At 41.6% G+C, this 140,823-nt stretch overlaps 14 protein-coding genes across 17 annotated transcripts in view; 6 read left to right on the top strand and 8 right to left on the bottom strand.

Moving 5' to 3' along the window:
* LOC4323873 (E3 ubiquitin-protein ligase At1g12760) overlaps window positions 1-1,564 on the bottom strand; it is a 3,790-nt gene extending 2,226 nt beyond the window's left edge. Inside the window, exons 1-3 of the mRNA XM_015770292.3 lie at window positions 1,423-1,564; window positions 1,020-1,089; window positions 1-303 (exon numbers count right to left, since the gene is read on the bottom strand). The exon at window positions 1-303 is cut by the window's left edge and continues 441 nt beyond it. Of these exons, the coding sequence (XP_015625778.1) occupies window positions 1-143 (143 nt within the window). The 5' untranslated portion in view covers window positions 144-303; window positions 1,020-1,089; window positions 1,423-1,564. The remainder of the gene's footprint in view (window positions 304-1,019; window positions 1,090-1,422) is intronic.
* An 8,299-nt stretch (window positions 1,565-9,863) lies between these two features.
* On the bottom strand, window positions 9,864-11,446 carry LOC4323872 (aspartic proteinase CDR1). Its single transcript, XM_026023293.2, has one exon. The coding sequence runs from the start codon at window positions 11,390-11,392 to the stop codon at window positions 10,028-10,030; it is 1,365 nt and encodes a 454-aa protein (XP_025879078.1). The 5' UTR covers window positions 11,393-11,446; the 3' UTR covers window positions 9,864-10,027.
* Window positions 11,447-16,269: 4,823 nt separating this feature from the next.
* LOC4323871 (auxin-responsive protein IAA1-like) lies at window positions 16,270-19,032 on the top strand. The gene is made up of 5 exons (NM_001406085.1): window positions 16,270-16,611; window positions 16,708-16,889; window positions 16,970-17,084; window positions 18,197-18,258; window positions 18,376-19,032. The coding sequence occupies exons 1-5, from the start codon at window positions 16,391-16,393 to the stop codon at window positions 18,393-18,395; spliced, it is 600 nt and encodes a 199-aa protein (NP_001393014.1). The 5' UTR covers window positions 16,270-16,390; the 3' UTR covers window positions 18,396-19,032.
* A 2,032-nt stretch (window positions 19,033-21,064) lies between these two features.
* LOC4323870 (serine/threonine protein phosphatase 2A 57 kDa regulatory subunit B' kappa isoform-like) lies at window positions 21,065-24,090 on the top strand. The gene is made up of 2 exons (XM_015766368.3): window positions 21,065-22,606; window positions 23,458-24,090. The coding sequence occupies exons 1-2, from the start codon at window positions 21,482-21,484 to the stop codon at window positions 23,842-23,844; spliced, it is 1,512 nt and encodes a 503-aa protein (XP_015621854.1). The 5' UTR covers window positions 21,065-21,481; the 3' UTR covers window positions 23,845-24,090.
* A 2,264-nt stretch (window positions 24,091-26,354) lies between these two features.
* On the bottom strand, window positions 26,355-29,003 carry LOC4323868 (protein PGR). The gene is made up of 5 exons (XM_015794219.3): window positions 28,473-29,003; window positions 28,260-28,373; window positions 27,267-27,489; window positions 26,933-27,181; window positions 26,355-26,824 (listed from the first exon to the last, which is right to left on the bottom strand). The coding sequence occupies exons 1-5, from the start codon at window positions 28,637-28,639 to the stop codon at window positions 26,693-26,695; spliced, it is 885 nt and encodes a 294-aa protein (XP_015649705.1). The 5' UTR covers window positions 28,640-29,003; the 3' UTR covers window positions 26,355-26,692.
* A 606-nt stretch (window positions 29,004-29,609) lies between these two features.
* Window positions 29,610-33,190, bottom strand: LOC4323867 (uncharacterized). 2 transcript variants are annotated; one of them, XM_015760625.3, is made up of 6 exons: window positions 32,829-33,190; window positions 32,055-32,222; window positions 31,155-31,401; window positions 30,432-30,581; window positions 30,081-30,352; window positions 29,610-29,980 (listed from the first exon to the last, which is right to left on the bottom strand). In XM_015760625.3, the coding sequence occupies exons 1-6, from the start codon at window positions 33,105-33,107 to the stop codon at window positions 29,819-29,821; spliced, it is 1,278 nt and encodes a 425-aa protein (XP_015616111.1). In that variant the 5' UTR covers window positions 33,108-33,190; the 3' UTR covers window positions 29,610-29,818. The 2 variants fall into 2 exon arrangements, with proteins under 2 accessions (XP_015616111.1, XP_015616118.1); XM_015760632.3 differs by having other exon boundaries at window positions 30,432-30,578.
* Window positions 33,191-35,016: 1,826 nt separating this feature from the next.
* Window positions 35,017-40,824, top strand: LOC4323866 (aromatic aminotransferase ISS1). 2 transcript variants are annotated; one of them, XM_015760658.2, is made up of 11 exons: window positions 35,017-35,060; window positions 35,205-35,265; window positions 35,415-35,522; window positions 35,633-35,680; window positions 36,183-36,311; window positions 37,538-37,597; window positions 37,840-37,996; window positions 38,262-38,368; window positions 38,455-38,513; window positions 39,632-39,740; window positions 39,998-40,824. In XM_015760658.2, exons 3-11 carry the CDS (start codon window positions 35,460-35,462, stop codon window positions 40,448-40,450), a joined length of 1,185 nt encoding a protein of 394 aa, XP_015616144.1. In that variant the 5' UTR covers window positions 35,017-35,060; window positions 35,205-35,265; window positions 35,415-35,459; the 3' UTR covers window positions 40,451-40,824. The 2 variants fall into 2 exon arrangements, with proteins under 2 accessions (XP_015616144.1, XP_015616151.1); XM_015760665.3 differs by lacking the exon at window positions 35,017-35,060 and having other exon boundaries at window positions 35,098-35,265.
* An 8,317-nt stretch (window positions 40,825-49,141) lies between these two features.
* LOC4323865 (ABC transporter G family member 31-like) lies at window positions 49,142-58,986 on the top strand. The gene is made up of 24 exons (XM_015769654.3): window positions 49,142-49,571; window positions 50,113-50,233; window positions 50,441-50,529; window positions 50,615-50,699; window positions 51,023-51,182; window positions 51,264-51,340; window positions 51,427-51,480; window positions 52,164-52,254; window positions 52,386-52,687; window positions 52,771-53,052; window positions 53,755-54,071; window positions 54,164-54,324; window positions 54,428-54,531; window positions 54,773-54,929; window positions 55,018-55,137; window positions 55,222-55,316; window positions 55,404-55,736; window positions 55,826-56,116; window positions 56,456-56,539; window positions 56,652-56,785; window positions 56,864-57,091; window positions 57,174-57,345; window positions 57,446-57,700; window positions 58,358-58,986. The coding sequence occupies exons 1-24, from the start codon at window positions 49,276-49,278 to the stop codon at window positions 58,628-58,630; spliced, it is 4,281 nt and encodes a 1,426-aa protein (XP_015625140.1). The 5' UTR covers window positions 49,142-49,275; the 3' UTR covers window positions 58,631-58,986.
* A 28,681-nt stretch (window positions 58,987-87,667) lies between these two features.
* LOC4323864 (gibberellin 3-beta-dioxygenase 2-like) lies at window positions 87,668-89,761 on the top strand. Its single transcript, XM_015779152.3, has 2 exons — window positions 87,668-88,292; window positions 88,400-89,761. The coding sequence occupies exons 1-2, from the start codon at window positions 87,820-87,822 to the stop codon at window positions 89,046-89,048; spliced, it is 1,122 nt and encodes a 373-aa protein (XP_015634638.1). The 5' UTR covers window positions 87,668-87,819; the 3' UTR covers window positions 89,049-89,761.
* A 7,603-nt stretch (window positions 89,762-97,364) lies between these two features.
* Window positions 97,365-106,095, bottom strand: LOC4323863 (ubiquitin carboxyl-terminal hydrolase 14). Its single transcript, XM_015766032.3, has 19 exons — window positions 105,841-106,095; window positions 105,562-105,742; window positions 104,927-105,039; window positions 104,517-104,853; window positions 103,591-103,685; window positions 103,244-103,377; window positions 103,103-103,159; window positions 102,919-102,996; window positions 102,320-102,374; window positions 101,468-101,548; window positions 101,140-101,338; window positions 101,008-101,065; window positions 100,815-100,937; window positions 100,179-100,267; window positions 99,168-99,257; window positions 98,915-99,088; window positions 98,672-98,796; window positions 98,335-98,461; window positions 97,365-97,881 (listed from the first exon to the last, which is right to left on the bottom strand). The coding sequence occupies exons 1-19, from the start codon at window positions 105,934-105,936 to the stop codon at window positions 97,709-97,711; spliced, it is 2,385 nt and encodes a 794-aa protein (XP_015621518.1). The 5' UTR covers window positions 105,937-106,095; the 3' UTR covers window positions 97,365-97,708.
* Window positions 106,096-107,861: 1,766 nt separating this feature from the next.
* LOC4326225 (transcriptional corepressor LEUNIG) lies at window positions 107,862-116,309 on the bottom strand. Its single transcript, XM_015778799.3, has 18 exons — window positions 116,161-116,309; window positions 115,337-115,434; window positions 114,877-114,986; window positions 113,836-114,189; window positions 113,666-113,754; window positions 113,118-113,205; window positions 112,973-113,048; window positions 112,800-112,849; window positions 112,367-112,675; window positions 111,725-111,904; window positions 111,382-111,621; window positions 111,125-111,236; window positions 110,667-110,776; window positions 110,396-110,545; window positions 109,775-109,930; window positions 109,302-109,418; window positions 108,742-108,948; window positions 107,862-108,369 (listed from the first exon to the last, which is right to left on the bottom strand). Exons 1-18 carry the CDS (start codon window positions 116,205-116,207, stop codon window positions 108,229-108,231), a joined length of 2,634 nt encoding a protein of 877 aa, XP_015634285.1. The 5' UTR covers window positions 116,208-116,309; the 3' UTR covers window positions 107,862-108,228.
* Window positions 116,310-129,139: 12,830 nt separating this feature from the next.
* LOC112937942 (BES1/BZR1 homolog protein 4) lies at window positions 129,140-130,243 on the top strand. Its single transcript, XM_026023253.2, has 2 exons — window positions 129,140-129,469; window positions 130,088-130,243. The coding sequence occupies exons 1-2, from the start codon at window positions 129,140-129,142 to the stop codon at window positions 130,241-130,243; spliced, it is 486 nt and encodes a 161-aa protein (XP_025879038.2).
* Window positions 130,244-130,582: 339 nt separating this feature from the next.
* Window positions 130,583-134,540, bottom strand: LOC9270565 (uncharacterized). Its single transcript, XM_015776186.3, has 2 exons — window positions 134,401-134,540; window positions 130,583-134,088 (listed from the first exon to the last, which is right to left on the bottom strand). Exon 2 carries the CDS (start codon window positions 134,084-134,086, stop codon window positions 130,805-130,807), a length of 3,282 nt encoding a protein of 1,093 aa, XP_015631672.1. The 5' UTR covers window positions 134,087-134,088; window positions 134,401-134,540; the 3' UTR covers window positions 130,583-130,804.
* A 2,678-nt stretch (window positions 134,541-137,218) lies between these two features.
* On the bottom strand, window positions 137,219-139,848 carry LOC4326224 (transcription factor NIGTH1-like). Of its 2 annotated transcripts, none has more exons than XM_015775857.3 (4): window positions 139,489-139,848; window positions 138,724-139,413; window positions 138,517-138,593; window positions 137,219-138,352 (listed from the first exon to the last, which is right to left on the bottom strand). In XM_015775857.3, exons 1-4 carry the CDS (start codon window positions 139,667-139,669, stop codon window positions 137,777-137,779), a joined length of 1,524 nt encoding a protein of 507 aa, XP_015631343.1. In that variant the 5' UTR covers window positions 139,670-139,848; the 3' UTR covers window positions 137,219-137,776. The 2 variants fall into 2 exon arrangements, with proteins under 2 accessions (XP_015631343.1, XP_015631351.1); XM_015775865.3 differs by having other exon boundaries at window positions 139,525-139,818.
* Window positions 139,849-140,823: the final 975 nt, after the last annotated feature.

Below are 140,823 nucleotides of genomic sequence, written 5' to 3'. Positions count from 1 at the left end.
ACATCATTTAGAGGCCCTCTAGTTTGGTGCAACTCATCCAAGTTATTATGATTATCCTGATGAGATGTTGATGGGAAAGTTGCATCATTTCTCAGTATGTCGATCGTGTGATCACGATGACTGGCATTTCCAGAGTCCCCCATCAGTAATGGATGACTATCTGCCTGACCTTCGCACTGTGGCCCAACAGGACGGACAGCAATAAACTAGAAGTTTACTCCACACATTAGTTTCAGGACATTCCTAGATATGTAGATGTTTTCAATTGAAGTTGCCTTTTTCACACCCTTGCTTTTAGTGTACCTTAAGGAAAGGAAAGTAAACAAGGTGTCAATTAACTGCCTGCCTAAACAAAGAAAGCATGTGTGCAAGGTAAGACATCATATATTGTTGGACAGGATTAGACTAGAAGGGAAGATCATAGCCAGAATTTAAAAAATACTCCCTCTTAATTCTTATTTACTACTTGTTATGTAGGGCATTGAAATAGTATGACATGTTTGATCATTGCCTTCTCTAATAATATATCTATAATAATTATATAACTAAATGAAATTATTTTCATGATAAATCTAACAATGTCATTTTTACATATAAAATATTAATGTTTTCTTAATATATTAGTGATTTAAAAGATTTCGAGATTTGATTGCATGTATTCTAAAATGATTATAGCCTTTCCCTTAGGTTAGACCAATCATCTATTCTCGGTTTGCATTTTACATTACAAGTTACTTATATTACAGAATCAATTATTTCATCAACATACTCCTGCAATCTTAGAACTTGACTGCAGATCAATCTTTCAGGAGTAATTCAACAAGTCCATTAAAACAATTCCAGTGGTAAGGACTCGATTGCCCCCGATTAGAAAGCAACCTAGTTAAAATTGGATTAGTAGACCAATGCAAATGCAACACAATAGCAGCCATCCATTATTTGCAACTCAAGAACCTTACGGTGATGTCAGCTAATACACAAATGAAGCACTCAGCATGGAGAAGGAATGAACACCATACCTCAATGCCTCAGCAGCAAAGGTCCCTCTAATCACCAAATCTCAGCAATTCATCAATTCTCCTATTTCACCTGAACAAACAAGAAAACAATGTGGACAGACAGCATTGGGGAGAGAAAGAAAATCAAACAGAACCCCATCCCACAAGCATTTCTATGATCCTATCCCATTGGCCAAGAACCCAAATCAGCAAGAACATAGGTTTCAAAAAAAAAAAAATCAGCAAGAACATGGCAGCAGCTCGTGGGGATCGAACAGTTCAACCAAGAACGCAAGCGAAATCGGTGGATTCGGTAGCCTACGCTCCACTGAATTGGAACTCACCGAAGCAAGCAATCAACCAATCAATCAATCAATCCCCAATCCAACGGAGCGAGAGGAATCCGGAGAAAAATCAACCATACCAGGTGGAGATCGCAGCTTCGATTCGAGGTAGCTCTCTTCCCCAATTTCTCTATTCCTTTTTCTCCTTTTATTTTTCTTACGCTTTCTTCTCCCCAATTTATCTCGCGCATTTGGGGGCTCTTTACTTAAGTAGGAATCCCCCCAGGTCAGCGGTAGAGGATGAACAGGTCGTCGTGAGGTCAGCGAGGGAAATTTCAACGACACGTGGAGCTCATCCCGGCCGTTTGATCAGCCCGGGCGACGAGATCGGACGGTCGGGGACGGGCTAAGTTTTCTCAGCGCACGCGTGCAGAATTAGAAGGTTTCTTTTTAGAATTTTTTTTTTGTTACAGGCATTTTGATTTTCATCAAAAGCGTGTGGGATTAGGTTGTTGCAATAGAGGTTAAAATTACAAAAGGTAATATTTGCTTGGCTAATGTTAGGTGAAGCTTTTTGGCTCGTGGGGAAAACACATTTTCCTCGTTTTGTTATGAGACAAATAAATACGTGCTGGTAAAAAAGAATTGTCCAAATTTAGGCACTGAAAATTTCCCGCTTATAAATATAAAAAATTTTTATGTAGTTTTTTTTTCTCAGAGAATTTTGGGGCTTCATGGAAACCGGAATTTTTTGGTGAAATGTTATTTTTTGGGGAGATAGTGAATTGGTTTTGCTGGCCCTATAAAAATTGATCATGGGCCTGAACATTAAGTACGAAGTATAAATCAGCCCATGCCAATTCTTTTTGAACTGTTTTTTTCTAATAAAACATGTGCAAAATTATGTTACATTTGTATAGAGTATGCTTGCAGAGAGATTCTACGTTCTGCTATTAATAAATGATGGGTTTTTCGAATTTCGTATAAGCGTTTTTCTTTTTCTGTTACCATTATCGTTAGGCAGCCTCCCGCCAAATGCACTCCGTTATAAGCTTCATTCGAATTTAAAGTTTAAAAAAGTTAAAATTTACTGCTTATTAATGGATTGCTCTATATTTCTAGCTTTGTTTGGCTGTTTACATCCATTTCAGGGTGTAGACCCCTCCAAAAATGCGAATGCACAAGTCTTGGTTTTTTGCTGACATAAAGTTTTTTTATCTGAATACTTAGCTGATAATAAATCTTGCCAAATGTCTCTCTTATTTTCCAGGTGCCAAAGCCATTTGCCCAGCAAGGCAACATTCATACAACCCAAATCTAAAATCTCTAAACGGTTTGTCAATTGACTAGGTGATATTTCTTAACCCCTTGATACTCTTGCCATAGAAATCTGGATATGAAAAATCTATTATTTTACTTATTCCTTTTGACAACTCATAAAAGGACATCATGTATAAAGACACACTACTAAGACTTGCATTTATCAGGGTCAATCTCCCACCAATAGCCAAAATTTTCCCCTGCCATCATCCTAGTTTTTTCTCATTTTTTTAGTGGGACTCCAGTACACATTGTGAATTCTCTTCTTATCAATTGGGATTCCCAAATATTTCATGGGAAAAGCACCCCTTTACAAGTTAAAATATGACAGTATATCTCTTCTTTTTCTTGGGCCCCTCCTAAACAAAACACCTCAATTTTATTGAAATTTACCTTCAAACATGACATTTGTTCAAAGAGACACAAGATATACTTCAAGTTTTTTTTGCATACTCCAGGTTATCCTCCAGCATAAAGATAGTGTCATCAGCATACTGCAAAATCACTATCTCATCCTCTGTATATTCCAGCCCTAGCCCTTTAACCATCCCCTGTTCCACTGCTCTATTCATTAAAAGAGGTAGAGCATCAGCTGTAATATCAAAAAGTAGTGGAGACAAAGAGTCTCCTTTCTCAAACCTTTATAGGTTTGGAAAAAAATCCCATATCTCATCATTTACCTTAACTGCCACTTTACCCTCTTCAACACATCTCATGATCCAATCACACCAAACACTAGGGAAGCCTTTTGCTTCCAGCATCTAACATAGAAATGGCCATTTTATTTTATCATAGGCCTTCCCGAAGTCCACCTTAAACAGAACTCCTGATTGTTTTTTCATATGAACACTATTTAAAACTTCATGCATTATCACGACTCCCTCCATGATGTTTCTTTCTTTAAGAAAAGCAGTTTGTGCTTTCTCAATTAAGTCAGCTATGACATAGGTTAGCCTCTTCATCAGGGTTCTTGTTATGATTTTGAAACTAACATTAAGGAGACATATTGGCCTAAACTTCTGAATTTATGCTGCATTTTTGCATTTAGGAATTAAGGATATAACCCCATATTTTAGTCTTTTGATATCCAAAATCCCCTGATGAAAATCATCAACCATAACTTTTAGATCATTTTTTATCACCTTGCAAAAGTGTTTATTAAAATCAGCAGGAAAACCATCAGGCCCAGGTGCCTTGTTACTTCCATTTCAAACACAACCTTCTTCACCTCTTATAGAGTAAAGGGTTTCAACAATTCCTTCTTTTGATCTTCAGACAATTGTCCCATCTCAAAATTTTGTAATCTTATATTAGATCTTTCAGGTGGCCCAAACAGATCTTTATAAAAATCTGTTATAAAACTCAACATCTGCTCTTGCCCATCAATCAACACATTCTCCTGTTGCAAAGAAAAAAAATCATATCTTACCTCCTTCTCCCATTAGCCTTGGCATGATAGTACTTAGTGCTATTATCACCCTCTAACACATCTCTCTCCTTTCACCTTTGTAACCATTTTAGCCTCTCCTCCTCATAGTAAACCTTAGTTGATCCTCCAATCTCCCTCTCTCTTCTCTGCTCCTCACACATACACCATGATTCTCACACCATTTGTTAACTCTTCTAACTCGCTCACTAATTTCTCTTTTTCTCTCTTATAATTTCCTTCCTAATTCATATTTGAACCCTTAAGAGCTTTCCTTCAATCTCTAAGTTTTCTTTGCCATTTTTTCTATATTTGAGATATCCTCTTTATTATTCCCCTAGGCTTTTCTCACCACATCATCTACATCTTCTCTCAACATCCAACTATTTTCAAACTTAAAAATTGATTTTTTTTAATAACTGATATGTATCCAACAGAATAGGAGCATGATCAGAATAAATCCTCTTCAGACTTTCTACTATTATAATGGATACTTCCCCTCCCAGCTTTTAGAGAGTCACCTGATTATTACACCATGTGAACTTCCTACCACACATACTCAACTCCCACAAATTACTTTGATTAATAATTGCATTAAACAGAAAATTGTATTTATTATAACATCACTTCTTATTTTTATCACTTTCTTTTTTAATTATGTTAAAGTCACCACAATAGCATTGGATGAGACTATTCTGACAAACCAAATTTCTGCTATAAACTCCTCTAATGTTCCAAAAAGACATTTAATTTTCTTTTCTTATATTTATTTTACTTCCATACCCTTTATTCACTTTTGGGGTTAACTTAATTTTAAGGGGCTCCTTTTAATTTTTTTTTCATTACCCAAATCTCTAGGTCTAAATTTGACTTTATAGGATCTTAGATAAATTAAAATTAGAATTCTCCTTATCAGAGCTGTTAACACTAATTAACCCATTATCATCTACCTCATGTGGAGCATCCTCCACTTTATTTTCCACTTCCTTATTAACAAATTAATCCTAGCCACTTTAAGATCCCTAAACAAATTAGCAAGAAGGAATTGGAGATACTTTTGTTTATGAAAGCATTCCTGATATCGGCTGTTGACTAGAACCTGCAACTGTGAGAGAAATAAGATACAATTTAATCACAAATTCAGTTACAAAAATAGTGCGATTTTTGAAATAACACGAAAATACAATTACACTCACAAGTGTCTACGAAAATACAATTACACTCACCAGTGTCTCGTAACAGCACAAGATACAATTTAATCACAAATGCAGTTACAGAAATAGTGCGATTTTCGAAATAACACAAAAATACAATTACACTCACAAGTGTCTACAAAAATATAATTACACTCACCAGTGTCTCGTAATACAAAAATATAATTACACTCACCAGTGTCTCGTAACAGCATAAGATACAATTTAATCACAAATTCAATTACAAAAATAGTGTGATTGTTAAAATAACACGAAAATACAATTACACTTACCTGTGTCTCGTAACAACATATCACTAACAGGGCAAGGACGTCGGCTGGGACAACAGCGAGAGCAAGGGTGAATTGGGAGACGCTTCCAGCAGCAACTGAAGGAAGACATGTAGAGTGTATAATATGCTGAACTGTTGTCGCTTAGGCATAATCTGTGGAAGACATCTGTGACACCCTGCGTAGACAGGGTGATAGATGCTTTTGCCCTTCCTATCGTGCTTTTGTTCATCCCGGCTTCCAAGTCACGGTACACTACTCAAATCAAATCTGCAACCGAGCCTTGCGGGCCCTAAATCACAAATGGAAAGGGTCAGTTTGTGTGCAATGGCGTATAAATATTACATTTACATGTAGTTTTCTTTTTGAGGAAGAAGCTCCATTTTTTCAGGAAGAAGCTCTATCTTGTTATTTGGCGGCTTGCAATATAAGCCTCTCGCAGCATGCGGGTCAGCATGGGAGTAGTGGTTGTATGAATTCTAGTACACTCATTTCTGAGATGGTTTGCCATGTACTTAATAGAAGAGCATTAAAAGAAACTGCAGACCAGACACCAAAAGCCTACTCTCGACTTCGCTTCACTATAAATATGAATTGTGAAGGGCCAGAGAAGCTTCCCTTGGATTAGTGTTCTTCGGCAACCGTCATATCTATTATGCATGAAGAACAATCACAAATGACTATACATAACATAACAAACAAGGAGATTATTAGGGGAGAGCTACAAATCGGATGTCCGATGATGTAAAAAAATCGGACGGTCAAATGTTTCAGTTGACTATTGGTGCAACATTAAGTTATACATGGTGAAACAAAAAAATCAGTCTCTGAAACATATAGAAATTTTGTGAAACACAATGAGAATACATGGTGAAACATATTGCTATCACGTATGAAACAATAAGTTTTTATTGTTTGAAACATATGTTTTTCTTTCATCAGAATATAATCATGTGATATCTTGTTGTAAACATTTAATTATAACGAATTCAACAGTGTGATCGAATCGTTCATCGGATAAATAGTTTAGAAGAAAAATATTTTTAAGATCACTAATATATGCAAGCATCCATGGTGTGGGAGGGAGCCAATAGAATGGAATGGCAGGAGAGAGAAGGGGCAAAAGCGTCTCATAATTTTTTGGTCATTAGTGAAACATTGAGTTATACATGGTCAAACACAAATTCAATTATTGAAACATTTAAACTTTTTTATGAAACATAATGAAAACACATGTTGAAACATATTGCTAACACGTCTGAAACATTAAATTTAACGGATTGAAACATATGTTTTCTTTCATCAGAATATAATGATGTGATATGTTATTGTAAAGATTTAATTATAACAAATATAATGGTGTGTTCATATCATAGATTAGATAAGTAGTTCAGAAGAAAAAATATTTTGAAAATCATTAAAGCATGTATGGATGTGTGGAGTGGACAGGGAGATAGTAGTTTGCTTGTCCGATTTTTCTCGTTACGTCAGACGTATGATGCTAAGCATTTTCCAGAAAAAAAAACATGTATCCTATCTTCCTATATATATAAAGTTGTATCTAATCATTTAAAACTTTGATTTTATTAAAAATAACAAATCTCATGGCAATGTGTGTGGTGCCAACTAGTAATTAGGCTGGGTTCGTTCCGTGGGGTTGGGATCTAATCCTCAAGCACACAAAACGGAGCAACACATTAGCACATGATTAATAAAGTATTAGCTATTTTTTAAATATGATTTTTAATGCAACTTTCGTATAGAAATTTTTTGTAAAAAATACATCGTTTATTAGTTTGAAAATCATGCGCACGGAAAAGAAGGAGGTGAGTTGGGAAGGCTAGGAAACGAAATTGATTTCCTTTAGAATACAGGGAAGTAGGTAAATGCTGATGAGAACATTAGGACTCCTCATAACAAGTTCATCTAGTAACTTGCTGAAAACAATTAAATGAATGTTAAAAAAAACGATGAGTTTTTTTGACAATTTTATTACAAAGATAGCACAGCAGCAGTCATATGTCACGGTTAAGAAGCCTCTTAAAATCAGCACATTCAATATTTATCAACTCTTGATTTGAATAGGTGGATTCAATACTCTTCAGGGAAGCTATATGGTTATAAAACATAGCACTCACTTTCTCTAGCCGATCATTCAAAATAAGATGACAACACTTTACTTTTCGGCAGTGCAAGAGCAAAAGAGGATGTTTTATGCATCACCTCCTGCCACTGTGTTGCCAAGGAACCCTGCCAATCGTAGTTAATGATGTATTCATGGATCCACATCATCAATTGTAAACCCCATAGAAAAATAATTTCAGATATATAGGTTAGATTATATATACTAGTAGAATTGTCCCAAATTTTGAACTCTTATATCGGGCATTCTGCATTCCCAATTTCCCTAGACTCTACCCAGTATTTCGCATTTCTAATTTCCCTAGACTCTTTACAGTGCCATCCGCCTACGCGTCACAGTCCCCGAAGATGACGGATATAAGTATACTATTATGCTTAATATTTATAAGAAAATGAAATTTTTATGTGACTTTCACCAAGCAATTTGGGGTATAGGATACTGTTCCTAACATGTAAGGTTATATGGCATATTTGATCCTAGCTGTGTAGGGTGACATGAAAGATTAACTATTTCTGGCAAATAATTATAAATGCATTATGATTAGTTATAAATGAATCATGTAATATTTATCTCATAGTGATTGTTATTCATCAAAATATGGGCCTAGACAACCGCCGTCACCACCACTAGATGTAGAAACTGATGATGTATCTGTTATCGTTGGTGAAAACAAGAGTTACGAAAGTGACAACAATTAGTGTGTGATGTAAGTCTGTATTTTCCTAAATGACTATTTCTATAATGTATATAAAGTTGTGTTTTAATTCATTTTCTAGAACAAAGGTACTCATATTAATAAATAGATACAAATATTAATATTTTTATTTTTATTGTTATTTACTTCCTCCGTTCTATATTAAAACATTTTAGTTTTGTCGTAAGTTAGATTTATTTAACGTCGAATGAGTTTAGAGAAAGATGGATTGATATTTGCAATGACGAATAAATGTATATATTATATATACTTATTACTAATTTTAAGTTATATAACATAACATAAGGTATATGCATTTGTACATAGTAAAAGACACAATTGACTTGAATAGTATTTATAATGCACTATGATCATTAGATTCATAACAAATGTTACTTTTAAATTTATCCATATAAGTTATATATATATATATATATATATATATATATATATATATATATATATATATATATATATATATATATATATATATATATATATATATATATATATATATATATATATATATATATATATATATATATATATATATATATGTTTATTGGTATTATCTAATATTATCTATATATATTATTAATTGAGAGAATTCTAGATTATGTTTTAAAAAAATGTCTCTCAAATTATAGCAACTAGTTAAATAACTTGGATGCATCAAAATCTCTCTCAAATTCTAAAATTTGACTGACGAGGCATCGAAAACAAATCTTTGTTCTCAACCTTAAAGTTTACTACCTTCGTCCCACAAAGAATGCAATCATAACATTTGAGATAATAATTTTGTTAGATGGATAGAGTGGATCCAATTAACCTAAAGAAGTATTTTCAACACCCTGGTATAGGTATATGCATGTTTTATACATTGTTAAATAAAATATGAAAAATTACATGTTGTATACATTGTTAAATAAAATATGAAAAATTTGGCTAGATATATTATGATAATAATACATTACCATACAAGCAGGCAACTACAATTGACAATTGAAGAAAATTAAAATAATAAATTTTGTCTGCACTTATTTTTGTTTCTTAAAGAACAAATCACTTAATCATACATGTTGATATATGCACTTGAGCACTTCTAACATCACAATCAATCTAATCTTTTTTTTCTATTTGGATGACATACAAATAACGGAGATTGCACCTGTAGACAGTAATATGTCCCTGTTAGTGATCCCGATGATGGCCGTGGAGCAGGGTGGAATGGATTCTAATCCCGGGTTTGGAGTTTGGACTATAATTACTCCCTCCGTTTTTTAAGAGATGACGCCGTTGACTTTTTCTCACATGTTTGACCATTCGTCTTATTGAAAAAATTTATGTAATTATAATTTATTTTGTTATGAGTTGTTTTATCACTCATAGTTCTTTAAGTGTGATTTATATCTTATACATTTGCATAAAATTTTTGAATAAGACGAATGGACAAACATGTGAGAAAAAGTCAACGGCGTCATCTGTTAAAAGCGGGGGTAGTATCAGACTAGGAAATTGCGGGAACAAATTAACTGCGTATGAAATATTGGAAATTTGATCACACCGTACCATACTGGAGTACCACGTTGCCATTGATCACCGTACTACCAGATGTACATTATTAGGAATAACGAGCAGCTAATTACACAAGACGCCGCCCCGCCGGCGAGCACTAGGAGCTAGGATGAGCCGGCGCAGTCGGCGCCGGCGAAGGTGACCGTGCCGGCGTCGAGGTCGTAGCCGACGTGGATGTTCTGCTGCGCGAGGTTCCCGAGGATGGACACCGGCTGCTGCTCCGTCGTCGCCACGATTGCCAGGCACAGCGTCCCCTCCTGCACCGCCACGAACGCGTTCTCCGGCTTCAGCGCCACCGCCGCGCCGCCGCCGAACTCCAGCGTCAAGTCCGGGATGCTCTCGCCGGCCTCCACCTCCCGCCCGGCAACGTTGTAGCACAGCTGCAGCAGCCCGTCCGGCGACTGCACCGGCGGCAGCGTGATCCGGCGGGAGAGCTCGTCGACGATCGGCCCCAGCAGCGACGGGTCGAGGAACGTCAGCGTCGTGCCGGAGTCCACGATGATGCGGGAGCTCGCCGCCGACGCCACCGTCTTGTTCCCGACCTTGACGGAGTCGAGGACCACGGTGTAGTACGTGTCCACGTCGCCGGCGACGAGCGGCGTGCTCGCCGCGCCGGGCTCGGTGACGTCGGCGAGGGCGCCGAAGTTGAGCGCCGACGAGGCGTTGACGGAGTGCGGGACGAGGCAGTAGGAGAATCTCCGCCCGAGCGACGTCGCGCCGCCGAGCTGCGTCACGAGGGAGACCGCGCCGCCGCCGAGGCCGACCAGACCGTCGGCCGGGAACGAGCCGGCCGTCGCGGTGGAGCAGCCGAACTTGACGCCGCCGACGCGCACCTGGCGGGGGCTCCTCCCCGAGCCGCCGTCGTCGAAGGTGAAGGTTTCGGTGGAGAGGACGCCGGTGGTGTTCGACCCGTCGCCGTAGGCGTAGAGGTAGGCGCAGTTCGACCCGTCGTCGCAGGTGGCGCGGCCGAGCGCCTCGCAGGCGTCGGTTTGGCAGCTCACGCGGCCGTACGTCGACGACCGGGACGGGTCGAACTGCGTCGTCGGCGCCGCCGCCGATGAGGTGTCGTTGTTCCCCTTCTTGCACTTCACCCACACGAGGTCGCTGCCCGTGTCGGCGATGGCCAGCATCGAGCGCGGCGGCGAGCCGAGGTTGACCGTCATGAGGTACTCGAACGACCGGGACACGACCTTCGACACGACGTCGTCCGCCGCGCCGCCGCCGGAGGCGGAGGAGGAGGCGGAGCCCGCGATCGCGGCGGCGCGCGCCACGGACCGCCGCGCCGCCGCGAGCGCGCGGCCGTGGGCGGTGAACGCCGGGTCATGGAACGGCGACCTGGGTGAGTCACGGTGGATGAACTCCACGCTGAATCCGCCGCCGCTCGCCGCGCACTCGCACAGCCTCCCGCCGGCGACGAGGAGGACGACGCCGAGGAGCACGAGCACGGAGGAAGGCGCCATGGCCGCCATCGTCGAACACCTTCACACAGAAACTCACTCTCTACTCCTCACGCTGCTAATGGCGTATTCATAGGGAGATTACTCGTAACGTAAATGGTAAATCACGAGTGATTAAGGGGGGTGATTAATGGGATGATGAGTATGAACTGGCATAATTACATACTACTAATCACCTGTGCATGCATGGAAACATGCAAAATGACGATACAGATAGCTTTGGCAGTGGAGATTTTGATTGGAAGGAGAGATACGTTTTTTAAATTTTTGCGCGTTAAACTGATCCTTTGGTTGAGCTAATTTATATACTACCTATTTTGGATTTAAGCATTAAAGAATTCTTTTTTGAGTGTGGATGATTTCAATGTGTGTGTGTAAATTCGGTGATTAATTAATATCCAGCAATTTTTCCTGTATAGTCAATTAATCATAGCCTATTCGGTTTGATCAATTGTGTCTATCCTTCCATTATTTGTTTCCCTTAGTGTTCATTACAGGTTGTTTTCTCTTGTTCTTTTTCTTCTTCTCTCTTTTTTTTTTGAAATTTCAGTAGAATTTGCATAATATAAGAGGATTTGATTCCTATCGGCGACGGGTCGAGGATGTGAGTAAAGTCCTTTCAGGATTTCAGCCTGGCCCATTTCTAAACAGCACAAAGGCTGCAGATCTTGCGTACCATTCGCCTAAGTCCAGTTTAGTCCCGAAAAGCCCAGTTCAGTGGGCCGGAGGCCCGTAGATAGGATCATGAGAGGAGTTTCTTTTTCTTTTTTTTTCTGAGAATATAAGAGGAGTAAATTCATGTTGGGCCTAGAATAGCATAATGACCAATTGATGGACCTCTACCTGTCATTTCATCACAACTATGATTTTTCTTTTTTCAGAAACAGGAAAAAAGCTGAACAGTAAGGAAGTTTCGTATTTTCCCTACAGAAATACTAATTTGACATCATTTTGTCTTTTTAGTAGTACGCAATTTTTTAACATATATCCCTTCCGTCTTAGAAAAAAAAGATCAATCCTAGTTATGAACCTGTACATACGTATCCAGGTTCATAGCTAGAATTGGGTTTTTTATGGGACAGAGTAGTAGTTAGTAGGAATAAATTTCAATTTTTTTGATTCAAATTTCCACACATGGTGTTATCTGGGCAGTATCTTGGATGGTTCTGCAGGAGGTGAGACAACATTGCACAGTGTCAAACAAGCTTAGACGTCTTCTATTATTATGTAATATTTTTGTAAGATATGGTTAGTATGAATAATAGTCAAATTTGTTTCATACAAATTCTCACATGATGTTATTTGCGCAATTTCTTGGATGGTTCCATGCAGCAGCATGGCACACAGGCGCAGTGTCAATAGACAAGATTAGACAACTAGTGAGATTTCAGAGGCAACACCAATTGAACAACCCTATTTGTAACCATACAACCTCTCTAATTAATAGTCTAATTAGTCAGTGGTGTTACTTGCAAATGATGCAAAGTGGCATCTGATGCCCCTCACTTGGCAGACAAAGTGTAGGTTGACTGACCAAACAAAGCCCTGAATTACCTCGTCTTCACAGACAAGTCATTACCAAAGAGAAAAGGTCCATCTTTTCACAGGAATTCAGAAAAGAAGGAAGTACCAGTACTATATATCACTGCACTAAGCAAAAACAATTTGACTATTAGCAAAAAGCATCCACAGCTTGAAGAAAGCAAGTACTAGTAGTAGCAAGAAGATTCTAATTGACCTACTGTTTGTGCAAATGGCCTACTTAATGGTTCAATTAAGTAGGCACAACTAGGTACTCCTAGGTGAGTATGCTGTTTGTGACAAAATGAATAAATAGAGAGATGTGACAAAATGAGTAGAGATGATTCTTTTCAGATAGTAGTGTCATTTGTTTAGCACAAACTCATGTTTGTACAAATGATGGGACTACTAAATTCCATGACCAAAGTGATGAGTAAGGGTCCTATACTAATGTAATTCCTTGTCTTGAATAACTGTATTAACAGTATTCTTCTCCTTCTGAATACTGAACCTGAACATGCAACATGCAGAGCAGAGACATGGAAGATTCAGGATCAAACTGGATACTGCAGATCGGGGGCAGTACACGCTTTTAAAGTAGTAGGAAATCTGGAACCACGAGGATTTGATTCTGAGTAGAATATGATCAGTACTATACTTAGCAACTGAATTTGGATTAGGTTAATCGTTCATGTGTGATTAACTAAAGGGGAGAGGGATTTTGTCAAGTCAGAAGGGCGTGCAACCTGTTTGATACTGTGATCCCTGAAGATCTCTGGTGTTGGTCTGGTCGAGCAGAGCATTTTGGATACGCAAGTGCAGTGCAGGTCGTCGATCGGTCGCTGGCCGCCCTCTCTGAATGATCCTGTCGAGAGATCCCAAACAGGACAAGACCAGACCATCAATTCACAAAAGAACGAAGTTTTGCAGAATATTATTCCGTCCGTTTTCAAATAACCGATAATTTTAACTTTGCTATCTAAACTTTAACCACTAGCTATTATTGGATGGTTAGACTAAGGCCGAGTTTAGTTCCAAACTATTTTTTCAAACTTCCAACTTTCCATCACATCAAAACTTCTACACACACAAACTTTTAATTTTTTCGTCACATCATTCTAATTTCAACTAAATTTCCAATTTTAGTGTGAACTAAACACACCATGGAAGCGAACAATGTAAAATTTTTGGGAAAAAAAAGACGAGCCATTGAAGCATGAAAGTAAATAGTGTCAGCTGCTGGTTATTTTAAAAAGCAGGGAGTAGCTTTGAAGAGCAAACGAATTTTACACAAAAGTTCAGATTTTTTTAAAGAGAAATTTGTGTTGTTTTTTGGGGTGAAAAGCGAGGAAAGTCAAGAGAGGGGACAAGCAACCGACAGGGGGGCACAATCACATGTCCCCGCTTTATGCTACTCGTACCTCATTGGCTGTTCACTGATGCTGCCTCCGTGCCCACCCAACCATTTCACTTTCACCCCTCTCAAATCCAATCCCAATTCGATTCCAATTCAATTCAATTCTGGAGGCTATTTACTCGTAACCGTGTGACTCACTCCATCTACCACAGAGTGTCTTTAGTTCACGTCAAAAATAGAAGTTTGGTTGAAATTGGAACGATGTGACGTAAAAGTTGGAAGTTTACGTGTGTAGGAAAGTTCTAATGTGATATAAAAGTTGAAAGTTTGAAGAAAAATTTGGAAACTAAACTAGGCCACAGTCTACTACGATGCTACTGGAAGACAACTTGTTTATTTGATGAGTAAATTTAATAAAAAACCATGTTTTGAGACACTCATAATGGAGAATCCAAAACTTTTTTATAGTTTATTTCATAAAATCTTAGATTTTAGGGTGAAATATTTTACGAAAACTCATGGTACATGCTTATGACATCCATTTAACTAATATATACATATATAATTGTGAGAAAATTGTATGAGATATTTTCTAAGTTATGTAGTAGTAGATGAAAGTTCCTTTTTTTTAAAAAAAATGTATTTTTAAAATCATGAAGCAAATAATTCGTGGTAAAAAATAGGACAAAGTACGAAAAGAACATGGCCATCTTGAGTTTTCTTCTTTGACTTCTCTATTTCTTACATTCTAAAATTCCAATTTAGAGTGACAACTTAAGACATACAAATACTGAAGTTGTCTACTGTACGTGTGAGTTCTTACGTCAACTACAGTAAATACATACAACATGTACAGTACCCATTATATGTTTATTATTTTAAAAATGAAAACTAACATTTTTTTATGTTTAATAAACTCATATCGTTGTCTTGATTTTTCTTCTCTCTATCTTGCTGTGCACGAGTGCCTGTTTTATTATTATTAACTGACGAACGGATTCTTTCTCATCCACCGTACGAAAAAGGAAAAACTACGGGAAAGGCACCGTGGCCGTCGGATCGGGATCGTGCGGCGATGAGGGTGGCGTAGCGTGGAGCCGGTCGCTGCAGGGCGCCCAACCGACAGCCCGGGCCCACTGCCGGGAGCGACCCGCGCGAAATGCTCGGCCACTATTTCCTTGTTTATTCCGTTTTGGGAAAACACACAACACTAAATTAATTTCCCCCCTTTTTGCACTTAACTCCTACCTTTCCTATCTTTTCATCTCTAACTGCATTTTTCCACTAACTTCAGTTTATTTGATTTTTATGAAAGTTTGGTGATTTGAAAACCATCTTTTATGCACTGGTTAGATTACTTGTTGTAAACTATTTGTAAAAATTATTTTCTGAAATATTTTTATTTTTATAATTAAATACATATTCCTAAAAAATAACGTAATGATTAATAATCTACGTCTCTCTATTCCGTATTTTATATTATAACTCGCATTGATTTTTTTATTAGTTAAATTTCTTTAGATTTAATTAAGTATATAAAAAAAAGTTTGCAACAGTTAGCAACACCAACAATACCAAATTAGTTCCAGTAAATTTAACATTGAACGTATTTTAATAACATCTTTTTTTTGTTTTAACAATATTACTAGCATTGATTTTTTTTATTAGTTAAATTTCTTTAGATTTAATCAAGTATGTAAAAAAGTTTGCAACAGTTGGCAACACCAGCAATACAAAATTAGTTGCACTAAATTTAACATTGAACGTATTTTAATAATATGTTTGTTTTGTGTTAACAATATTACTATATTTTTCTACAATCTCGATCAAACTGTTTTTTTATATAAAAATGATTAGGAAAATACCAAAACAACCAATCAAACGGGGAAAGTAAAATGTAATTTGACATGAGGTCAGGTGCTAATGTGTAAAATGGCAGTCCCGGGTCACTGACCGTTTTGACCACCGGTGACCTCCCAGCTATAACCAACCCAACCTCTTCCCTTCTCCCATTTTGCTTTGCTTTCTTTGCTTTCCTCTCCTCTCTCGCCGCCCACCTCGCCGTCGCCGCCGCCGCGAGGGCCAACGCCGGCGAAGTCCGCGAGCCGAAGCATCACACAGCTGCGCCAGCGATGTCGGTGGAGACGGAGCGGAGCTCCACGGAGTCGTCCGCCGCGTCGGGGCTCGACTTCGAGGACACCGCCCTCACCCTCCGCCTCCCGGGCTCCCTCGCCGCCGCCGCCGCACCTGACCCCGACCGCAAGCGCTCCTCCCCCTCCTCCTCCGACGCCGCCGACGCCGCAGACAACTCCTCCCCCCTCGCCGCCGCCGCCGATGCTCCCCCTGCTCCCAAGTATATACAATACACTGCCTCTTCTCTTGTGTTCTTGCGCGCGAGAGGTTTGATTGGGTGGTGTTTGGATTGATTGGTGAGGTTGTGGTTTGTCAGGGCGAGGGTGGTGGGGTGGCCGCCGGTGAGGTCGTTCAGGAAGAACGCGCTGGCGGCCAAGTTCGTGAAGGTGGCCGTGGACGGCGCGCCGTACCTGCGCAAGGTGGACCTCGAGGCCTACTCCGGCTACGACCAGCTCCTCCGCGCGCTCCAGGACAAGTTCTTCTCCCACTTCACCATCCGTAAGCTCTTCTTCTTCATCATCTCTCGATCCATCTGATTCTGTTGGTTGTTCGAGCAATTGACGGGAGGAAAGTTGCAGGGAAGTTCGCCGACGACGAGAGGAAGCTGGTGGACGCGGTGAACGGGACGGAGTACGTGCCGACGTACGAGGACAAGGACGGCGACTGGATGCTCGTCGGCGACGTCCCCTGGAAGTGAGCCTCTTCTTTGATTTCTTGCCAACCTTTTCCTTTTCCCCTTGATTCATTCATCACTTGGTTGTGAAATTCGTGTTCCAGTGCCAGATCTTAGTATGATTCTTGATGGTTTTCCATAGTGGATAATTTGTTGGTCTGGTTCTTGGACCGACCAGGTTAGAATGTCTTGGCTCTGATTCGTTCGAGAAATTCAGAGTACTTCATTTGTTGATTTGGAGCTATACATAACTGTAGAGGCTTTGGTACTATTGCTAAAAGTGGTATTTTGTGCTGATAGAGATCTGAAATGAATTTGGTATATAGATGCATGATGCTTTACGTTTTGGGTAGGAAGCAGATATGGTTTGCTTTGCTTGTGGTTTTAGTCTAAAAATGGGTGCTTTTTATATGTTGTGTGGTCTCATGGATATGCTCTTAGTTGTTGACATAATCCAATGCAAGTTCATGAATGCATTTCAAAGATTTGGAGTTGCTTATGTGGCTCTGGTCTGTGTTGATCTGAAGAAAGGGGGGTTAGTTAGGGATCTGAACAAATAATGCATTACTAACAACAAATCATACCCTGATTCCATAGATAGTGAAACCCCTTCCCTTTCAGTCTTGAGGTTAGGTTACATTGGAAATGCAGATTGGATTCTACTAGTGGCCAATAATAGGAAGTTCTGTTTGGTTCTTGTTGCACTACGTCTTGCGTTACTGTTGCTTCCTTAGCAGATTAAGCAACTTTGATGTATCACTTCCAAATAAATAAATTGATGTGCAATCTCTCTCCTCCTCAGAGCAACTAGCCTATGAGGCCTCTGTACAATAAAAAGAAGAACCCCACTTTGTTAGGATAGACTACTTTGGATAAGCTTGCCTTTCTAGTTTTGTTCTCCACTACCTGGAACACACTGTTCATTGACCTATGGGCTGTGCTATGAGGCGTCGATCCTTCTTGATCCTTCTAGCTAAATTTCGTTTGATTAATTTTTGAGATTGTTTTTGTCCTACTTATTATGTTTCTTTATCTTACTTTTTGGTGAACTGCAACAGTTCTCATGAAACAGTAAATGGCACAAATGCTCTCTTTTTATCTTCAGCAGTTTCTGACCTTAATGGTTGTGCAGGATGTTTGTGGAAACTTGCCAGCGCCTTCGTCTCATGAAAAGCTCAGAGGCTGTCAACTTAGGTACATGTTTGCTTAGTTGTTTTAAATTCACCTGCCTACGCAAGAGCTGTTTTTACTCTCTTTTGTACCTGCGTCCTCAGCCGTCTTGTTCTAATCGGTTTGTTCTCTCCCTTGCAGCACCAAGAGCCGCTCAATGAGGCATTCCCGGTGCCCATGACCGTGTGGTTGGATTGAAAGAAAGTGGAAGCTTTGCCCCGCCGATGTTCGCCCACGTGTGATATGAACATGTACAGTTGTCTCCTACTACTTTTGGTTCCTTGATGATGCTGAGTTGAGAAAAAGGTTGTAGTTTCGTTACTCGTCTGTAGTCTCTCCATATATAGATAATGAAGCACTGAAGCTTGAAATATACACCTACAGTTTGTCTCTTTATGAATAAGACCATATACGCAAAAAAACCGATGTTCTTTGCTGCGGCTCGCGTGTCGTCAGGCTATATGCAGTTTTTTGTCGCACCATAGGCGATGGACATCTCTGGCCTTATACTTTCGTAAAAATCTTATCATGTTAAGCGATGGTCTTGCTTTGGAGTTCATAGTTCTGTGCTCTATGATGTGCAATCAGCTTGGTGTTCATCTATATATAATCTTTTGCTGCTGTATTCTGGTTATTGTACTAAGTTGTAACTGACGAAATGATCTCTTGGATGTTAGTGTCTTCGCTGATTGATATGAGCTCGTATCTATTGCTGCTGCATTCTGGTTTCTGTAACGAACAAAATAGTTTGTTGGTGAGGCTGAAAAACGTTATTGGAATGTTCAGTGTTTTACTCTGAATCATATGTGAACATATCAGATGTGTTAGTCTGAAAAAAGAGCAATAATTGTTCAGTTGAAAAAGGATGATGGATTCATGGATGAGCTTACCCTACCCCGGGCCATGTTCTTCCATGGACGCTTTGGACAGAAAAGAAGAACAGATAAGATCAGATCATCGAACGACAGGTCACCGTCGTCGTTAAGGACGGCGGCGAGGTCGCTGTCAAAACTCGCCTGCTTTTTCCACAAGATGGGCCATGGCGTGACCTCACCGGCCGGAGATGGTCGCCGGCGGCGGCGACGGATCGACGACTACGGTTGCTCAATTTTCTTTGCTATTTTTTGTGCATGGGTGAGAAGAAAACGACCTCTCTGATCCATGTCGGCCTATACTGCGGCGGCAACCGTCGTTTCTTCATTTGTTTTCTGCTTCGAGAAAGCGATGCTACATGGACTTGTGGTGGTATAAAATTAGAAATTATAAATCTGATCTTAATTATTTAAGTTGTTGCGAGAGGGCATATATACACCTGCATAGCACTTCAAGATTTCGAGTTTAAATCTTATATCTTGATGGATATGGAGAATTTCAAATTGAGTTATTTGAGAGAGTAAGTTACCACTTTAAATGGCTGTATATATTCAATTCGATGTAGAGGATAGGTAAAAAATACCATTGTTTATAAAAAATAAAAAAGTTATGAGTTGTTAACTGCAGGCTCCGTTATTTGGAACTTGGTCCTGAACATTAGTCTCTTTGATAAACATAGTATTTGACGTTTAGGATAAAATTCGGACACTTTTACAATCCAACCATCATTAATTCCTTATATTTTAGTTTTTTAAAAAATATTATGCGGAGAACTGTTTTGAAAAGCACTCTCGTAATGTCATAAACTTATTAATATTCGTACAATCCTTTTAGTATAAAATTGATTGTTAGAAATCTTAAAGTTTGACTAAATATTACTCTAAACATCAAATTTTTATGACTAATGCTGAATCTTTTTTATTGCGTGATACTCAATGGTTTAAAAGTTCTGTATCTTTTCACCTTGGGGCGAAGAAAAGTTTGGAGGACTTCATGCTTACTCAAGCTACAGTTTATTAGAGGAGATGATTAGGGATTTGGAATGTCCATGGTCAAACATACCCATCATTTGATTAGAGAGAAAACAATGAACGAATTGACCACAATTTCTCATCAAGTGGATATTTCATATTTGCGCGGAGGAAAAAACATGATCTAACTATTTTACGTGGAGCACCATCTATGATAGGTTAATTGTTTCTCTATCTGGATTCTATGGCAACGCTACATACCCTCTGTTTCCCTCCACAAATAATGTCCTTCAAATTTACCATCAGAATCTACTGCTCTCTCTGTTTAAAAAAGAAACCAATTTAGATGGGATGTGATTCTACCCAAAACTTTTTATCCAGATTCGTTATTTTATGTAGAGTCATACTCCTTCCAGCCTAAAAAAAAACTAATCTAGTTGGGGGATGTGATCCTTAATAGGAGAATGAATCTTGACTATCTTAGGTTGAGTTTTTTTTTGAAACGGAGGAAGTACACATCTATGGGTGTGTTTAGTTCACGCCAAAATTGAAAGTTTGATTGAAATTGAAACGATGTGACGGAAAAGTTGAAAGTTTATGTGTGTAGGAAAGTTGATGTTATAAAAAAGTTAGAAGTTTGAAGAAAAAGTTTGGAACTAAACACGGCCTATATTATTTTTTCTAATACCGAGGGATTACAATGCAGCAACGAATTTAAAAACACGAATTAAACTACACGAAACGGAAATGACACGACATTTCTCGACCGTTACACCCGATTTCCCAATTATCCCCTCCCAAAACGGAAGCAATAAAAAAAAAGAAAGAGAGAGAAAAAAAAGCCGTAACATCCAACGGCTACGATTCCCCGGTCCCCATGATCGGACGGCCGAGATGATCCGGCGCGCAACGCGCATGCGCGTTGCCAGTGACCACCACCCCCCGTCCTCTCCAAAACGCCAAAAATTTTTCCCCCACTGCTCCCCACTGCTTTCCCCTCCTCCTCCCCGCGAGATCCCATCCATGGTGGCCGCCTCCCGCCCCCGGATCTGGCCCTGACGAGGCCGCCATTGCCGGATATTTTTGGCCCTCCTGCCATTTCCTGAGGTGTCCTGTCGTTTCCCCTTTTTCTTTTTTCTTTTTTGGCCCATTTCTTGTGAGGTGCTTTCTTTGGGTTGGGTTCTTGATCCGTCGCATTTCGCGCCTGGCACTCGGCGATCCGTTCTTGCGATCCCCCGCACGTTGCAAGCGCGGATTTGTTGTTTTTATTATTATTTTTTTTTGTTGTGATTTGCGGCGTCGTGTTCTTGGTGCTGGCTGGCAATGGTGGTTTGATTTGGGGGGGGGGGGGGGGGGTGGGGGGCCGATTTGATGCGGTGTTGGTGCCGACGGATCTCGCCGCCATGTGGAAGCAATTCATCGGGAAGTTGTCGTGGAAGTCGGTGAAATCGAGCTCCACCGGAGGCGGCGGGGGTGGAGGAGGAGGGTTCTCGCCGACGGCGGCGAAGCCGCCGCCGCCGCCGTCCCCGCGGGCGAATGGGACGGCGGCGGCGGCGAAGCCGAGCGCCTCGCCGCCGCCGCCGCCGCCGCCGGCCGCCGCGGGCGCCGAGGGGAGGTCCAGGGAGGAGGCATTCGTCCAGAACGTGAACATCTGCTGCGCGGTGTTCGACTTCTCCGACCGCGGGAAGGACACCACCGAGAAGGAGCGGAAGCGGCAGGTGCTCATGTCGCTCGTCGACTGCGTCGGCGCCGCCGAGGAGCCCCTCACGGAGGCGATGATCGCGGCGAGCGTGCGCATGTTCGCCGCCAACCTCTTCCGGGTGTTCCCGCCCAAGGCGAGGTCGGGCGCCGCGGCGTCGGAGACGGAGGAGGACGAGCCGTTCTTCGACCCCTCGTGGTACCACCTCCAAGTCGTGTATGAATTGCTCCTCCGGTTCGTGACGTCGCCGATGGTGGACGCGAAGGCGGCCCGGAAGTATGTCGACAGCTCGTTCATCTCGCGGCTGCTGGATCTCTTCGATTCCGATGACCCCAGAGAGAGGGACAGCTTGAAGACAGTGTTGCATAGGATATACGGCAAGTTCATGGGGAATCGGCCGTTCATTCGTAAGGCCGTCAGCAATATCTTCTATAGGTTCGTGTTCGAGACGGATCATCACAACGGGATAGCGGAGCTGTTGGAGGTGTTTGGCAGTGTGATAAGCGGGTTTGCGAAGCCATTGAAGGAAGAGCACAAGTTGTTCCTATGGAAAGCGTTGATCCCGCTTCACAAGCCAAAGACGGTGGGTGTGTATCTTCCGCAGCTGACGTACTGCATCACACAGTTCATCGAGAAGGAAACCAAGCTTGCAGGGACTGTAATCAGAGGCCTGCTGAAGTACTGGCCAGTTACAAACAGTCAGAAGGAGATGATGTTCTTGGGGGAGTTGGAGGAGGTGCTCGAGTTGACCGACATGGCTGAGTTTCAGAAATGCATGGTACCGCTGTTCCGCAGGATTGCAAGTTGCCTGAATAGCTCTCACTTTCAAGTAAGTTCCTTTCCAAATTCAGAACTTTAATTTGAATTAGGTATCGATTAATGTTTGTTCATGAATTGTTTCTCTTCTGTGTATCACGCTCTGCATTTATGTTTGCAACTATCCTGTCCTAAACATCTGAATTGCTTCATGAAGTAGTTGCAAAGCTGTTTATCAGTGGAATCTAATTCTTATTTTAATCCGAGAATCGCTTTGGGATCTCTTTCCTTTTTCTCTGTGCTTTTTCTAGTATATTAGTGTTACCTACACGGTCCCCTTCACCTTTTTATGACAGTCATTATTGAGAAGATATCTCAGCAGTAGGTAAACTTTCTCTGTGTTGGCTAAAGTGAGACCATACACACTTCTTGTTCACTCAAGCACAATTGGTGGCCTCTAACACTTCCCTTTGGTAGGCTTCAGACCATTGTTAATTAAGTATACAACTGGAGCTGAAAGTAGTTTAAATTATATAGTTCTGCTGTGCATCTTGGCTCATGAACCATGACAAGAATCAATTAGGTTAGGTACAATTCTAATTCCCATTGTCATTCCATTTGATTTATGGAACAACTAATGACAGTCACTCTCCCCATTATGGACCCTAATTTTCTATTATCTACTGATATTCTATTTTTCTGGCATATGCTGTTAGAGCTGATAAAACCTTTCATCGGTAAGTTAAACGTTTTTACTTCTTGAATAAGAGAGGGCCCTTAGGAGTTAGGACTGAAACATGACCAGAGCTGTGATAGCACTGCAGTCTGCGGTCTTCATCTTTTAATTCTTGACCATGTTAAAATTTCTCTTCCCGAAAAAGAAGTTGCCCAGGAAACTAAAGATCTGATTTTAATTATGGGCAGGTTGCTGAGAGAGCCTTATTCTTGTGGAACAACGAGCACTTGTTCGATATGATCTCCCAAAATCGTCAGGTGATCCTACCGATCATATATCCAGCTCTGGAGAGGAACACCCGTTGGCACTGGAATCAGTCGGTCCTCAATGTTACCCTGAATGTCAAGAAAATGTTCTTGGACATGGACGAGAGATTGCTCCTGGCCTGCCAGAACAACTTCCAAGCGGAAGAAGAGAAGCGAGCCGCGACCGAGGAGCGGCGAAGGCTGATGTGGGAGCAGCTGGAGCGGAATGCCGCTGCGGCATGCCATCCACATCCAGTGATCACCACTACTGACTCAAGCTTTCCTTCACCCCCTTCATCAACTCCTCTGGTAGCTCCCACTGTGACATGACATGTGGATCAAATATACTCCATTTCCACTTATTTGTTAGCTAGCTAGATGATGATGAAGTTGCTTGCTTCTCCTGGGACTATACAGAAGGCATTTTGTTACCTTCGTAAGGCCCCCCCATGTCAAAGTCTGTAATTAATAGTTGATGGTTTGAGGACAAAATGACACTTGATTTTTTCTTCTTTTTTTGTGGTGTATTCTCGAGTAATGGGCATTGCTTTCTAGGCAAAATCTTTGATTGGTTCATCCTGAGTGAGTGATCTGTCAAAGTGTGGACAACAATGATTTTTGTGTGAGAGAAATGACAAGTTTGCAGCCGTTCTTTGTGGCTAAGAACTTCTGTCTATTTTTAACAGGCACATTTTTAGCTACAGTGTAATAATATCAGATGCACTTGTATAGAAACAAAAAGGGCTTCGGGAACAGCTTAAACAAATTGATTTGTTATTTCTGTTCAATGGACTATATCTGGATGGATTCTATGGAGAAGAAAACAAGAGTAGCTGAGATTTCAGAAGAAATAAAAAACATCTCTTTCAACATTTGTTGTAGGTTATCTGCCTGGTCTTTTCAAGTACTTTTCTTTGCTAAACCACATGAGAAGCATCTCTTCAAAAAGAGGACTAACTGAAACATTGACAAAACAAGATTTGTTGCTCAAATCAAACCTAAAACAAATAATAGAAGAAAATGATGGCAAGGACAAGTATACTCCCTGACGTCAAACTAACACATACATAATCTTCTGGAAATTATCTAGGCCCATCTCTGATGCGCCTACACTTGAACTTTTTTAAGATTGGAAATGGTTTATAATCCTACACTTGAATGCTGTACATTAGCAGCCTAACGGATTGATACATCTGGTTACAAATGTGCACTACATATTGTGTTATTCAAAGCACGGATTCAGTCGTCCTGTCTCCTTGAGTATGGATACCACGCTGCTGGAATTCAAGTAAGAATTCCTTGACAAGTGTGTACCAGACGCTGTTAAATAAATATTTAGCACCCACAATTATGCTTAGGTGGATAAACTGCTCGAATCTCGATTACCTGCCTAGTGGCCGCAATTATTGGCCCTTAATTGTGAGGTTAATCCGTGGCCATTTTGACAGCTTGAGTTTCACAAAAAAATAGCACTACCGGTTTTAATTGTTAACTTAAGAAATAATATTTGATCATTCGTCTATATAAGTACTATTTATTTTAGTGTTACTTTTTCTATTATCAAATGCACTTTAAGCATAACTTATATTTTACATTTTATGCTAAATTTTTAAACAAAATGAATTGTCAAACGTCATTATCTAAAAATCAATATCGTCATATATTTAAAGACATAATAAGAGTATAGTTTTTAAAAGGATTTGAAGAAATTCCAGCGTTCCAAACAGAGATTCATCAGTGGAGTTATCTACCAGTGTTCATGTCTACTAGGGAAGGTCGCAGTTTGACGTGTTTCCAAGTGATATGTTTTCAGTTCAGACCTGAGCTGAGTTTCCTTATAAAAGGAAGCCTCAAGCTGGGCATCATGTGACCCATGCTCTGTTAGTGCCTTCTGTCTATCTATCCCCCTTGCTGGTTTCTTCCTCCTCTTCTGCGTCGTCGACTTCGTCTCCGGCGGCCGCGGCACGGGCGGCGATGTACAACCCTCCGGCGGCGCAGGAGATGTCCTACTCCGACCATGTCAAGAAGCGCCATGAGGACAAAGGCTGCCTCTATGCATGGTGATCCTCTTCTTCTGTCATGCTCTTCTAATCTTTCAGAGAAGCTGTTGATGCTATTTTATGTTGCTTATTAATTTGGATGTCATCTAAACTAGGTTATATTCTCTAGATTAGGATGTGATCTAAGGTATTTTTCAAAGTAGAAATTAGGACATGTTTGTTCATCTTGGATGCACTGTTCAACATTTCTCAAATCATCAGATAGTTCATCTAGTTTCTTCAGACAAGCTGATTTCTGCATCATGTGAGCATTGAACACACTCCTAAAGTCCTACTAGATTCAGAGATGGATGAGCTGAAGTAGTTAGTGGTCATTTTCATGTCCAAGAAAACCAAAGATCATGTGAGATTTTGCCCTGATCAAGAGGGCTTCTTCACCATTTGACACCTTTTTTCCTCTGTTTACCTGTGATCTCTTTCCCTTTTTGTTGCAGCCTGTTCACCCTCTGCTGCTGCTTCTGCTGCTACGAGACCTGCGAGTGCTGCCTCGAATGCCTCTGCTGCTGCTGATCTCCTTATCTCATTTCAGCAGTCAAAATAATGATGATGATATATCATATATAGTCAGGAATAAAAGATATAATATGCCGTTTGAAATGCAGGAATTTATTTTTCCGATTTCAAACCATAGTTTGTTGTTGTATGTGTACTGGTGACAATATCATGGTAGATGAAACTTTCTGAAAATTTGGTAGGTATCAGCAAGATTTGATCTTTTTAGTTGTGCTCCCATCTATAAAATGAATAAATATATTTAAGCTGCCTGCCGAGATAAAATTATTAATCAGACCGTAACAAGCATCCAACTAATATAACAATGGGATAACGTATATTGTACAAATGGGATGTTCATGACAAAGCGCACACATTTCTGATACAAAGAAAGATTTCTCTATTCAATGCGACATCTGTATTAAGATCACTAGAGCTGAATCTATCCATACAAAAATTGGATTCTGTGTGAAAAATTGCTAAAACAACAGTTGCAACTATTGTTAGGAATGCCCAGAAAGAAGCAACTGTCATAAGATTTTCTGTCTGAATTTCATCAGTTGTATTGTATGAGAACCTGTGATGTGTTGCTACTGCCTCTACCACTACTCTACACAACTAAGACCTCAGAAGATGTATACGCACGCCAATGCAGTGATCAGAGTAGTCAAGAACACAGAAACTACATTGACACCATTGTTGTCCAGTATATTCCGTCCTGAAATCCTGGTGACCGTCGGACCGTCTACTCCAACCACCTGCATAAACAAAATTCAGAAGCAATAAAAAGAAAAAATCAACTTCTGATTCAAAGGCAACTAGGGTATATAGACATCTAATAACATCAATTGCAGAAAGCACCATACCTTTTTACGAAGACTACAGTACCCACTGTACTGGAGTGTTGCGCCCAGCAACGAATCGATCAGACTTCCACATAGGCCAGCTGCTGTAGCTAAGGGTATAACCAGCAGCTGCCTCCAGAATACATCAGAAGAACACTGAGTGGTTAAGAATCCTAGTAGCACAAATGTAAGCCCAATCGAGAATCCAGCAGCCGCTGCTGCGAGAAGTCCATCAATGGTTACCCCGCCATTGGTACCCTTCCGTACTCTCTGGTGAAGTTCCATGTCAAAAGCAACAGTGATTATATGTACTGATATTTCTCTAATTGGTAAAAGAGGAAAATGCAATGTTTACCTTGAATGTTGTGATAATTCGTGGTTCCGCTTTGCTGAGAATGCCGAGCTCAGAAGACCATGTATCACCATTGCAGCAAGCATAATGTCCAATAACACCACCAATGAGGGCAGTTACAAGACTAGATTCTCTCGTATCCAAGCACCTATCGCTCCCTCCTGTGACAAGTGCTATCAAAACTACCAAGACACTTGCAATGCCACTGTTTGACAAAACTTGCTTCCTGCCAATAAGAGTGGTGTGCACCTGCATTAGAAAGATTCAGAAGGGTACTTTCTGAAACTGAAAGGCATCTTATTCATCTCAATAACGGTGACAACAGTCCTTAAACTTTGGATCCCTTTTAAATAGGTGATTCTTTTTCCTTTGAAAAATGCCTCTTGGATAAATTTGGGAGAAAATACAACAAGACAAACTTCATGAAAAATGGGATTGCGTTCCGAGTTGAATCTTGAAAGGAAGTAGGCATACCTCAAGTTAATAAGGACAATTTGAACAGTTTAAACAGTTTCAAATGTTGTCAAACTACATACTTCATCATCAAATCGAGCTCATTTTTATTTTTCACAATTTAAACTATACCGAGCCAGCGAACATGGTAGCTGTACACACTACAGAAACATCACATGAATCACTTAAATCTAACTCAACGAACCCCAACTTTTTATCATATAGCAGCACTATGAGGCCCTCAATTCCCTTGTTGCACAAATAAATCGCATATATGTTCTACCAGATAGCTATTTTGCCTTTCTAGAGATTTACCACATTCCCCTACTCTACTACAATCAGAACCAAAATCTGAAGCTTCCACTCTGAATGTAAACCTGCCAATTATACCAAAAGCCACAGCGCAATCTCAAACATGTCCGAGGCCTCTCTGATCTCTACGATATTAATTTCAGATTTCACATCATTCTCTATTTTTCTTGGTCACCATCGGAACAAGAAAAGAAGAAGAAGAAGAAGAACAGAGACCATCTTCTTACTCACCAGTTGCGCTGCCCTCCTTCCTTGAAGTCGGGATCAAGCGCGCGCTTCCTCTTCTCGCCGACCCTCGTCATCCGCGACGCCGTGAAGAAGAACACCAGCAGCATCCCCGCGAACCTACGATGATGATTCGTCTCAAAAAAATCACATCAGAAACAGGATTTTTTTATCAATAATATTTTTTTTAAAAAAAAGAGAAATTAGCCGCCCTTTCACCTGTACCCAGCGACGGTGTGGGCCACCATGGCCGGAACGCCGACGAACACCGCGGTGGAGTCGACGGACTTGCGCCGCACCGCGCGCGCCGCGATGGCGCCGCCCGCCGCCACCGCCACCGCCGCCCGGATCCAAACTCCTCCGCCTCCTCCGCCGCCGTGATCCATTGCCGGCGACCTCCACCTCACCAAACCGGATCGCGCACAGCAGCGAAGAACACCAAAAAGGAATCGATCAAACCACTCGCGAACGGAACGGATATGGATCTCCTCCTCTCCTCCTCCAACTCCAAGCCAGTGCAGCCGACACACGCTACTACTACTACTGACGCCCGCAAAAGATACGAAGCCTTTTTCCGCCTCGAGGCGAAGGCGCGTGCTCCGGTGTAGAAATTGGCGGCCGACCAGATGCTTCGGGAGGATCGCCGGCGAGCCGGCGGCGGTGGGCTCGCCGGAATCGCGCAGGTGAAGGTGAAGCGGAGGTAGGAGAGAAGAAATAAGCGTGAGATCTGACGAAAGCTTGATGCTTTTCTCTCACGCGAGTCGCGAGAGACTTGTATTTGTAAGCGTGTTGCATCGAATCGATGGGCCTGATCCTACCCGTTCATCTCCTGAGGACGCATCACAGCCGTACAAACATTTTTCGTGCACCCATCCAACGGTCCAGGTCGGGGCAGAATCCCAATCCTGATGGTAAGATAGTCTTGTAATTCTTTTTTTTTTGAGAGGTGATAGTCTTGTAATTCTAGATTATATTCTGCTTAAAAAAACACTAATAATGTTCAGAATTTCAAAAAAAAAAATAAAGAAGAAATAAGGTTGCGTTGGGCAAATCCCAATCCTGATAGTAAGATAGTCTGGTAATTCTAAATCATATTCTTATTAAAAAAACACTAATAATGTTCTGAATTTCAAAAAAGGAAAAATGTAAGGTTGTGTTTGGCAGGGCTCTAGATCTCATATTTATGGTACATTTGAAGTTTGTATATTAAATTATATTGTTTTAAAATTTTAAATTTCATCTAAAATAGGAACAAAATGATTTATCCAAATGTTATCAACGAGATCACAGGTCTAGATCTATAAATTTGTGGAGTTAGGAATACCAAGCTCAAAAAAAAAAAAAAGAATCCATAGCTATGTCAAAAAAGGGCCTAATCATATGCTGATTCCATGCATCTGTGAACAAAAAACTAAAAATCTATCCAGGATAGTGTACAGTACATGTTGTTTCTGAATTGAGACATTAGCTTTTAGCTAAGCATCATCTGAAGGGAACCAGAGGAAAGAACATGACTTGGTCTACCACAACTGCTATTGCCACTGCCATTGGATGTTTGGATTGGGCTAAAATCTTCCCCTGCCTCGCCCTCGCCCTCGTCCTCGGCCCCTTCCTCTCCCCCGTCCTCGCCCTCGAAAATCTCTTCTCCCGCCTCCCGTTTCTTCAGGACCGCTGAAGCTGAACATGCTCATCCGCAAACGATCTGCGTCTGAACTCTCTGGCACTCCCTGCAAAATAGCACAATGCCATGGGAATCAACATTCTTGGAATGGCGGTAATGGAAGTTTTGAAACACAAAGGGGTTCTGATCAGGGAAGTTGAACCGACATAGGAGTCTTCAAGATCTAGTTGCTCCTGGAGCTGCCTTGCCAGCTCCTCGTCTCGGCTGGTATCGTCGATGTAGCTTTGTGCTGTGGACTTCAAACCAGCGGATTTTCGCTTCTCCCATTCATCGAGGGTAAATACTGGAGTATCTTCTTGCCTGCCTTTACCCTTGAATCTATGGCCCCGACCATATCTGTCTTCGGGCGCAGCCTGGGTCATTTTCTGCAGAAGCTTCTGTGCAGTGGCTTGGTTTTGAACAGGAATAGCTTCACTGACTGCAACGCCAAAGCAAAAGGTTTGTAACCAACTGCCACCAATATACTATATATATAAATATTTTGAATGGAAGCCAACCCTCTTTTGGTCTGCCATCTGAAATAGATTGTTTGGGTTCAACTGCAGACTCTTTGTTCTCATCACTTGAACTCTCATTGACTGGTTTGCCACTGGAACTAACTGACACATTCTGACGACCGACTTCCGGTTTCCTAGCCTTATTATCTGCTATGACATAAGAAAGGAGTCCAAGTGGACCACAAGTCACGGAAACAAGCAATATGAACTCCATATATACACAAAAAAAGGAAGTAATTTGTATGTCAAAAACACATTCACTTGCTAATCCAAATATATTGTCAGCATAATAACCAGATGCAGATCAGGTTTTCCAACTAAAGTCATGCAAAAGTGCAGTTCAGCTCCATGTTTTTCAGAATAAAGAGTATTTTTTATCCAAATAATGTTATTTGTTTAATTTTGCAGGACTTGACAATAATCTCCAGTCAGATTCCAACACAGGGAAAATCTTACTAGTGAGTAACACAACTGATAATCACCCATATTGCACCCAAAAGGAACACCCTCGTTTAGAGGAAATAGTTCTGAACATCTTAATTCATGCATATAGATTTCACCAGGAGAATCGAATTCAAACCCTTGGTACCTTTATATATATAACAACTGCCACGCATAAATGCCAACTTTACAGTGGACATAACTAAGGGTAAGGGGTGTGTGTGTGTGTGTGTGTGTGTGAGAGAGAGAGAGAGAGAGAGAGAGAGAGGACAGAACAATTACCAGAATAGGTTTGAGAACGGGATGTCCTACTAGGACGTGCTTCAACATCTAACTTCTCAAATGGTGGAGGTCCAACTCCATCATCATTTTGAGACAACCTCAAGGATGAACGAGATAACCCTGAGAATTTCTGGTTCATCTGCCACTCTTCATACAATGATTGGACAACTCCCCCCATGATACTTATATTCTTCGCACTTAAGCACAATATGCCATTATGTATTGGAATCTTGTTCTCAAGACAAATCTACATGAGTCGTAAAGAAGGAGAAAATACATGACGATGTAAAACAGTCAGTAAATAGCAAAAGCATTTAGGTCTGAATCACGGATTTCAATATTGTTTATTTGACAAGGTATATATTGTGTAAATAATCACTAAGAAAATATTCTACTGTTCTGTATCAAAACTATGCTGCAGTTTGCTCATAAGCAATGATTAAGGATGAAACTCAATAGACTGTAGGACAGAGACAGACAGACAAACAGTGGGAATTAGGAATGCTATCTCCCAACCCCATCCTGATGATGCAATATAAATACACCATCTCTACAGGTAGCTCTTACACAAACCTCATGCAGCATTTACTAAGGAGGATTTCAGATTCAATGTTATCAAGGAGCATTCTTGCATTTTGTTTTCCAAACATTATTCATGTGGGATGTGTGGAATAGAAACACACCATTGATCAATGAGCTATCTGAGCATCTCTCCTTCTATTTATCTAGTTCCGGTGACATGGGAACTCAATACTGAACTAGTTAGGAGCCTAAGATGAAATTCAGACAAAGATGAAACTATGTGCAGAGACTCTGACTATGTCCTCTAACCTAAAATAAAGCAGAATGACAAATATCAGTGCACATCTAGAACCTAGATCAAGAACATGGTGGACTAACCTTAGTACCTGGAGCAATATCTTCAATGATAAACGGGATTGGGAAAAACTCTATCGCTACTGCTTCAGAAATTCCATCAGTCAGAACAAAGCGCAGAAGGCGGTGTTGCTGTGGGTTCTTAAAGGACGCATCAATGATGCTTCTATATATATCTCTTACTGATACTACCTGCAAACAAGTTTGCATTAAGCAGGGATCAAACAGTAAAAAAAAAAATCCAAAACACAAGGACAACAGTTCAGCTCCACAAACACTAGATGTAGGTTCAATCATGATCAGGAAAGACAAGCCCATGTTTCACCATTGAGATAGACAACTAGACATCATTGTTCCACAGAGGACGTTCAGATAGCCACCCTGGAACAGCCAAGAACATCTTTTTCATCTGCTCGGATACAAAACCCGACCCATCCACAAACTGAGAATGATACAACGCAAGCCCCAGCCACATGATTGAAACGATCTTAAGTAAGGCCATTCCCTAGCATCCAGACACAAATTCTCAACCTTATGTCCAGCCAAGAACACCATCGTTTCACAAAGGCCTGACACATATCCATACAAGAACAGCCAAGAACATCTTTTCGTCAGTCTACTCGGCTACAAACTCTGGCCGCTTCCACAATCTGGATACAATCCCCAGCCACAGAATCAATAGCAGACTAAGAACTGTTCCTAAATGAGGCATTTCTTTCCCTTATTTTTTTTACCAGGAATAAAATTAATTAGAATTACTGAGCTAATATCGAAACAAAAGAGGGGTGTCATCGGAACCTGTAGGACGATGGGGCCATGGAGGTAGGAAAGCCGCCTCCCCGTGGCGGCGGCGGCGGCGCGGTCAGGGAGCGACTTGCCGCCGAAGAGCCTCAGGTCCACGTCGACGAGCTCGGTCTCCACGGCCTCCGGCGACGGCGAGGGGGAGGCGTGGAGTAGCTCCTGGATGATCTCGTTGCTGGGGTCACGGAAGCACCACCCGCGGGCGGAGAGGGATTGAAGGAGCCTCTCCTGATGAGGGGAGGCCGACGACCCCGGCGTTTCCGCCGCCGCCGCCATCGCAGTCGGGGGGCGAAGTGTTCTCCGGCGAGGTCTGGGAGAGTGCTAGGGTAGGAGACGTGAAGGCGGGTTTTGTGGTATACGCCATAGCAGTTGGAAAGCGGACATTTGTGGTGCTTACTGCTTAGGGCTTTGTTGTTTAGACTAATTATAAGTCAGCTTAAGAACCGAAAAGTCTAAATCTAAACAAAATATTTTTTCTGGTTGAATCTATTAATTTTTGATAATTTCAGTAGTGTCGTATGAATGTTTGGTTTGATGTCAAATTTCACCAACACTAATACCAAATTGTCTTGAAATCAAATTAGCCCCAAAGCTCAAGTGGATCATCAAACCTGGAGTATCGTTCAGTGTCAACGTTTGGCAGATTCAAAGAAAAAAAAAGAAACGGCATATTTGTAAATAAAATATAATTTGTGAATAAAACTTTTATATATGTGTTCTTAACTATTAAAAACAAATGCTAGAAAATCTTATAAATTCAAATTTTAGTTTATAAACATAAACTCTAAAATTAAAGTTATAAATTTAAATTTTAGTCCATAAGCATAGCGAAATGATGAATGTGAACTCGGAAGGCTGAACACAGGGACATGCAGCCGCGGGCAACAAGCCAACAAGTGCTCCTGCAGCAGGGTGTGAAAAACCGCCGGTAACCGCGCGGTTACCGCGGTTACCGCCCGTACCGCGGGGGTACGGTTACCCGTACCGCGCGGTACGGTTTAATAAAATTCATCCAAATTCAAAAATTTAAAAAAAAAAGAAAAAAATCAAAAAAAATAGTGAAGGTAGTGCTTGATTTATAGTGTTTTATGGTGAAGAAATTTCTCAAAAAAGAGTAATATTTATTCAAATTTGAGAGCAAAACGGAGAATAAATTTGAAAATTGGAAAAAGAAAAAAAAATGGGCCGGCCCGTTACTGTGCAACCCATTACACATCGCGCGGTAACCGCGCCAAACCGCGTGGTTACCGCGTCAAACCGTGCGGTAACCGCGCCAAACCGCGCAGTTTGCCCGAATTTTTGAATTCAAATTTCGATTTGTAAATTTGTCGCGGTTTTGCGCGGTTACCGCGGTTACCGCCGGTAACCGCCGTACCGCCGGGTGGCGGTAACCGGGCCCCCGGCGGTTTTTGAAACCCTGTCCTGCAGTCCTGCTCATCTGCCTTCACTCCTCCTCATCGTCTTTTTTTTTTTTTTTAACTCCTTATCGTCGTAGAGCCCTAGATTCGCACGAGGCTGAGGTCCCGCAGCGCGAGCGATCCAAAGATATCCGAGGTGACGCCGTGTCATCCCTAGTTAGCCGAGCCAATTTTTGTTTATAGCTGTGGATTACAAAATCCTCTTCTCATCTGAAACGTTCTCATCTACTATACTATCTTCAGGTTCAGGTTCGGCCTCGCTTTTGAGCAGAAAGCCCAAAAGGTTTCAGCTTGGGAAGAGCAAAATGCGGTGAGACCAGAATAATAGATGGACTGTTTCTACTCACTCCGTTTTTCTCAATGTAAATTATTCTAGCATTTTTAATATTTATATTGATGTTATGAATGTGGAAAATATTAGAATAACTTACAATATGAAATGAAGGGAGTAGTAAACTTCATTTACAAATCCCATTTTAAGACGAAATATTTATTTTATTTATTTTTTGACAACGAATTTAATTCGGTCACCACGAATACCGCATCAATATTGTGCTCTCTGTCAGATCATCAGACGCAATATTGTGCTCTCTGTCCTGGAATCTCTCGGCCATCAGTTATTCAGTTGGCAGGTTGGCAGTAATTTTGACGAAATTCGTTGAAGAATGATAGCGGTGGGGTTAAAAACGAAATCTTTTCGTCCTCTCACCATAATAAAGTTTCTCTTTTTATTTGTTGGTCAAGCCCTTTTTGATCTTTTTTTTTCTGTCTCATGCTTATCCTCCAACTTCGCGGCGCACCCTCCGCAAACGTAAGCCAAAAAGATCAGGAAAAGAGACAGAAAAATCGGAATAAAAGAGTGATAGATAGATAGATAGATACTCCGTAGATACTAGATCAGCAGCGATTTTTTTTTCAGTTTTTGTTTTTTCATTTCTTCCTCTGTCTTGTTTAGATGTTGGGGTTGGTGAGCCCTTGGGGGGAATCAGTTGGTGACTGACTCGAGAAGTTCAGAGGTTGTTGTCTCCGAATTCTTTAACCCCAACCTCTCCTCTTCTCTTCTCTTCTCTCCTCTTCTTCCTTATACTGCTTCTTGGGCTCGCCGCTGCGCTGTTCTTTGGTCTTCTTGGATCTCTGACCCTAACATCGTATCCAACTTCTCCAGTTCTTGTTCTTGGAGGGGTGAGGAAGAGGAGGAGGAGGAGGTGAGATGGGTAGCTTCGGGAGGCTGGCGAGGAGGGCCGTGGAGACGGAAGCGCCGGTCATGGTCAAGGTGATGGAGAAGAAGCTCCCTGCCTCGTCGAAATCGCATCTTTCCCTTCTGATTTCTTTGGTCTTGATTGATGAGTTCTATCTCTCTTGTGCCTTGTGCTCTTTTTTCAGATGCAGGAATTGCTTCGAGGGAACAAGGATGTGATGTCGCTTGCGCAGGTATCGGATCGCAATTTCTTTCGGTTATCTGTCCAATGATTGTGTGTGTGTGTGTGTGTTTTCATGAGAGTACCAATGAGTTTGTGTTGTTGTTGGTACTTGGTCACAGGCATTTTGATGTTTGCATTTGATTGGGAAGAGTGTTCGAAATGGATTAGTGAAATGATCATTTGTATTGTTCCTTTACTGTTTGGGTCAATTGTCTCAGTAAACTGTTCACGTTGTAAGGTGAATCAGGAGAGTTTAGTACATCTGATAACATATTGTGCTTTGTATAACACAACTATTTATCAAGCATGGAATTTGGAAACTAAAATGGTTGTATTCCTGCTTAGTTCCTGAAAATGGCGTTTAACTGCTTATGCTAGCCAAATAAGATATCCAAATATATATATTAGTGGCAGTGGTGTGTGTGCTGGCCTCCTATTACTGCCAACAGAACATGTGATATTTACTGGAAATTATTTGCTTTCTTTTAAACTAATGTAAATCTTGGATGCAGGGAGTTGTTTATTGGCAGCCTCCTGAGGCAGCTATGAATAAGATTAAAGAAATTGTATGGGAACCATCAATCAGTAAATATGGCTCTGATGATGGTCTTCCTGAACTCCGAGAAGCACTTCTCGAGAAGGTAATTTTTCAATTGGGATTTGTTAGATAATGGTTTCCATGGCCCATGTTATCAAGCCTTCCCAGTTATCACAAAGCAATTACCATGTGAGACAAATGCACTTGGTTGCCTACTGCTAAGCCTTTATCATGTGAGACAAAGGAACCTGTGTGCCTACTACTAAGCCTTTGTCATGTGAGAAATTGATTCTGGAATTTTTTTTACCTCGATACTGAGAGAGTGAGAGTAAGGCCATTCCCAACCCAAAACATTAGACATAGTTTCCATAAACTCCACATCATCAAGAAATAAGTACTAGACACTACTCTTCCAATGCAAACACTACTATTTCATACTTAAATTTAATGCTACTTATCTCACATAATGTCTTGGATGTTGTGTAGAAACCATGTCTCATGCAAGACATAGTTTCCTCCTCTTTCCTCATTTATTCACTTGCCACATCAGTTTTCATCCTATGTGACAGCTTATTTAATGCTATGGACACTATCCTAGTCATTGGGTTGGGAATAGCCTAATATCAGGAATCACATGCTATCCTTACAAAATTTTATCAACGAGAAAGTTTCAGAAAGTATCTCTCAGCTTCTGTGGGGGCTTGGGGGGGAGGGAAGCTAAGGGCCCCTTTGAATCGTAGGATTGAGAAAACATAGTAATAGAAAAAACGTAGGATTTTGATAGGAATGTAAGTGTAAAATAGAGGATTACAAAACGCAGGAAAAACACAGGAATGACCGTTTGATTGAACCGCAGGAAAAACGCAGGATTTGGATGAGAGAGATAGACTCAAAGAAAAGTTACTAAGAGGTTGAAGCTCTTGCTTAATTTCCTCCAAAATTTCTATAGGATTGTTCATTCCATAGGAATTTTAAAGGATTGGATAGGATTCAATCCTTTGATTCAAAGGACTTCATAGGAAATTTTCCTATAGGATTGAAATCCTCCAAAATTCCTATGTTTTTCCTCCAAATCAAAGGGGCCCTAAGCTCTGTTGAGAGCTATAATAGTTCAATGCTACCATGTAACAGTGCAGTAGCACAGTTCTGAGACATTGCCCTTGGTACTACCGATGCCCCCTCATGTAGAGATGGGTGTTATATTCACTGATTTCTCTTACTGCGATAATATTTTATTGAAAAACTAATAATATGAATGGTAATTATTATAAACATGTTCGTTGCCTTCCCTCTATTTTCTTCCTGAAATTTTTAGCATACATTTTGCAGCTGCGCAGAGAGAATAAGCTAACCAAGTCGTCAATTATGGTTACCTCTGGTGCAAATCAGGTAATGCACATGCTTTCCAGTTTCCACCTGATTTATTACAGCTTTGTCATCTTATTCCGGTTTTCCTCTGTGTATTTTGCCTTGTTTAGCTAGACTATAGGATGCCAATTTGTTTTTCTTCTTCAGTTCTATGAGATGCTTTCTTACTTTTCTGTATGACTGCTTCACCTAAACCTTGTTTACCAACTAGGTTAGCCAAATAAAAGTCAAATAAAGTGATGTCTTCTATCAAATTTTGGCAGGCCTTTGTAAATGTGGTCCTCACCCTTTGTGATGCTGGGGATGCAGTTGTCATGTTTGCACCATATTACTTCAATTCCTACATGTCATTCCAGATGACAGGAGTTACTGACATATTAGTTGGTGCAAGCAATCCTGAGACTCTTCATCCTGATGTCGGTAAGATAGTTCTTCCCTTTTTCTTTTTGTTGGAGAAATTGGTTAGATGTCTATTATCAACAGTCAATTATAAACTAGTTGCCACTTTTTTTCCGCTTCTGAGATCTTCCACTTTGTAAGTTGATAAGTTCTATCACTTGATACATTTTCTCTCAGTTCAATTGAGAGCTATATGGTTTTTGATCATTCGATTTGGTTCACTTAAGGACTGTAAAAGAATAGTTCATTCTGGTAGTACAATTTATATTTGTTTAATAAAATGCAGATTGGTTGGAGAAGGTTCTGCAAGAAAACAACCCTATCCCTAAACTTGTTAGTGTTGTAAATCCTGGAAACCCCTCTGGAGCTTTCATTCCGAAGCCGATGCTCGAAGTAACCTGTCTCTCTCATTCACAGTTCACGCACACTTGCATTCGAGGTGACTTTAATTATTTCTTAATATTGCACCATTGTTCCAGAGAATTTCAGAACTGTGCAGAAATGCTGGTGCATGGCTTGTAGTTGACAATACCTATGAGTAAGTTAGTACTCAATTACTGATTATTGCTCAACTGCAACGTCATTTTGGTGCTTCTTTTCTTTCTGTTGTTGATAAAGCTCCTCAGTCCCTTCAGAAATTGATATTACTTAAAGCAATTGTAAAGACGAGGCACTACGAAAGAATGAACTACACATGGACATGATCACCTTAAGTAGTAGTTTAAAAGGACAGTTCACCATAAGCAGTTGAGCAACTGTGCTTGACTTCTTGAAGTTGAGTCCTGGATGACGCCCTCTCTGATAGATTAAATAAATAGGACTTCAAGAATGTGGTATCTCTTTCAAAAAGTATCTGCAAACCACCCGCCAGTAAGGGTTTGTCAAATGTAGTTATCTTCACATGCTCAGCTTATTCAAGTAGGGAAAATCTTCCATTTCTTCTCAACACTAGAATTGGACACATGGAACAACTCGTTTTCTTTTGAAGGTCCCATTTCAGTTCCTCAATTTCAGTGATGCCCAAAATAAACCCTCCAGTCACTTACAGGCAGAGTGGAAGACTCACTGACAAGAGCCTAAATTGAATCACGGATTAGACTCTTCCCTCAAGAAAAGTCTTACTTTCAGCAGCCTAGCATCCGCTGTGCGGCATTGGGAAGAATATATCTGTTGTTAGTTCTGATCAAATCAGAAATATTTGATCTCTTGCTAATCTACCCTTGCTCTATATTTCAGATCATGTTTACCTTTTCTTGTCTGGCTCTGTAGTTGAGTAATGGAAATTGATATTAGTTTTTGCCATTTCCTTACCCTGATGTTGATGTTAAAAGGATGCTATGGGTCCTTTTCGAATATAAGCTTGATGGACTTCCCAATGTTAATACACCACCGAATTTGACATGTGTAAATCTTGTATATGATAAAAGTATAATTTGGAAACTTTCAATTATCATCACATTGATTTTTAGATAATCTGTATTCAAAATGTTTGCACGAATACTGAAATTCAAGAAAACATTTTCTCGGAAGAATTCTTTTCCATAAAAGGTGACTGACCTTTTACTTTCTGTAAAATAATTCTACATATGGGGCTATTTTGGATTCTGTATAACTTTGATGTTGAACTTGCTTGCAAAATTGGTGGGTGGTCTCCAGGTACTTTATGTATGATGGAATGGAGCACTATTGCTTAGAGGGTAATCACATTGTCAACCTCTTCTCATTCTCGAAGGCTTACGGAATGATGGGCTGGCGTGTAGGATACGTAAGTTTGCCTCTCTCTCTCTCTCTCTCTCTCTCTCTCTCTCTCTTTCTTTCATCCTCTGCTTAGGCTTGAAAATGCTGATGTAAGAGTCAATATTGAGTTCTTTCAGTTTCATGAATTTCCCGCATCCACTTGAATCTTTTACCAGGGCATTCCCTTAAATTATCACCATAGCAATGCAGTATAAGTAACTTAGTGGCTGCACAATCTGTGTTGATCAGTGAGTCTTACAAGAACTGATGAGCTGACTGCTGCAGATTGCCCACCCAAACGAAGCTGACGGTCTTCATGCACAGCTGCTCAAAGTGCAAGATAACATACCTATCTGTGCTTCCATCATCGGGCAGCGCCTGGCGCTCTACGCATTAGAGGCTGGTCCAGAATGGATCAGAGAAAGGGTGAGAGATCTAGTGAAAAACCGTGAATTGCTCATGGAAGCGATGTCTCCGCTTGGCAAGGACTCTGTCAAGGGTGGTGAGGGTGCCATTTACCTCTGGGCAAAACTACCCGAGAAATGCTCAGATGATTTTGAAGTTGTCAGATGGCTTGCAAACAAGCATGGTGTGGCTGTGATCCCCGGGAGCGCCAGTGGAGGTCCCGGATATATCCGGGTTTCTTTCGGAGGGTTGAAAGAATCGGATACAAGGCTTGCTGCTGAGAGGTTAAGGCGCGGCTTGCAAGAACTTGTGACTGAGGGAATGGTACAGTGACAGCCCAATGGATGCAAGAAATACATGACATACAAATCACAAAAGTGAAAATTTTCAGTTACATAATAATTCTGGGATTAGTTCAAGAGAAGAAAAGAGCCAAAATTTCAAGATTACAACATGGTTGTTAGAAAATGCTGAAGCTTTTATTTCAGAGAACTTTTGTCACATTGGATTTCCTAGTGGAAATTTGATTTGGTGGGTTGAGTAGAGGGAAAAAAAAAGACTCATCCACCCTGTGGAATACCATTGTCATTAAAGGGGTATTCATGTTTAGTACTTACTGTTGCTTGATAACCTCTTTCCCTACAATCAGGACAGCAGCTGTACACAAGTAAGATATAATAAGATATAATAGCAACAATAAGTGTTCATGATGTGCTTTTATTTCAGCTTTTTTATTTATTTCTTCGGTTCGGATCACTTCTCGAAGCTCAAAAACTGAAAAAAATATGTTTCTTGAACTTGTTAGCACTTCAATTTCTGAAGAAATGTGCTCGTGCAGAATCAGACATTGCATTTTTTTTATATAATGGTTTATATTAAACCGGCATTTACATCCAAAGTGAATGTATAGCCAAAATCAGACATTGCATACAACCATGATTTTAGTTCTTCAAGCACTATCACCTCCAGTTCCTGTAAAACTCCAATTGCTGCCAAACCAGTGATTGTAAATTTAGAGTTGTTTTCGTGGATTATTGATTTGATTATAGGAATAAATTAAATATTTTAAGAAATAAGCTTTACTAATAGCTTACATTACAACGAGTGATTTAAGCAATAGAGTAGAACAATCCGTTTAAATAATTTTATGAATAAGCTAAAAAGAACACGCGCTTCGGATCTTGGAATAGTTTTTCAGTCACTGCATGTTGTGTTTTTTTTGCTGTCCACATACTTCTCATCTCTTTTCTCCTCCAACCTGTGTCCTTTTCATCGTACAGTGATCGATCCATCATCACAGCAGCGACATGTGATTGGCTCACATTAAAACGCCGTTCTCTGAAAAAAGCAAATATGTTTCCTCCTTTTCCTCCTCTTTTTATGTAAAGAGATCCATGAAAATGATGTGCACTAGCGGTGCATCAAATGCCTCTCTTTTTTTTCTTTGCAAACGTGATTGAGTGAGAGAGAGTACATGAGAGAAAATGACAGCAATCTTCAGGCTGAAAGAAACATAGTATCAGCAGCATATAAATAGCTTGATACGATGCACCAGAAAAGCAGGTTAGAAGTAATCCATCTACTCCGAAATATAAAGATTTCTAGGTTGCTTAGCAAATACTCCTTTCCAATGTTAGGTCTAAAGATTTCTTTTTACTCACTTCAGTAGTTCAGATTTTATTTTTTTTGAATCTAAATTCTTGTATTCCCTTTTCAAGTTTGTGATTGGCTTTGGATTCATTGAAATGATGGGAATCATAGGAATAAGTACATGGATGTTTATATTGTGGTATAAATTTAAGTCCTAAAAATCCTTATATTTTTGGAATGGAGAAAGTAGTACTATTCAGCAGGGGTTGATAAGAAAAGCAATAAGCAACAATGATCACAAGATCAGCATCAGCATCAGGGACTCAGAATGTGTGATTGCCAACAACAAATGCCAACTGGAGGAGCTATCAGAGACTGACAGTTCAAGAAATCTGATGCTAATTTTGTGTTGGAGACTTTGAGAGGATGTGTACACACATCTCATTGCCAGATGACCAATAATGCATTGAAAGAGAGAGTGCTTATACGGGAGTAAATGATTGCAGAAGAAAGCAGGTGGAGGCAGCACTGCACTTGTCCCTGCATGCTGCACAATTGAAATGCAATTCAATGCAGAGTTGCAGTACTGCCATCAAAGTCCCTGGATTAAGGGGTAGTACTGCTCTTTACCTGCTAATCTAACCTGCTACTATCATGTACTAGCAGTGAAATTGCTCACATTTTTTTTTGTATATATTTTACTAGCAGGTGCATATATAGCATTTCAGTACCACTTGTTCTGAAGATGCAGGTAGCAAGTTCAGTCAACCACTACTGGTACCAATCATCAAGCCCAACCAACCTCACCTAGGGTGCATTCCGAAGTGTCGATGGATGCTGCTGAAACTGAGTTTAAGACACAATTATTCGAAGGTATACACGAACGAATTGAATATTACAAAGTTGATCAATATCCTTATTTTAAAAGAGTTTTCCAAGAATGCCAATAGTCGGCGTCGTTTAAGGCCCCATTTGAACTTGCTGAAGATGGACATTAAGTACGGGCACGTAAAAAAAAAGTTATTAGCGTATGATTAATTGAGCTTGAAAATTGGATTTATATGATATCTTAGAACAACATCTATATAAAACGTTTTCGCACAAAATACGCCGTTTAACAGTTACCGGATCATATTATAATCCAAATTAATGTGTCCTTAAACTATTGCCCAGAAATGCAGGCTAACCTGCAGGGGGTGACACAGTAACTACTGTATATCGTCCCTTGCCGCCTTGCGTCAGAGTCATTCTTCAGGACTAAAATAGGATGAACAGTATATGATTAGTACCAAGAAATGGTCACATGCATTGCTGCCCCAATGCAACTCAAAGCCAAGAAACTATAGTAATAAGATTGAGACAGAGAGAGAAGTCCAGGCAAGGCAATTGCAAACGAACAAATAATTGAAGGACAAGAGTATATTAGCCAAGTACTACTTGGGGGCTCACTGCAAGCTACAGTACTACGTACTGCTACAGTATGCATTGGGTTTTGTTGATCTGGGCACATTTAGGGCGCCATTGATGCCTGGCTCTCACCTTTTTTACAAAGAAATCAATTGAATCTCGCTTTGCATTGCAGCATGCCAACGAGCAAGCTACCGAGGGTGTGTTTAGTTCACGCCAAAAATGAAAGTTTGATTAAAATTGGAATGATGTAACGGAAAAATTGGAAGTTTGTGTGTGTAGTAAAGTTTTGATGTGATGGAAAAGTTGGAAGTTTGAAGAAAAAGTTTGGAAAACTTGGCCTGAATTGAGTTGAATCGCTTCTCTTCTCCAAAGGTCAAGAAGAGGTGTTGGCCATGTGTGAGCATCGCAGCGGCCATAGTTGAATCAATGCATTGCGTTCGTATATATAATGGTCCCAAATGCAAGCTACAGCTGCAATGGCCATGGCCATGGAGTAGAGAGGGAGAGAGAGAGATGCGTCTACTAACTTGCTTTGCTGATGATCATCGACGATTTGACGAAGCAGAGACGACGAACGGACAGTATTCTGTCCGTCAAAAAAAAATGATGAATCTAGACACACGTGTGTTAGTGTGTGTCCATATTCATTCCTAGAGTTTAATTTTTTTTGGACAGAGGAGTATGTACGACAACCTACTGCAGCAGTAGCACCACACACCGACGAAGACAACGTATGCCCTCGATCGGTGGAATGGAATGGAGGGATATCGCTCTTAAAATAAACAAACATATTAAAAAATGTAACTTATTCTATTACCTTGAATCTAAAATCTGAACATATATGTCCTTTCAAAAAAAATCTGAACATATATCACATTTTTTTTGTTATGTTGGGATAGAGAGAGTATGTCATGTATTTCTACTACTTTCTCTATCATATATTAAGTTAATGTAGTATAAGACATGTGATTTCCATTAAAAAAAAGTATAAGACGTGTGATGGTTGTTGGTGCGACGAGGAAAACCGCGCATCTGGAGCCTGGAGGTAGTGGCTGCAGAAGGGGAAATCGGCGAAGTGGTAGCTAGCGGCAGCCGGCAGGCAGGAGCAGCGGACGGACAGACGCACGAATGCATGATTGCACTCACTTCTAAGAAAGAAATAAAAAAAATTGTGGAGTTTCAGAGTTCAGGGTTTACGATGGATCAAGCTGTTACCTGTTTTTTTTTAAAAAAACATTTTAACTCTTTTAAAAAATTTATTTTTTAAATGGATTTTTTTAAAAAACTTATTTCAGAAATAGACCCTCCTTAATATCGAGGTCCAATGTCTCAGCGCCAATAACATTAGTGCTAATATTATCTCTTCCTGGTAGATAAGTAGTTGATGCTAAGGAGGTTGGTGCCTCCTATTTATAAAAAGAATTCTAAAGGCTTAGGCTGACTTTGGTACGCATGGTTCTCAACTCACTCCTCTCTTTTTCCGCGTGTACACTTTTCAAACTGCTAAACGTTATTACGTTTTTTTTAAAAAAAAATTCTATACGAAAGTTGCTTAAAAAATCATATTGATCCATTTTTGAAAAAAAACAATTAGTTAATACTTAATTAATCACGCGCTAATGTACCGCTCTGTTTTCTGTGTGGAGGGAATGAATTCCCAACCAGGAGAATCGAACGTAGCTTTAAGGGTCTTTGATGTCGATGATCTATTTATAGGAACAAATATTTACATTATGACTATTCTTTTAAAAAAATATTTTATAAATAATTCCTCTGCACCAACCTTTTTATGTTTTGGCAGCTAAAGACTAGCTTGTTTGGCAACTTGAGAGAAGGGGATTGGGAGTTTACATGAGAGAATTGACGGCCCGTTTGGTTGGAGGGAGTTTTTAGGAGGGATTGGGAGTATGGAGTGATGAGGCTATTAAGTGTTTTGTTTGGTTGGGAGACATAGGAATTTTGGTGGGATGGGGATGAGGAATTGAGGAAGGAACTCCCACCTTTTCAATACCTGCGTAGGAGCAGGTAATTGGGAGGGAATTCCTCCTTTACTTTGTCTAAGCAAATCTCAACCATCCGTTTTTATTAATGATCTAATCTCCAACTAAACTCCCTATCAATTTCCATCACCTCTACCAAACAAGATGGCTGGGATTAAAAATCAAATTCCCATTTTAATCTCATCATCAATTCCCTCGTGTAAACTCCCAATTCCCTACCCTCGAGTTACCAAACAAGCCGTGATGGTGAGATTAAGATGGGAATTTGATTTTTCATCCCAGTCTCTTGTTTGGTAGAGGTGGTGGAAATTGATAGGGAGTTTAGTTTGAGATTAGATCATTAATGAAAACGGATGGCTGAGATTTGTTTAGGCGAAGTAAATGAGGAATTCCCTTCCAATTACCACCCCCTACCCAGGTATTGAAAAGGAGGGAGTTCATTCCTCAATTCCCCATCTCCATTCCACCAAAATTCTCATGTCTCCCAAATAAACAAAACAGTTAATAGTCTCATCCATCTAAACTCTCAATCCCTCCTGAAAACTCCCCCAACCAAACGGGCCAGGGTGTTTGACAGCGAGAGAAGAGTCTAAAACAAGTTATTTTTCAAGAGTTTATTTATAAAATAAGTTTTTTAAAAAAAATCAAACATAAAAAATCCAGACGCTGTTACCTTTTTTTTTTGATAACACGTGGTTCTGTGCTAGCTGTGATACCGCTGGATAGGGATCACCTCTTCTCGAACGGCCTGTGGAAATTGCAAACATGCATGCATCTCTCATATTCCATGGTAAAATTGTACTAGTGTAAAATTTGGCAAGATCATTTCCAATTTGTACTGCGTATTGGCCTCATCTGAATGCAAGGAGACATGCATACATACGTATGTGCACATTTTATACATTTTCAGTATATATTTTCAGCGCAATAATGGAGTACCATGTATATATACGTATGTGCACATTTTATAGGGCGCTTATTAAAGACCACCCAGTCGTATAATGGAATGGCTTCTGCTCACAGCAACCAACACGGCGTGGCTCCTGTATACATCCATACGACCATACACTACTTTATACTGGTACACCAGTATACGGTACATATGCTGCAACTGCAAGCAGGATAGAGTATCAATTATACTCATGCAGCACTTCCCACTATTCCAGGCTGTAATTAGTTATACTAGTAGTAATTATAATCATCAATGGATGAAACGAGTAATACTAATTATAAGTGTTTTGATTTTCTTTTAAATCAGCCTTCTTTAGTTTGGATCAAATTTATAGAAAAAAAGACTAAATTTATAGATAAATACAGTAATACTTTCAACTAAAAAATTATAATGTTAGATTTAATAAAATTAATTTATTACTTTAAATATTACTATATTTTTCTATAAATTTAATAAATTTTAAGAATTTGATTTTGAAAAACCTAAAGCAATTTATAGTATGAGACGAAGGGATGACCAATGAGTGCTCTCTCCGTTTCAAAATTCTTGGTGTTTTGGTAAATGACTCGGTCTTCAAAATAAATATTTGACCTTACTTTTCTATTATAATATATACAATAAATAAATGCATATTTACTTTTATTTTTTATTTTTATTATAGAACTTTGAAAGACAGATTCATATGTGTTATTCTAGAATTATAAAAGTTTGACTATAATCTTAGTTCAAAAATTACAGCAGTTAAACTAGCAGGAGGAGTACCAGATTAGTGACACAGTGTTGACAGTGGCGAATTGATTGGCGCGAGCAAATGCGGTTGGGGACTGCATTCAATGCGCTCATCCGAGCTTCAGCTTCAGCTTTCACTCTAGCCCAATAACTGTCTTTGATCAACTGGGTAGTAGAAGACGCCGCCGTGTGGGGCCCATAATCCAGATCGACCGGTGGCCGGCCGGCGACAAATTAGCCGCGGCGACAACTCCTCCGGCCGGCTCCGGCAAGGCCGTGCGGCCAGGCCCCACCCCCAGCTAGCCTGTCAGAGTTTGTCACCGCGTGCATGCGTACACAACACTCCACTGTAGAGTACGTAGGAGGGACTACTTCTTGGACTAGGAGTTTCTGGTATTTACAAGTCTTGTAAGGCAGTAAGGTGGTGTTTGATTCTCCTGAAGATGAAGACTAAGTTATTTACGTAAACGGGATAGTATAATGTGTGATTAATTAAGTTTTAATTATTACAAACTTGAAAAACGGATTGATTTGATATTTTAGAACAACTTCCATATAGAAAGTTTTCGCACGAAACACACCGTTCAGCAGATTGAAAAGCGTGCCACGAGTATTCAAAATTTAATCCAAAAGTTGTTGGAGAAAAGAACAGGGCCTAAATAGTTTTAGATTTTTAAAATTTACAGACATATAATTTAGAAAATAAATTAAAAGTACGAAACTGAAAAGACTATTTCCCTATTGGTTTCATGAACTGTTTCTCACAATTTTCAGCCCTCATTACATGTCCTCCGTTGAATGTTATTACTTGCTTTGTTTCTTTCTGTCCATCATCTTTTTAGGGCCGTGTTTAGATTCAAATTTTTTTCTTTAAATTTTAAACTTTTTCGTCACATCAAATGTTTAGACACATATATGGAGCATTAAATGTGGACAAAAAAAAACCAATTACACAGTTTGCATGTAAATCACGAGACGAATATTTTGAGCCTAATTACGTCATAATTTGACTATGTGGTGCTACAGTAAATATTTGCTAATGATAGATTAATTAGGCTTAATAGATTCGTCTCACAGTTTACAGACGGAATCTGTAATTTATTTTATTATTAGTCTACATTTAATACTTCAAATGTGTGTCCGTATACTTAAATTTTTTTTTGACACACGGACTAAACACAGCCCTGGATCTGATTTCCGAGAGTTCATCATCTGCATTTGCCAACCTGTTTTGGCTTCTTCACGTGAATCGTGCCGGCGTGCCAACCTGTTTCTACTGCTCTCATTGATCCAGCTCTAGAAAAATAATTTCCCAAACATATAATCAACGGCAAGAAAATAATCACTCGTGTTTTGAAGCAGTTGTGGATCAGGAAAAAATAATAGAGAGGGTAAACTGGACAAAGCTAAGACCCTTGCGCGCCATCCCATGGTAGGTTCGCCCCTATTTTGAAGCACGGGACTCTATCCAATTTCACTGTAAATCAAAACATCTTCTACCAAGGCATCCTAAAAACACAAATAATTTATACGCATTCATATGAAATCTAAACTACCAACCATACAGAAATCGTGGAGCCTTGCGTTCAAAAATGGCTAAAAAGAAAATCACCGTGTTATGGCATGGTGAAACGAAGAATAAACTTTTTTTAAAGTAAATTTCACAAAACTACAAATACTTTAATTAAATTATCACAGAACTACAGATTTACCAATAAATTTAATATAAAACTATAGGTTTAAGGCTAAGTATCATAAAACTACAAATTTAATAAAAAAAATTATCATAAAATTATAGATTTTGCGGTTTAAATCCTTAGCACTAATGTTATGTTGGACTTATAAGTGTTCAAGTTTTGTGATTAAATTATCATTAAATATGTAGTTTGTGATACTTTTGTTACTAAATCTATATTTTTATGATATTCCACCTTAATTAATCTGTAGTTTTATGGTAAATTTAGTATTAAATATATAGTTTTATGATACATCACATTAAGAGTAACGATAGTTTTGCGAAATTTACTAAACTTTTTTTCTGTGAGATAGAAGGAAGCACAACGATTGGGCCACGTGGAGGCAGGAGAGGAGGGGCCCATGTCGAGGTAGCAGCAAAGGTGGCCCAGAAGAGCCAAACCGAACGGTCTAAACTCAAAAGGCGTCGTCTCCCTCCATCCTCCACCTACGCTTAATTCTAAATTTCTAATTCCCCACAGAATTAGGGCACAAAAATCAAATCAAATCAAACCAAGAGCAGAGGCGACGCGAGGAGAGAGAAGGCGAGCTCGTCTCGTCTCGTCTCGCGCCATTAATGCGAGGGGGAGTCGGTGGATGGATGGATCCAGCCAGCCTCAATTGCCACTGCGGCCATGGCCAGCTTCACAGTACAACCTCCATAAATCCCCCACCACCTCCGCTCCTCCGCTGCAACCACCACCACCACCACCTGCTGCTGCGGGGAGGAGGAGGAGGCGGAGATGTGGGCGGCGGAGGCGGCGTTCGCGAGGTCGGGGTCGTGGAGGGAGGAGGAGGACGAGCAGGAGGCGCTGCGGTGGGCGGCGCTGCAGCGGCTGCCGACGGTGGCGCGCGCGAGGAGGGGCCTGCTCAGGTCGCCCGCGCCGGGGGAGGACCGGGTCCAGGGCGACGACGCGCTCTGCGAGGTCGACGTCGCGGGCCTCTCCCCCGGCGACCGCACCGCCCTCGTCGATCGCCTCCTCGCCGACTCCGGCGACGTTGAGGACTTCTTCCGCCGCATCCGCTCCCGCTTCGACGCGTCAGTACCACACTGCTCTCTCTCTCTCTCCCCCTGCCTCTCTGCTCGCGTGGAAGCTTCTAGAAGCGCAACACTCGACACTGACATGTGGGGCCCAACTGGTACGCACGCACACCGGGGGAAGCTTCTAGAAGCGCTTTGCTCGCCGCGTTCTTCTGTGGGCGAAGTACTCGGTTTCCAAAAACGCAGGGAAGCTTTGCGGCCGGGAGCGGCTGACACATGGGCCCCACATGCCAGTCTTGCGTTTTGTTCGCTTGCTAGTTCAGATCCTACTCTAAAGCTATCGTTCTGATGAAATGCCTAGATCATGCGGGGAAGGCTACATTTGGAACGCAGTGATTTTACAAAAAAATTTGCTGTAATTTTACGAAACAATTTCAGCTACGGCTTGTAGGATCTGTAAATCGCTCGTCTCCTCTGGTTGGTTTGGATTTTGGTGTAGAATTTTGTTTGTATGCTTGTAGTGTTGGTAAACTTGCTCATGGGCTGATCTGAAGCATCTGTGCTGCTCTCCATTTTTTTTTATTTTTGTTGGTTGCAGAGTGCAGATAGAGTTCCCCAAGATCGAAGTGAGGTACGAGGATCTGACAGTGGACGCATACGTGCATGTCGGGAGCAGGGCGCTGCCAACCATCCCAAACTTCATTTGCAACATGACAGAGGTTGGACCAATCCACCACTGGAATTTCCCCTCCTTTGTCTCAGCTCTGCAGCAATGATCTACTAGCTGTTTTGAACAGTAGCATGATTTTTAACCACATTAGTTTTTTTTTTTACTCTGGGTAAAATTGCTGTGTAAAAAGCTGTAAATAGTGGGTTCACAAATGAGCTCTAGATGTGCTTATTTGCTGTTTTTATTTTTCTGAAAGGCATTTCTGAGGCATTTGAGGATCTATCGAGGGGGAAGAGTGAAGTTGCCGATATTGGATAATGTTAGTGGGATCATTCGTCCATCAAGGTACACCACGTGCAGAACATTTTTTGTTTCCTGCTGGATCAAATTGTACGACCTTGTAAAATTTGACACTTGGTTCTTGCTGCAGAATGACACTGCTATTGGGCCCTCCAAGTTCAGGAAAGACAACCTTGCTTTTAGCCCTTGCCGGACGGCTTGGCCCTGGACTAAAGGTGTGCCTTATCACATCAATCCGTCTTCTTTTCTTCGATTCTCGCCGCTCAAAGATGATGAGCAAATCTCTTCTATATGTATACAATCAACCAACTCTGCATCTATCACCTGCTGACAAGAGTACTAGTGTCTCAAATAGCATGAAAATGGTTTTCTGGTCAAACGCTCATCCTTCTCATTTCAGAAATACTATCGAAAAATAAATACTACTTCAGTGCTATAGGCCTGTGCTTATTCTGATCAGTGCAAGAAGCCTTTTAACCATGCGGCATTATTCAGGACTATACATTTTTACTGACTACCAACACCCAATGGATTGCAGGTGTCTGGAAATATCACTTACAACGGCCATCATCTGAATGAATTTGTGCCCCAGAGAACATCTGCTTATGTCAGTCAGCAAGACTGGCATGCCTCAGAGATGACGGTCAGAGAAACCTTAGAGTTTGCTGGGCGCTGTCAGGGTGTTGGAATAAAGTATGGTAGGTCATTTCACCACAATGTCCTTGGTGTTGTTCCTTACCTCCTTGGTAGTTTGCGCTTTGACGTTAATCAATATGTAGATATGCTCGTTGAACTCTTGAGGAGAGAAAAGAATGAAGGTATAAAACCCGATGAGGACCTTGATGTGTTCATGAAGGTAGATCACATCCAGCTTTATTTGGACACACACTACCTGTTTTGTTGGTGATTGTCTCATGACACTGTTTGTACTTAATTTTTCAGGCATTGGCTCTTGAGGGGAAGCAGACAAGCCTTGTCGCAGAATATATAATGAAGGTATATGGTGTATCCCTTTCAGCTGCTATTATTATCTACTTTGGAGTCTCAAGTGTTTGCTTCTTTGAGTGAACTGCACAAATATTTTCGAGCAAATTTCACGATGCATAACGAAAACCCCCATGTTTTGGGGGCAAAATGTTTCAAGGAACCCCAGATTTTTATAAAATATTCATTTGCATAATAATATATGGTATTTTTAGTTATATTCACATATATAATGGGCACAAAATGTACATTCTTCTTCCTCACTCTCGCTCTCCATGATTGCACAAACTCAACACAAACACAGTGCTCACTGTTAATGACAGATTAACCAGTTACATAAACACAAAATGGTTTATACTTTCGATAATTGACATGTGTTGGAAGTGCGGCTAATATGTATATATCACATACTATTTTTTACAATTATTATGCATGGGGTTCCTTGAGACAAATTGCAATACATGGGGTTTGGGTTACGCATGTCCTATAAAACCTAGGGTTTTGTGAAATTTACTCAATATTTTCATCAAGCTGTTTAACCAAATGGCTCACTTAATTCCCATCCATTCAAGACAATTTTCAATTTTCCCTACAATGTTATTTTGGCTTATCATTTTTACAGCATCAACATGATCTACCTTTGAATCATTTGGTTCTGGCAAGATTTCTGAATTGCTAATTTTTATCTAGCCAAGATTTTAGGGCTGGACATTTGTGCGGACACAATTGTTGGTGATGAAATGATCAAAGGAATCTCTGGGGGACAAAAGAAGCGCCTGACAACAGGTTGTTGCATGATAATTTAATCTCCTTCATATTATTGGTGCTGATGGTTGAAGAAATTGGGCAATTGCAAGTTGTATGGATTGCATGCTTATTCTGGTTTGCAGCTGTGCTCATATATGTTGCTCTTGCAGGTGAGCTGTTAGTTGGTTCTGCTCGTGTGCTGTTCATGGATGAGATATCTACTGGACTTGACAGTGCAACCACATATCAGATTATCAAGTATTTAAGGCATTCTACTCATGCTCTTGACGGCACTACAATCATATCCTTGTTGCAACCAGCTCCAGAAACTTACGAACTATTTGACGATGTCATCCTCATATCTGAAGGGCAAATTGTATATCAGGGACCACGTGAATATGCTGTTGATTTTTTTGCCGGTATGGGATTCAGATGTCCTGAAAGAAAAAACGTCGCTGACTTCTTGCAAGAAGTATGCAGTTGTAATCTGTGTTTGTGATATTATGTTAACTGGACTGTTCTTGCATATAGTTATTTACATTTTCTGTGTTGCAGGTTTTGTCCAAGAAAGACCAGCAACAATATTGGTGCCACTATGATTATCCTTACCAGTATGTCTCTGTATCAAAATTTGCTGAAGCCTTTAAAACATTTGTTATTGGCAAGAGGCTGCACGATGAGTTAGCAGTTCCATACAATAGACATCGCAATCATCCCGCAGCTCTTTCAACATCAAATTATGGTGTAAGGAGGCTTGAGCTTCTAAAGTCCAACTTTCAATGGCAGCATCTGCTGATGAAAAGGAATTCGTTCATCTATGTCTTCAAATTCATTCAGGTATTTTCAATTTCGAGATGCATCCAGCAGAGTAGCAGTTTGATGTCTCAAATAAATACTGTCACAAGGAAATGTAACATTGTCTACCAGTTAAAATATAAAGCACACGTATAATAAAGTCGCTAAACCTTGCTAAGAATAAAAAAAACTAAGACTGTAAATGCCCTGTTAACTCATTTTACAATTTCACTGCTTTAAAAGTTTAGCACACTGCAATGATCAATGTGCAGTTGTCACAAATGCTTGCAATTTTTCCCTACTTGGCACACGAGAGTTATCTTAGCGTGCATAAAATGTTATAGCCTAGTAAGTTTTCCCTACGTGGTGCGTGAAAATCATCCTAGTGTGTTTATGTTATTGTGACATCATGCTCAGAATCTTGGTCACAACTCACAAGTTTGGTCAACATGTACTTTTACATCTTGGTGTTTTTACTGGATTGCTGTAAACTTGACTGGATGGCATATAATCCGTCAAGTCACAAAAGGATCTCGTTGTGGAGTTTCCATAGTCAAAAAGATAGATCTTGGCTATATCATTTTTCACATGTCCAAAACCTTCATTTTAAACTATGATTGGTCAAGATTAACTTGTGTTGACTTCAAATTTCCTAATGGCACTCTTCTGTTTTCAGTTAAACTTCACCTAAGTTTTATTTTCAATCATTTGAGGGTTTTTTTTAACATAATCTTTATGTTGCAGCTTTTACTTGTTGCCCTCATCACAATGACAGTGTTTTTCCGATCAACAATGCACCGTGACTCAGTTGATGATGGGATTATTTATCTTGGAGCCCTCTATTTTGCAATAGTGATGATTCTATTTAATGGCTTTACTGAAGTCTCACTCTTGGTCACGAAGCTTCCAATTCTTTACAAGCACAGGGATTTGCACTTCTACCCTCCATGGGCTTACACACTTCCGTCTTGGCTCTTGAGCATTCCAACCTCGCTTATTGAATCAGGAATGTGGGTACTAGTAACATATTATGTGGTCGGCTATGATCCCCAATTTACAAGGTAATTGTTAAGTTCTGTTCATTTGCTCTCTGGTCCGATGTTCAGAGATTTTTTTCCCTATCTGAAGATTGATCTTAATTTATCATCTGCAGATGTCTTGGACAATTTCTCTTGCTCTTTTTTCTACACCAAACATCTTTGGCTCTTTTCCGGGTCATGGCATCTTTGGGTCGGAACATGATAGTCGCTAACACCTTTGGATCGTTTGCTTTGTTGGTTGTTATGATCCTTGGAGGATTCATTATAACCAAAGGTTAAGCTTCTTGAGTCGACTCAGTATTAGCACTTGAGACTTGAGAGCATCTTTCAAGATCTTACATCTGACATGCTGCTACCTGTTCTTGAATATCTAACAGAGAGCATACCAGCCTGGTGGATTTGGGGTTATTGGATATCTCCTATGATGTATGCACAAAATGCTATTTCCGTAAATGAATTCCTTGGCCATTCTTGGAGCCAGGTAATACCTGATTTAAACCCCTTCTTGAGGTTGGTAGCAAAGGCACATTGTGGCAGCAATCTGTTAGCTTAGTTTGGTGTATGAAAAATACTTGCATAATATGGAACATCGTAATTGCTTAAAATTATATTAAATTTCTTTGTATGAACCTAACGAGATATTTTTTTATTCAGAAAAACTTTTATTAGCCTTATATAGGAATATTTGCTTCTATACTAACTGTAGCTTTGAAAAATGGCAGCAATTTGCAAACCAGAACATCACATTAGGGGAGGCAATACTCACTGGATATGGATTATTCAAGGAGAAATACTGGTTCTGGATTGGGGTTGGAGCATTGTTTGGTTATGCAATTGTTTTGAACTTCTTATTCACATTGTTCTTGACTCTTCTCAACCGTAAGTTTGTGCTAACTTCATGGACCCAGACAACTTAGAACTGCAATCAAAATAGTTTCTCATTCTCACAACTGGTGCTCCTTCACAGCTATTGGGAATATACAAGCTGTTGTGTCCAAAGATGATATTCAGCATAGGGCTCCTAGGAGGAAGAATGGCAAATTAGCCCTAGAGCTAAGATCTTACCTGCACTCAGCTTCATTGAATGGTAATGCTAGATAATGAATCCCTGTACTTACATCACAATTCATTTTTACCCTTTTACTAAGTCTTCATATTAACTGTGTTCCAGGGCATAATCTCAAGGACCAGAAGGGCATGGTGTTACCATTTCAACCCCTTTCTATGTGCTTTAAGAACATCAACTACTACGTTGATGTACCAGCGGTATGTCAGGGGGAGGCCGGTTTATATGGCTGAAATTTCTTTTAAAAATCTATGTATATTGATTCATAATCAAGTTTTGCCTAGCAGGAATTGAAAAGTCAAGGTATAGTAGAAGACCGCCTACAGTTGCTTATTGATGTCACTGGAGCATTTAGGCCAGGGATACTAACAGCACTTGTTGGAGTAAGTGGAGCTGGCAAAACCACCCTCATGGATGTTTTAGCTGGCCGGAAAACTGGAGGACTAATAGAAGGAAGCATCACTATATCTGGGTATCCTAAAAACCAAGAGACTTTCACTAGGATCTCTGGTTATTGTGAACAAAATGATGTGCATTCACCTTGCTTGACTGTAATTGAGTCATTGCTGTACTCTGCATGCCTCCGATTGCCTTCTCATGTTGATGTGAACACTCGAAGGGTAAAGTCTTGGCTGGGCTGCAGTGCTATGTTTATTGTACAAGACATCACTATTTTTGTCATTCTGATCCCTGATGGTTCATTTCATAGGTTTTTGTTGAAGAGGTGATGGAACTTGTTGAGCTAAATGCATTAAGTGGTGCTCTTGTTGGCCTACCAGGAGTGAATGGTCTGTCAACTGAACAACGCAAGAGGTTGACGATAGCTGTGGAGCTTGTGGCAAATCCTTCAATCGTGTTCATGGATGAACCTACATCAGGATTGGATGCTAGGTCAGCAGCTATTGTGATGAGAACCGTACGGAATATTGTTAATACAGGACGGACAATTGTGTGCACCATCCATCAGCCAAGCATCGACATATTCGAGTCATTTGATGAGGTTAATTTCTTTACAAAACCTAGTAGTCAATTTATGCATGCATGACAAGCAATAGTTCAAAAGTCATTATTTTGAGCTATCCTTTTCGTGACATATTAACAAGTTGAGCACAGATTTTGATATTTTTTCGAAGCAACAGTACAGATTTTAATAATCGTTCATAATTTGATGTTAATCAGTTTTCTTATCAATGATGGATGTGAACAGAAACTAGTCCCTTTTACACTTGATCTGTTGAACTTTCATTGTGCTACTTAGGGAAACCGCGAAATTTTCTTATACAAGTATGTACTAACATTTAACCAGCACCCTTTCCTAACTCATTCATATGCTGGTCAGCTTTTGTTCATGAAGCGTGGGGGGCAACTTATATATGCTGGTCCCTTGGGCTCGAAATCACGCAATCTGGTCGAGTTTTTTGAGGTACAATCTGCACAATGTGTTTCCTCAGTGATGATAGCTTATACAAGTTTCTCTGTCCTTACACTTTGCGTTCGCGAAAAAACTGTCCTTACACTTTCAAGTTTGTAAACAGGCAATTCCAGGAGTTCCTAAAATCAGGGATGGCTATAATCCTGCTGCATGGATGTTGGAAGTCACAAGTACTCAAATGGAGCAAATTCTTGGAGTGGATTTTGCTGAATACTACCGGCAGTCAAAATTATTTCAGTAAACACAACGACCCTTTTCACCTCTATAAATCTTGGTCTCTTTTTCCTTAAACATGTTTATGTTATGGCATTCCAGGCAGACCCAAGAAATGGTTGATATCCTGAGCAGACCAAGAAGAGAATCAAAAGAACTTACTTTTGCCACCAAGTATTCCCAACCATTCTTTGCTCAATATGCTGCTTGCTTATGGAAGCAGAACCTGTCGTACTGGAGAAATCCTCAATACACTGCGGTCCGATTCTTCTACACCGTCATCATTTCCTTGATGTTCGGGACAATCTGCTGGAAATTTGGGTCTCGAAGGTATGTCCACTGATGATTCTGTCTCCACTTTTCTTCCTGTACTTGGCTGGCCTTATAGCGAACATGTGGCTTTGTTTGACAGGGAGACCCAACATGACATATTCAATGCCATGGGTGCCATGTACGCAGCAGTACTCTTCATAGGAATCACTAACGCCACCTCTGTTCAACCTGTGATTTCCATCGAAAGATTTGTCTCGTACAGAGAGAGGGCAGCTGGGATGTACTCGGCACTGCCTTTTGCATTCTCCCTGGTAATTTTCCCTGTCAAAAACTCCTGTCATCTCATCATGTTTTGATGCTCGTAGTAGTACCATAATAAGGCTAACAATCGAACTGTTCTTCGGCATGCAGGTTACAGTGGAGTTCCCTTACATTCTTGTGCAGTCACTTATCTACGGCACGATTTTCTACAGCTTGGGCTCGTTCGAGTGGACAGCAGTGAAGTTCTTGTGGTACCTGTTCTTCATGTACTTCACCTTGCTGTACTTCACTTTCTATGGCATGATGACAACGGCGATCACTCCCAACCACACTGTTGCGCCTATTATTGCTGCTCCATTCTACACGCTGTGGAATCTCTTCTGTGGGTTCATGATCCCAAGAAAGGTACGGAAGGAACAGGAACCCCATGCATAATTTGCACCTAACGTCCTCTAATTGTACTGGACCCATGATCTGTTTTCCCCATAATCCATATTCCAGTGCACATTATCCATATCTTTATTTTTTTTGTCACATTAGCATATATAGCTATGGAAATAGTGTTTCCAATCCATAAGGCCACTTCCAGTGCACATTATCCATATCTTTATTTTTTTTTGTCACATTAACATATATAGCTATGGAAATAGTGTTTCCAATGCATATTATTTATTACTGGGGCCAAAAATGAATTATCTCCCTTCGCAAATTTCATCAGAAATTCTTAGAGGAGATATCTATTTTCCTGGTTTGAATATATATGCAATGTCTCATCCGAGACACTCTTTTTTCTTTATAATTCCTTAGCACATCATCTAAAATGCTGCTATGTTGCATAGTAGTTTTTAGTTTCTATTAACATTGTACTATAATGGAGCATGAGTGCCCTGATATACCAGTGCCCCTAATAATTTCACCAAACCCACCAGTAACTTTTTTTGTCCTACAGTGACCACTTGTCATGTACTAGAACCACTTTAGCAATTGGGAAGCAATAATGGTTTGTTTAAATTAGGACGTGATTAAAGTGGCTAATGATTAATGGGCTTAAACATAATGCAGAGGATTCCTGCGTGGTGGAGGTGGTATTACTGGGCCAACCCGGTGTCATGGACCCTGTACGGCCTGCTAACCTCCCAGTTCGGCGACCTGGATCAGCCGCTGCTGCTCGCCGACGGCATCACCACCACCACCGCCGTCGACTTCCTCCGGGACCACTTCGGCTTCCGCCACGACTTCCTCGGCGTCGTCGCCGGCATGGTCGCCGGCTTCTGCGTGCTCTTCGCCGTCGTCTTCGCCCTGGCCATCAAGTACCTCAACTTCCAGAGAAGATGAGACGACGACGAGCGAGAAGCGAGCTATAGGGAGCACGACGTACACCACCATTAATTCTCTGGCCAGCTATAGCGCTCAAATGTGTACTGCAACTACTATGCATGCATCAATCCATTTCGTTTCTTCAGAACTGCACGCGTCTCTTCTCTCTGTCGTCACGATGAATTCCTCCCGGTCACGGGAGATGCTGGAGCTAGCAGAGATCAGAGACCAGCAGAAAAAAGGAGACAAGTGTATAGCTAAGCTACCTGTTGCAAGCCTGTTTGGCAGATCTCCAACAACTAGATCTAACTCGGAGCTAAAGTGAAGCTGTGGAACAGCCGAAACCTCGCCTCATTCTAATTTTTTTCAGATTATTTTAGCCTGTTTGAGCTGAAACTGTTTGGTTGGATAGAGTTGGAGCGGGAGCTCTATCAAACAGGCAAGTGCTCCTTGATTGGCTTGATCGTTATACTGCGTACGTAGTGGCTGGTGCGGCAGCAGTGCAATATTCGGCGAGCATTTTGCAGCAGCCACGGTGAGCCAATGGGAGGTCGACACCTGCAAGCCTTTTGACTGCTGCAACCGGCGTCCCTCCATGGGGGTACTCTTTTGGAAGTAGCAGCAGCAGCAGCAGCTAGCTATAGCAGATTCTGCGTCCCCTGGCCTCTGCTGCTGCTGCCTCCGAGGACTGCAAAACAACAACCTAGCTAGAGCAGCAACTACTACTAACAAGAAAGAAAGAAAAAAAAAAGAAAAGGAAAAGGAAAGGTATGAGGAGTACTGTACTGAGTACTAACCATTTGGTGATCGATCGATGGTGCGTGGCGATGAGAGATGGAGAAGAAACGGGATTGATTGATGGATTGAAGATCTAACACCTTCAAAAGGGGGGCAGTAGGAGCATCTTCTACCTGCATCGCAGGTACGCAACAACACATGCATGGATCGATCCACTCGTCCCAGCTTTTTATTACTACCATCTTTCCTTCCTTTTTTTTTCCCTTTAGAGCAAGATAATAATAGAGCACACTTTCTATTATTAGCTCATCTTAAAGCCAACATATATAATAGATTAGCTATAAGATTGACTATAATTTTCTTCTCATCTCTCTATCTCTCACTTATATATTTAATGCATTTGTCTTAGAGCTAGTGATAAGCTAGCTCTTGCATGAGAGCCAACATTCTTAATTTTTCGCTACCTCTCTCCTCCATCTAAGCTTATAGTAGGCTTATAGCTCACTATTATACTTGCTCTTAGTGAGTGTTTGGCAAATGGGAAAGGGAAATGATTTCCCACCCATCTTTAAATACTAACCATTCATTCTCCCTCTTCCATTTAATCCTAACCCTTTATTCATTTTCCAATCCCAATCCCACCCCCTATTTTCCATTATCCAAACACATCCTTATATCTTCTACTTCTCGAGAGGAATATATATGCAGCTACTAGCTATAGCTAGACATTCGTGTCCGGACGTATAGGAAGGTATTCCCAGCATCATTCATCCGTGCCGTGTGCAGCATACTGTTTTCTTAAGCCCAAACCACCAATAGCGTTTCACGATGATCGATCAATTTTTTTATATATTGATGACAGTTTGTAATAAAGAAAGAAGCAACGAATCGATCAAATTTTACATATGTTAATGGCAGTTCGTAAATGGTAATGGTCGAGCTGTCTCCACCAGTGTGTATACATATACATACGTACAGTGGTGGAGGCAGCTTGATCTGCTGCTAATGTATATACAAATATATTTGGTTTGTTCTCTCTATATACATACGTATATCTTGCGTACTCCTTTCGTTTCAAAAAAACACCTAATTCTAAGTGTGTATCCAGATTCACATCTATAATAGAGTTATATGTGTCCAGATTTACACTGGATTAAATTTTTTAGATTAATTTTTTTAGATGGAGGGAGTACAGAAGTGAGATTGAGAGAGCGATCAGCCAGTGGAGTGAGTAGCTATAGCTGAGCTTGAGTGTAGCTTAGCTAGGGGTGACGCGACTGTTGCTGGGACACGTGGCGTGCCTTGGTTGGATCCATGGGCTGTGCATGCGTGCGTGTCGGAAGGCGACATGATCAATCGCCTGCATGCGCCCTGACTCTTCTGACGTACGGCTATGGTTTAAGCCAAGCTATAACCAGAAACCGGCCGGTCAATGTACGTAACGGTCATGGGTCAATATGTGCAGCTAAGCTAGCTATCTCAATCGATCGTCGAGTTATTCATATCGTTTGTAGTACTTTTCTTCGTTGCTATCTAGAATAAAATTTAATCCATATTAAAATAACAAATCTAGATAAAAATAAATATATCTTTATTCGTTGTTGTAGGATAAATCAAATCCTCAGTAATATTTTAGAACAAAAATAATAATAGTAGGATGGTATATCATGGTTTGGCCCCGTTGGTTAGATTCCTAAATTAATTTATTTTGAAGCGGAAGAAATAGTAGCTCAATAATTGCAATGGTCGATTCATACCATTCCTAGCTACCTATGTATACACGTTGATTCTGATCGATTGGGCGACGATGGATTACACATGCAGCTAGTGTGTGTCGTATATACTTATAGTATACTATATGTACTATCTTCGTTTTCAATAGATGATGTTATTGACTTTAATATATTGTTTGATCACTCATTTTATTGAAAAAAAATATAAAGATATTATTTTTTATGACTTGTTTTCGTTATTAAAGAAGTACTTTTGCATGTATGCATCAATTTTAAAATCTGACAAGTGGTACACCAAATTTAAGGATATCATCTATTTAAAAAAGGAGAGGGTATATACGTATATGCAACTTGGGGTGGGCTGAGGAAGATCAACATCGAGACCGAAAAGACCGTAGTTTTTTCTGTTTATGTTTATGTTTAGCGTTTGACCGTCCGCTTTATTTGAAATTCTTTTATGATTAGTATTTTTATTATTATTAGATAATAAAACATAAATAATACTTTATGTGTGACTAATTGTTTTCTAAATTTTTTCATAAATTTTTTAAATAAGACGTACGGTCAAATGTTAGACACAAAAACCTACTACACATGAGACGGAGGTAGTGCTACGTACTTTTTCTTTTTAAACAACATATACTTATATATGAACGTACTTGCTCAGTTATTGGACGTATCTGGCAGGCAGGATGCAGGTATACATATACTATACTACTAGTAGTAACAAATAATTAACACATCGAAGTTGTCTCATCACGTCAAATATATGAAGAGGGGGGTCGTCACGCCAGGCGATGCTAGAGTCCACGGGAGTTGAATTTGTCTGTCCGATTCCTGGAGCTTTCCAGATTGAATCGGGTGTTGTTTAACCTGCAGTCTAGGCCGGGTCAATCTAGGTCTCTGGTGCAATCCTTTATACAAGAACTTAGGGTTTGGTCTTGACCTCGGTGTAGATCGATTCGCTTTGGTGTCTGCTGCGTCGTCTGCAGTCGGGGAAGTCCAGCATATAGATCAAATTGGTTCTTGGCAATATGGCATCCCATGAAGATCCGCGCGATCGTCATCGTGATGAAGGTGGTGCAACAACCGATGAGGAACCGATTGAAGATCTGGGCGGGGCTTCGGAGGAGGAAGACGATGAAGATGCAATTGTGGTAGACTTTGATGAGGCTAAAAAGCATATTGATACACAGTATGTGGCCATTGGGAAGTTCTTCTCAAGGAGGACTTTCAGCGCAAAGGGACTGTTTGAAGCCATGCAAAAGGCATGGGGCTTGAGACAAGGCATGGAGTACAAACGCCTGCATGATAACCGATTTCTACTGGAATTCCAATCTGCAGGGGATTTCAGGTTTGCGACTGGAGGCGGTCCTTGGATCTATCAAGGGGATGCTTTCCTGATCACGGAGTATGATGGCAAGTCTAGACCTTCGGATGTGAAACTGAACTCGCTACCAGTTTGGGTGAGAATTTACGATCTACCCCTGTCTATGATGACTGAAACAATGGGTAAATTGATTGGTGCAAGGCTGGGTGAGGTTCGTAAGGTGGCGGTGGATGATCAGGGAAGAGCATGGGATGATTTTATGAGAGTTCGGGCGGAGCACCCTGTGGATAAACCACTGACGTGTTGGCTGAAACTGAAAGACAAGGAGTCATCTTCGGTGGTTCAGAGGTATGATGTCAAGTATGAGAGGATCCCTCGGTTTTGCTTTTACTGTGGCCACATTGGTCACATGGAGAGGGAATGTGATTTACCCTCGGATAAGCAAACGGTGAGGTTTGGCCTTAATCTCAGGGCGTCACCTTATAAGCAGTTTGAACATCGTAGCTGGGCTCTGCCTGGTAAAGTTGACAACAACGCGAAGAGAAATCTATGGTTCCCAGGTGAGAACCAGTCCAAGCCAGCTCCTGCGGGAAGCCAAAATAAAGATGGCCCATCAGGCAAGGAAGATAGGAAGAAGAACTCGCCAGAGGAAAATGCTCCAGTAAAGGAAAATTTTGCTAACCGGGATGAGATAGAGGCAGAGATCCCTACGGTGCAGGAAGAGTTGAAGGGTTTAAATGCTAGGAACCCAGGAAAATCCAGGGAGGATGGTGAGGTCAGGAAGCTAGCTGAACAGTGGGAGCATATGGGGAAAACTCAAGAAGATCAGCCTACCTTCCACGCAGCTTCACAGCAAGCTAAGGAGGGACAAATAAGGAGTGAGACTGCAGGGGAGACTTGGGTGTCTAGCAAAGATTCAATCAATCAGTACGAACAGCTTGATGAAGGTGCTGGGAATGGCCGTGAGGAGGTGGACGAACATGTTCCACCCCTATCAACGATCCATGAAGATATCTCTCTTATAAACCAGCTTAGAGATGAGGAACTTGGTGAGGGACATAAGGAAAATATCGATGATGGGGTAAAACCTGTGCTAGGAAAGAGGAGTATGGATAAATCTCTCCTTGGCCCAGGATATGATGGACCTTCGTTTGATGTTCTAGTTGGAGGTGATAGTAAGAGGAGTAAGAGTTTGTCTCTATAGACAGCAAAGTCGATCCACCTGACGGGCATTCCAAAGGAAGCCCGTCAGGAGCAATGAATATTTTAAGCTAGAACTGCCGAGGATCAGGGAGGCCTCGGACAGTTCAAGATCTTGTTTGCCTAGTGCAAACACACAAGCCCAAGCTGGTTTTTTTGTCTGAAACACATCAAAATATAGAAAGAGTGTGTGGCTTAAAATAGAGATTGGGGCTGCGGAATTGTGTAGCAGTGCCTGGAGAAGGAACGGGGAGGGGGGGGATGGACTAGCCCTCTTTTGGGATGACACAGTACAAGTGGATCTTCTATCCTACAACTTCAGATATATTGATGTGCTCATTAAGGACGAAAGCTGCCCTGTGCAATGGCGATGCACCTTTGTGTATGGTGAGCCCAAAGCTAGCGAAAGGCATAACATGTGGACTCTTCTTCGTCGCATCAAATCAAATTCTACTGCTCCATGGTGCTTAGTGGGCGACTTTAATGAAGCTATGTGGCAGTTTGAGCATTTTTCTGACCACAAGAGAAGGGAGAAGCAGATTATGGATTTCCGGGAAGTCTTGTCGCACTGCGATGTGTTTGATTTAGGTTTCACGGGTGCCCCCTGGACTTTTGATAACAAGCAAAAAGGAAGGAATAATGTGCGAGTTCGACTGGATCGTGCAGTAGCAAGCCAGAGTTGGTCTTCTCTCTTTCCTGCTGCAGAAGTGATTCACCTTACTGTGTCCAGTTCTGATCACAGTCCTATTCTTCTCCAAGCCTCCCGAGTGGATCGCATCAAGAAAGGGGATCGGTGTCTGCGGTATGAAATTATGTGGGAGAGGGATGAGCATCTGACAGATGAGATTAAATCTGCTTGGCAACTACAGGGACATATATCAGACTTAGGCTCAGTGGCAAGCCGCTTAAAGTCTGTGATGGGAGCACTGCAGACTTGGAGCCGTGATAAATTTGGTTAAGTTAGCAAAGATATTAAAGAAACAAGGAATCGATTGGCAGAGCTTCAGATGGCAGGCAGGTGTGCTAGTGATCAAGACTATCTCGATATATCCAGGAAGCTGGATACTCTTGTATAGGGAGGAAATGCAATGGCTGCAGAGATCAAGAATCTCTTGGTTGAAGGAAGGTGACCGAAACACATCCTTTTTTCATAGGAAAGCGGCTTGGCGCCACAAGAAAAACAAGATTAATAGGCTGCAGAGAAGTGATGGAACCTGGTGTGATAAGAGGGAGGAGATGGAAGATATGACATCAAATTTCTTCAAAGAGCTTTACACTAATGACCCTTCTGTCGAGCCAGAACCATTACTTGATTTGGTACAGCCCAGAGTCACGTCGGAGATGAATAAGCTGCTTTGTAAAGAATTCTCTGATGACGAAATTTCAAATGCTTTGTTCCAGATGGGTCCGTTAAAAGCGCCGGGGCCAGATGGTTTTCCGGCAAGGTTCTTTCAGAAGAATTGGGATGTATTGAAACGGGACATTATTGCGGCTGTTAAGCTGTTCTTTGAACAGAGAAGAATGCCACAAGGTGTAAATGACACTGCCATTGTGTTAATTCCGAAAAAGAAAGAGCCAAAGGATTTGAAAGATTACAGACCAATAAGCCTTTGTAATGTGATTTACAAGGTGATTGCTAAGTGTTTGGTGAATAGGATGCGGCCGTTACTTCAGGATGTTATCGTGCCAGCGCAAAGCGCCTTCATTCCCGGCCAGATGTTCACTGACAATGCTCTCATAGCTTTTGAGTGCTTCCATGCCATCAATCGGTGTAAATCGGTTGAGTCTCAATTCTGTGCTTACAAGTTGGACCTTACAAAGGCGTATGATAGGGTGGATTGGAGATACCTAGAGGGAGCTCTTCTTAAGGTTGGTTTTTGTTCTCAATGGGTTCAGCTATTGATGACATGTGTTACCTCTGTTAGCTATGCTGTTCGCTTCAACGGATCTATGCTTGAATCCTTCAAACCGACCAGAGGCCTCCGACAGGGTGATCCCCTGTCGCCCTATTTGTTCCTCTTTGTGGCAGACGGTTTATCAACGGCGCTGAGTGAAGCTGAAAGATCAGGACGGTTACAACCTCTAAAAGTCTGCAGGAGAGCCCCTGGAATTTCCCATCTCTTGTTTGCAGATGATAGCCTGTTGTTCTTTAAATCAAATATGGAACAGACTAATGTGGTTAAGAGTGCTCTTACTTTGTATGAGCAAAGCACAGGCCAACTCCTGAGCCCGGCCAAATGTTCTTTGATGTTTGGAAAGCATTGTGGGGATGCTCTGCAGTCTGACATCAGATCCCTTTTGCAAGTTCAACACACTTCCTTTGAAGATAAATATCTTGGTCTGCCTACACCGATGGGTAGACTGAAGGCAGGAAGACACCAATCTTTGAAGGAGAGATTTGAGAAAAGATTAACGGATTGGAATGAGAAATACCTCTCTATGGGAGGGAAGGAAGTTTTAATTAAATCAGTCCTACAGGCCATTCCGACCTATGTGATGAGTGTGTTTAAGCTTCCAGCAGGGCTCTGTGAGGAATATATGCAGCTGATCCGGAAATTTTGGTGGGGAGAAGACCGTTAGAAAAGGAAAGTCCATTGGATCTCGTGGCAGCAACTGATTAAACCCAAAGGACAAGGGGGAATTGGTTTCAGGGACTTAAAGCTTTTTAACCAGGCTCTGCTAGCTTGGCAAGCATGGCGGCTGATCCAGTTTCCCAACAGTTTGTGTGCTCAAATTTTAAAGGCAAAATATTACCCCAATGGGGACTTGTGTGATACTACTTTCCTTGTGGACTCTTCAGAAACTTGGAAGGGGGTGGTCCACGGGTTAGAGCTGCTGAAACAAGGTCTAATTTGGTGGATTGGATCAGGAAGCAAAGTTAGAATCTGGAGGGATAACTGGATACCGAGAGAGCATACCCTAAGGGTTTTGGGAAAGACTGTTAGATTGAGAATCAAATGGGTCTCGGATCTTATGGTTCCACATCAGCAAATTTGGAATGAAGAGCTAGTTCGTCGAATCTTCTATCCCCCGGATGCTGAGGAAATTTTGAGGATCCAATTGCCACATAGCCCTGAAGAGGACTTCATTGCTTGGCACTATGATAAGGTGGGTATGTTCACTGTTTTTTCTGCTTACAAATTAGCCCTACAGGCCCAGATCAGAGCTGACGAAGAGGTTGCACAATGCTCAAATGGCGATGGTGATAGGAAGTTGTGGAAGAACATTTGGAATGTGCAAGTGCCGCAGAAAATAAGGATTTTTGCCTGGAGAGTATCAAGAGATTGTCTAGCCACACAACATAATAAACATCGACGACAGATTGTACAAAAGCCAAACTGTGAGATATGTGGGGCAGAAGTGGAAGATGCGTTTCATGCTACGGTTGCATGCACGAAAGCAGCTGCGCTGAGGGCAGAGATGCGGCAGAATCGGTGGCTACCGGGGGAACAGGAGTTCTCTCAGTTAGGACCTGACTGGCTGCTACATCTTATAAACCGTGCCGACGATCAGACGAGGGCGTTAATATTCCTGCTGTTATGGTGAGCCTGGTTTTTACGAAACAATATAGTGCATAATGACGGCCATGCTTCAGTCACTAGTTCTGTGGTGTTTCTTCGGAGTTATGCTGAATCATTGTTTCTCAACCGGCAACCAAGAGCTGACAGAAAAGGGAAGGCTTTGTGTCGCCCTGAACAGGGGAAGGAGTCAGGTCCAACTCGGGCCTTTCCATAGCAACGTGTTTGTTGGCTTATGTCTGTGAATGGCTGGGCTAAAATCAATGTCGATGGAGCTTTCAATCCTGAAAATGGTAATGGGGCACTTGGACTTGTAATCAGGAATTCGAGGGGCGAAGTTCTGTTGTCTTCTTGGAAGTTTCTCAGGCGATGTGTGTCAGCGGAGGAAGCAGAGCTGCTTGCGTGCTATGAAGGGCTGAAGCTAGCTGCTGAATGGATTCCCATGCCAGTTATGCTTGAATATGACTGTGCCACAGCGATTGCGAGGTTGTTGTCCACTACTGAAGAGAGATCAAGATGGTCTTTTCTGCTGCGAGCAGCAAGATCAGTTATAGGGTTAATTAAGGAAGTGCGTTTGATGCACTGTAATAGAGAGTGTAATAGGGTCGCACATGAACTTGCTCAGATTGCTATCCGTTCGGGGCAAAGCGCGGTTTGGCGTAATAATGCACCGAATTGTGTTATGCAATGTCTGCAGCATGACTGTAATCCTGTTACGTAATCAATAAAGCTCTCTATTCCCGCAAAAAAAAAAGTAGTAACAAATAATTGGGGTTAATGATGAGCAGAGCGATCCATGGTTGGATCGATCGAGCTACCTAAGCTATCATCTGCATTACGGCAGCTAGCCCGATCGATCGATCTATCTAGTTGGGGGCAGATGATGACAAGAGATGCTAGCCAGCTGCAGACTGCTGCTGCTAATCTCGTCTCTTCTGATATCGATCACCCACAGAAAAGGGGAGAAAAAACTCAGATCGGGACAGACAGCCCAAGGAAAACAAAAGACGAACACGCAGAGTACTCTGGTGATAATCAGCCACTTGATCATTAATTTCTTCGTGACCGTTGGCGTAGCCCTGCCTCAAATCAAATCGATATATATATATTCTTCGATCTATCTACTCTCTCTAGGCTTCTCGAATCTCGAAGGACGATGATTTGTACTCCCTCCATCCCAATATAAATGTAAAGCAGATATAACCAGCTTATACAAACCAAAACTACCTGTTCGGATTCGCACTATTAGAGTGCGTTAAGTTGTTGAATGTCAGTGTTACAATGAGCAAAGCAATAGTCCAGTATTACACTTTGTTGTAATATGACGAATTGAGAGCCAATTTGGATTGCTACCCTACCAAAATTTACTCTACCAAAACACTGGTAGGGTAGCAAACTAAACACCTATATTAAAACATTACCTTTGTCATAAATTTGGCTTTGCCCATAAACTTATACCTTATGGGTATATTTTGGCTTCAATCAAAATCAACATTTTCAACTCTACCCTACCAAAGTTTTGGCGGCATGTCTAAGATTTAGCACTATCAAAATTTTGATAGGGTATCAATCCAAACATGCCCTTGTACTATATAATTAGCTTTGGCCGGTCGGCCGACAGAATAATTAACCTTGGCGGTTTTTAGATTATACTTGGTGGTTTTCGACCGCCAAGGACATGCCGTTTTCTTGTAGCGTATTGACTCTCAGAATATATCTAACAAAACTGCCGTTCGTGCACATGTATTTAATTACGTTGTAAATTGACAATCCATTCTCTCTTCTCTCTAATCGTAAACTAAAAACATGTGTGTTAATTAGACTATGATTTTAAAAAACAACTCAATACTTAGAAAATTATTTTCACAGCTCCCTTTATTTTTACAAATGGGCTAAAAGAAGATTCACTTGTGAAAATATATAGGACTCTCACAGTCAACACCGGGCCGGCGCTGTATTTTAGACGACCAAGACGCACCAACACATACGTTATATTAAAATAAAGGAGCACGAACACCAACAACACCTTGCTTCTCACATTTTCCTTAAACTCTCCACACTTCCCTCTCCTCTTCGTTTTTTCTTTCCACAGCACAGAGGACACTGCCTTGGCTCCTCCTTCCCCTCTTGTAGATGGCGGCCGGCCTCAAGAGCAACGACGAAAATGACAACAACCTTAGGAGCGGCGGCGGCCTTGGGAGCGCGCGATGGATCCATCGCCACTGGCCTCGGTTGGGGCAGATCCCCAGCGTGCATGGGAGCGACGTTGATGATGACCGCGCTAGCCTTGGGAGAGGCATATCCAACGACGGGAGTCCAGGGATGGCATCAACAAAGTCGGTGGCGGCCATTATGGGGATGGTTGCGGCGATGATGACGAATTGCAATGGCGGCGATTTCGATTGGGGATTGGGGCTATGGTTTCTGTAACTTTTTGGATTTTTTATATTTTTCGCCAAAAAACTTTTTGTAGTCAGGGTTGAAAATCCGTTCCGTCATACGGTTATGATGCCCGCAATAGAAAATCTTGACTTTTGCATAAATTGTCTTAGGTGGGTGCTCCATCTATCTAGGAAAGGTGGTTTTGGTCGGCTGAAAAAGGCCGGTCTGTAGTGGGGATTTACTGTTAGTTTCTATCAGTATATTTCAGATACCCCTCAATATTACAATTAATACTGGGAAAGCAGAGGCACTTTTCGCAGCAAATATCAACATATACATGTGTCGACGTTTGATGTCGCGATTCCGGTATTTGCATAGTATGAGAATCGTTGGTACTAGAATATATGCGAGATTGTAATAAAAGAGATGTGGACGAGGATTTTTATACAGGTTTGGGCCCCCTGAATTGTCAGGTAATAACCCTACTCCTGTTGGCCGAAGCCGGTCGTTACTCTTATTCACCATAATCACACCAGCATAATATTTAGGGTAACCTATCTAACTGTTGTCGACTTGACGGTCTGAAGTGTTGACTCGTAGTCGACAACAGGGTAGCCTTCCTCCTCAAATCCGTATCCGGCGAGATTAAAGACAGCGTTATGTCTCTCCTGAGAGTATCCGTAGACATCGTAGGGGACTAACCATGCTTATCTCTGAAGTTGATATCCGACGTCTTGTCTTGGCACATGTTGGCTTGTATGTTGATCTTGTGTCTTGATCTATTGTTCCGTGTCCCCTCTCCTCCTAGGGGCCTTGTATTTATACCCATAGGTGTCCCCTTGTCCAAGTAGAACTAGGAAAACCATTATGGATAAATCCGAGTAGTTCTTGTCGTTTCCATGTAGAACTCTATTCATCCTTCATTATGCATAACTCCTCGTATATCCGAAGGTTGTTTCCGTATAAGACATGGTATGTGGTGGGTCCTACCGAGATTTAGTCAACTACTATTAGGTATGTGATATTCATAACCCTAACAACATGTGTGCACTGTGCAAGTGCACCAGACATTGACACAAAACAATTCGTCGATAGACAAGAAAATTCACACGCAGAGACATGCACACACCACATGCTCTTTCTTCGAAGGAAAGAAATACACATGACTCGATCTGCAGGTGCTGCCAAGGCATCACACGCAAGCAGAGACGCACCACATACGTACATCTAAGGTGCTTACTTCCAAGATGCGTGAAAAGGCATCTCTCTCTCAATGTGGTCTTCAAGAAAAAAACAAACCAAGGTAATATTTCTCTCGGATTTTTACAGGTATATTATGCGTGTATATTACCGAATTGTCGTTAGTTCACTACACGAGAAAGTGACTGAATTGTCCTAAGTAATATAAAATATGTAGGAAACGAGGAAAGATGAGAGTGTGTGGCTAGAAATTAATAAACTGAAACATGATATATACTGTTTATCATGTTACATATTATTAAAGTTTTAATTTGAGTCACCCTTAAACCAATCTTTCTATTTTGTATCAGATTGTTATTTTTTTATTTTTGAGTTTCTTAAAATTTTAAATTTAAAAATAAACATTTCCAAAATTATTTTCAAGATCCGAATCTTCTGGTCAAGCTAACCAAGCTGGCATGGCGAAACAATATTGTCACACGGTCTAAATGACGTAGCAACGTTATTTGGTCACGCCGATATAGCTAGTGTGGCAACATTATTTGGCCATGTCATTATGGCTGGTGTGGTAGGATAAAAGTCACACCTAGGTAGCATGACGAAAATTGTTATTTTACTGGGTCAGGCGAGCTGTCATGACCAAAAGGTTCCGATTTTAGAAAATTAAAATATGAAGGGTTATTTATTTTTAAAATAAAATTTTAAAAGGTTCAAAAATAATAATAAAAAAAATATTATTTTACCCTTTCTTCAGTTTGGATAATCCAACTCTCTTTTCTACTCATATCTAGCCTCCAGTCTAGCAAAGATATGGCTTGCATATGGATAGGAGAGTTTGGCGACCGGTTTGCCAGAACCAATTTGATTGAGGTCGTTGATGTGTAATGAAGAAGTTGTTTGGGGGTGGTTAAACTATAAAAGCGATAAAATTCAATGGTCCAAAGTAAAAAGATTGGTTTACTGGTGATTCAAAGAAAAACTATAATAATAAAATATAGCCTAAATTTCAATACACTATTTTTTTATGAAGGAAGTAGCAGTATGGTAGCATGGAAATGAAACGATGGACTAATAAACCGAGCCATCATCATGTCTAGCTACTACTGGCTACTGATCTCAAACGGATTCGTCCACATCTTGTCTATGACTTTCAATGCAAATGATGCTCAGACAGATTATGATATTATCCTAACAACTTTTATCCTTCCTAAGCGATCGATCGACGATTAATTTCACATATCGTATTTAGGCTAAGATTTGTCAATTGAATCATGTTCCATTTTCCGGTGCTTTGTGGTAGCACAAAAGGAAACAAAAGGACATTGCTCATGGGACCCCATGCTGAATGAAGGAGCCACACAAGGGATAAGAGTGATAGATCCAGCTTATACCAACATGAAACACTGTGTTTGGCTTATGTGGATGAATCAGTGGACACTATCTAGTGTATGGAGAGGATCCACAAATGGGGTACTTGGCAAATTGAGCATGGTGTTTGCCCCCCTGGTTCAATGGACTTGATTGCGATTGATGATGATTTTAATTAATTGCTAATATATACTAATTAGACATGTTTCTTAATTTCCCCTTGAAAAAGATGAACATGCATGACATCTATAATACAGGTTATTATCATGGACAGTCCACTTTTAAACTTTTCATTGGGACTCTAGATATATATTACTTACTCTATCTCTAAAATACCTTATATTTAGAGGATGTTTAGATCTAGGGTGTAAAATTTTGACGTGTCACATTGGATATTATATAGGGTGTCGCATGGAGTGTTTGGGCATTAATAAAAAAACTAATTATAGAATCCATCAGTAAACTGTGAGACGAATTTATTAAGCCTAATTAATCCGTCATTAGCAAATGGTTACTGTAGCACCACATTATCAAATCATGGAGCAATTAGGCTTAAAAGATTCGCTTCGCAAATTAGTCGCAATCTGTGTAATTAGTTATTTTTTAGCCTATATTTAATACTTTATGCAGGTGTTCAAACGTTCGATGTGACAGGGTGTAAATTTTTTGGCAGGGATCTAAACAGGCCCTTAGTCAATCTCAGATATATTAATAAGGATGTGAAAAAATGAATACGCCTTTCATTAACTGTATGCTTCTCCTAAGCTTTGATGCTCGACTAAGGCTGTGTTCGTTACCGGGGTTGGGAACCCATCTCCTCCGCACGAAAAACGGAGCGGTCCAATAGCACGTGATTAATTAAGTATTAGCTATTTTTTTAAAAAAATAGATTAATTTGATTATTAAGCAACTTTTTATATAGAAACTTTTTACAAAAACCGTACCGTTTAACAATTTGAAAAGCATACCTACGGAAAACGAGATGAAAGGGTTCGGAACAGGCTGAAACGAACGCAACCTTTAACTCTTCACATGGCCAAGCTCTAATTAATGATATTTGCAACTTACTATTGGAGGTGGGGACGACGGTAATCAAGGGAGATAAAAACGAGGATAATAAAGTGGGCCAATCGACACACGCCTAAAAATAAGGTCTTTTAGGGTGAAGCGAATAGATAGTAGGTTGTCATAAGAAATTTAATATGAATTACTAGTGCATGTTTTAAGACCATAAAAGTTGTACGAAAATACTAGCAAATGACTTACAGTACATTTGCAATCAAAGTAAATATTCATTCTGTTTCAATTTACTTGTCGTATTAGATAATTTCACACTAAACTAGGTGGTGTGGAAGGGGCTACCCTCATTAATTACATGCTAACCATCGTACGTCTTCTCAAAGCCAGCAATAAAATTAGAAAATGCTACACGTACGTCCGAAATGTCCGACTCCTGTACGACTGCAACGTCCGTCCATGGCTTGATCCCCGCGCTGTTTAATCCTCCAACTCATTGAGCCTCACGCCGTTGTGCATTTGCTGTTTTGACGTTTAGTCGTACGTCGGTGGGACAAGAAAGTCGGATGTATAGCAGTCTCTCCAAGTTAAAATTTAGAAATTTTAGCAAAAAAATCTCATTCCAACAGCCTCTCTACTTGAATGGCTAAACTAGATGGATGGCCAAACTTCACCTCCCACTAGCCAAACTTGGCCAGCCAAACTGACTGGCCAATTGTGGGCCCCACGCCTTTCCCCCCACTCTATCGATCTATCCCCGTCCCTCTCCGCATTGCTCGTCTCTGCCCGTCATGCCAGGTTGCGAGGAGGGAAGAGGGCGCGTCGGTAGGGCAACACGACTATGAGCGTCGCCTCGGCCTCTGGCTCGCCGTTGTCACGACGACGAGCGTCGCCTCCGGCCTCTAGCGGAATTTTCTCCGCCACGAGATCCGCACGTGGCTGTGCAGAGGAAAAACCCAGGGAAAAGGGCGACGACAGGGCGGCACAACGGCAAGCCTCGCCGTCGGCCTCCAGCGCCGATTTCTGCCGCCTTGCCACTGTCCTCTGGAGCTTCGGAGAGAGAAGAAGGGATGAAGGGCAGCGACACCACTCGTTTGCGGGTGAGAGGGCACGATGGCGAGGGATGGAGGGCGCGGTGGTGAGGGAGGAGCGAGGTAGGCCAGCGAGGAGCTGATCCGCGCACTGCAGCCCACCGGCTCGGCGCCTTCTCCGCTCGCCGCTCGCTGCTTTCCCCTGGCCCACCTCCCATGCCCGCCGTTGCCTTGCGTGCCCACGAGTCACCACCGCTGTCCGTCGTCGCCTCGCGTGGCCCGCCTCCCGCGAGTTGTCGCACCGCATCCGAGGTAGAGGGGAGGAAGAACCGAAAAAGGGAGATGTATGGGGGGAATGGGGTGGAAGAAGTGTAGTAGAGGTTGACATATGGGTCCCATTTGTCATAGACTTATAATGGAGATAGTAGATGGAGAGGCTGTTGGAGTAAACAACGAGTTTGACTTGCTAAATTAGATGGAGAGTTTGCCAAATAGACATTTAGAGAGTCAGATTTGGAGAGACTGTTGGAGATGCTCTAAGGAGTACTAGTACTAGTATTACTGCATTGGTGAAGGGAAGGACATCTCTAAAAATATTTTTGTATGTCTCAGAACGACAAGTATTTTACTAAAAAAAAGCTAGAATGACAAGTTAATTGAAACGGAGGGAGTAACGAATATGAATTGGCAAAATTAAATCTTGTGTGCACCTACAGTATATTTTGAACTATACAGTAACATTTTGTATTACCAAATGTCCATGTCCAAGTACCTTTGACTAATCTCTCCTACAGATGCAAAAGGAGGTCAAGGAAATGAAGAAACTTCTGCATCGACGATCATGATAACCGGCATATTTTCATAAAGATATTCTAACTGCTTTCTTTCACAACGATCACTTCACAATTTCAACCAACAGTCCTGTCTTTGATCGATGGTGCTTGAGAAACTACAAAGCCGGTCTCCTCTTTTTTGTTTACCTAAGGGATCTATCTATCCTAGCTATCCAAAAAGCTAATTAGCTAGTGTATGTTGTACATGTGCCATGTCCTACACATGAACGGTTTTAATTTAGTACCCAAACAATTAGGTTTCCCCAGTGCTGAATTAAATTCTTGTATAGCAATAGCATTGTTCATACATGCTGCACATATATATGCATCTCCACTGAGCTATCAGTGCTGGTCGTCTTGTCAACTAAGATACACTACACTCCATCCATTCCCCTATTCTCCTTTGTGGCTACCAACCAGCACCCTCACAGCCTCACCAAAGGACATCACATTACACCCCTCAACACCCACCACCCTCACACAACATGTTGTCCTAATGTTTCCTAGTGTTGACACCCTAAGTGTGTGCAGGTGCATCAGTATGTACACAAAAAATGCTTCCATTGGTGGGAGTTTGTCCCATGGACCATGATTTTTGTACCATTCCGTATAGATGCGGCCAATCCCATATATATACACATGCATGCATCATGTGTGTGATAAGCATTTTCATTTTATCATCGAGTTGCATGCACCGACCGGTTGGATTACTTGATCGCGTTGCTAGATGGCAATATATGCATGCCATATGTGTAATGGTGGAGCCAGCGGTATTATCGAGCATGGATAGTTAATAGTATTTTTTGACAACCAGCTAGTTTTTACGGGCATCGATGGTAATTGTAGTGGTAACAGTAGAGCTTGGGTGGACATCCGACATGCCAAGAACTGCCTTCTGCGCCATTGCATATGTTTATGTTGACGTGTACGCGCCTCCTCGGTTGTTCATACTTTCGATTGACTATGCTTTTGCACTGTAATTTTAGGTAGGTGTTACCCCACATCATGTGACATTCACATGGTAGACAAGAGTCTCCTAACTTCAATTCATCTTGTCATATTTGGCCAGCCCTGGCCTGACAATGTCCCTAGACAATATGTGTTGGGGGTTTGGAATAAATGCCGACATGGTGAGCCTCCATTTAGAACTCATTTGGTTAATTTGTGTACTATTTATATAGCAATGTGTTTTAGTTTTCTTTTATTTGATAGTAAAACTACACATACTTCCTCTATTCCAAAAAAAATAAAGAATATGATACATTACAGTACAACAAATTTATAAAAAAAACTTGTACAAATTCATTGCATTAAAATAGGTCGCATCATATCATATTCTAGTCTTAGTTTTTTTTCCTTATACAAGGAGTATATAGCTGGGTCGATCTGACTAAGGGGGTGTTTGGAAGAGAGGGGCCCCTAACTGTGCCCTGCCATATGGTTCTCCATAAATGCCTGCTGTAGCATCCATGATTGAACCATGTGTAACAAAAGATGGAGCAGGCTAGCCAATCAAACAAAGGAATCCAGGAGGATATATGCTACTGACATGCTAGCTCATCACACACTGCTCTGCTATGGGTACCCCCCCACCCCCCAACACACACACAAAATCGACGAGGGTTATCTATAGTACTGCACAGTTGTATCATTAATATGTGGGACTATAGATCTACCTGCTCGCCGCTTCCACAACAGGGGCGGTACTGTAGAGGATCCGTGTCAGAGAAAAAAAAACTTTCATATTTTCCTCTCTAAATTAATTTGAGAATAAAAATGTTATACAGGGCCTGTCGTTTATAGGTTTTCTTTTTATGCATCCAGAAAAACCCCATGTCGGTCATAGTATATCTGTATATGTTACTAAGTAATTGACTGGTATTTTTAGCGGAATGTGACATGAATTGGATTAGCTTGACAAGGAGATCGTGCCGGAGGAAAAGGACAAATGATATTTCATGATAGAAGATGCTCTACATATCTATCGAAATTATGCATTTGGTGGCTAGCTAGCTAGGTCCCCTTACGTTCTAAAAGGTCATTTTTACTCGTTTTCCTTTTCCTTTAAGTTGCGTTTCTTTCTTGACCTGAAAATTATCAGCAGAGATAGCCCAATGCAGGAATTTTGCCTGATTATTGTGAGGAATGAATTATTTCCTATGAAATTTCTTCAAAAATTCTGAATACGTGATATATATATTATAAATTTATATACCAAATGAGTCAAAATAAAAGAAATGAAACTGTTTTCGTTATATGTAGTACCGGATCAAACAGGACTATACTACGTACCCTGCATCACTTATATAAAGTTGCTACTCCGTACTAGGCTTCGAACCAATCATGTGTGGCCGAAAACCGTCAAAATTAATACTACCTCCATTCAAAAAAAATATTTTTTACCTATCTCACACATACCAATATAAAAAAAATAGAATACCCCTACTTTATCAAATCCTAATGCAATTATTCCTCATTTTATCTACTCCCGATACAATTATTCATTACTTTTATAAACTATGATATGTAATGGTTATTTTAAAAATACTTATTTTCTGACAAATGAAATAAGCCAAAAATAAACTTATTGCGGACGGAGGGAGTAGCTCCGAAATCTGGTAGTGAGTAGAGCTTACTAGGACATGTATGTGCGATTCAAATTGGGCCAAGCTATCTTAGGCTAGGCTTGTCATGCTGCATATATATGCATGACGATTCAAGCATGTTTTTGCATTGCACAATATATGTTGGTGTGCTATAGCTAATAGTGTCATATACTACCTCCATATTTTAATGTATAACGCCGTTGACTTTTTGATCAACGTTTGACCATTCGTCTTATTTAAAAAAATTATGTAATTATTATTTATTTTATTATGACTTGATTCGTCATCAAATGTTCTTTGAGCATGATATAAATATTTTCATATTTGCACAAAAATTTTAAATGAAACGAATGGTCAAACGTTGATCGAAAAGTCAACGGCGTCATACATTATGGTGGGAGTATATACGTGCATGCAGCTACCGGTGACCTTTCAGTGATTCATCTAGTCACCCTATATACAGTACACAGGCCGGCAGCTAGCATGCATGGATGAAGGAGCATGCAGCTATAGCCTAGCCAAGCCAAAGTTGATTGATCGATATGACCCAATCCCAAAGTGTGTATGTATATCTTGTTTGCATTTGCATTGCAATTTTGCATGGATGGATATATCGATGTCATATATATTGTATGATCGATCTAGAGCTATATCTATATATCTATCTTACCCTAGAATCATATCCTGTTGTGCCCTGCATTTGCTACTTGCATATCCTGTTTGTGCTCGAGAAGGAACAAGCTATGTCGATCGGTATATGTGTGTATATGTGCCCATCTATCAGTTATATCCATTGTACCTCCATGCTGTTGTGGTCGACAATGATTGACATATATCTTGTGCACAATCGCTCGGTTTGCGCGAGATATACATGCACTACTTTTACAGGCCATCCCTTTTCTCTCTCGATGTGTGGATCGAATTGATATATGATAGTATAACATATAGTACCTCCTCCGATCACAAATAAGTGACGTTATAGATGAGAGGCGGTCAGCGATACAGTTGTTTGATTATTACTCCTTCCGTTTCGCAGCTACTCTCTTCGTCTCAATAAATTAAACATTTGTCATAATACTAGGATACAACTTTTTTTTACAGAGAGAGTAATTCATTTCTGACAATTCTCAGGACAAATAATAGTGGGAGAAATGGCTATGGTGTCCCGTGTCCATCATTAGTACAGTATTTTCTAGAGGCTCCATTCAAATGCACGTGGAGAGAGTAATTAATACTACGGTATACTCCCTCCATCTACTTTTGATAGTCATATTTCATCTTGGTACAATGACCAAGGATAAGTGATTCTACTTATCATCCATTTAAGCTATTCCTCGTAAACAAACGATTTATTAATATTTACATTTCTCGATGTCTATATAGCCAATCTTGTGTGGAAGAATAGAGAGTCACGCATTAAATTCGAGAAAGTCATTAAGAGGATATGTGGTTGGATTGAAATATGCCTATCAGATTTGGAAATATACTTATCAAAAGTAGACGGAGGGAGTAACACTTATGAAAAATGTGGAAAAGTTATAATTATTTGAAACTATTTTTAAAGTCAACTCTAGCAACAACATTTTTAAATTAAGTTAAACTCGAAGTGTTCAAAGAGATATTAATGGTCAAAACTTAAACGAGTTGACTGCACGCATTAATATAAAATATCACTTATTTAATAAGTGAATGGAAGGAGTACATGTTATTGAAGTTTTTCAAATTTTCTCTTAACTATTTAGATAACATACAAGAAAGTGGACGCATGTCCTTATATAAGCCTTAAACCTCACTTTTGTACCATAACAAATAAATATATATATAACCATGAATTGGTGGCAGACTGATACTGTGACAGTGACTTATTATGTTGCATGTCAACTCACCAGGTAGGTTTGAAGTGTTTGCAGTAGGCCTCTAAATGTTCTTTGACTAAAAGAACAAATAAAGCTGAAGTCCTACGATTTTTCTCAGAAAACATCTCACATTCCAGCCGACAAGGTCATGTTATTCCTAGATCCTCCACTGCTTGTGAAGTGGCCTAGGATAAGCTTTGTCATACAATCTGAAGGGATCCTAATGGCAGCATTAAGCACCGATGAAATTGATGAAAAAGGGAGCTATATATTGCTATAATAATATAATATTAGTCAATGAGAATTGTTTATATATATGTAGATATCAGACAGGCCACGTACACCTTGCATTGGCCACATTGTGTTGTTTGCGCATTCAGCATCATAATCCATCCATCCATCAGTGTGTGTCGATCCGTTTTAGATAGCGGTTTTAATTATAATTGCAGTACGGCCACTAGTACAGTGCATTGGATCCCCAGATGCTGATGATCGATCAATTTACCAACCAATTATGTACACCAGCCCTCCATTTATTAATGATAGACCTATCTGATCTCCACCAATCGGAGGGGTCTTCTCTCAAGCTCTATATCGGATCACGTTAAGATTCGTGTTACCGGCGAAACAGCCCTTAAGAGCATGTACAATAACAGGCTATAGATCAGCTATAAACACATATGGATAGTGTGCATGCCTAAGAATAGATATCAAGTGACAAGTAATTAATGGGGATCAGATCGATGAAGATTGACAAAGAACCATTGGCTTGATTGTGTAATGCAAAGGTTGGCGCAACGAATTCATGGGTAGGCAGGCTTATGTGTGGACTACAGGCAAATCTGTATTTTTCTTAAAGGCAACCTCACTATAAATAAAAGAATAAAATATCTCGATGGAGCCAAATTTTCGAGGGGATGTAATAAGTGGAGTAGATGAAGCAAGGGATGAAGCAAGTGGGGAAAGGAAGGGGTAGAGCATGGAGGATGCGAGGGATATTAGTTAGGTTCAATAATGTATATCGACACAAGTTTTGTACTATTAATTAGATGGAGAATGAGTTGCCAAAAATCAAATAGTATTGTAATGAAAATTTAAATTAATGTTTATATCCAATATATTGATTATTTTTTATGACAAAACACACACATATATAACTCATAATATCTATCTTATTAATTACTTCCTCCATTTCACAATATTTTCCGCAGCTTATTTATACTTTGTTAGCACAAACCAAGAAAAAGAACTACTTCTCCCTGTCAAATAAATCTACCCCATTTCACAATATTTGTCCACAGTATATTATGAGTACAAACCAAGCATATATATATATATATATATATATAGATGTTTGATCCAATTCGAGCATAATATTCTTACCTTTTTACCCCTCTTTTCTATAGAAAGGATTTCTCTGACATGGTCACTAACATATATTCCCTCCGTACTCGTAAAGGTAGTCGTTTAGGACAATATTTGAGTCAAACCTTGGGAATATAAATCATGAATAACTCTCAAGTTGTTGAGTTTGAAAATGTAAAAATTATATGAATAGATTTATCTTGAAAAATACTTTCATAAAAGTATACATATATCACTTTTCAATAAATATTTTTATAGAAATAAGAAGTCAAAGTTGTGTTTTGGGGACCGTGTCGCTGTCCAAAACGACTTCCTTTACGAGTACGAAGGAAGTATACTCATCGTCATTAGGCCAAATGTCAGTGACCACTTAAATCAAAGGATCTTAATCCCTTTTCTACCTTACATTTAATGATGTGGATATTGCTTCTTTTCCTAAAGATAATGGAGGGATTAATTTTATTGGACCAGATAGATATGTGCACCCCTGAATATAGTTAGTTGGGATTTGCTCCATCAAGAAAGCTATTCGATCCGTTAATTAGCAGCAGCAGGTATGCTGACATGATGCTCTCTTAATTAATTAATTAATTAAGGTAGTGGTTAGCAACACATATACTAGTACAATACGTGCTTAAACGACAAGCACAAAACAAAAGCCATTAGGGAAAGCTAATGTGGCTATCGATGGAAAGGGCCAATTCATCAAGCAGCTAATGTGAGGACGTGCAACGAGACAAATCGCAAATCTTTTCTTGTCGCCGTGTGTACGCTCTGCGACAAGCATTAATGCGTCTCTCAACGTCACTTTTACAGCCTTTGGTTCCATGCTAAAATAATTCGACCGTTTTTTGTCCCCGATGGGGGCATTAATACTCCAAAAATATCGACGTCGCGACGAGCAAAAAGGTCGCCGATCGATCGATTAATTTATATAATTAATTTAATGGTTATTCTTTTCTTAAAACATATGACATACGTATGCACTCGTATAAACGTGTACACGCACACCCGGTATGTATGGACAGAACCGAAGAGACGTAAATACGAACACTCTGTATCTAGAATTTAATTCTGAATAGACAAATTCCACCATAATAAAAAAAATTAATCAGTTGACTACACTCACTTTTCAAATTAATTGGTTATTATTGTACTTAAAAACCAAAGGTATTTCTCAATTAATTATCTTTCTTTCGTATTCAAGTCGTGGGTAGAAGCAAGATCAGATACTATGATATTATTATCGTCCACTCGCACTTATACAGACCCTTTTACTTATATGTGGATGAGAGAAATGAAAGAGAGACGTCAGTAACAACCATCTCTTTCTAACCATAATTTGTATAGCACATGGGAGAATTAAATGCCAAAAAGGACACCGCAATAGAAACGTATTGTTACAATTATCGATACGAGTTCTTTATTAGCGGATATGACATATCGCTCAAATATGAGCGCAGTCAAACTTCGAAAATTAAATTATTAATAAAAAATATCAGGATTTAAGATGTAAAAAATATATTGGTAGATTCTTGACAAAAGACCCTCTTTTTCATATAGTTATACTTTAAGTATTATTGACAAATATATAGTTCAAGAAAAAAATGATAAAACATTGAAGACTCTGTCGATGTTTTAGAACGTCATCCTAGCTATTTAGAACGGAAATAGTATAGTATAAGACAGTTATTACAGACAACTGCTATATATGTCCAATAACTAACCAGCCAAGATGAATGAACAATAAACATATCACTAATTGATAGAGTTAAGAGTAGTGCTGCTGTTCATATGATTATTATTTATTTATTTTTTTCAGATTCCATTGTGCTAAGATTCCTTCTCTTTTCAGCTGGATGGCTCCAACCATTGAGGTCGTCCTAAGGCTAGAGAGTCCATAGGATGCACTGACTAGAGTACTCTGTGCATGGTGATCTACTAGCTACTACACTCAATATTGGACAAAAGATACCCCAAAAGTGCCATGCAACCCTGTCCATTTTTCTATTATTAGCGGGCTGTACTGTGGTTTGGTGACAGGGCTTGCTGTCGCAATGCAGTTGGTTAGAATTTGTAGTTGCAAAAAAAAATGTATATATGCCCCTCTGCTGTGAAGAACATAATTGACTTGTTAATGAAATCTTTTGCATTTACTATATCCCAAAAAGATTCCAAGAAAAATAACTTGAGAAGAAGAAAGTAGTAGTACTACTGTAAATTGAGGTGTGATGCAAATCAAATTGAGTTGAGACAAGTGTATTTTCATTTACCAATTAAGTTGTTTTTCTCATGTTTATTTGGACTAATATAATATTTCTATTATTATTCAAAAATATGTTCCTATCGATTCATATAGCTCGATCTGGTTTTTGTTCTGTTTCTATTACTGGTATTTAATTCAGCATTTTTTGTCGACATTTTAGTGGCTTTCAGAGCTACTCTTCTTGTAAAACCAAAAAACAAAAAAGCAAAATAATTAAAGTGGGAAAAGCACACTAGGTGTCCAAAAGTTTTAACTTGACAAAGTAAAAGAAAAGGACAGAAGGAACCTTAGCTTAGCTATCAGGTGTGGTTAATAAAAATTAATTCTACTGTGCCCAATCATTCGCCTTTGGTTTGTTAATTTGGAGGTGAGATCTCAATGTGGGTCCCAGCTACATGCTATACACTCATCTCGTATCAGGTCAGGACAAACCAACGGACAACCGTCCATGGCGAATTTGATTTTCTCCTTGGACATTTTCACACGCGGTGACTTAAATTTATCCTCGCGAAATTCAAATTAAACTGTTTGCCATTAAAAAAGTTTTCCCTGAATTTTGTACGGTTGTAGTTTATTCCAGGGGATAAGAACAACATGACCAACAAGTGTGTAGCACATCGTTTGTCTGACAGCTTGTCTTTCTTCTCCTCGTTGTTTCAGAAGAGTTTTGTGAGTTGGATAGCAGCAACTAGCAGCTTGTCACCTCTCACTCACAATTAATAGATAATTTCAGGGTGTTATGCTCCCTCCGTCCCCTAATATAAGGATTTAAACATTTTACTTGTACTGTTTTACCATTCGTCTTATAAAAAACTTTTAGAATTATTATTTACTTTTTTACTTACTTTATTATCTAAAGTATTTTAAGCACAACTTTTTACTTTTTATATTTACATAAATTTTTTAAATAATATGAGTGGTCAAACAGTGCAAGCAAAATTTCAAAATCCCTTATATTATGGGATGGAGAGAGTACATGTTTAGGTAAAGAAAAATAAGATCATCCATGGTATCTATGGAAATTGTTGTAATTAGCCGCTGAGCTATCACACGATTTGTTGGGCTCCTTTCAGCGAATATGAACCAATAATGGATAAATTGTTAGTGGGAATACTCAATTAAAAGGAGGGAAAAGGCATGTGTGTATAAATACAATTAGGCTGAGTTCAGTACCCATAGCTCCCAACTCGTACCTCTCTTTTTCATACGTATGCTTTTCAAATTGCTAAACGGTGTATTTTTTAAAGATTTTTATATGAAAGTTGCTTTAAAAACTCATATTGATCTATTTTTGAAAAAAAAACTACTAATACTTAATTAATCACACGTTAATAGACCACTCCGTTTTCCGTGCAGAAGTGATTAGTTATGGAGCTTAGGAGGGTTAAACATTTAGTATAGGTTTTATGATAAATAAATTGTTGAAATGAGCAAAATTGTAGGGGAAAAAATAGAGTGGCCCCGAAAGCTATTCGTCAAGCCGATTGGGTTAATCATTTTGCACATTAATTTTGGAAGATGTTCCCATAGAATTCCCAACATGCATAAGGAGATGTACATCTATTTTAACCCTAACAATAAAATAGGGATATTGGACTGCCCTTGACGTAATTGTTTGATCATTTGGCGCGTTTAGCATATAAGAGCACAATACGTGTTAGTTATGCAATGTATTTACCAAAACAAGAAAAAGGTGCAAGACTCCCATTCTTTTGGCCTTTTCCTCACCAATTCCACACTCCTGCCTTGAGCTGTATATGACTTGTAAAAGATATTTGGTTTACAACTTTCCATTCCCCATAGGAGAAAGGCCCAACGGGACTTTTCGCCGGAGCTCCATTGATTGTGAAATATGGGAAATGTACCGGCAAATGGCCCCCTTTACGTTCGAAACAAAATACATCTCTCGTGGCATTCTAAGATACGGGGTATCTGTGTGCGTATGACTAGCATGTCTGAATTTTCCCCATGTAATAACATATGGTTGTAGTCAGCGGGGCCATGGGCGGCGGTGGGCCACGCGTTGCAGCGGAGAAGGTCAGGAGGGCGGCGCTGCGGCAGGTAGCAGCAAGACGTTGGCGACGATGTCTCTTTGGGTGGCAGGTGCTGCGGAGCACGACAGCGAAGGGTGCGGCGGAGGATGGCGGCGTCCTAAGCGTCGACGAATAGTCCTCGGCAAGAAGAAGGCGAATCCGGTAAAGGTGGTTTCGTAGGCAGTAGCGACCCTAGGGGCGATAGCGGCCTGCGAGTCCGGGTAGAAGACCTCCTCAGCTTCGGTAACTGCGGCCCTAGGGGCGGCGGTGGCCTAAGTGCCGGTACAAGGATCTTAGTGAGGAGGAGGCCGATCCCGGCGGTGGCAGTGGCCCTAGCTAGGGGCGGCAAAGGCCTCGGAGTCAGGACGAAAGAGGATATCCTCGGTGACAGCTGTTGAGGACTCCAATAGCGGCGGCAACGGGCTAGGGGTCTGAGAGGCGGAGGAGGATTCTGATGTCGATGGAGGTCTAGGAATCCAATGAAGCAGAAGCTGATCCTTTTGGCTCACATCTGGTCGGCTAGTTCTGACTGTATGACGATGGATGAGTGGGGTTTAACCGGCGTCACGTGGCGTCAGCTCACTTGAAGCGGATGAAGATAGCACCAGCGGAATTTCGTAGCGACAACGCACTAGGGGTGATGGCAATTAGATGACTTCCACTCGTTGAATTTGGCCACTTCAAGAGAGGATGTGGGGAAGCAGGGATGTATAGAGGTCGTAGTGTTTTTTTTTCCCTTTTTTTTTGGTTTTGTGTTCTCTTTGTTGAGATGTGAGTCTAATTGTTCTTGTATCATTTTGATTTTGTATATCCCTCGTAGATATAGAGGCCGGACTAATGAAAATCAATTATCTAAAAAAAATATGGTTGTAATCATTTCTTAATATTTAGCATAATAATCAACATTATTTTGCAAAGAAAAGGTAAAACCTAGACCATTGCATTATTATTGTTACTAAAATAAAAGAAATATAGTGCAGAAAAAATCATGATGAGGATTAGACATATATTCAGGAACTAGAGTGGACTCGAATCCTTATATACAAATTTTTATATACTACCGCATTATTATTTGTTTATATTTAAATAAGAAATAAGAATGGTTCCAGGGCGGCGCCGTACGTAGCCTAAAGAGAGAAAAGGGAGAAATTGGTGGAGAGCGCGTGGGAAGCGGCGGGCGGCGGCGGGGCTGCACGGATCCCACCCAATGGCGACGCGCCCTCTGCTCCATCGATCCCGACAACGCATCCAGAAGGCGCCGGCGACACCTCGCCGCCGATCGTCCGCCGCCCCTAGTCGCCGCCATCTCTCGATCATCCCCCTGTCCCTTCCCTTCCACGCACGGCCGGCCATTCCATCGCCGCCTACCTCCAGACCCAATGCATCCTCTCTCTCTCTCTCTCTCTCTCTCTCTCTCTCTGTCTCTGTGTTAATTTTGTAATGTATTAGCAACCATTCATGGATGGATGGATGATGATGATCATGGCCTCTGTCCTCTGTTTTTACTCGTGGCTGCAGACTAGTGCTGTCTTTTCTCTTGTTTGCTGTTCTAGAATCTGTGTGCTGTTTTCTAAACAATTTACTGTTTATATTTGTTTTGTTTTGTTTATTTTTGTAGTTGTAATATAAGGTTAGTCTTCTTAGTAAATATATTGAAAAAAGAAGAAGTAGATAACACGGTTTGAATCTTGGTAATTGTACTGTGCTCGACAAATTAGGACGTAATCCTATCGTTTCAGATTATAAAATGATTTGACTTTAGTCAAAGTCATGTTGTTTCAAGTTTGACTAATTTTATAGACAAATATAATAATATTTATAATACTAAATTAGTTAATTAAATATATTTTCATAATAAATTTGTCTTGAGTTAAAAATATTACTACTTTTTCTATAAAATTAGTCAAACTTAAAGCAGTTTGATTTTGACTAAAGTCAAGACGTCTTATAACCTGAAACGGATGTAGTACTGTATATGGGAACTAGCATGAAGATCTTGCTACTGAAAGTAAAATATCGAATGAAATTCGACGTGTATGAGAATTATACGGTAATCATAATTAATTAGAAGTGGCTGCATGTGAGAATGTTTGGTTCTAAAGCAGACAGACGAATTAAAAAAAAACACCACGGCAACGGAGGACGCTACTGTTCCTGTGAAATTCCTATGTTTAATTACCTAATCTGTTTTATGTAATGTGATAATTAAAAATTACTCTGGTGCTTATTTCACATTGTGATTTTACTTTACTATAACATAACTTAATTTGTATGAATATGTGTGTTATTAATTGGGTGGCAGTGCCACTAGCCAGCCAGGGGGTGGTGATGAGCATACTAGCTAGATTTGTGTTGTGTAGCTAAGCTGGTGGCCTTGTGTGCTCCACATCACTCCAAACCCTCTGTCCCAATCACCACATTTTTTCCTCTCCAAATCTATTAATTAATGATCCATTTCAATTCTTCATCACTGATTTATTCACCAATTAATTCTCTCTTTTTTTTTCTTCCACTACGCTCCAAAACTTCTCTCCCTATATATACCTCTCCCTTGTACTTGTCCAGTTCTTACACTCGTCTCACTTTACTACTCATTCCACTATTGTAAAGTCATAGAAAAAATTTATATAGAGAGAAAAAATTAGTGTTGTTATTGTTACTGGCTTTCTGCCAGACGAGACGAGCGAGCGCGCGAGTGTGTTGCTCTCTGGTCATCGTCGTCGTCGTCGCGATGCCGACGCCGTCGCACTTGAAGAACCCGCTCTGCTTCGACTTCCGGGCGGCGAGGCGGGTGCCGGAGACGCACGCGTGGCCGGGGCTGGACGACCACCCGGTGGTGGACGGCGGCGGCGGCGGCGGCGAGGACGCGGTGCCGGTGGTGGACGTCGGGGCGGGCGACGCGGCGGCGCGGGTGGCGCGGGCGGCGGAGCAGTGGGGCGCGTTCCTTCTGGTCGGGCACGGCGTGCCGGCGGCGCTGCTGTCGCGCGTCGAGGAGCGCGTCGCCCGCGTGTTCTCCCTGCCGGCGTCGGAGAAGATGCGCGCCGTCCGCGGCCCCGGCGAGCCCTGCGGCTACGGCTCGCCGCCCATCTCCTCCTTCTTCTCCAAGCTCATGTGGTCCGAGGGCTACACCTTCTCCCCTTCCTCCCTCCGCTCCGAGCTCCGCCGCCTCTGGCCCAAGTCCGGCGACGACTACCTCCTCTTCTGGTATATATACATATATACTCTCCCATGCATTCCATGCACATACACTCTACGTATATATCTACCTCTACGTATATATCTACGTATTGATCTACGTATAATATACGCAGTGACGTGATGGAGGAGTTTCACAAGGAGATGCGGCGGCTAGCCGACGAGTTGCTGAGGTTGTTCTTGAGGGCGCTGGGGCTCACCGGCGAGGAGGTCGCCGGAGTCGAGGCGGAGAGGAGGATCGGCGAGAGGATGACGGCGACGGTGCACCTCAACTGGTACCCGAGGTGCCCGGAGCCGCGGCGAGCGCTGGGGCTCATCGCGCACACGGACTCGGGCTTCTTCACCTTCGTGCTCCAGAGCCTCGTCCCGGGGCTGCAGCTGTTCCGTCGAGGGCCCGACCGGTGGGTGGCGGTGCCGGCGGTGGCGGGGGCCTTCGTCGTCAACGTCGGCGACCTCTTCCACATCCTCACCAACGGCCGCTTCCACAGCGTCTACCACCGCGCCGTCGTGAACCGCGACCGCGACCGGGTCTCGCTCGGCTACTTCCTCGGCCCGCCGCCGGACGCCGAGGTGGCGCCGCTGCCGGAGGCCGTGCCGGCCGGCCGGAGCCCCGCCTACCGCGCTGTCACGTGGCCGGAGTACATGGCCGTCCGCAAGAAGGCCTTCGCCACCGGCGGCTCCGCCCTCAAGATGGTCTCCACCGACGCCGCCGCCGCCGCCGACGAACACGACGACGTCGCCGCCGCCGCCGACGTCCACGCATAAGCTATAGCTACTAGCTACCTCGATCTCACGCAAAAAAAAAAAGAAACAATTAATAGAGCAAAAAAAAAAAGAAGAGAAAATGGTGGTACTTGTGTTTAAGGTTTCCTCCATGCAAAATGGTTTGCATGCATGCATGCAAAGCTAGCATCTGCAGCTGCAAGAATTACAAGAGCAGAGAAGCAGACAGCTAGATGGAGATAATTAATTAATTAATTAATCTAATTAAGCATGCAATAATTAAGATTATTATTCTGATTTCAGAACTGAAAAAAAAAGTGTGGTTAATTAATTATTGGTTAGGCTTAATTTTATCTAGATGTAGAAAAAGAATCAAGATCTTCAAGCAAGAGAGAAGAGGATCGAAGAAGAAGGAAAAGAAAACGAAAAGGACATGCTGTGTTGTCTCTTCTAGTTGTACCCTGGCTGCTGATTAAGTGCTTTGTTTTGTTGCTGCAAGCTTGTCGTTACTGATTATTAGTTAGTTATGCATCTAATTGATTAAACTAATCTGTTTGGCATTTTGGCTCGAGCTAAGCTATAGCCAGGCTGGTCAATGATAGGAACTTGTACAATTTAAGCAATTGAACCTGATCCTGTACTGGCATGTATGTATATATGCAAGTGATGAGAACCACTAGCTAGTATAGCTAGACATGTATTTGTATAGATGTGTGTGTGTATGTATATTTATATTCCTACAGTGGAATAGGCCATGGATGTGTAAGCTAGTGCAGCTACAAGTCTGCAACTTTGTAGGACACATCTGGCTTTGTACTGTTGTGCAAGCAAGCATGCTCTCAACAAGTTAACAAACCAGATGGGCCAGACAATGCATGCATGATCCACACGGATACAATGCAAGATGTAGAAGAAGAGAAGAACAAGCAAGAAATAGTACATGGTTATATGTTCAGGGAAGCTCGAAATTCTGAGAAGCAGCTAAGATGAGTAGCTAGCTGGATTTTGTATGAATGAATGAATCTGAAAAAGTAAAACTAAACTGGATTTTGTATTTCCTGATTTCTAGTTTATTTTTTTAGATTTTACAACTATAAATTCTTGGAATTTTGTTAAAGAATTAATTAGGATTCTGTTTGAGGGAGTCGAAGATTTCGAGAGAAGCCATGGCTCCGAGAAGCTCCTCGAAACAGGGCTACACTATGTGCTAGCTTCTTTTTTTTTCTTTTTTTCTTTTTTTTTCTTTTTTTTATGCCGGGAACACTATGTGCTAGCTGTGTGTTTACGAATCATGTACATAATACATGTGGGGCAAGAGCCTGAAAGATGCAGGGTTTGGGCTTTTCCTGCAAGCACAAGGCCACAAGGGAGCCCCTTTTGTTCTGAAAGAGTGAAAGAAATTGGAGATCTCTGCAGGGATCCCTTTTTACTTTTTGCATTTCAGCCTGGACACATCTATGATCTACTGACTACTACCCCCTCATTTGCATGCATGCATGCATGAATGAATGATGCAAAACCAGAGAAGATGCCATGCATATGTGCATTAGGAGTTAGGACACAGGGCCAGGCCTCCTCAACTAACATTCAGATTTTCAGAGGCTGCAACTTGCAAGCAAATCTAGTACAAAGTACTACTAGTGCCAATGCCAAATCAGATGCCATCTCTATCTCCATCACACACACAAAAGCTGAGTAGTTAGAGAGGCAGTCAGTACAGACATGGAGGCAGAGGAAATTTATGTGATGGTTGCAGAGGAAGCCAATCCAGGGGACTGGAAATCTGAAGTTTGGTGAAGGAAGCAAAGAGAATGATGAGTGAGCTAGTAGTAGCAAAGCTAGGTCACTGAGCCCAGTGAGTGAGTGAGCGACTGACTGGATGAGTGAATGAGCATGTGCAGAAGCAAATTGAATGCATGAACACAAGAGAGATTTTAATTTCTCGGCATCATTCTCTTCCTCCCATTGAGATCATTTCATTTCATCTCTCTCCCTCCATAGCTGGCATGCAGCACGGCAGCCAAGTCACTGAACACAGGGCAATATTAAGCCATTGCAGGGGATGATCAGTTGTTGCATGCAATATTCACTGTCCGTCCAGTGAATCAATTCCAAGAATTAATGCCACCGATTTTTTATTTTTGATCCGCACGCATCCCTGCACAGCAAAGAAATTAAAAAACCGTCGGTTTTCGATCAAATTTGGATCAATCAAACTTCTCCCCTCAAGAAAACATAAATAAAATTATATAATAAAGAGCTCACCGTCTTCGTCGCCATCGTCTATCTATGGATGGTGACATGGATGGGTAGGTGTAGCAGAGCAGATACGGCGGGCTCCATTGGGGCCTTTCTGTCTACCCGGAGCCCGGACAGGCACCGCGACCTCCACAGTACGCCGGCCGGGCGAGCCGGAGCCCCGGACACCGACGGCGCCCGCGGCATTTTGCCATTGCCACCTCATTTTTCATCTCCTCATCTCCATTTTTTTTATCATCTTTTTTCAGACAACGATTTGTTGTTATCTTCTTGCAGAGTAGGCATGCCAACTAGGCTCGCCAGCGAGTCGCGCCACTGTGATATATGGCCTGTATTTTTCCGGGCTTCATTATCTAACACTATCCGTAAACCGGAATCCGCGTGTAGTATTTGTCTAGGCTCTAGAAAATTCCTGGATCCGCCACGCGGAGAGTCGCGTGGCTGGATTTATATGCATGTAGTTGTAGTTCAGGTGCCATGGTGAAAGCTAGAGGTATGGAAGGGAGCTAGGTTGGAACACTTGTAAGGAGGAGGTGCAACCATGTGTAAGGCAAGATGGATATGGGTGAAAAACCGGATATATGATGATTTCTTTGCAGGTTAATCTTCGCTTTCTGATCTTTACTGAACCTCATCTGGAACCAACCAATCCGGGCCTGAATATATATATAAACCTTTTAAAAAAATCCACAATATGGCACTCGTACAAACGTGCAATTAATTACTCCCTGGAAAAGATCATAGTCTCCTACCATTAGTAGCAAGTAGTAGTAGCTATCCCGTTTTTCGCATGAAGGTGTTTGTGCCGGATTGGGAATTTGGATTGCTGCTTGGTTTCATGGTGTGACACCACATGGAGGATAACGATGGCCGGCCGGCCGCCTCGAGCACACGCAACTCAACCCTGCCTCAAAGCTCAAAACCAGTAGAAGGGTAGGATAGGATGCTGGAGATGGAGTGAGCTCTACTCCGCCAACGACAGCCAGGCGCGACGACATGGCACTGGCTGTCGTGGCGGAACCTAGAAAGATTTTAGAGCCCGGACAAATCTAACTACAAGATGATATAACGTTAGTTATGGTGGCAAAACCGAGTAAACTTTTAGAGTCCGGACAAATCTAACTACAAACGACATAACGCTAGTTGTTGTGGCAAAACCGAGTGAACTTTTAGAGCCCGGATAAATCTAACTACAAACGATCGAAACGATATGACGCTGGTTGTCGTGACAGAACCGAGTAAACTTTTAGAGCCCAGATAAATCTAACTGCATTAAGTATTTGATATCTATTGGTTGGCTTTAGTATAACGGAGCCAAAAATAACTTTTAGAGCCCGAACGAATCTAACTACTGGCTGGTTATGTGCATCTCGCGATGCAGAGGCTGGGATTTGACCTCTCCCAAGCATCGTCCAGCGGTATTTGACATCTCACTAAAAACCACGATGCAAATACAACGGCAGACAGACTGCTAGCTGGAATGAAACAGGGAGAGATGGTTTCACGTTGAATTATTCTCCTTTTCAAGCTGTAAAAGGATGGTGGTTCAGAAACAGTAAAAGAAGTTGCTGCCACTTTGATGCCATCGTCGTTGTCTACTGTTCTTTGTGTGTGTGTGTGTGTGACTGACCATGACAGTCAGCAATACATACACATTGCCGGTGTGTAAATACGGCCGTAAATTTCACAATTAAGACGGGAGGACAAACGAGGCACATTGATTTCTTCTTAATCACCACGCGCAGTTAATGGCGACGCAGTAATAATAACTCTAGATCTCTCCTCTTTCTTCTACCTTTGGCCATGAACAAGATGAGCTGCGACCCCAAAGAGGACCACCCAGGATCAGGGTTTTCTGGCACGATCATATGGCAGATGACACACACAACCATGATTTCGATCGATCACCCAGCACGGCAAAAGCGTAATGGTCTCTGAAATTATCTGAATTGGCATATGCTGAGTGCATACATGATGATCCACTCCATAATGCTCCTCTGTTCTGAACTTCTGATTAATGTTGATCCACCAACCTGGTCCAGCGTTTAATTCCCAGGATAACATCGATCCTCTCCAAAGAAACAAAAGGATGTGATAGACTAAAGCCTCTCCTTCAGGAATCTTACAGGATTTTCACATGAACCAGTTCGATTCCGACAAAAATCCTCGAAAACTAATAGTATTATTCAATCCACTCCATAATGCAGACAGCATGCATGAATGGCTTGATCTTGGTAGCTAGCGAGGTACTCTAGCTAGAATCCATGGCATGGCCTTTTCACTGCAGAAGGGTTGGCCGGGAGGGACAGGGATAATATCATCGATGTTTAATCAGTCAGGTTGGGGGGCACCGGCAGCTGCAGCTAGCTAGGCTAAGCAACAGTGCTACTGCAGGGGGACAGTGGTGTTGATGTGTAATGCTACAGCTACTGTATGTTGGTTTTGGCTCCAGATCAATCTATCAGATTCAGATATACAAACTGTACATTCCAAACAAGATGGGGATCGGATATGATCATCCATAGATGAACAGTCAGGTGGTTAGCGATGGAAGGAACAGTGCCGGATGCTGCTAGCTGCAGCTGCTGCTGATAGCTGGCTGGTCGAGAGGCATCATCAACTCCATTGCACTGGGGAAAGCTGCATCATGCATGTAATGCAGATGCAGATGCCGTTCTGAACATCTGAATGTTGCAGGGCTGGGGCTGGGCTTGCTATGCTAGCTAGTAGCAAAGCAATGCAATCCAATGACAATGCCCGATACAGTATTGGGTTATCTACCCTCCTTGGAATGGATGCAGAGACATGCAGTGAATCATTATTGTGTTCGCCTCTCATGCAGGAGTACTCCCTGCATACTCATAAGGGTACCCACAATGGTTATCTATAGGCTCTATATAAGAGATCCATGTCAGCATATTTTCCTACTTGGAAGAGATTAAATGAAGAGAGAGAGCAAAGCTATCTACTAACCTGGAGATAGTCTATAGAGAAAAACGAGGCAATGTATTAGAGAGCTATAGATACCCATGTAGACATACTATTGAGATGATTTACTATTAATCTAGTCTATTGCTGAGATGTACATGTTTTATAGATAACACCTTACTTTACCATTGCGGGTGCTCTAAAGCATACTCATAAATAAAGCCGTTTAGGACAATGTTTAAGTCAAACCTTGGAATATAAATCATGAATAAAGTTGTTGAGTTTGAAAATATAAAAATTATATGAATAGATTTGTCTTGAAAAATACTTTCATAAAAGTATACATATATCACTTTTCAATAAATATTTTTATAGAAAAAAGAAGTCAAAGTTATGTTTTGGAGACTCGTGTCGCTGTCCTAAACGACTTCTTTTACGAGTATGTAGGGAGTACTGCACAATACTACTACTCCATCCATCCCAAATTATAAGACACTCTTTTTAAGGAAAATCAAACTTGATAATTTTTGACAACTTTTAACTAGTAAGCATACTAATCATATATAGGCTAAGTATTATGAATGTTATATCACTATATTCATATTTTAAAATATTTTCATGTGATACTAATTTCATATTCGTGGAGAGCATAAAATAAAATAAATTAATAATCAAAATATATAATTGAAGACGTATAAAAAAGATTCTTATAATTTGGGATGTACTTTTCAACGAGCAGTGCTTATCAGTGGCAGAAAGAAAACAGTGTATGCATACAAATGGAACTGACACAAATTCCAAAAAGATGAACTTGCATCATACTGTAGGTCACTGCATGCATGCAATGCAATGGACACATACTAGAGTGGTTCCTACCTGCTGCTCTACTTGTTTCTAGCAGGGTGACTGCACAATAATGAGTTTGCAAATTATAGAGTTGCATGTACCGATCTAGTTCATCTTGAATATTAAGATGACAAGAAAAGACGAGCAATTCACTTATATTTCAATACAATACTACAGCTGACGTGAAAACTGCAATTATTTTGTGTCAGCCAGATGCATATCAAGCCTAGAGGTCTTAAATTCGAATCACGACTGACTACAAGTTTTTTTAAAAAAAAAAAGAAAAAAAAACAATGGCTGACTACAGTTGGCAGCCTTCAGATGGACCTCATAAAGGAAGCTGTCTCAAAAAGGACCAAAACACACCTTAGAATTAATCGTCCTAGTGTTGGTTTGTCCTAGTGTTGGTACACACACGCAGGCAGATCGAGCCAACGACATGGACACGTAGCCTACTGGCTGACTACACGATTAATTAAGCACATGCTAATAGCGTTGGACAAACCAAAAACATCGAACAAAAGCTTCAGTTACCCAGCATTGTCAGCATTAATATGTCTAAAGTTGCAGCAGCAGCAGCAGCAGCAGCTACTACGTGCTCGGATCAGACACCACACGTATGTGGCTTGCGTGTTTTGAACTGATTGGGTGGTTGATTAGCTTAAGCCTGGGTCAACTAGTGTTAATTAGTCTTCGTCAAACAGATATATGTACGTCTCCATCTACATTATGTTTGTCGATCGAACAGCGTGAGGCCCATGGCGGTTGGAAAGCTGAAGCTGGACAGGCACGGAATGCTGGGAAAAAAGGGTTGCTTCAGATGACAACTAGCAGCTGGGTCGCAACGATGACAGCCCAAGCAACCCGAAGATTTTAATTACCAGTACTACTCCCTCGGTCCCTCCTTCCCAAAATATCCGCATTTCTAATGTACAATTGTTTTGTACTTGCATATTTGTTTTGTACTTGTATTAACAAAATATGCGAAATTAAATAAGAGACATTGAAATTGGTCAAAACCGGGAAATTAAATAAGAGACTACTGTGATTAGTTGAAATAAGAGCATGAAATTGTTATATTTTAAAATAAATTCTTAACGCTCGAAGTTGATATATTTTGAGACAGATGACACAAGCCAAGGTTTACCAAATTGTTTAGGGTGGGGTTACCGCCACGCCACGCCACGGTTTGGCGGTTATCACGGTAACCACACGGTATACCATGATTTTAAAAACTGAAAAGGTTACCGTACGGTTTTGTAAAGCATGACGCAAGGTGTGCATGTGATTGCAGTCACTAGCACGCATCCAGGCGAGTGACCGTGACATGAACCCACTGCTGCGACGACAACGTTGATGGAGACAGATGACATGTAGACGCCGGCCCGAACAAGTGAACAACTAGCCGGTGCAATTAAAGCCGTGGCTCTTGCCTATCTCAATTTTAACGGGTGAGGGGTGACCAAGGTGATGTGTATCGCAAATGCGTCGGTGGCTTGCATTGAGCACGTGTAATGTGAGGCGTGCGACCATATCCCCAAACTCGGCTAACCCTTGGCAGAGAAGACATCGTCACCAACGAATTACGTATAGGCGAGTGACTCTCATTGGAATTACCATGATGAAGAGGCTGTGAGAATTACAATGTGGTGAGGTTGTGGACAATGTGAAGCGGAAGGTTTTAATTGGGCAAGAGTTCCAACGTCGCACGAAGTCTAATTTTACGAAAAGGGAGTATACGCTTTTGGTTTGGAGAAGGCATGGATGCATGGGTAGGCAAGAAGGCAGGCGACAAGAAGCAGCACGAGACAGGAGGCCCAAGACAGAGATGAGCTGGGCCCAAGATGAGATGAGATGAGATAGAGGGGGTGCGATTCTGACAGCGGCGTGTGCACGGCATGAGGTGGCTGCTGCCCCGCCGCCAGCCGATGTGGGAGGGCCCGGGCCCCGGCCGGCGACAGAGACATGGTGTGGGCGTCGCCGGCGCAGGGGACAGCCAACCGTGCCAAATGGCCCCCCGGCATGTGCGCGATCGTGTCGCCCAGCACTGCCTCTCGATCGGCCACGCCGTCAAATCAAAATGGGCGGGGACAGACAAGTAGAACAGCCAGCCAACCAGACACCAGCAGTGCTCATCTCTTAGGAGTATCTTCTACAAGTATGTTGTATACGCATATGATATAGCAGAGGACACAAGGGTATAATGAAAAACTCACCAGGTAAGAAGGGCAAGGGGCAAGGAGAGATGGCGAAGGGGATGCTTGGTGTTGGTGTCCAGGACCAATCTTTTAACACCCAGCGCTCTGCTACAATGTGCAAAATATATATGCGGCATCAGGGACCGTCCCTTGCCTTTTGTTTTCCATTTCATATGTAAAAAGTTGAGCCAGTCCAAAGTTTTCATGGCAGAATGTTAACGCTAAGATGATAGATCGACAAAGAAGAATTGAATGTGCCAATGCATAATGCCATGGAACAAAGTGATATCCCAGCTGATCGATCAGTCTAAAGTCAGCACGACAGGATGTGACCAACACTCGCTCTAAGTCCATCTGCATGCAAGTTCACCGACTATCCGCCGTGCTTTTGATCATAGGTGCCCATAACTAAGACTCAAGTCAGCGAGCGAATGTATTTCTTGCCTGTGAAGTCTTTCAGCTGCTAATGCTTTATATCCTTTGAAAGAAATACAGGTATCCCATATCCTTGGGCAAGTCGACAGAGGCAGCAACCTTACTATCATTGAATATTACCCACCTCCCGTCTTTGAGGACATGGGCAACGTAGTGCCCACAATGGGTAGAGGTGCCCATATGGCTCACAAACGCCATCAATTTGTATCCTGCAGAGCATAGAGCAATGTTAATAAACCAAGAACTGCAAAACACACACACATACTGAAGATAGATAATCAACCATCTAGAAGTATTGAACCCAATGGTTTGGAAACACCTACAGTCTGAGACAAGTTTGGAGCTTACTTTTATATGGTTTGGCTAATCATTCACTACCATGGATTTCTTTACATATATCTTAAAAGAAAAAAAAATTAAAAAAGTAAGTTTTCTTGGAAACTTAGATGGGACATGGGTCATATAATTGTAAATCCACATCCATTTCTTGACGATAATGTGCCATCGTTATTCAGAAATGCTCAGGGCATGTACAAAGTCATCTTTCAAATGTTGCAAACTACAAATTCAACATTAACAGTTCAGAATGTTAATGAAATTAGCTCATGAGATTGGAAGCTTGGCACTAGAAACAGTAAAACAGAAGGGGTAGAAAAACTTACTGCCACTTCCATCTGGTATGTGTGCATCATCATCTTCCATATTGCTTGTTGAAGAATCAGTAGGTACTGAGCTAAAAGCCTCAGGGTGGCTAAAAATCCAGTCTGTTGCTCTCTCGATATTTCCACCCTATCACATTAGAAGTACAAAACATAAGCCTCCGATCAAAAAGGTTGGTTGCAGACAACGGGAAAGGAACACCCTAAGACAGTTTTGAAAGGTCATTATATGAAAATAAGCAAATATCAACTTTCTGAGAGGTATTCAACATTGCGAACTGTACAAGAAAATGTAAAAGATCAACTATCATGGATGAAATTAAAAACAGAAGATTATTACAGAAGCTGCCAAGGCCTTTCGAGCAACATCTTCTTGAAATCCGAAGGAAACAAGAGTTTGAACGCTAGTTTCATCAACAGTTTGTTCAGCAGCCTGTGAATCTTTAGATATTGGATCGTTGATATCTGTATAGCAGAAAGGTGATTAAAGTTTGTAGCGGTCAAGTTACAAATTACAAGACGGCCAATCATCCTTTCATGATGACAAAGAAGTAATATGTAACATTTCTGTTTGTATACTGACCTGGATCATCCATGTGTGAGAGAAGCCAATTCATCGCCTCCTCAACTCCTGTGTTTGATGTACTAATAGCAGCTTTCTGGCAATGAAGATAATTGAACCCCATGCTTGCCAGCTGAGATACAATGTCCTCACTGGCAACAGGATGAACAGGTTCAGCTTTGTTATCACCAGAAGCTGCAAGAATATGTTGCAGTCAGCAAAGTCAATCGGGAAAATCTGATCAAGTTGAAAATCTAATAAACAACAGTCTAACCTCCTTCAGGTAGTAGCTCTTCACCAGGCTGTATGCCTTTGCTGCGCATGTGCGAGATATCAATTATATCTGGCACATCTACGTATACATCTGAGGGGAAATTCAATGTCAAGACTCAAGACAACAAATGACCAAATATGGTGAAAAGAAACTGAATTACTGTCTACATGGAAACTTAGTTACTACCTACGTCCCAAAATATAAGGAGTACGTTGGACTCGGTTATTATGAAAGTGGAACTAAATGGGAGAAGGCTGTGATTGGTTGAGAAGAGGAGGTAGGTAGAGAATTTGAATGGTGGAAGATTGTGGCTGGTTGAGAAGAGAATGTAGGTGGAGAAGTTGTTATATTTGGGACAAATATTGAAGGCTAGAAGTTGTTATATTTTGGGATGGAGGGAGTGTATGCACCACGAAACCAGCTCAGGTTCCAAAATTTCTCAAACAGGAGAAGTGAAATACTAAGAACTTAGAAGTAAAGCCTAGTTGTTATTCCTGCCAAATTATAGGATTACTTCAAAATTATTGTTTGTTGGAGACAGAGTACATCAAACAATGCGATGTGTTACATCACACTACCTCCCTTTTTAAATAGATGAAGCCGTTGACTTTTTGTTACACGTTTGACCATTATAATTTATTTCGTTGTGAGTTGTTTTATCACTCAAAGTACATTAAGCATGGTTTATATATTATATATTTGCATAAAATTTTTGAATAAGACGAATGATCAAACATGTGTTCAAAAGTCAACGGCATCATCTATTAAAAAATGGAGGGAATATCATTCGCTGGTAATAAAGCCTCATTCCAATCAACTTCTATCAACATGAATTATGGGATAAAAAGTTTACTGGGCCAGAAAATACGAAGAATATAGGTCATCATATGGATAGGTACTGCTAGAGTGCTAGTTCTTTCAGGAAATCAGTCCGCCATACAGTTTGGGGCAACTATTCGAATCTAGAGTCAGCACACATGAGAGACAACTGACACTTGATAGGGACATTACCTAGTTTCTTTGGCACCCATCCTGCTTCCATTACAAACTTGCGCATCTGCAACACCAGGTAATCAGGAAATGTTTTAAAGCCAGCAGTCCTGAAAACCAACAAGTTATATAATGTGTTAGTAAGAAGCCATCTCCTGTTTCCACATCATTAAACAGACCTATACTAAAACTATAATGAACATACCATTTTACTATTTGCACACAAGGACAATGTTGAAACAAAACATTGTGAATGATCCAGGAGACTAAATAAGCAGAGGAATCATGTTCAAAAATAAAAACCAAGGTCATGACACCTCACACTGAGAAATTAAAAAAACAAGGACTGGAAGTTCCCTATTAAGTGTCTCGGTAATGGTCTTAAGATAGTACGACTAAATTATAGCAGTACACCCAGTCACAGTAATGTGTTAATGTTGAATTGCTCAGGCATTACATTTCATCTGCTATATTGAGTTGAATTACAGCTAGCCAAGTTACATATAAGGCAAGTTTGAGAGATTCAGTCTTTTACAAACTGAACATGCCACAGATATGAGTTTGCTTGCATTTTGAAATATTTCTTATTCAATCAATAAGGCTGTACCACATTTCCATGTATATAATAGAACCAAATGGCAATGAAGATATGCATACTTAATTGCTGTTGTCTTTGAATTCAATGCAGTGCTGTAAAATTCAGGCACTTCCTCCGCGCCTGAAAAACTTGCTAAGCATGCCTCCAGTGGGACTCTAGGCCTCACAATTTCCTCATTAGACCTGTTTTATGGAAGCAAAGTGAAACATAAGTCGTGCTCATTAGACAGTGCATGAGCTATGAACAACTTACACTTCCTTTCCATCCAAATCCATTGCAGCTTTCTTCTCATGAAATGCTTCTAGCTGCTCTGCATATCTCACAGGTGTCAAGGATATATGCACTAACTTTATAATACAACAGGGAAAAAGGTTTTAAAGTCACCTTTGTTAGTAGCTTCATGTAACGGTATGTTCAAAGAAAGAATGTAGTCAGAACGTTTGTTATAGGAGACTTTTCCAGAAGGGCATTGAAGACGCTCCTCAATGAAGAATTTGAACCCTGTAAAAGGATTCAGCTCATGGTTTCCGGTGTTTGCCTGATCAACTTGGTCAATAAGATGAAGGAAGAAATCAAGCGCATCCTGGACAAAGAGATGAGTTAAAATGACTATTTGGAAAAAATTGTACCCAAAATTGCAGTTAATGATGCAAAGGAAAATTCAAATAAGTAGCTCCTCAACCAAAAATGTGTGATTCCAGGTCCAAAGTACCTGTTGCCTCATACTGGAAAATTCGGGATGCTTTGCAGCAATAACTGTCTTAAACATACGAGGGTGTATTCCTTCTTGTCCCTATCAATATGGAACATAAAAATTAGGAGTATTCAAAAGTGTGTCCAAAAGTACTATTCAGGCTGTAAGTATCAAAAAATGAGAATAGGATCAAAATGAGATCTGCTGATCACATTATGTATCAGAAAACTTAGCAGGTATAGTAAGTATATGGTACTCCCGACCTTGGGCCCTGTTAGGAACGCCAAACATTTTCAGATTCCATAGGATTGAACTATATCGTGAGTAATTCCATTATTCCAGACAGGGTCTCGATTCATATTGAAAGTGACCAGTGGTTAAAATTGCATAGAATTGAAGGAATAGAAGTTAAAGAATTTGTGCATCCAATCAGTGAATATTGGCTGAGTTGAAATCCACAATAGTATTAAACTTCCAAACATGTGGGTAGGATTCCATGTTTACACCATGTTTGATAGCAGGAAGCTGTGTGTAGCACATTTAGGAATTAAAGCTTCCTTAGAATTTGACTTGAGTCACAATTTATGCTACAGAAAAGGAATATTCCAACTTCCAAGTTCTCGCACACAGTTAAATGCAGGCAGGTTTTGTATATCAGTTGAGACTTGAGAGGACTTGCCCACCCAAATAGGGACCATATTTGTCAGAGAATTAAGAAGCTGTAATTTGTGCACATATCCAAAATAAAACAAGAAAGCAGTCTACTCGAAGATTGAACCATTACTGAAACAAACAAAATTGCTAAGGTAAGTAGGTAACTACCAACAACACAAAGCGTAACAACAGGCAAATATACAAACAAATTCTTACCTCCTGATTTGGCACAGAGTATTTGCCAGAGAGCATTCCATGAGCCAACTTTGTCCTGAAAATGTCAAGTGATGAGTATAAGAGCGGAAATATTTTTTACTAAAACTTCTTCCATAAAAATAGATTCTTTCTAGATTTCTTTTATCATACCACAGTAGCACTGAATTGAGGAAAACGTTCACTTAGAAACAAAATGCAAAGCCTTCAATGGACACTTGGACAGCATGATATATGTTTGATTACAGCATTTGCTATGAGTCTAACACACTGGACCACTACAGCACCCAGGATGAATTCCCTCCAGCAGCTACCAAGCGCGAGCAAAGAAACAAGAAAGTGCTGATTCACCAAAAAAAAAAAGATCCTAGAAAGAATCACTTTGTTTGTGATTGCAAGTGTTTAAAAAAGTAATTGTACCCGAATTACGGTTTCTTCACATACAACCATACAGGATAAATGGCCAAAAAACTGCTTTATGTATTATCCTTACATTTAGCATTAGAAGAAGGTAACACTGCATCTCACACCAACTACCTCAGAATAGTGACTAATCCAATACCAATACACGCAAAAACACAGATCAGCTGGTGTACACTTACATTTGCATGTTCAAGTCCAATGTTGGATCAGCTGGGGCAATTGCAAATGCAGCTTTCAAGCTCTGCTTCTCAAAGTAGCTGAAATGATGCAAGAAATAAATGCAAGAGCATGTGCTACTAAAAAGGAAAAAATGCAACTCTAGACAAGAAGTGCTGAAGTATCAATTGAGAAAGTAGAACCAACCGTGATATAAAAGGATGAGTTGAAAACATAACTTGCATTACTGAGGCCATATAGCAACTGCAAAGAAGGAAACGCATGCATTACATAAGAGAAATTATTACAAAAGAAAATTCATGACGTCAACCAATGAACCAAAGCTACCTATTTCCAAGATTTACAAGGCCAGTATAACCAGGGCCGTATAAAAGTTCGGCATCTTTGCCACTTTCTTGTATTCTATTCCAGTCATAATTTGTGTTGTGATCAAGCTCTCTTTCAGCAGTAGTCATCTCGGTCTGCACAACAAAAGGGTCACATCAAATAGCCTCTAAACTAGACAGATAGACAAGCATATAAAGGGGAAAACACAGTATGAACATGAGATGCTACAGAATATATTATTCCCATGAAAAAGTACTAATCTGTTACTATCACAATAAAAAAAGCAAGTCATATTGAGCAGAGCTAAATTATCGCTCATAAATGTCATCGAAAATGATACTACTCACCTTTTGGAGTGAAGAAAAATCAATACCAAAATGTGACAAATGCTGCGCTAATAGTGGATCTTCAACGCTATCATCTTCTGGGTATGAGAAAACGTCTGAGCTGTCACAGAAAAGCTTGTATGAATAGGTATATTTAAATATAAAACAACAGTAACTTCAGCAGCACATGCCCTTGATAGGAAGGTTGCTTTAGGACTTTAAGAATATTCTTTGTTAAAACTAAAATAAGACGAAAGCAAAATATTTCAATGGAAGGTTAAAATATCAGTGTAAATTACTTTTATAGTAGCTAATTGGGCTGTGTGTTATAAATTATGAAGTACGAGCAGTATGTATCCAGGGAACAACTCTGGAATTTAAGAACGAGTCTTACTGATTAAAGTGAATATTCAATAATAATTGCAATATACTCCCTCCAATCACAAAATCATTAACATTTTCCAACTTTTTGTGCCTCTGAATAAAGACAAGTATTTATAACAAACATATCTCTAAAAGCTATTTAAGTATTACCTCTGGTTTTAAATATATGACACCATCCACTTCTTTTCTCAAACGTTGACCAACAATGTTTATTCAATTACTTAGTTAAGTAAAGTGGTCATCAAATGTACTTTAAGAGTGCCTTATATGTTTGTTTATTTGCACAAATATTTCTAGAGAAGACAAATAGTCAAACGAATTTAAAAGGTCCACCGTTTTGTATATTTAAAACTAGAGGGAGTATAGTATTCTAAAAGTGCATTCCAAGTTGAGCATCATATATATGACACTTTTAATTTAGATATTACAAAGGATACAGTTTGTGAGAGGTTAAAAGGGGTTTAGTTCAATTTTTCACAGGCGACAACCCAATGTCACCGTAAGTTGTATTCGATAATAGAAGAGGAAGCCTAAATATGTAAAAGGTCCACGAGTAGCATTACCTGCTGCTTCTAAATCAGCAGTAATTGTTCCAAGCTTTACCGCAAGAGGATATTTAGTCTGTTCGTAGTGTTCAATAGCATGATTATTCCCCCCACTTCCATCCCAAAGCCGCCTCCCACATAGGATCATGCCATCAGTTAAATTTAACCAGAGATTCTCAGTTTTATCACACTTGCTGCACTTCCATCCTGTAGGTGGCACAATGACACCATTGTCTAGCTGCTTCAGATCCATAGCATGTGCACTGACTTTTTTCTTGTCAGCAACCCAAGAAGCCAATTGTTGTTTTCGATCAGCACTTTCGGCAAGTATAACTTTGTCAACTGCAATCCTAACCTGTGGAGTTGTAGAGTAGTAAGTAACTACTATGTAGTAAGTAAGTACAATCTCTTATGTCAAGCACAGTTACCTTCTCTGGCAAGTCAATTGATGGAAAAGGGAGAGAAGTAAATTCAGGCAAGATAACAATTTCAAAAGCCTCATCGTATTCGGGTTCTTGATCAGTGAAACCTCCCTCCACTCCTATAAATTGTAGAAAACCCGGATTAGTAAAGATGGTCAACGCATTCATCTATTTGCCATCATGGGAATACAGAACAGAGAAAATACAACTATATAGATCTAAATCCAGGACATAGGCAACTATTCTAATTACAAATAACTAGCATACAGATATCACATAACAAACAATTCACCAACATGGCCACCATATGTTGGTCTCTGTTTCCAGATTAGCAAACAAAGCAATGCACTACCATATTTTTTCTCTACAGCACAGTAGCTCAACAGATCAAACAGAACACAAGATATATGATAACTACCATAGTTTGGTAAGTCTCTACCACAAAGGGGAACAGATAATGGGGATACAGATTTTCAACAGTATGAAATACGATGTTGATCATAGGGTAAAAACAAGTCGCAATAGGAAAACGATCACATCATCCAAACACAATCACATACCCTAACGCGATTCATGCGTTCACAATTTTAACAGTATGAAATACACGATGGTGATCAGTGGGAAAGCGCTGTCACTCATACCGATGGCGAGTAGCGTGGGCTTCTTCAGCGGGCGATCCGCCTCGTCGTCGGGCTCCGGCTTCCGGCGCTGCACGATGTGGAGGTACACGGGGTTCCCACTCTTCTCGTAGTTCCACGCCACGTGCTCCCTCCCGAACCCCAGGAACGAGGTCATGTCGACGTACAGCCCACCCTCCGACCTCTGCACGGCGAAATCGGCGTCAAAACCCTAACCCTAGGAAACCAGAGCGAAGGGGGGGACAAGGCGTGGGTGGGTGGGTGGGTGGTTGGTTGGTTTACCGGGGTGTCGAAGGAGACGCAGCACTCGTCCTTGTGGATGCGGCTGCCGGGCTCCGGGATGCGGACCTTGTGGAGGTGCGAGCGGAGGAGATCCATGGCCGCGGGCGGCGCCGGGCGGCGGCGGAGGAGGAGGAGCGCGGCGGCGGCTAGGGTTTTGGGGGTGGAGACGGCGAGGCGACGAGGTGGGGGGAGGGTGGAAGAGGGGAGGAGTGATTAGATTAGAGATGGAAGAAGAGGGGTTAAGTTGGTATTGGTAGGGGCAGGAGACTTGTACGGGAGGCGATTTAAACACGGGGGTTAGTTTGGCTTTTGCCGGCGCATTTATTGTCTTGTTTTTAGATTTTCTTTCAGAAAAGGCACAAATACTACCCCTCTGTCCCATAATATAAAGGATTTTAAGATTTTACTTGCACTGTTTAACCACTCATCTTATTCAAAAAATTTTAGAACTATTATTTATTTTTTTGATTTACATTATTATCCAAAGTACTTTAAGCACAACTTTTCGTTTTTTATATTTACATAAATTTTTTTAATAAAACGAGTGGTCAAACACTACGAGCAAAAACTCAAAATTCCTTATATTATAGGACGGAGGGAGTACTTCTTTGTTTGATATTATATTTTGTTTTTTTCTAATCAAGTTTCATTAAGTTTGATTAAGTTTATAAAGAAAACCAAATTAGTTTCACTAAAACTAATATTTAATATATTATGATAATATATTTGTTTTGTTTTGAAAATGTTGCTATATTTTTTTATAAACTTGATCAAACTCAAAAAGGATTGGCTATAAAATATCAACACGGCTTATAATAGTAACCAGGGATAAATATGTGAAACAAAATGATACATCCATCTATCCCTAATGATTTTTTTTCCCAATTACACCGGGGACTTTTTTTTTTGCAAAGTCTGTGTTCTTCCCCAGTATACCCAACTCACCTCTCCCGTTCTCCACGCGCACGCTTTTCAAACTGCTAAACAGTGTATTTTAAAAAAAATTATATAAGAAAGCTGTTTTAAAAAATCATATTAATCATTTTTAAAAAAAAGTTAATACTTAATTAATCATACAATAATACGTATTTTTCGTTTTGCCTGTTGAGGATGAAGGGTTCACAACCCCTCCTCCCGAATGCCGCCTAAGAACAGTTTGGCACTACTACTCCAAGATTTTATTAGCTAGAGCGATGTACCAAACACCTTCAAGATCTTAAATAATGTAGAGTGGAATTTGCCGCTTTCCTCCTGATAATTATACGGATAGGCATTTCCGCTACTCAAAACCGATAAAAAGTTCTTGTAAAGTTGGATTAGATGACATTCCACCCAGCCTGTTTTAGAAACGGTTAGAACCTCTAGATTATTTTGGATTACTAAACCAGTATTTTCCATCTACTCGGACGGCATTTTATCCTCCTCACTTTATGAACGAGAAATACATTTTTCTCCAGGTTATAAACCTATAAAGTCAAGTGGTAAACTAAACAAAACAGAATCTGAGAACCTGTTAAACCTGTGATGATGGTTGCAACAACTAAGCATTGTATTTACCTCTGATCATTCTGATGAAGATGCATATGACTCTTCTCAAAAATTCCCATGTAGGTGTAGCTATCATTGTGAAAGCCCTACAGGATGCAGTGTTCTTCCAAACTGAAGATCAGAGAGAAAGATGCACATTCCCTATCTGATAAGAAGAAAAATCAATGTTCAGAGAAGTAACTGAACATCTCTGATCAGGAACCAATGATCTGTTCACAGATTTGTGTTGCAATCGATCGATCAAACCGTGTCATGGGTATTTTTGGACAGGCTGGGGAATCTAAGAGCCGTGCAAAGACTGAACATGCAAACAGGGCAAATACATTCGTTTATTGCAGGCCAGAGATGCCGATTCATTGCTTTCCCCAGACACCAAGCATCCGTGACGAAACCACGTTTGTAAAATTCAGTAAGAAAATTTCCAATTTCTTGCTGGAATTGAGCATACTTCTTACAAAAAAAGTCCCTTGAAATTCCTACGAGAATGCCACATTCATCACATTCTTCATATTCATAGCAGAGATGCAGCAGAATAACTTCTTAGAATTCAGACCATAAACACTTCAGTAGTTCAGATAGACTATGATTAATACTAAAGCATAGTTCATGTTCTGTACAAAATGCTACTTTCCCAGGGTCAGCAAAAGGTATACTAGGATAGCAATATTTTCATCAGTCATTCAGTAGCCAGCTACTTTGTGGGGGATATTATACCATATAGAGTGTTTATACCATCATCACACAATAGCTCTTCAGAGCTGATGGTGTGACCAAAAAATGAGGAAGAAAAAGGCCCATCCTTAGAAGAGGGTTAGAGGGCGCGGCTAGCTTGAAAGCACATCATTTCCACAGCTTGACGAACTTGTCGTGGCTCGTGGAAGCGACCAAACCGGAGCTTGACGACGCCAGGGCTGTGATGAGGCTGTCATGAGCTGCGAGCGTCATCGTTCTGTTCTCCGACATGTCCCACAGCTCAAGAGACTGCGGCATTCAAACACAAAACCAGAGGTAAGCGTACTACAGGCATTGTAAACATGAACCGCGGTGAAAACATAAGTGGTCTCTATGGCCGAATGCTTGTTCTTAAATAGGAAAAGTATTTCATTGCAGTAAATCTTCAAAATAATTGCATGTGTATCATGAAGGAATATTTGAGGAACTTGATATATGTGTAATGATGTACTGAAATTCAAGTTGTGGAATGATCCTCAGTGTGAGTGAGTAGTCATGAGTTGATCTAGAAAAAGTCATTTTTAACCAGCTACTTAGGAATTAGGATGATCAGTGCAGATTAGTTTTGAATGAATCGTGACGCATGAGCATAAAAGAGATCCACGAATATAAAGTACTTGCCTGGTAACAACCAATGATAAGCATAGATGAATATGAAGGGTGGAAAGCACACGAGTGAAACTTGCTCCCGGTACAGCTAAGCTCTTGCACGCAGCGATCATCGCTCCCAGCATTCACAGACCACACCTTCACCGTGTCTTCACTGACAGATACAACATATTCGCCACTGGGATCCCAGCATACTGAATCGACATGCTTTGTGTGGCCCTGCAGTTCCCAATAAAGAGGACAGATTAAAGTGATTGGTTACCATCACTCGGAAACTCTAAAGATTAACATGGAAGTGAACACTGGCTACAGCTAGCACGATGCGACTTTGAAAATATGTAAACAACCAAGCAAGGACAACTAACCATCAAGGGAAATGAACACCACAAAGCTAATTACAAAATAAATAGATAGATTTGCAGTATCCAAAACTCACTCTAAAAACGAGATTTGAAAAGTAAATACATCCTTGCACATAGATTTGTTGGTCGGTATATATGTTACTGGAACCTCAGTGAATTTAGAAGATCAGAATGCACGTGCCAACTGCAAGGTAGAAAGTCTCTACAAACCTCAAATCTCCTAAGGCAAGCTTGAGTCTCCACATCAAGTATAGAGACAGCATTCTCCGAAGCTACTGCAAGATATCCCCCATGACGTGGTTGAAATCTCAGCTGGCTTGATCCTCCCTACAAAGGGATTGGAAACAAATAAATCAAGAAACAGTGTATCCTACAAGGCATCTCCTTTTGAGACCAGTTGTTGATTATGGATGGAGACACCTAATAACAGCCCATTAACTACAAAGGGGTTATGACAGTGATTGAAACCAATTAACAAGTAGGTATGGAAAACATCTAGGATGTTTTCTTTTACGTAATTTTAGGATGTTTTCAACAGATTGACATTCATCATGCACATTTTCTATAAAGAGAAAAGTCTACAAGTATACGTTGGAGTGCTTTGTCAAGGAAATGTTAGGATTGTTCACAATAAAGCAGCACTTCCAGATTGACAGAATGCTGAATAAGAAAAACTGAGTAACCTTAAATATCCGGACGATGTTTCCATTGTTGATACTCCAGAATCGAATTTCATTATCCCCATCACAAGAACAAATGAGGTCATCCTTGTTTGGGTGGAAATCCAGTGACATAACAGATGCTGAGTGCCCAGTGAACGTTCGAATTGAATAGCCTTGCTGCAAAAGTACAATGACAGCATTAGAATATGATGAGCAGTAAAACACAACAGTACTTTGCTGCCCTTGCAGCTTTAACATTACAAGTACTGACATTACCCAGGAATCTGAAAGTTCAGAAGTATCATGCTTATATCCCCTAGAGAACAAACAAGTTCCACTTCTACAAAATGAATCCATGCCATGCCTATGAATCTCAAAATTGATGTTGTAGATCATTCACGACATATGACCTTGAGATGGACATTGCTTACTGTATTCTTTGAGAATTTATAGCCTACTTAACTTTATGATGTTGTTTCTACATAAAGGGCAGTTCAAAAGGTAAAAAAATCTGGCTAAATATACAAATGGCAATTTGATATGGTTTCAGTGCTAGTTGGCAGGTTTTTGCAACATAACACAGAGGCAATCACCGAGGCAAATAGATGGTAGGAAAAAAGAACTAAACAGTTATGTACTTACATTGTCAGCATCCCAGACCCTGACAGTTTTATCAAATGAGGAGGTAGCAAGGCGTGGAATGCTTGGACTGAATCGTACATCAGTTATCAAAAGAGAATGTTCCTCCAATACTGACTTCTGTTTTAAAGTTTCAGCATGCCACAATACCACCTGCATTGAAACATTGCAAGTATCTATTTCAATATCACCATGAAGTCAAAGATATGCCTGCCCACTTCCAAGAGTATCAACTAGGCTGAGCATCTTAACAAGCCCAGGCATGTGCACTTACCTTCTTATCATGACCCCCAGTAGCAAGTAGCTTTCCATCTGATGAGAAGTGGCAGCATACAACCTTGTTCGTGCTTGCTTGTACAGAAGAGACCTCTCGGAAGATGAATCCTGCTTAAGACATATAAACAGAATCAAAGCTCTACAGAACACAAATTCATGTTAGACTTCCCTACAAAATACATCATAAATCTAACCCACTGAACCAATATATGTTACCACATGACATATTAGATAATTTCCCCTCTCACAGGACCATAGCCTGAACCGCACCAACTGCTCAATTTCCAAGCTAAATTCACCTAAGTGAGTTCAGCTTGTTGGTACTATTTACACCAGCCATAATTACATTCAAGACTAAACTGGCCAGGGTAACCACTGCCAATGATGTTAATATGTCAAAGCCAACCATTCAACTTCAACTAGCCATAAGTTACAAAACAGTTAGCCTTATCACACCTTTAGTAGATTCCATACGACTGCCATCTCTTCGATCTGCATCATCATGCGACAGGAACGAATCCACATGATCTTCCAAGCAGCCATCCTCCACAAAACGATCCATGTCAGCCTGCAGTGTGAGTTATCAGATGTTCAGAAGTCAGGCATCAAACAGACCATCAGTGCAATGAAACATTTCCAAACTATGTTGCATGCATAATATATCCACGTAATAGGGCCATAGCTGTTTGGATTTAGAACCAGTTGTAACTTACAAGTTGATTTGATGGTGATCCCATTGTCCCTGCTGTACTGGTACCGTAAACAACTAAAGCCTTTGATAAGCTAGCATTGTGGTGCAGCGAGGGCATTGAAATTGTGTCTCCTGGGCTTTGCGATGAAGGAGTTGAGGGTTCTGAGGAGGGGACCGCGGTGTTTCCAGTGCCAGAACTATTGGCTGGACCAGACGATGAGATTGGCTGTTTGCGTTTTCGCCCATTTTGATTCTTGGAAACCTGCAAAACAATATATTTATGATGGATACAAGTCTTAACAAAAGGATAGGCACAGTAACAAATCAAGGTGGTAATGTTGAATATATGTAGAAGGAAGTGAAACCTGTTCACTTCCACGGAATGAATTAGACAGGCTTCCATCAATAGTAACACTTCCAGCTCCCATTTTTTCCTGCTGGCCTGGAAGGTGATTAGAGATTGGTGGTTGCTGGCTAAGTAAAGAATGCTGAAGGAGCTGTTGCTGATTGCTGCTTTGCTGGTGCTGCTGTATAGCTGCTATCTTCTACTACATATAATGACGAGGTGTTAAGGTCGAAAACCAAAGATGTAGAAGTTATCTTGAAAAAGGTAGCTTCAGAAAACATGTGAGCATGTATTAATAGCAGCTAGATCATTATGAAATCCAAATAGTATGAGTTCCTCTGTTCAAAAGATTATATTACACAAGGACCAAGACCGATATTTTCATGATTTAATCACTATGCTATAGTAGAAAGTAAATGGTACTGTGTTATGCAAACTTGGCAACATAACATAACAAGAACAAGCATGATAAATTTAAATGAAATTCTATTACTGATCACTGACAAGAATTAAACAATATAATCTATGTACATATAAGATATCAATTGAGAACAAAATTATGCATAACCCGGTGGTTTACAAGGTACTATTACTTACATCCAATGTATCCTCGCAAATAAATAAATGCATGAATATAGTAAAACATACAAGTGAAACTTACCTTCATCAGCATATCTGTCTCCATGCGCTGCACAGGTGAGCACATATTTTGCAATGAAGGGCCAACACTAGGAATAACTTCCGTGTAGGCATTTGATTGACCATCCCTCCCAGGAACAATGTTTCGGCTACTCAAAAGCATCCGAAGCCTTCTGCTGTCCATCTCTCCAGGTGAAGATGTCATATTTTGTTGTGCTTGAAGCAGAAGCTGCTGTTGTTGTGGAGTGAGAAATTGTAGATGGTGCAATGGTTGGGGAGACTGCATAAAAGATTTCTGTTGGAGAAACCCAGATCTAAGCTGGTCTAAGCCCTGAAAAGTTATAATCAAATGGTAAAACATCATAAAAACAAAAAAAAAAAGAAGGTGCTGTATTCAAACTTGCTCCTAATTTATAGCTTAGAATGCCAGTTAAGGAATGATGTGAAGAACTCACAGTAAGAGGCCACCCTTTCAACGTCAAATTGTTCCCTGCTGGGTTAGCGCCTGCCAGACAACAGGGTATCAAACAATGGCACTAAGTACATGAATAAACAGTACAGCAGGTCTAAGAATTTCCAGTTAGCAGCCAGAAACAACAAAAATTAGTAGAGTTCAAAGCAAAAAAACCTGGTACTCCAATTAATGATCCATCTGCCCCTGCAGCTCTCATGTGTACAGCAGCATTTGTGTCTACCTTTATTTCCTGAAACAAATTTGACTCGTCTAGTTATAGACAATAATGCATGAGATTATACATCTGAAATAAGACTACCTGTGTTGATGCCTGGAGTTGTTGGTTCCGGGCCTGAACCTGTTGCAAAGTACCTGACACGCCACCAGTTGATCCATGGAAAATTTGCCTAAAAACAATTGATCAAAGCAAATCAATACACACACGCTAACAGGAAAACAGAAGCTAGAGATAATTGCCGTTAAACAGCCATTACAGTATGAACCATCAAGATAGCATTGATTACGGAAATTTAGTCAAACAGCTACTACATGCTGGATAGATTTATTGTGAATAATATGAAAGTAATATAATAGTTTTTATTAGCACATTTTAGTGTACAATAAGAATTAATGGTCAAAGTTGCAATTTGAAGACCGCAAAATAGTTAGGTAAAAACAAAGGCGGTAAACACAATTCAAGCATGGTAGGAAATCCTATTAGATCACACATTATAGGCTGTATTTAAGACTGATATGGTATTTATTTTGCGCTCCAAACCTCCCATCCCCACCCCACACTCCCCCCCCCCCCCAAAAAAAAAAAAAAGAGAAGTAAATGATTAGCAAGCATTATTGAGCAGTTGGTACCCTGAAGCCTGAGCTGTTATTGCAACGGACTTCAGCATAGATGATGAGTTTGATTCCAGCAGTTGTCCAATATTTTCTGTAAACCTTTGCTGCAGTATAAAGATATGCATTTCATATTATGAGAGTTTAGATCATGAAAGCAACAATACACATTGCCATGAAGAAACTACCTTTGCAGGTGCTTCATCTAAGGTGTCCCTTTGAACAGAATTCTTCACCCTCTCCTCGTACATCTTTGCAGACAAAGAACTTGCAGCTGAAGTGCTTTGTCGTGTTGGAGGATCAGCAGAAACCAAACCATTATGTGCACTTGTCGGCAAATGACTGCTTTCACTACGCTGTTGTTGCTTCTGCTGGCGGCGTTGTTGCTGTGGTTGTTGCTGACTCTGCTGCTGCTGCTGCTGCTGTGCATGCCTCTGTAGTAGGAGTTGTTGCATTTGGATCTGCTGTGATGACTGCTGGGAATGAGCCTCTTGCTGCTGCAGCTGTGATGGCTGCTGCTCTCGAGCTTTAATTGACTGTGTCTGGGTTACAAAATTTATGTGTAACAACATCAGGAACATGAAAATAGCATTTTGCAATAAGATTGACGCATCATATACCAAGAAATGGCTAGTTTCAAATGAGTAATCACCAGAAAATGAACAGGTATTAGCTACGGCCTACTACAAAGGGAAGGGACCATTGCCTTCAAAGTAATTAATCATATTGATAATAAAATGTTGACTTTGAAATTTTACTTGAATTTTAAAGATGATAATAGCTGGAGACAACATAGTATGTATTCTACGAGAAAGTGTTTTGCATTCTGTACCTTCTAAAATGATTAAGACACATGTTCTTCTATAATTGTGTGATATGATGCAGCATGTTTTGTTTGGAAATATGGGGAAACATTTGATTTTTTTTTTAAAAAAAAATATCCACCATAACAAGTTTTTCCTACATAGATGAATTAGGCATTTTCTTCTTTTTTTTCAAGAGTGACATGGAAAGTTCTTGAATTTGGTTTTCAATGTTTGTGTGGAATTTAAATCCATTTGCTTTAGGCAAAAAACTAAATCCTTTTACAGTGAACATGATCTCTATGACTGACACAATTCAAGCATTTACACATGTTTATTGTAAGATAAGCAGTAAACCACTGTACCAAGTGAGTGCAAGCAAACAACAAGGACAAGTAATAACCAAGATGCATGTGCTACAAGAACCTCAATGTACGAAGCAGCAACATCAGAGTGCTTCTCGTTCGTCCTTGCAATGAAGATGTCCCAGAAGACAGACCACCACTCCAAGAGGAAACCCCCTGGGGCATCAATTGCTTTTTTTGCAAAACAAAAGCTGACATCTTTCAGTACAAGAAGATTAAAATCGCATTCATTACAATGCAGAAACATCAGAGACTGGCATGCATAAATCAGACAAAACAATGTGGCTGTAGTATTGTTCCTTTGTATCTGCCCGGTACGAGTAGCTAATAATACTCGTGTCTCGCACATGCACAAATGTAAGTGTAGTACTAATCAAGCTAATCAAATGATCAATTTGTAACCATCCTATTGGCCCAAGAACAATGGCAGTCTGAGGAACAAACTATCTGGTCCTAATGCAGAAAGAGCAAAGATTGCAAACTACAGTAGTATGACAAAATTCAGAAATTGATGCACTGACCAACAGGATCGGAAGACACGCTGCCTTCTGCTTGGAATGCCTTGGCAGTGCTCTGCAGGTTCCTCTTCAAAAGATAATCATGGATGTACACGTCCAACCTGCTTCCAAGAACAGACATGGATAAGTTCAGTGCGGGGATATATAATAAGTAAAAAAGGAAACATGGGGGTTTGCATGCAAGCACAGCAGCAACAGGAAGGAGGGGATCGAAAGTTTTCATGAGAAAATAAAAAGGTAAAATGCAGATTAAAGTGTGAAAGAGCAAATAAATTTCGAGAAATGAAAAGGCAGTTGCAATGCAAGGTAAAAGGAAAAGGCAGTTGAAAAGCTAGCAAGCAATAAACCAAACTAGTACTGTATCCGAGAAAAATAAAAGGAACAAGAGGAACAAGAAAAAAAAAAGAGGCATGGCTTTTGCAAAAGGAGAAACCAAAATGCAGAACGGAAAATGCAGAAATTTCAGGGAACTCAAACAGAATCTCAAGCGTCTGCAGCCCTCTGAAATACAACAACAAGGGAAGATGAAGGACAAGATTCTTGCAAAAATCACCAGAAAAAAAGACGATCTAAACCGCCAAGAAACGAATCCGAAACCCCTCCCAGAGGAAAACAAGAAACTAATCTTGGGGAAAGATAACCATGCGGACACCAAGAGAACCAAATGGAATGACAAAAAAATCTCAAGACAAAACGGAGAACATTTCACCAACATAAAAAAAAGGGAAAAAAGAATGTGCGAAGAACATCAAACCAATCTGATCGCAATAACAAACTAAGGAATGATGAAGCAACGAAGAACAGAAGAGAGATAGGAGAAAGCTCACATCTTCTCCGCTTCCCACGCACTCTGCTGCTGCTGCTGCTGCGCCATGGCCGCCGCCGCCGCCGCCTCACTCCCTCTCACTCCTCGACCTCGCTCGCGGTCACGCACGCTAAACACAAAGGCACAGGAGAGAGCGCCTCAGGAACTGACAAAAGGAGAGCACAAAACACAACGCGCACAAGCTAAAAAAGAAGGATTTGACCGCTCACATTCGCCTCTAAAATCTACTACTAATCGAGGTGCGCCAAAAAAAAAAAAGAGGCAAATTGCTTCCTTTTTAAAATCTTCGGTCGCGGAGAGATACTATACTTCTACTACCAGCGGCAATGCGTGTGGAATGGAATAGAGGAATCGAATAAAAAAGAAAGAGATGAACAGGGCAGTGTGAGTGAGGAGAGGAAGGGCTTAAACAAAAAAAAAAAACTGAAGATGACTGTCAAAAAAGGTCAGTTTAACAATATTTTCTTTCTTGAAAACGCCAAACAGCTGCCCATTTCACACTGTTTTAGTGGTTCACCGAGTAAAAAAGAAAATGAGATTGTGGGATTGTGAATTTGTGATACAGCTGCATATAATCCAATCCAATTATCCATATCAATTATCGTTATATGCGATTAAGGCCGAGAGAGAGAGAAAGAAAATAAATGTGAAATGATGCTACAGTTCTAGGGCTAATAATGAGTGTGCATGGATTGATGAGCCTGCAGAAAAAAGCGTACTTGCGGCTCACTGTAGCTCCTCGGTCGAAACTGCCCCTCCTTTTGCACGATATTTCGCTACTGCCATCGTGGCTATATTTTTTTTCTCGAGGCATTTGTCATGCAGGTAAGATAAGGGAGGTGATTCTGTAGAACAGTAGAGATGATGAGACTGTGCACCAGGTTTTCAAGAGCCCAATTGCCAAGATTTATCTGGTACTTAATTCATTGTTATGCTTTGTTTTGGTAATGTAATGAACATATCTCATCATCTCTGAGCTTTTTTTTAACACATGACAGATGCATGCACTTATATGTACACTTGTGCATAGAGCACCTTCAGAGATTGCACCAACATATCTTTAATAAAGAAAATCATGTAGATGTCTCACTATCAATAGGTATAACAGACATATTTCATCATTGTGTAAAACTTTGATGTTTTTATTAATTGGCCATTTAAGGTTTTAAAATTTGACGGTACGTATTTTGTGACAACGTTTATCCAAGAGTGAAGGTGTTGGTTATTCTTACTTTCCTATATGTGATTTTGAATCTCCCTATTTCTACTCGGATTTCACTTCTTATCCCCTTCTGGTACTAAGTTTGTAAGTCAGTCAAAGTTATATTCTGTGATTAATTGAATAGCACGTTGCATTCAGAACGCTGAGGGAGTGTTTGGTTAGGAGGGAGGGGGAATGTTTGAAGATGATGGAAGTTTGAGGGGTGAGGAGTTTTAAGAGCGAACTCTCGTCTTTTCAATATTTGGGTAGAGGCAGGTAACTGAGAGAAAAAAATAAGTTAGTATATCATCACTTAAAATTCATTTCTCACTCAAATTCATCATAATTCTCATATCTCCTATCAAACGACAGAGATTAAAAATGAAACTTACAGGATCAATCCCTTCATTAGCTTATTACTCTAAATTTCCAATCTCCTTACCATGAGTTACCAAATATGTATTGATGAAAGTTATAAGTCCACTTTAAGGGTTCCTTTGGAACATGACTCAAAATACAGGAAGAGGAAAACTTAGGATTGAAATGTCACGACATGAAAAATCCTCCAAGCAATCAAACTACAGGAATCATTCAAACACAAGTGTTTGGATATATCGAACGGGTGAGAGAAAATTGAGATTACATGTTTAATTTGCTAGAGAGAGGAGGAGAGAACATGCCTTAAAAATCACAAAAGAATTCGAAACAACGAGGTTAGACCCCATGCTAGAATTCCTCGAAGATGTGGAGAGACTTTTCCTATCCCTTGAAATCCCTTTGAAACAATCGTATGATCCAAACTAAACTGCTCATATAGTAGGAGAATTTCTTTTGAATTGGATTCCTCCATTTTTTTCCTCATCATAAAAATCCTTTAATTCAAATAAGCCCTAATTTCCCCATTCATCCAGGACCAAATGTGTAGTAGTAGTATTAAAGCTTTATTATTCTTTTCCTTCTTTGAAACTTTAGTAAATGTTTGCTGATCATCTCCGATGACCAACATCAGCAGTATAATATGCTTATCTTAGTAGAATAAGGTTATATTGAAAGAGGATTCTCTGCAGTACTGTTCACTGACACGTGGATCTATAAGGCATAAACCCTTGTGCCCAGTGAGTAGCACTACCCTGCAGAGGATCTCCGTTAGGTTATACTCCCTTCATCCCAAAATAATTGTTTTTTTTTGTTAGTTTAGCATAAATTAAGGTTTAAGTTAAAATACTATACTACTCTTCACTAAGGTTGCGTTCCTTGCTGGGAGATCGAGAGAGAAAACAACTTGTTTTTCGCGCGCACGCTACCCAAACTATTAAACGACGTGTATTTTTATAAAAAAATTTATATAAGAAAGTTGTTTTAAAAAGTCATATTTATCCATTTTTGAAGTTTAAAATAGTTAATACTCAACTAATCATGCACTAATGGCTCACATCGTTTTGCGTATCTTCTCAATATTCTCTTTTCTGTAAATGATATGGTTAGAATCGGAGTGGCAATTGGAGGGTATAACAAGGAGAAATTTAATATAAGAAGATGGATAGGATAAATAGTTCCTCCGTTCTTATAACCTGAAACAGAGGTAATATTTTAGAGTACAAATATTTTGGAAAAAAATTGAATCCTAAAAGGATATTCCCTCCGTACTCGCAAAGGAAGTCGTTTAGGACAATGTTTAAGTCAAACCTTAGAAATATAAATCATGAATAACTCTTAAGTTGTTGAGTTTAAAAATGTAAAAAATATATGAATAGATTTGTCTTGAAAAATACTTTCATAAAAGTATACATATATCATTTTTCAATAAATATTTTTATAGAAACAATAAGTCAAAGTTGTGTTTTGGAGACTGTGTTACTATCTTGATGAGTACGGAGGGAGTACCTATTTGGAACGAAGATAATATCTATCAGTATTATTTTCATATACAAGACTTGGTTTATTTTAAGATTAAAAGCGTAAATACTACTCCATCCATTTCATAATGTTTGACACCGTTGACTTTTTAGTACGTGTTTGACCATTCGTCTTATTTAAAAAATTTAAGTAATTATTTATTCTTTTCACATCGTTTGATTCATTATTAAATATATTTTCATGTACACACATAGTTTTACATATTTCACAGATTCTTTTGAATAAGATGAACGGTTAAACATGTGCTAAAAAGTCAACAATGTCAAACATTTGATACGGAGGGAGTATTCATTTGTCTCAAAATATCATGGAATTTTTTTAAGGGACAGACGGAGCACGTACCGGTAGGGCAGGGCAGGAGAGGACAGTAGGGCGGGGCATGTGACATCGTGACAGGCGACGGGCCACGTGGCGGGTGGCAGGGGAGGAACGGTCAATGCGCTCGCCGACGACGTGTCAGCGACCAGTCTGCCCCCCTCCCTCATCAGCTCACCGCCCAGTCGCCTCCCCCTCCACTGCAGATTTACCGTCCTGCCCCCCACGCCACCCCTCGCCACCAGGGGCACAACCGTCATTCCGCGGCCACCAGGGGTGCCACCTGTGTCTCCTTCCCTCGCCTAGTGGGAGACTCGAGACTCTTGCTTCTTTCTGTTCGACATGGAGCTAGCAACCTCCCCACCCTTACTTAGGACCGCTTTAAATCAAAGAATTTATATAGGAATTTTATAGGATTTAAATTATATAGAAAATTTTCCTATTTGGTTATTTGATTCAAAGGATTGAAGCTTTCCAAATCCTATGAAATTCCTATGGAATGGCACATTGCATGTGGATTTTGGAGGAAATTTAGCAAGAGCTCCAACCTCTTGGAAAAATTCTTTTGAGTCTATCTCTCTCATCCGATTCCTGCGTTTTTACTGCGCTCCAATCAAACGACCATTCCTGTTTTTTTATGTGTTTTGCAATCCTTTGTTTTACATTTTAATTCCTGTCAGAATCCTGTGTTTTTCCTATTCCTCTGTTTTTTCTACCCTGTGATTCAAAGGGTGTTAACAGTGAAATTTGGTAATCGGCAAAGACGTCATCGGCTTAGAATCATTATCGGCTGCAGCATCTCGGAATCAGCCGATGGGAGTTATCAAGTCGCCAATAGTCGGATTCCTGCTATATTCGGTTAAGGAAATCAATCTACTAAAGGAAGCTTATCCCTAATTGAACGAGTTTAAAAAGGATGCGGCATGGCAGTTTATCTATTAATTAAGAATAGTTTGTTAGTTTCCTTTTATCTTTAGGAAAGTGTGTTTAGTGTCCGATAAGGACTTTATATTTTCCTTTTATCTTTAGGTTAGTTTCTTTCTTATCCGACAAGGACTTGTATCAACCCATGGGTATAAATATGTACACCCGGGGTCTATGTAATCTATCTCTACGATCAATACAATTTGGTGCATCGCTACCCTTTTTACTTCTACTTTTGTTTTTTATGTTCCGGCGGAACTTGGCACCCGACGCGGGGCTGCATCGTCTTCGATCTCCGACGAAGGGATAAGTCCAATGTTCCGTCGGCCCAGGCAATTGTCTCATCTACATCGGCGTCATTCAAGGCTGCATCAGCACATTCGACCTCTTGGATTGCTCTAGTTTGGATGATATATTTGCCTACCTATTTATCATATGTCTCTATTAATCTAGTCCTAGCATATCAATTTAGCTCTATCGGCTGCTTCTCGTTTTAGGGTTTCTGCCGATATCAGCTAAATCGCGTTGCTAGATTAGATTAGCTCAGACATTTACCATCCTAAAAATCTAGATATTATGTTTCTTTTCATACTTAGTGCTGCATCGGTTAAGTTTGATCTACTAAGTCGTGCTTAGAACCATAATCTCTAGCCTGCTTCTTGATTGCCAATAAGGGTTTCATCGGGGTTTCAGCCGGTGAGTTATCTGGACGTTGCATCGGCTCATAAGGATTACACATACATATAAGTTGGATTTCGCCGATGACAACAAAGGTTTCACTGTTTAATCTAATCTTGTAGATTTCATGACATCGGACCTCCAGCCGATGTGTGCTTTAACCTTCGGATCGATGCTTATTTATCATATCATTGCTAGCCGATTGGTTTATACTGGATTATATTATTATTTTATTGCATCATCATCAGCCGATTGCCTTTATATCGTTATCTACATTGGACATATAGCCGATTGCTTAAACCCTATCGCTATCGGCTGGTATCGGCATCGGCTATTATTGGCTACCGGCTGGAACTACTCCATCGGCTTGTCAGCCGATCGGCTGTTTTGATCTGCTGTTTACATATCTTGTCAGTTGCAGGATCAAACTGACTGGCACGCCCGCATCTCATCAATCTTTGGACCTACACAGAAGCTAAGCAGATCTCCCAGACCGGTGTGTTCGATTTTTTTTTCGTCAACAAAGGGGCCCTTAGCGTTCCACTTGTGATCCTGGAGGATTTGGAGAAATGCGCCTCACTGGGACTACTAGCCACCTCGAGCTCTCATCCTCAATGGAGGCAAGTGTAGCACTCGTACTTACTTCCTTAGTGTGTGTGTGTGTGTATATATATATATATATATATATATATATATATAAAGACAAACCCTACATTTTTGTGTCGTTGACCATCCGTCTTATTTTAAAAAAACTATGAAAAAAATTAAAAAGACAAGTCACGCATAAAGTATTAATCATGTTTTATCATCTAACAATAATAAAATTACTAATTATAAAAAAAATTCATATAAGACGGATAGCCAAACGTTGGACATGGAAACTTAGGGTTTGTCTTTTTCTGGAACGGAGGGAGTAGTGCACTGCATCCGTGGCTCCGTGTCACAAAATTTGGTAAAGTAACAAATTAAATAATTTATTATCATTGACACCTTAGTAAATTTTGGTATTTTCAAAAACTTTTTCCTATAAAAAATACTACCAAATTTTGATCAGGCTATCAACTAAACTTATCCAACATTATCGAAATTTGGTACCGTTAAAATGTGCCAAACATTTAAGAATAAAAAATTTAATAATGTTGATTTTGACATCCTCCTGAACAAATGTTGTGTTTAGTTACTTTTAAACTTCTAACTTTTCCGTCACTTTAAATGTTTGGACACATGCATGGAGCATTAATTGTGGATGAAAAAAACCAATCGCACAGTTTACATGTAAATTGCGAGACGAATTTTTTAGCCTAATTACGCCATGATTTGACAATGTGGTGCTACAGTAAACATTTGCTAATGACGAATTAATTAGGCTTAATAGATTCGTCTCGCAGTTTACAGGCGGAATCTATAATTTGTTTTGTTATTAGTTACATTTAATTCTTCAAATGTGTGTCCTTGTACTTTAAAAAAATTAAAATGGAACTAAACACGGCCAAAGTCATAAACATAGGGTTGCCCTGAGTTGGGAACCTTTCCCTCCAACATAAAAAAACGAAACAGCTCATTAGCATATAATTAATTAAGGATTAACTAAAGCTAACTTAAAAAAAATAAAGTAATATGATTTTAAAAGTAGCTTTTCTATAGATTTTTTCAAAAAAAAATACACACCTTTTAACCGATTAAAAAACTCGCACGGGGAAAACATGGGTAAAAGTTGGGAAAGCTCACTGCCAAAGGCAGCCTAATTTCCAGCCTTCGAGTGTTTTGTGAGTGCTGAAATTTCCCAAAATTCATCATCATTACGGGTGTGTTCGGACCTCCAGGTTCCCAACCCAAATCACTAGTTTTTCACATGCATGTTTTTCAAACTGCTAAACGGTGTATTTTTTACAAAAAGTTTCTATACAAAAGTTGCTTAAAAATCAAATTAATTTATTTTTAAAAAAGAAATTAGCTAATACTTAATTAATTACGTGCTAATAGATCGCTCCGTTTTCCGTGCGGAGACACTATGTTCCCATCATCCACATGCGAACACAGCCGTAGAAGTACTAGCAAGTACCACACTCCTACTAGCAGTAGATTTTTGCAGTCAAATGGTGTACTGTACTTCTTGGGCGTGTGAACTGAACTCTCTAGAGGAAGAGTACGAATACTGACGAACCTTTGGGCTGTTTTGGTTTTGGTTCAGCTGCTGCTGCTGCAGTTGAGCACCCCACTGACCGGCCTGACCTCACTGTGCTTAGAGGTTTGATGTGACAATGCTAGTTAATCAGCTCATCAAGGCATCAGCTAATAACGCCCACCAAATCAGACATAGGGGCTGTGTTTAGTTACACGCTAAAATTAGACGTTTAAAGAAATTGGAACGATATAACGGAAAAGTTGAAAGTTTATGTGTAGAAAATTTCGATGTGACAGAAAAGTTATAAGTTTGAAGAAAAAAGTTGGAATCTAAACAATAGGGCCTAGACTAGTCAGCTTATCAAAAAAGAAAAAAAATCTTCAAACTTAATTTTAGTGCTGACAATTTTAGAGTTGATTTTAGGGTTTGTTTGGTTCTTTACTCTACCAATTTATTGGTAAACTTTGGCACTACCAAAATATTAATAGGGTAAAATTATTTAGCTAGCATTTAGATCGCTACCAATATAAAGCTAAATTCTAATATTGGTAGGGTAAAATTATTTAGCTAGCATTTAGATCGCTACCAATATAAAGCTAAATTCTAATATTGGTAGGGTAAAATTATTTAGCTAGCATTTAGATCGCTACCAATATAAAGCTAAATTCTCACGGTATAGTTGAGAAACTTTTAGAATATGACTAAATATGATAGGGGCACTAACAAACATTTAGTCTCAATCCAAACTAATACATATATACTATTTAATTTGCCAACAAATTGGTAGGGTATGTTTTTAGTATCAAACCAAAATGGCCTTTAGGATTTTTTTTTAGCTTGTGATACTCCCTCCGTCCTATAATATAAGAGATTTTAGATAAATGTGACACTTTACAATACTACGAATTTAGACAAAGAGCATGTCCAAATTCATAGTATTAGAAAAAGTCTCATCCCTAAATCTCTTATATTTTAGTACGGAGGGAGTAGTTAGTTATCTAATCAGCATAGCCAAATTTGAAGTTTACAGTAGAACCTAGTTTTAAAGTTGATTTTGAGTCCTTTTAATGTTGGATTTTAAACCGTTTAAAAATATATATATATATATAAAAGTTTTACATATGGATTACTCATTTTCTAGGGTTTATTAGTCTCAAATCAAACAATCGGAGGCATGTTTTCCGGCACGAGCTTTCAAACAATCAGAGCCAAGTTTGTAATTTGCTTTTTCTACTGCTTATCGGCTGAAGCTGGGTCTTGTCTCAGTTTTCATCATTTTACTACTGGCTCAAACTTGCAAATACTCGTATTTCTTTGACTCTGAAAGTATATATCCAGGAGTATTCCCGTGTGAGTGCGTGACAGGAAAAGTTCAGACCTGTTTTCTGCCTGCAGAAAACAATACAAAAACCAAAACCATCGCCTCGCCCGTGTAGTACTAGTAAATGTTCAGGCTTCAGAGTTCACAAGCGATGAAAATGTCTTCTTGGCAATGTGAATGTGTGATGGAACGACCAGAAAAGGACGGTGATCCTGTTCTTCTTCGTTTGATACACGCACCTGAACTTCTCTGAACTGATGATAGGATACGAGAAGAAAAGAAGCACATCAAAAGCTCAGAGTTTCAGTCCCCGCAAAAAAAAAAAAAAGGAAGGAAAAAGTTCAGAGTTTCAGAGAAGCCCATTAATTCGCAAATGGTCTCGGACTAACATGGCCGCTCTGTTCAGGCCCACCGTTTCTTGCAGGAAACATCTTGGGCTGGGCTAACATGTTAAGCCTATTTAGCGTATTTAAGCCTATAGAGTACCTAGGCCTTAGTACCTTTTCTCATCTCCAAACTTTAACTTTCTCGCTTTTCGAACTACTAAATAGTGTGCTTTTACTAAAAGTTTCTATGTAGAAATTGTTTAAAAGAATCACATAAATCTATGTTTCAATTTTATAATAGTTAATACTTAATTAATTATGTGCTACTGAGTTTTCTTGTTTCGAGTGCGCTGAAAATATACCTGCATAGTGCATACCATTGAATCAAGAGGAGCCTAAGGCCCTGTTTGGGGGAGCTTATCCCAGCTGCAGCTTTTCCCAAAAGCTGCTTCTGCTAGAAGCTGCCCCAAACAGTTCACAGCTTCTGAGAATCTGTAGTTACATATTCTGAAAAATGAATTAAGAAGCCAGAAGCTGGAGAAACGGGGTTTCAGAGCTTTTCCAGATTCTCAGAAGCTGGCTACCAAACAACTGCTTCTCAGAATCTAAAGCTCCCCAAACAAGCCCTAAGCTGTGTTTGAGGAAAATGGAAAAGAGATACGTAAAACGAGGTAAGTTATTGGTATATGATTAATTAAGTATTAATTATTTTAAAGTTAAAAATGGATTGATATGATTTTTTAAAACAACTTTTCTATAGAAAAGTTTTCCAAAAAAATATACCATTTAGTAGTTCGGAAAGCGTCTGCGCGAAAAAGATGTGTTTTCTCTCTCAATCTCCCAGCAACGAAAGCAGCCTAAGTGTTTCATATAAGTCGTTTTTTTTTTTTTTCATATTTTTTAAGTTTGAATAAGTTTATAGAAAAATATAAAAAATTCCACACAAAATATTAAATATTAGGTTTAGTAAAATTAATTTGGTGTTGTATGCGTTGTCATTTTTTTAATTTAAAGAAGTTTGATTAGAAAAAAAATAAAAGTAGAAGGCTTAAGAATCCATTATTTTTCCAAAAAAAAAACCTAACTTTTCCTCAGGCCGGCGGCGGGGAGCCGGCCGGCGAAGCGAGGGTTCCTGCCGCAGTCCGCGTGGCGGCGTCGATCCATGGAGCTAGCCGACGACTCTCTCTCTCTCTCTCTCCATTGCGATTCTGACGAAGCAGACGTCATGGCGCCGACGCCTTTCGCGGCGTTCCAAGCAGGAGGAGGAAGGCTGCGGCGCCGAGAATTTCCTCCCGCCCAATCATCACCACCAAGAACAGCCACGAGAATGAGATTGATTGGATCGATTTGGACTGAGACGCCGGATGAACTGCAGCTCACAGACAGTCATCAGATCAGATGCTGCAAGCCTGGAGACTGGAGTAGCTGTAAAATTCTCTTCTCTTCCCCCGGGAGCAGAGTAAATTCCTGCGTAATCCCAGGAAACCTAGGTGCAGGTGGAGCAGGAGGAGGAAAGGAGAATCAAATCAACCGGGAGTTCAGGGACAAGCAGTTGGGAATGTGCTTTGTTTTTTTCCTGACATGATTTGGTGTGTGTGTGTGTGTGTGTGTGTGAGAGAGAGAGAGAGAGAGAGAGAGAGACTTCCTCTGAACTTCTGAAGAGAAAAGTAGAAAAGAGAACAATTTCTGATTACATTTCAGGCTTTTACCATCTTTCATTTTTTGAGTCGTGATGTTTTGTTCCTGCATATATGTTCGTTTGCTCCTGCTTACAAGTTAAAAATTGCCAAATGGTTCTCTCATTCGCAGGAATTCAGAGCAATTTCGAAATCCCGAAGTGAAACGTGGCGATTTTGGCGGTATACCGGATTACTGGTTCGATCTTGTAGTAACTGGAGTGCATATAGTTGTTGTTACTCCTAGTACTGCAGTATTAAGGCTATAAGCAAAGAGACCGTGTAATTTATCATTACAGTGCTGTGCAGTTCAGTAGCAAATCAACTCAGATTTTTTTTTCCTGGCGAGCTGATCAGCTGAAGAGATATTTTCTGTCAAATGGCAGCACGGTAAGTGATGAATTTCTCTATCATGTTCAGCAGGGGTGGGCAAAGAGAGCAATGTGCATGCCATGAACATGATGAAGATCGATTGGCATGAGCATCTGACACTCTGACTAACCAAAGTTACAGTACTTAGTACTACTATTACTGCAGGGTAGAAACCTCCTATGTGCAGTGAATACATGAAGGTTCTTCGTGCAGTAAACTGTAATTCTGTATAACACTGAAAGCTAGGTGAGCTAAACTGAAGTTTGGATTGGCCCAGGAAAAATGCAGCAGCCAGAGCGTGTCTGAACTTCTGAAGCAGCATGGTGTGGTAATCTCCTTTTTTACTTTATATCCTTGTCCTGCTATGTTTGTCTTTACCTCTTCACAGCAGCATATGTGGTTAAATCCCATCGAAGAACCCTCTCATCTACCAACACACACTAGCAGATCATAAGTACATTGTGCAATGTACTATATAGCCTTATTCACAAACCAAAAAAACAATCTAAAAATTCAGAGATGGCCATTTGCCTCTCACATATACGTGGGGTGAAAAACTGCTAAATAATTCAGTAAATACAGCTAGGGATCATGCTGAACTTTGCTCAAATTAAATACTTGTCTGCCTAGTCATAGGCTTCCTTGATAATTTTGCTTACCCGTGTTTATATCCTTTCATCTACCTGGTGTTGGCTGGTGCTCTCAGTTGGCATGCATGCATGCACAATTGCACATCATAGTTCAACCAAACCAGTGTGAGTGTGGCACACCTGAACCGTGACCCCCAAAATGTAAGCAAGCATGCGTGAGAATTTTATAGATTCTAATGCACATGTCTCATGAGCAATCAAAATCTGGTGGTTCTTGCTCCCCTTTTGACCACCCAACTAATCAATGACACTAGGGGAAACTGTTTTAAACACTCGGGTGGATGTCCACCCGTTTCTTGCATGTCATCTAAATGGTTATGAAAAAATTTCAAAAAAATTGATATGATAGGTTAATATGTAATATATCACTTCACAAACATGCAAGTCCAAATTCGACTTCTACAAGTTGTAACAAAAACAATAAATTTAACTGTGAATATACGTATACTAGTTAGAGTTTGATTTGTTATTTTCGTTACAACTTGTAGAAATCGAATTTGAACTTGCATGTTTGTGAAGTGATATATTACATATTAAACTATCTTGTGTTTTTTTTTGAAATTTTTTCATAATCATTTAGGTGACATGCAAGAAACGAGTGGATGTCCACCCGAGAGATTAGAATCCATCCTCATGACACTAGCCATCCTGAAATTTCTAAGACTAACAATACTTCAAATATCACGCATTGCTATAGGAAACTGAAAGATCAACACCTGAGATACAATTTGGTTATGATTTTTGCATGCATATGCAATGAGAGCCACATATGCATGCACACTAGCACAGTGGCATACTGGCATTGGACTGTTGCATGCACAGCATCAATTCCCTTCATGCATGCATGCAATTGTAAGCTGGTTTTCTCTAGGCTCCACTCACTCACTCACTCACTCTGTGTCTCTGTCACTACTGAACCTGCAGCATCTGGATGCATGGAGACAAGAGGGCTAGCTTAACCAGAAAGGCTGTAGATATAGAGAGGAGATCCAAATGGGGGCATGAAACCATTGGAAGTACTTGGGATGAAAACGATTCCTCCTTTTCTGGCAAAAATAGCCCCTCTCTCTGTTGCCCTTCTTCTCTCCTCCACTTATTTGTACTATACTCAACACATATGTTACATGCCTCCAACCACCTTATTCCTCTCATGAAAAGAGAGATAGAGAGATGCATCTTACATGCACATAGAAACAAGTCTCATGAGCTAGCTAGCTTAGGAGCACTTGGCTTTATTTTCACAATGGGGATCAAGAAGAAGGCCATGGCAATGGCAATGGCAATTCATGTATAAATACTCGTGTTGTGTTGGTGTGTTGCCGTGTTGGTTGGAGAGGTGAGTGAGTGTGTGTGTGTGTGTGTGTGTGTGAGCAAGTGATCAGTGAGAGTGAGTGCTCGAGCTCAAGCTAGCCAAGCTCATGGATCAGGTGGTAGCATCTGGGAGAGAGGAAGCGGGTGGCGAAGCGGCGGCGGCAATGGCGCCGGGGACGAAGGCGGTGGCGGCGGCGGCGGGGAGGAGGGGGTGCATCAGGTCGACGCGGGGGCCGTGGACGGTGCGGCGGAGGGGGCGTGGCGGCGGGGTGACGACGTCGCTGCGGCACCCGACGGCGCGGGAGCGGGAGAACAACCGGCAGCGGGAGCGGCGGCGGCGGCAGGTGGCGACGAGGATCTACGCCGGCCTGCGCGCCGGCGCCGGGTACGCGCTGCCCAAGCACGCCGACCAGAACGACGTCCTCCGGGCGCTCTGCGCCGAGGCCGGCTACCTCGTCGACGACGACGGCAACGTCTCGCGCCGCCACGACGAGGTCAGAGCGTGTGTGTTAATTTGAGTTCATCGATCTCTTGTCTTCTCTTTTGCATTCATTTTGGACACAAGAACATATATTTTGTGTTTAGTTCTTGAATTTGGCACACCAATTTGGTTTATTTCCTCATCATTTTCTTTTATCTCTTGACCTAAGGCCCCCATCGTTTGACGTTATATTTGCAAATAAAAAATAATTTGTGAATAAAACTTTTATATACGTGTTCTTAGTGAAAAGTAAATAATAAAAAATAAATTTCGATGAAAAAAAAACTCCAAAATCATAAAGTTGAAAATTTAAATTTTGGTTGATAAGTGTAAGTATAAGCAAAAAGATGGGCTTTTAGTAACTCTGTTGTTAATTGCCAAGAAAAGAAAAACTCTGTTTTCTGCTATGGTCCTTTTCAGTGCTATGCATGACAGTGTGCTGGTCTGTACTGCATGCTATCTGTATCGAACTGAACAACAGCAACAGCAAAAGGAATAATAATAAAATGTCAAGATCACATTGTTCTAGTACTAGTTATGATAGTAAAAAGTGTTTTTGTCTTTTAAAAAAGCAACATAACTGGTCACTGTAATTTTCTTCATTTGTTTCTCTTCTTGAAATTGTTTTCAGCGTTTAGCCGGCGCCGGCGCCGGCGGAGGCGGCAGCTCCGATCAGCTGCAGGTGTCCTCCTACAGTGGAGCAACAGAGGCAGCAGTGGCTATCCAGCATCAGGAGCAGGAGCAAGAGATATCACTCGAGCTGACACTCTCATTCACCTACATGTAGGTAGAATGCTTAATTTGTTTAAACACCAACCAACAACTAGGTGCATTATATTCAGTTATTCACTTGGCAGAAGTTAAGCACAAATCAGTGTAGTAATTAACTAACTAGCAAGCAAGCTTGCTTGACAGAATTGTCAAACAAGAAGACTGCTAATTAATCATCTTAGCATCGTTGACAATCTATAATAATCAAATAATATCATTGTCTAGTTACCTATTGGAAACTTGGAATGTGTTCACCAAGAGCACGCAATATCGGAAAGTAATTTGTCAGCACGAACACTTTGTGTCACATAAGCTGAACACACACACAAGAAGTGCAGAAATGTGAACAAAGAGCTATAAGAAACTAAAACTTTATTGAACTTGTAGTAGAGTACATTTGGATATCATAAGAAGAATCTGAAGATCTAATTAAGAAGAAATAAAGAAGAAGAAGAAGAAGAAGAAGAAGAAGAAGAAGAAGAAGAAGAACATCATAAAAACCTAAGAAAGCAACAAGAGAAGACTACTGAGTAATTAAGAGAGGCGATTGATCGATGAGGTGTAGCAGTGTAGCTAGCTAGCTCAAGCTGGCGTCGCGGCGGAGGCCATGGCCGACGCCCTCGTTGACGCCGGCGACGAGCTCGGCCTCGAAGTTGGCCGACGACATGGACGGCAGTCGCTCGTACACCCGCGACCCGAGGTGCTGCAGCTTCTTCTGCTGCGTCTTCACCGTCTTGCTGATGATCTTGTAGTTCCACCGCTGCTGCACGTACACCGCCGCGGCGAGCGCGACGGCGGCGAGCGGGATGGCGACGTCGCCGGACCTGGAGTAGAAGTCGAGGCTGGTGTTCACGAACTCGTACTCCTCCGCGAAGTAGGGGTTGATCGCCGGCGCCCTCACGTAGTCGTACACGTGCGGCAGCAGCCTCACCGCCGTCAAGCCGGCGTAGTACCCCGTCTTCAGCGGCCGGCAGTTGATCCGCCACACCACGTTCCCGATCACCTGCGGCAGCAGGAACATGTCCTGGGCGAGCCCGATGTACTCCTCCAGCGTCACCGCCCACTCCCGGAGCGCGTGCGCCTCGCCGCGCGCGTCCATGTACGACGCCTCCGACCTCACCGGCCGCGCCAGCACGCTCACGTAGTGCGCCGCGAGGACCACCGCGAAGCCGACGAGGTGCGCGCCGGAGGTGTAGACGAGGACCTTCTTGTCGCTGGGCACGCGCCCTGGCTCCAGCGGCGAGCGGGTGAGGAGGCGGATGCGGGAGCGCCACACCTTCTGCACCAGCCGGAGCGTGAGGAGGAACGCGGCGAGGATGAGGATCTTGACGACGCAGTCGATGGTCCAGTAGAGCTGGCTCTTGTCCACCTCGTACGACGGCGGCGGCGTCGCGCCGCCGTCGCCGCTCGACGCGGCGATGCGCGCGAACAGCGCCTCCGCGCCGGTGATGAGCGGCACGCTGTAGCCGACTGCCTGGACGCCCAGCATCACCACCGACACGTACGGCATCACGTCGGTGTGGGACTTGATGTACATGAGCTGGCTGAACTCGGCGGCGATCGCCGCCGCCAGCGTCACGACGCGGAGGATCCCCTCCACGCTCCGCCGCGACAGGATGTCCTGCCGCTGTTCCCGGTACAGGATCGGCAGCGTCTGGAGCGCCGTCGCGTTGAACCGCAGCGGGTCGTCGCCGCCGCCGCGCGTGCTCGCGATGTGCACCTTCGCCGTCGGGTTGATCAGCCACCGCGCCGTCGTCGGCGGGTACTCCACCCTCACCTCGATCGAGCAGTCCATGCCTTCCTCGACGCCGCCCATCGCCGAGAAGGCTCGCCACGGCGCCTGGATTCTCCGGCAGCCGATGAGGTACATCCGGCCATCCACCGGGTTGTACACGCCTTCCAAGGACAGCGTCGACACGTTCACGTACGCGTCGCCGGAGATCGTCAGCTCCGCCGACACGTTGAGGATAGCCGTCGCATCCAGCTTCGTCGTCGTCGACGACGATGATGATGCCATGCTTTGCCCTACCGCAGCTGGCGTCCCCGGAAACGTCGCCGGCGAGGCCCGGCCGACGAGCGATCCGAGCGAGAGCACCTCAAGCTGAAGGAATGGCCGCTCGAATCGTCCGCGTGGGAACGGATCCGGCACGGCGGCGACGTGGAGCGTGAGCTCCTCGGCGAGGTTGGAGAGGCTCGTCGTCTCGTCGGCGGCGTCGCCGGATTTCCTCGGGTAGCTCAGCAGCGACTTGGCGATGACGGTGCCGAAGTCGAACGGCTCGCTTCGCCGGAGGAACTCGCCGGCCTGCTTGGTCTTGGTGTAGCTGTACGCCAAGCTCAGCGGCTCGCCGCCGGTGACGCCGAACCGGCTCCACAGCTCCATCGGGTGCACCGTCCGCTGGAACGTCAGCGGCGGGAAGTGGGCGGCACCGCCGCCGATGCTGGTGATCTGGCCCACCGTGATGCTGCGGCGAGTGGCGGAGAAGGTGGTCTGCAGGTAGAGGCACACGCGGGAGTGGCACGCCTTGGCGCCGACGCCGAGGCACGCCACCATGCAGAGCTGGCCGGAGGACGCGCGCCACACGCCCTCGGCGGACATCGTCGCGCCGCCGAGCCCGCTGCGCTTCGCCGCCGTGTACGCGTGCTCCCACGGCGGGACGGCGCGGAACACCGCCGACACCCTCGCCGAGATCTCGCCGCCGTCGGTCCTCGGCTCGCACCGGACCTCCTGCATCACGATCCTGACGCCGGCGAACCCGCCGTCGGTGGCGTCCACCGCCTTGTCCGTCTCGAACGGCCCCAGCCGCCGGCAGAGCGCGTCGTCCGTCGTGTTGCACCTCCAGTTCGGCACGACGGCGAGCACGTCCTCCGACGTGAACCTGTCGAGGATGCCGCAGAAGGAGGTGCCCTTGTACAGCCCCCTGTCCCCGCCGCCGCCGGCGAGGACGTCGTCGCGGTACGGGTGGGGCTTGCACGCCGTGCCGACGAGCTCCTCGGAGCCGAACTGGTAGTTGGAGTAGGCGCCGAGCTGCGACAGCAGGTGCACGGCGTCGAAGTAGGCGGCGTGGGTCTTGCCATTGGTGCTCGTGAGCTCGCCGTGGACGGCGCGCGTCGTCAGCGTCAGCGTCTTGGGGTAGCGGAGCACGAGGAGGATGTTGCCGTCCTTGGTGATCGGCGGCTGGAACCTGTCGCGGTCGGAGTGCTTGGCCCAGCCCCACGGGTTGGCGGCGTCGCCGCCGCGCGCCGGCAGGACGGCGTCGCCGACCATGCACAGCACGCTCTCGCCGTCGTCGTTCTCGGTGTACACCCCCTCGAGCAGCACCTTCAGCTCGGTGTTCCCGGGCCACACCTTGAACTCCGGCGACACGTACGGCCCCATCTCCGGCCCGGTGCCGTTGCGGGAGATGGCGACGCCGAGCACGCCGCTCACGTTCAGCGCCGTCCTCCCGCGCCGCGCCGCGTCGACGTGCGTGAGCGAGAACGACGCGAGCGGCAGCGGGTCGCGCGCCGCCCCGGCGGCGGCGTCCTCCGCCACGTCGGTGCCGTCGAATGGCAGCAGCGGCGCGCCGCCGCCGCCGTCGCCGTCGCCGTCGTGCTTCCAGTCACCCTTGACGAAGGACAGCTCCGGCATGAGGCCGTTGGCGCGGTTGGCGTCGAACGTGAGCTCCGCCGCGGAGGAGAGCACGGACTTGCACTGCCGCTTCACGTCGGCGAAGCGGACGTACTCGTGGGGGATGAAGGGGCCCTGCCCGGCGCCGCCGCCCATGGGGTTCGCATCACGGTGGAACGGATCAAACGACGACACGACGGCGAGCAGCGGCAGCAGCAACGCGCCGACAAGCTGCAGACTTCTTGACACCATTGCTGCGCAAAACCAAACCCAATGTCACAAACTCGCAATCTGAACTCAGATGAATTTAGCAACGCTGCTTTGGATCAAATTTGACCAAGTGAGTGATTGACATCAAAATCTTCACACTTCTTGGCAACTTGGATGAACACAACAATGCAGTAAAACTAATCCTTTTCAGCTTGCATGATCAGATCAGTATCAACTTGGATGAACACAACTATGCAGTAACACTTGCAGAAGAATGCAAAAAATCTAATAAAATTTCTGCAGCATATCTAACTAATCCTGTTCAGCTTGCATGATCAGATGATCAGATCACTGACCTCAACATAGAAATTTCTTCAGTGCTCCTCAAGCTGGGAGACCTCGATGAGAGTGAGGTGAGTGTCGAAGAACTGTTCACCAAGGACGGCTCTAGTACAGACTAGAGCAGCATGGATCTCTGAATTTGACCAGAATGTGGTGTCAGATCTAGAAAAAATTCCCGGACCAGATTGGATCAGCTGGAATCTAATCTACCACCACTGAACAACACTGATGGATGGATGCTTCCCCCGCATTATCTTTTTCCACACCTTAATTCCCCTTCTGCATCATCGAATCAATCAAGGGTTCTAGTATAGTATTGGGGGTTGACTTTGCGACGAAGTGACCCAGAAACAGAGGGTTACACCCTTGATCACCGAGAATGCCCCTGATCAGAGTGACTTATCACAGGATTGCCACTGTGAGAGGATCGTCTCGGTACAAACGAGCAGTGGCATTTCGGAGATTATCTCGCAACTGTGAGGGTTACAGCGAGGTGAGGATGGGGGAGTTGACGAAGCGACGCAGGTGGCGCGCGCGGCCGCCGCGGCGGGCATCGCGGCCGGCCGGCCGCTCGCCGCACGGGGAAGCCCGTGCCATGTCAGGGCGGCTGAGGCCACGAGAGGGACGTCGCGCCGTCACATGGCCGCACGTGGCCGTGGAGAGAGATATTTAATTACTTCTAGAGTTATGTGTGTTGCAGTGTTGCTATCCACCTCGATCTTGGCCGGCGCCGGAGGAGACGGCCGCGCCGCGTCTGGAGCGGGACGGCGGCTCGCCGGAGTACGGAGACCGTTGGGTTGCAGCGACGAATCTAGTTTGTTTGAGAGGAGAGGATGTGAGAAGATCGTAAATGATGAGTAGTTAGCGTATTCAAATTTTAAAAGATATATTAATATAGTTTTTTAATTTTTTAATAAAAACGTACTGTTAAATCATTTGAAAAACGTACCCGCGAAAAATGTTAGTTTTCCTCTCAATCTTTCGGTGCCGAATATAAAGCGTTGTTATTTGATCGGACAGGTGGGATGAGGGCATCATGCTCAACTCGTTTCGGCCCAGAAATAGTAGTATATGCATGTGTTTTTCTTGGGAAATAAATTATATTCTCTCTCTCATTTCTTGATTCTTATTGAATCGTCTCCCTCAATTGTAACAACGGGTATAATGTCTTCTCCGACTTAAAAAAAATTAGTGCAAATCGACTCATTTAATAGTTTGGGAAGCAATTTCACCTAGCACGGTAGGTTGACCACGGATGACTCGTTGATTGAGCGCTTGGGACCCACATGTCAATAACTTACCTCATTTGCTAACCCACCTTTCTCCCCTTTTCTTCCTCTCCGACCTTTCAACAGCAAGAGGACGGTGGTGGTGGCGAACTGGACTCCGGAGAGGGCTTTGGTGGTGGCAAGTCGGACTGACGAGCCGAGGAAGGTGGTACCCTCTCTCGTCATAGACGGTAGCAGAGACGAGACATGTTGGAGGATGCAATTGGAACCCTTGCGTCGCCACCCTCTTCTCATCTCCTACCTCGTCACCATCACTGCACCTTTCTAGGTTTGGCTCGCCACCATAGTCGCTTGGATGATTCCTTCGATGTGGGAGGAGAGCCTCTTGTTGATCAACTACACCGCCTTGGGGCTATTATGGCCGTCGTACACGCCGACAAGGCCACCACCTGCGCCTGGTCCTCGAGTGCCTCGTTGACCTGGGCCATGGCGACAAAGTAGTCTCCCAATGCAGGAAGAGAAGAGGGTGGGGACAAAGCAGTCTCCCACTGTAGGGAGAGAAGGAGGGGAATAAAGGAGAGCCCTGACACGTGGGCTCTACCTGTTGATGCTGCCAACATACCACGTCAGTAGAAACCGTTTCTAAAACCAACAAAGAAGTCAATTTGAACCGGTTTTCGAAGATGGTAGATGTATTATACCTGGTTTTACGGTTGAGGGAAGCAATTCAATCAGGAGCGAGAGTGAGGAAGTCATGATAAACTTATTCCTTTTCTGAGACGGCTGTTAAATACGGCCTGGCCCATAATGGTCCATCACTAGTATAGCTAAAACTGTATTCATGGGCCTGCAGTTGATTGCAGGCTAAAACCGCTGTAATACTGCGTAATCATCAAAGTTCATTTTTAAAAGTGTAATAATCAAAGTTCTTGCAAATAAAAGAGTCAACCGAGTTGATATGTTTGTCTCCAAAAATATTCTCCTATAGTCAAAATATGGTGAAAAGGGTGTTATTTATGCGAAGAATTAATAAAGAACTAAATTAACTTTGACCAGTAGACTTTTATAAAACATCAAGAATCTGAATAGCCATCGCAAAAATTCCTGAAAATCGATGCGGCTGTTGCTTTTCAAAGTGTCAGGATTGCTTCTACAGCGGTAAAGCTGCAATATATTCCCTGGACGATAATACTATATGACGTTTCGGACAAACAAAATAACTTGCGCTTAATGGATTTTAGCTGTCGGAAATATCAAGTAATCTTTGCCGGATGGAGTACTTAGGCTGCGTTCAGAACCCTATGTTCCCAGCACAAGCTGTGCACACGAAAAACGGAACGGTCCATTAGCGCATGATTAATTAAGTATTTACTATTTTTTTTAAAAAAATGATTAATATGATTTTTTAAGCAATTTCGTATAGAAATTTTTTGAAAAAATACACCTATTAACAGTTTAGAAAAACGTGGGCGCGAAAAACGAGAAGAGAAGTTGGAACAAAGGTTCTGAACACAGCCTTGGTACCACCAAGCATATCATTATCCCATTGGAAAATTTAATGTCATATGCTATATTTGTGCATACCAAAACATAACAACTACTATTAATTAGAACCATTCACATATAATCACATTAATTGCAGAAGCAAACCCTGCATTATGCATTATTGGTGGCTCTTCACAATTCTCAACTTAACAACAACAACAAACATAATCTCCCAAACAATTACATCTAGCTCATATTTAATCTCTCCACCATCACATAATTTTGATATTTACTACTAGTACTACCGGATTATTAAATCAGGAACAGCTGAGAGTCCCAAAAAAGGAAGAAAAACAAGAGGGAGAAAAAAAAACCAGCAAAAGCAAAAGCAAAGTAAAGCCCTCACATTATCCATCGATCCATAGTTCCATACATATGCATCACATCAACGAGTGAGACAAGCTCAAGCTCCTGCTCCTTCTCTGGTCGGCTCGGCTCGGCTCGGCTCCCGTTCTCCGCGCGCGCGCGCCAACAAAAAATCACTTTTCCCTTTTTCCAGGTGACGCTAATTAATCTCCCGGATTAGCGCGATTAATTAAGCTACTAGCTAGTATTATTACTAATGAGTAATTAATTACGACGCGTGGTGATTTGATTGGTTGGTTTGGTTGATTAATTAGTAGTTAATCGCTCCCGCGCTCGTGGTGGTGGTGGTGTTGATCTCGTCGTTGTCGTCGTCGCCGTCGACGGCGTGGGCGTTGTTGGTCGCCGCCATCTCGTCGTCGTCGTCGTCGTCCTCCCGCTCCTCGCCCTCGCCTTCCTCCTCGATGCTCTCGGACATGTCCCTTCCGGCTCCGGAGGCGGCGGCGCCGCCGCCGCCGCCGCTGCCACGGCCGTCGGAGTCCGGGGACCCGAGCCTCGCCGACGCCGACGACTTGGCGCTGTAGGGAGGGGCCAGCTGCTGCTGAGGCGGCAGCGGCGGGGGCGGGGCTACGGCGCGGTGGTGCACCAGGGCGGCGGCGGCGGGGTGGTGCTGCAGGTGGTGGTGGTGGTGGTGGTAGTACTCCTGCGCCGCCACCGCCGCCGTGTAGTGCGGCTGCGTCGCCGGGTGCGCGCCGTAGATGGCCGGCCCCGCCGCCTGCGTCGCGTACTCCGGCGGCACCCAGATGCCTCCCAGCACCACCAGCTGCGGCGTCGCTGCCGTCGGCGGCGCCGGCGACGGCATCGGCCGTCTTGTGTGCAACCTGTACTTCTGCCCAAACAAAAAAAAATTCAGATCAAAATGCTCATTATGGCATTCATGTCTAGCAATCAGTTAATCATACTGTCTTGTAGTCAATGATCAATTTAAACAGTATTTAATTAAGAACGTACGTGAGATGGATGAATTGCATGATGAGATGATAATTACCCTACCTGGAGATGGCTTTTCACCTCATCATTGGTCAATCCATCAACCTTCATCAGCTCGCGAATCTGCTTCGGGGTCGCCACTTTAATTTGCAAAGAACAAAACAAAAACGCAAGCTCAAGATTAATTTGTTTGTTGTCTTTTCATCTTTGGTACGGCATGTAATCATGGTGTTCGATCTTGATCGAGTTACATGTGTAGGTGTACTGTACCTTGGGCGCCGCCGAGGATCTGAAGAGCATTGACGAAGCGGCGGTGCAGCTCCGGCGACCAGCAACGGCGCGCCTTCCGGTGGGGCTGTGGCGGCGGCGGGACGGCCTGCCCGTCCGATGGCGTCGACGGCGGCTTCCCGCCGTTCTGGGCTTCTCTCGATCTCGCCACGACGCCGTTGTCGTGGGCGTACGGCTTCTTGTCGACCTCGCCGGCGGCGATGGTGATCGCGTCCGCCGCCTTCTCCGCGGGCGCGAGCGCGAGCTCCGGCAGCGCGGCGGCGGCGGCGGCTGATCCGTCACCCATGGCGTTGTCCTTGGAGAAGGGCAGGAACGCGCCGCCGCCGCCGCCGCCGCCGTCGAGCGCGGTGATCAGCTTGGGGCTCGTGTCGAGCGGGTGGTGCTCCGAGTGCTCCTTGGGCGTCTGGGGCCCCTTCGCCGCCGTGTCCGCCGCCGACGCCGACGCCGGCGCGTTCCACAGCTGCGCCGACACCATCCAGCTCGCCTTCTCCGACGACACGCTGTTGCCCCCCGCCGCCGCCGCCTTGTCCGCCGCCACGACGTCGATCCCGATGTTCTTCACCGGTATGAACTCCTCGAGCACCAGCGGCGCCCTCGCCGCCGCCGCCGCCGCGGCGCTATGCTGGCTCCCCATCTGGTACGCCTCCAGCTGCTGCCTGTACGCCTCCATAGCTGCAAACACACACCAATCCTCGCTAGGGTTAGCCATGGCGATCGATTTAGCTTAGGTTACATACAATTACTCACCATGATTGAGAAGCTGCATGCAGAGAGGGAGCTCACGCTTGAAGGCGTCGATCTTGAGCCTCTCTTCCTCGAGACGTGACAAGAACTCCTGAAGCTTCTGCGTCGCCTGCCCCGACGCCGCAGCCACCGCCGTCAGATGGTGGTGGTCGTCTAGGGTTAGGTCAGAAGACGAAGAAGCCATGGCTATCGATCTCCTCCCTCCAAGTATACAAGCTCTACAAACCAAGCTAGCTCACGCTAGCTAGCTACAGCAAATAGCCGACCGATCTAGCTAGTATATTACTACTACTACTTGAGATGAAGTAGCTGTGCAAACTGCGAGTGTAAGTGTGAGTGATCGAGATCGAATGTGAGAAGGGTTTTGATGAGGGATCAGATGGGGAATCAGCTTCTTTTTAAGGGAGAGTTTTGGGAGAAGGAAGAGGAGAATAAAGTTGGATTTAGAGGAAAAGGAAAAGCTAGCTTTGTATGATCTTGCACATATACACTTAGCTAAACAGCTATAGCTAGCTAGCAACAGTAGTGAGAGATCAGAGAGAGAGAGAGAGAGAGATAGGGGGATAAAGCAAAGGCATGGTAACTTCTTGCAAAGATCAAAGGCAAACAAAAACAAAAAGAAAAAGGTTAATTCTGCTCCTCCTCTGCATGCAGGAGGTTTCATGTACTACGTACCAACAGGGGAATCAACATATCTCCTAACATTACGACCAGATGGGTCCATATTGCATATATTGCACCATGCATTGCATTCTCTCTCTAGATCTCTCTCTCTCTCTCTCTCTCTCTCTATATATATATATATATATATATATATATATATATATATATCTATATATATATATATATCTATATATATATTTCTCTCTGCTCCATTCAAATATGTACTGCCTGCTTTCTGAATATCTCTGATCAGTGTTTGTACACTGCATGCATGCAGTTTTGTTTTTCAGCATGCATGCGTGACTGAAAAACTGAAACTTTTGTTAGCCACGTCTTCTTGTCCTGTTCAAATTACACTGTTTTAGCCTAGCTGATCAGCTGCTATGATCTCAATGTATCTTTCTTTGCCATTAATCCTTTTTTTTTTTTACAGATCAAGATGCTGCCTGCCTCATTTCTGTGGTAAGTTTAACTTTACAACAAATCTAAGAATCTACCGGGCAAATGCAGCAGGGAAAAAGGGGAAAACTAAAGCTTAACGCCGGGGTGCGTCTGATTCAAGGGATCGAATTAAAGATGAGCTCAAAGCTCAAAGTAGTCCAAAGAGAACCTTGCAAGAGTCTAAGAGAACCCAGCTAGGTGTCTTGGGGAATATTTACATTTTACCTAATATTG

Source organism: Oryza sativa, chromosome 1 (genome assembly GCF_034140825.1).
Source record: "Oryza sativa Japonica Group chromosome 1, ASM3414082v1".
Classification (NCBI taxonomy): Eukaryota; Viridiplantae; Streptophyta; class Magnoliopsida; order Poales; family Poaceae; genus Oryza; species Oryza sativa.
Note: the sequence above shows the minus strand (reverse complement) of the source record. Positions and strands in the feature narration are given on the sequence as shown.

Coding starts and splice junctions, on each gene's coding strand:
- LOC4323872 (XM_026023293.2), bottom strand. CDS start 11,392: ATGGCGGCCATGGCGCCTTCCTCCGTGCTCGTGCTCCTCGGCGTCGTC.
- LOC4323871 (NM_001406085.1), top strand. CDS start 16,391: ATGTCGGTGGAGACGGAGCGGAGCTCCACGGAGTCGTCCGCCGCGTCG. Junction 16,612..16,707: donor GATGCTCCCCCTGCTCCCAA/GTATATACAATA, acceptor GTGGTTTGTCAG/GGCGAGGGTGGTGGGGTGGC. Junction 18,259..18,375: donor CTCAGAGGCTGTCAACTTAG/GTACATGTTTGC, acceptor TCTCCCTTGCAG/CACCAAGAGCCGCTCAATGA.
- LOC4323870 (XM_015766368.3), top strand. CDS start 21,482: ATGTGGAAGCAATTCATCGGGAAGTTGTCGTGGAAGTCGGTGAAATCG. Junction 22,607..23,457: donor TGAATAGCTCTCACTTTCAA/GTAAGTTCCTTT, acceptor AATTATGGGCAG/GTTGCTGAGAGAGCCTTATT.
- LOC4323868 (XM_015794219.3), bottom strand. CDS start 28,639: ATGGATCACGGCGGCGGAGGAGGCGGAGGAGTTTGGATCCGGGCGGCG. Junction 28,374..28,472: donor CACACCGTCGCTGGGTACAG/GTGAAAGGGCGG, acceptor TCATCATCGTAG/GTTCGCGGGGATGCTGCTGG. Junction 27,182..27,266: donor GAATTATCACAACATTCAAG/GTAAACATTGCA, acceptor GAACTTCACCAG/AGAGTACGGAAGGGTACCAA.
- LOC4323867 (XM_015760625.3), bottom strand. CDS start 33,107: ATGGCGGCGGCGGCGGAAACGCCGGGGTCGTCGGCCTCCCCTCATCAG. Junction 32,223..32,828: donor ATGGCCCCATCGTCCTACAG/GTTCCGATGACA, acceptor ACTTGTTTGCAG/GTAGTATCAGTAAGAGATAT. Junction 29,981..30,080: donor TAGATCTTGAAGACTCCTAT/GTCGGTTCAACT, acceptor GCTATTTTGCAG/GGAGTGCCAGAGAGTTCAGA.
- LOC4323866 (XM_015760658.2), top strand. CDS start 35,460: ATGGGTAGCTTCGGGAGGCTGGCGAGGAGGGCCGTGGAGACGGAAGCG. Junction 36,312..37,537: donor GAGAAGCACTTCTCGAGAAG/GTAATTTTTCAA, acceptor TACATTTTGCAG/CTGCGCAGAGAGAATAAGCT. Junction 39,741..39,997: donor TGGGCTGGCGTGTAGGATAC/GTAAGTTTGCCT, acceptor TGACTGCTGCAG/ATTGCCCACCCAAACGAAGC.
- LOC4323865 (XM_015769654.3), top strand. CDS start 49,276: ATGTGGGCGGCGGAGGCGGCGTTCGCGAGGTCGGGGTCGTGGAGGGAG. Junction 56,117..56,455: donor TATTCGAGTCATTTGATGAG/GTTAATTTCTTT, acceptor TATGCTGGTCAG/CTTTTGTTCATGAAGCGTGG. Junction 56,540..56,651: donor ATCTGGTCGAGTTTTTTGAG/GTACAATCTGCA, acceptor GTTTGTAAACAG/GCAATTCCAGGAGTTCCTAA.
- LOC4323864 (XM_015779152.3), top strand. CDS start 87,820: ATGCCGACGCCGTCGCACTTGAAGAACCCGCTCTGCTTCGACTTCCGG. Junction 88,293..88,399: donor GACGACTACCTCCTCTTCTG/GTATATATACAT, acceptor TAATATACGCAG/TGACGTGATGGAGGAGTTTC.
- LOC4323863 (XM_015766032.3), bottom strand. CDS start 105,936: ATGGATCTCCTCCGCTCGCACCTCCACAAGGTCCGCATCCCGGAGCCC. Junction 103,378..103,590: donor ATTTTTCTTCACTCCAAAAG/GTGAGTAGTATC, acceptor TTTGTTGTGCAG/ACCGAGATGACTACTGCTGA. Junction 98,462..98,671: donor GAAAGGCCTTGGCAGCTTCT/GTAATAATCTTC, acceptor CTAATGTGATAG/GGTGGAAATATCGAGAGAGC.
- LOC4326225 (XM_015778799.3), bottom strand. CDS start 116,207: ATGGCGCAGCAGCAGCAGCAGCAGAGTGCGTGGGAAGCGGAGAAGAT. Junction 114,190..114,876: donor TTGCTGCTTCGTACATTGAG/GTTCTTGTAGCA, acceptor TTTGTAACCCAG/ACACAGTCAATTAAAGCTCG. Junction 112,850..112,972: donor ATCATTAATTGGAGTACCAG/GTTTTTTTGCTT, acceptor GTTGTCTGGCAG/GCGCTAACCCAGCAGGGAAC.
- LOC112937942 (XM_026023253.2), top strand. CDS start 129,140: ATGGCGCCGGGGACGAAGGCGGTGGCGGCGGCGGCGGGGAGGAGGGGG. Junction 129,470..130,087: donor TCTCGCGCCGCCACGACGAG/GTCAGAGCGTGT, acceptor AATTGTTTTCAG/CGTTTAGCCGGCGCCGGCGC.
- LOC9270565 (XM_015776186.3), bottom strand. CDS start 134,086: ATGGTGTCAAGAAGTCTGCAGCTTGTCGGCGCGTTGCTGCTGCCGCTG.
- LOC4326224 (XM_015775857.3), bottom strand. CDS start 139,669: ATGGCTTCTTCGTCTTCTGACCTAACCCTAGACGACCACCACCATCTG. Junction 139,414..139,488: donor CATGCAGCTTCTCAATCATG/GTGAGTAATTGT, acceptor GTGTGTTTGCAG/CTATGGAGGCGTACAGGCAG. Junction 138,353..138,516: donor AGGTGAAAAGCCATCTCCAG/GTAGGGTAATTA, acceptor TTGTTTGGGCAG/AAGTACAGGTTGCACACAAG.